Raw genomic sequence first — 138,803 nt, 5'->3', positions numbered from 1 at the left:
TTTGTCATTAAACGTAACCTTTGTGCTCGACTGTGACATCGCGGAGGTTACGTTCACAGTTGAAGGGAAGCTACTCTTCGTTGACACAGCCTGCTTGCTTTCTCGGCGCTCGACACTGCCACTAAGGATGTGACTGATGTTTCGGTGTTGCGAGGATGAAATTTGACTGTAGTGAGTTGGAGGAATATTTTCATCAGACAATTTTTGGACAAGGAATTTTTTTGCTGAATGGTTCGTGAAGTTCCTGTTTTCAAAGCCAGCATTTTTTTACATTCGTCTCATAATAGAACTCAGTTTGAACCAGGGGAATTTGCTAAATGGTTCCTTGGTACTAGGCTCCTTTTAGTGTTTACAAGCATGGCCTCGCCCTTGTCAACTGGCGATCGAGTCAGTATTAGCCTTATCACGTGGGGAACCAACAGGGATAATTAGCATTATCAAAACAATAGTTTAATACTTACATTTGATATCCAGCTGGGTCGTAGTTTACACATTTTTCGTGTTTGGGCAACAGTGGAAATAAATGCATATGCCATTTGGCAAATGGCATCGGTTTCCACATCGGTACTTGTAGACCTGAGCGTCTTGTAACCTTTTTTCCGTATTCCACCCAACGTTGGAAGACTACAAAATGGTTTGGACAGAAATATGTCCGATATATATACCTCATTTCTTTGTGCCGCTCCGTGTATATCTGAGTTTGCACTTCGTTAGGATTTAAAAGGACACGCACACTTGACTAGGGTGAGAGTAGCTTCCCTTTCATAAAGGGCACTTACTCAAGCAGGCGGATCGACGGATTGCAACGAAAGGCGATATTTGTTATCAATCGATTATTTGCCTACATGTAGTAACGTAAGCCTATGTCTCAGAAAAATGTTTAAGTTGGAACTATATTGGAACTATACTGTTGTCACTGCCCGAGTGACAAATCACCGATATTCTGACGTAATATGGATCAATGCGCACATTCTAGAAAATATACACACGTGACTTAGCATACTGCCGCGGGCCGCTTTTGGTCTTGTAACATGGTTATTTGTTTTGGTTTGAGGTCGTTGTTTTTATCCCCAAATCACATCTTGTTCACCCCAAAAGAAATAAACACGTGATTCTGGAGACTGTTGATTCACTGTGACTTTTAGAAATAAACAATTGAGAGTCAATGTATACACCTGGAACTTAATTAAGCACCCCCCCTATTTTCTGGATGATGAGAAACAAAACTTGCTGTAACTCTCTCACTATTCCAAAGATAGTGGAACCGTAGCTATTGTGAAACATACGATATATTGGCAAATGAAAAACAAGACAATGATTCCAATACGTGTTGTTTTAATAGCGTAACCAATGTGATTTGGTCACTATTGATTCTTGATGAAAATAGTCACTGAACAAGTATGGTCGTAGCATTGTCAATGGCTGACTATTACAAGAAATGATGCACAAGGAATGTCACATGTTAACATCTGACGGGTCTGGCATCAGTATCGGGTGTATCCCCCACGTGCTTGGATGACAGCTTGAATCCTCCTCATCATGCTACTGGTAAACCTTCTGATACAATCAAGAGGCAATTGCCGCCATTCTTCATGCAAAGCAGCTTCCAGCTGTGCAAGATGCTGGAGAGGGGGTTCTCTCAACCTCACACGGCATCCAAGAAAGTCCCAGATGTGCTCCAAAGGATTCAAATCGGGGCTCATTGCTGGCCAAGGTAATGTCATGATAGCCTCATTCTGGAGATGTGCGGTCACAGCACGTGAACGATGCGGCCTGGCGTTGTCGTCAATGAATATCGGGTGAGTAGCCAACGGGTGGTTGTCAAAGTGAGGCACGACAACTGGATGGAGAATATCCCGGATGTACTGCTGACTATCAAGATTTCCGCGGACAGTCACCATTTGAAGTTTACAGTCGTGTGAAAGACAACCCAAGATCATAACCGATCCTCCACCATCAGGAACAGTAGGGTGGATATTCCTGGGCACGTAAGCAGTGTTTTTATGCCTCCACACTCTCATTCGACCATCTGTAACGTGGAGGAGGAACCTGCTCTCATCTGACCAGTGGACCCTCCTCCATGTCCTCAGGTTCCACTGGCGACGGGCCATACACCACTCCAGACGTCGTCTCTAATGGAGATCAGACAGAGCAGGACGTTTGATGACTCTTCTGGACCTCATACCAAGTGCCCTAAGGCGATTTCTGACGGTTCTGGTGGATAATTGTCTGTAGGGTAACCACAGGCGCTTCAAAACCGCAGTTGTGGCAAAGGGTTCTCGCCTTACCAGACGTGCCAGGCTGCGATCATCACGGGCCGTTGTCTTCCTGTGTTGTCCAGGCCTTGGACGATCTCTCACATCTGTCATCTGATGTTTTCGGACAAGTCGGCTGATGACCGAGTGACTGTAGCCCAGTTGTCGTCCAATAGCTTTGAAGGACATGCCTGTTGCATGCATGCCGACAGTTTGCCACCTTAGTGCTTCAGAAAGTCTTCTCCTCGCCATTTCAGTATTCATTAATGGAGACAGTTACAAATTTGTCTGCTTTTATACCCATAAATTGCATGTCAGAGAAACTGAATTTTGGGAAAAGTGTGGGTTGTATGCTTCACGTGCACAAGGGATGCATTGTGACGAGTGCACAGGAACTGAAACACCTTTTTAGACTACTATAGATGTGTTGTAATACAGAGATATCATTCAGTTTAACGATGGTTATCAGTTGCTCTACTATCATGAAATATATCAGGGGGTGCTTAATTAAGTTCCAGGTGTATATTTTATTTATGATAACTGTTTAATATTTTAGCTTTCAATTTATTATCCAAATATTATGTCGAGCTCGTATGTTTACACTTTACTTTTTAGCCAAGAATTAAAACAAGTTTGGAAGAAACCAATTTCATATAGAACGTAAGGAATGTTCTTCTTCAACTCTGATGTGGAACTGAAGAAACACACCTAAAACATTTCCTGAATACTCAACCATGACACTGATTATTTTTGTCATCTCTAAATGATATTTAATCAAAACAACTGAGCTGAACGATATTTACCCTAAGTTACCTAGCTATTAGAGCTACATTTAAAAAAACTGCTCGTATGAAAATATTTGTTAATAAATACATATTAGTCTCATAAACATTGCCAACTTTCAAGGATATTTTATTAGATAACAAAAAAGTAAATGTCCCGAAAATGCTTCAAGAAGCTTTAAGAACATTGTATTTAGGCTCGGAAAGATCAATAAAAATATGCGGACTTGTACGGATGGAACGACTCGTGCATACTAACTATACTGCACACGGTGATAACTATTGGTACATATCCAGAGTATAAGAACGATATTACACCAGTTTAATATCAGATGTAACATACACAGAGTATACATGAAAACATTACACAATATTAAAAACAAATGGAGCATACTGTGAATATACGAACAATATCATACAAGATAATTACCATGTGAAATTGGGCGGTGGGGTAGCCTAGTGGTTAAGGCGTTCCAACGTCACGCCAAAGACCCCGGGTTCGATTCCCCACATGGGCACAATGTGTGAAGCCCATTTCTGGTGTCCTCCGCCGCGATATTGCTGGAATATTGCTAAAAGTGGCGTAAAACTAAACTCACTCATTCACTCACCATGTGAAATATAACATACCCGGAGTCTAAAAAGCAAATGGAACATACCTTAAGTATATGAACTATACTCAACACGCAAATAACATTTTGAATTTACCTCGTGTTTCTGAACTAAACTCAGCATGATAAATTACAAATTGTGACACACACACACACACACACACACACGTGCATGCACGTCACTGTTGATCCTCTTTTTGCCTCACTTCTCCTTTAACCTATAACCATGTTTCCTACAATGGTGGAAGTGAGTCACTCAGTGTTCGTTGTTTGATTTTCTAGTGTTATAATGGCGGTATGTGCATATTCGTGTCTGGTTTAGCCTATTCAATGATCGATATTATAAGCTTTGATCCATACAATTAGTATTTGCTGACATACCATCAACAAAGTTACCGAGCCTGAACATCCGACACACTGAGTGACCTCTTACGAAACAATGTTGTAATTATTGCTCCACGACTGACACAATGAAGGCAAGTATACAACGAACAGCTATCGTGGAAATGACGTAAGGAATTATACTCTGATAATACAAAACATCAAAGCACAAGATCGTCTTCCACATACCAATACACATTAGACAGCCCCATAGCAACCAAATCCATCAAATCCATGCCAACTGCCCCACTTCGGTTAGTTGGCCAAAATATCCCCTTCGACTCAAAGCCCAATCGTGAACATCCAGCTGGATTGAACCACCACGACGCGTTCATGGCACTTGCACAACCGTTAATGTCATTGTCAAAAGTACCAAAACTGGCTCCATTGAGATTCTTGGTGGCATCGCCTGCGCCGGCCAAACCATCCAGATATTCTCTGTTCCTGGTATTCACAGAGTAGTCCCAGTGTAATGCATAGCCTTCCTCTTCGGAGACCACCCGAACGTTTTTATACCAGACTGTACCATAATCTACAGAACGATCCCACAAAACAACATACATATCATACATGCCCTGCTTAGTTAACTGATGAAGGTTTTCAAGGCCGATAAAGTAAAAATCCGGGACAAATGTTGGCGTGCCCCTTTGCATTTGATTCCACGTCACGTTAAAATTAGAAGGATTGGTGAAACCAACTTCAACCACGTGCATATACCTTGAACCCTCGGCATAACATGTCCAATTAAACACATAGTCCGATCCTAAAGGCTGCATCAAGTAGTCAACATGTCCACCCGGTGTTTCTTTGCAATCTGCATTGTAAAAGAGAAATATGTAACAATGTGGCAACAAAAGCCATAATGTGTAAATAAGTAAATAAGGGATCCATGGGCTAGAAAGATCCTCAATAAGTAGGGATGAAACGGTACTCTCTTACTAGAAAGATCCTCAATAAGTAGGGATGAAACGGTACTCTCTTACTCTCTTACAATAAGTAGGATGAAACGGTACTCTCTTACTAGAAAGATCCTCAATAAGTGGGTACACTCTTATGAAAGACGGATGAAACAGTACTCTTACTAGAAAGATCCTACTAGAAAGATCCTCAATAAGTAGGATGAAACGGTACACTCTTACTACTAGAAAGATCCTCAATAAAAGATACGCTCCTAGAAAGATCCTCAATAAGTAGGGATGAAACGGTACACTCTTACTAGAAAGATCCTCAATAAGTAGGGATGAAACGGTACGCTCTTACTAGAAAGATCCTCAATAAGTAGGGATGAAACGGTACACTCTTACTAGAAAGATCCTCAATAAGTGGGATGAAACGGTACACTCTTCCTAGAAAGATCCTCAATAAGTAGGGATGAAACGGTACACTCTTACTAGAAAGATCCTCAATAAGTAGGGATGAAACGGTACACTCTTACTACGGCTTGGTACGTATTGCGCCACAAGGCCTTCGGTTCGGTCCGGTTCTGTTCTGTATATGACATATCATCATAATGCAGAAACTTGACCAGAGCCAAACCTAACATTATTTAATAAAGGGAAAGGTTAACCATAATTTTAGTTATTTTGAATGAACGAAAGTGTAATTTTATTGTTAGATAGAAGTGACGCTACAAAAACCGAAAATACCGAATTTTTGGATTACATTACGGTTTGCCGAACCGAAGGCACAATACCACGGTTCTACTAATACCGTGGTAGACCTCTTCACCCTATTAATAACCTATACTTGTCTTACCTGGTGACACAGCGGCTACATGGACTTGGATGATTATGTTTTATCATGATACGCTGGTCAGCACCCGTTAAGAATTGATTTTCTGACGACCCGTAAAGATCTGAGTTAGAAATGGTCTTCATCAACTCATGCTTGTCGTATTACAAGAGGCAACTAACGGGATCGGGTGGTCAGGCCCGCTAACTTGGTTGACACATGTCATCGTATCCCGATTGCTCATGTTATTGATCACTGGATTGCCCGGTCCAGACTCGATTATTTACAGACCGCCGCCATATAGCTGGAGTGAGTGAGTTAAGATTTAGAGTCACATCGGCAGTATTGCAGCCATATCGTGAATATAACAATATATATACTGTAATAATATAGAAAAATTATTTTGCAAAAATCTGTCAACAAAGGACAGTAAAACAACTAGACTATCACAGATAGAAAGGTATAACTAGCAGGACAAAAAACAATATAAAAACCGGGCTATAGATCACTAACAACTGAAGGTAGATCACCATACTAGGGACGCCATATAGGTGGAATATTGCTGAGTGCGGCGTTAAACAACAACCAACCAACCAACCCGATCCACAAGGCGATTGTAGCGTTACATGTGGCTCTATACTTCACCATAGCATTACAAATGGCATAGTATACTCAGGACGTTTTGTGGATATATAGGGTCTCTTGATATTGCTCAAACTATGCATCCTCACTGGGCGAGACACTGGCAATACTTCGTTGGCACTGATTCCACGTGCAACTGGTCATCGTTAACAAAATACTGAAGCATTCATGGAAGGATCGATTGTACCTCAAATGTTGTGAAATGTGGACACCCAAGGCTGGACAATTAAACCATTACTTCGGTCAAATGTCAGAGTTTAGACTTGACAAATACTTTGTCCTTAACCACCTCAGCATATATACTATACTTCACGGCAATGACGATTCATCTCCCCCCTTTAGACAATGAAAACCTTATAAAATCGGTTCAGAATTACATAACTGAAACTAACCGCTTTACAGAATTCAAGTAACAACCTATAAACATAAAATGCACTTGGTATCTTGTTCTTTATTTTATTTTCTTTATTTTTATTTTGTTTTGATTCATTCATTAATCAAAAAGTATTTGGGAAACTCAACGTGATTATACCTGTATATGACAGTATATGTGTACTACCAACCTCGGTAACGTCCTTGACAATAGGCTCCTACAAATCCCTCGGCGCAGTGACAAGTCCTGTTCTGCGGATGGAAGACAGCCCCATTTTCGCATGGATTGATCTGTGGAGATCAAAGGTGTACAGACCCCTGAATGTGTGCATAGGGTGAGGAGTGAGGGAGGGAGGACATATAAGTACCGCAGTCACTGTTATGAATACATTACACGTTTTATGGATAAAAACTTATGTTTTTAATTCTTTACACGACGTTTGAAAATGAACTTGTCATAAAACGTGTCATGTAAGTGATATGACAAGTGGAAACTGATTGGCCAATAGGAGCGACAATGAAGAGACACAACTCGTAAAAGAAGCCGATCACTTACAACTTGAAGCTTCCCGAATCAATGTGGAATCAAACTTTCGAAACTAATACTGCTGGAACCATATCATTGATCACATAAATCCCATCAAGCTAAGTGTTTTAATAGGTTCAATATATACTGGACAAAACAAGTTAGGGATGTTGCTATTTTTATGATTGATATTTTATCAGTGTGTCAATGAATAAATAGATCATTATTCATAATTTTCAAAATTTACATATATCCCTAACCATTTTTGTGCAGTATACATCACTCTCTATGTCTAAACGTGATGTTGTTATGTATGTCTGTAAGTGATAATGATACGCAAAATGATAAGGCAAACGCTAAATACTGTAGGCGGCTTTGTCATATATAACGGCAGCGTAAAGGAATACCCAGTCTAGACTATCCTCGAGAGCAAATTCAATTTTAAGTAATAAAAAAATAGCTGGGTAAATTACGTAATTGGATCACTGAAAATCAGTGATGGCACCAGGTGTTCGGGACTACACTTATAAGATAAATCAACCAGACTTACTATTGCCGTAAGGATACAGCCTACACTGGTGTCAAGCCCAGCACAGCCTCCCTGTGTGTAGAACCGACTCAGTTGACACGTATAACCACCTGTAACCTTGCAGTAGGAGGCTGCCAAACAGTCCGGATCATTCAGGCAGATCACTGAACACTCTATCCTGCTTCGCTTGCTTGTTTGTCGCAATGTCACTGTTTGTTTTTTGACAACGGACAATTCACGAACGAAAGACGTCTTCTTTCAGCAAGGATGCTTCCAGAGTACATAAGTATCAGCAGGTAGACCAGGAATTGCTTCATCGTTCCAATTGCCAATCTTTGCCTGATTGCTATTTGACGTAACAAGTTCTTAAAAGAAAATAAAGAAAATTCTTTTGATGCACATAGAAGTGGCGAAACCCTTTCCACTATAAGAAATATCTGCTAAAATCAGTGTGGATTGGACATTCCGACAATATCAAGAGCAGGTGATTATAAAACACTCTCAAATAATGATAAGATCACCAGGTGTTCCTGAAAATGTATCCTGCCCCATCTGTGGCACCTGTGATAAACACATACAAAGGCTAGTCAATTATTCATGTGAAAAACATCAGATTTGTCACCGATGCGCCAAATCTTGGAAATAACGTGACTTTTTTCACTTAAAAGATTATGGAATGATATGAGCAAATTATTAATGAAGATACACATTGTTTGAAATGTCTGGGATATTCTTGCTGAAAACATCATACATCAACGGAACTGTTTAAGCCATGCTATTACTAACCCTATTAGAGTTTTGGAAGTCGAGCATATTATGACAAAGAAACTTTGCAGAATTAATACTTATATGATAAACATTGTGATAGCGTGCCAAAGGTGACTGAAAATTGTTCTAAACAATTGGACAGTTTGTTTTTTCTAACCCCTTAAATTTAGACTTACGGTTTTGCAGTTGAGTTGTCCTGAGCTGTAACACTACCGTTTCATATTAAAGTTTACATCAACGTTTCTTGTAGACGTACTCCCCGCTTGCCGCTAGGCATCCTGCTCAAGAATACCCGTTTATCTAGCAGAGCTCAGATATGACAGCCAGCTTACCCACTACGTTTACACAGTACAGCCTGGATGTTGCCATGGTAAACCCACTTGTTTACTTCACGCACTACTCAGGTTTCCCCTTCTGTACTTAGACTTAATTCAAGGAGAAGTATTCAAGATTTTGATCAGTCGATTCCCATAGAAGTAAGTTTCACGAAGTAAACGTAACAGTGCGAGGGTCGGACTGTATGAACGTCAGTACTGGCGATGTTTATTATCATAGTAAAATTAATTATTATTATTAAAATTGAAAACATTCCGTATGATGTTGTGGTAATTTCGAAGGGGCTACGTACGTTCCTTCCGTAGAGTGATTTAATGTGTCTGCATGTCTACCATATTGTCCTTTAGTCGTACAGTAAAGGAACATGTGTATCTTCAAAAAGTCTCTCGGCGTGGTACAACGACAAGATTAAGTACTAACATCGTTAGATTAACAACTGCGCTACGAGATTCAGTACAACAGCAGAAGAGTCCATTGTCCGCGGGTATGAGGTCTTGCAGACCTTGCGAGTCTTTAAATCTAGCTTGAGGCTCACCCTCTTCCCCCCAAGGCAGACCTACACCTTCAGTTGCACCCACCCTTCTCCCCCAATTTCCCCCCCCTGAGGAGCATTTTTCCCTAACTTTGGACTTAGTGATTCGTGTGCACCCCTTCTTCACAAAAATCTATTTGGCTCTACAAATCGTCAGGAAATGTCGTACAACAAGCGGCACTGACGAGAACCAGGACGTGTGGAGAATTGTCCAGTGACTACTCACAATGATTGCAAGTCACTATCAAATACTTTTTTTAAGATATTTACGTCACTTATTAAAAGCATAATCCTTATACACTTTCTTTGGTAAGTCAATTGTTGAAGAACGTTATCTTTTGGCGTCCAATTAACGTAGTGCTACGAATGCTTTGTGCATATGGTCACTGATATTGAATAAGACATCCTGAAAGGATAATAAGAGTATCAAAATTCAACCCACAGTTTAACAAATGCCCTGTCGCCGACACGCTTCCGATAGTGGTGTACGGAACATTGCCCATCACAATTTTTACAGGGGAGGAAATTTGCCCACAATGATAATGCAACATTAAAATACTGATTGACTGAGTTTGGTTTTACGCCGCTTTTAGCAATATTCCAGCAATATCACGGCGGGGGGACACCAGAAATGGGCTTCACTCATTGTACCCATGTGGGGATTAGAACCCGGGTCTTCGGCGTGACGAGCCAACGCTTTAACCACTAGACTACCCCACCGCCCCGCCAACATTAAAATAAGTATGCATTATTTTATTGAACTACTGAGAAACAGCATACATGTATAATATCAGGGTTCGCACATTTTTGTCAAAAAAGCCATGATTTCAAGACAAATATTGCTTTTTTCAGACACAACAATATATGTCCGAGGTATTTTGATACCCTTAAACATATATTACTGTGTCTGAAATGAAACAATATCTTAAATACGGCCTCCCATCTCACCTTACGACAAAACCCTTTTGAATAACCATCAAACATTGAATACATGTTGTTGTCCCACATGTATTTCATCAAATATTCACATATACGCAAACTAATCCAGATACACGTGTTGATGGCTGCCATAGCCCTTGTAGTACTGTTAAGATATACAGTTTTGTTACATAAAAATACCCAAGATTATTCCATGATTTCATACATATTTGTTCAAATTCCATGATTTTCCAAGACGACATAGCTATCATGAGCCCGGTCTCAACGTGTGTGCAGGATCTGCTATCAATATGTGAAACTTATAGTGCGAGTTGGCGATTTACATTCTCGCCCTCTAAAAGCAAACTGATGAGGTTCTCAAAAAAGAACATGGACTCAAAAGAATTTCGCCTTTATGGTAAAGTAATCCCGACCACGTTAGAAATCAAACATACAGACAGACAGACAGGTTTATTCGGTAATTTAGGCCCAAGGCCCATAATACATACATTTGGCAAAAGTAAATACATACTGAGTAAAGCTAAGTAAAGTTTAGTATTGATTTGTTTTACAGATAATCATTCCTTCTGCGGCGAACTTGTGAAAGATATTTATTCAATGATTTTAAAATATGTATATTGTCTGATGACAACAATCGGATGAAGGTTTCAATTGTCGGTGGTTGAGTCAGATGTATTGAAAAACAATCAGATCTTTGTTGGGAATATTTTGGACATATTGATAAAATATGGAGTTCATCTTTGATGTAATCAAGGCCAGCAGCATGACAAAAGAGGCAGAGACGTTCATTATACGGGGTGTTTGTATGACGGCCACATTCCACTGCGAGTCTGAAGTTACAGCACCGAAACTGAGTTATGATTTTACGTTGATTTGGTAGCAATTCACTGGTTAAATATGGTTCGACGCTTAGAGAAGATTTAAATTGTGAATAGTATTTACATTTGGGTGACGAAAATAGTGATGCATGCCAGTTTTGAGTGAAGCAGTCATAGAATCTCCGTTTAAAAATTACCATAGAATGTGGATATACAGCCTATGTCTTGAGATATCTCAAACATACATTGTATAGGGATCATCCTGGAATCCTCTACCAAAACATGGGAGAGAACTAAGGATGCAGTCTCCAAACTGAGGTCCTCTTCTAGTGGCGGGGGGTAGCCTAGTGGTTAAGAAAGGAAGGAAAGAAGACAAGCATTTATTTTTTGAACTTGAACAAATGTGTTCCTCGTCCCCCAAAACACATGGTTTACAGGCCTGTAAAGGACATATGATATATTTACAGTTTATGGAGGCTGGACGTTGTGTTGTGTTTGAGTTCTTAAAATAATCATTAGAGAGTTTAATGTATTTACCTAAGTTTCGAAAGGCAGATTTATTGGAATATCTAAACAGTAACATACACTTATAAACACTTGGTCTAACCCGATAGAAGCTTTTAATATATAACTTTCTAAACTGAAAATATTTAGGATAAATCAGAATAAAATGATACTCATCTTCAACAAAGATTTTACCCTGGCTATTGCAATAATCACAAATACAGTCTCCCCTTGGAATATTACTGTATCTACCAATTTCTATCATAAGGCGATGAGTAGATGTTCGCATTTGCGTGATTAATTTCCTATCACTAGGATTTCTAACTAGATCCAAATACAATTCAAAAACAAATTTGTCTTTTAAATATTTGTGAAAAAATGATTTACCATTTTACTCTAAGTCAGATCTAAGAGGAACGATAAAGCGTTCGCTCGTAACGCAGAAGACCTGGGTTCGATTCCCCACATGAGTACAATGCGTGAAGCCTATTTCTGGTGTCCCCCGCCGTGATGTTGCTGGAATATTGTTAAAAGCTGCGTAAAAACATACTCACTCACTCACCTCTTCTACAGACCTTATAAGTTCAGGTCTCCTGCTAAAGCACTCAACCCCCTAACTAGCTCTAAGCTGATTCAGTCTGTTTGCACCGCAAAAGCCCTCTTTGGATGTGAACTCTGGTCGAAACTGTCCTCACAAGAACTTATTGCTCTTGAAAGAGCTCAACGTTTTGCTCTGCAACTAGCACAAGGTCTTCCTCGATGCACCTGAACGGAGATAGTTAATTCCAACGTGGGTTGGCTCCCAATAGAAGCAAGCATAAATACACGGAAATTGTTCTTCCTGGGACATCTTTGTCACTGTTCAAACCACCTCCTTCCAAAGAAGCTGTTTTTGACAAGACTCTCTCTTCACCGATACAACTGTGCTGTATCTAGTTTAGGTTTTGTCCAGGAAATATACAGGGTACTTTCAAAAACAGCTTGTATGGACTTGTAGATCATCTTGAAAAATTGTTATATCCGGTTCGTTTATGGCTCAAAAGTTATGGAAAAGTAAAAGTAAAGGAGACAGTTAGGCTATATGAACTAGAAGCGTGGAAGCAGAAGCAAAGGTTACATGTGGACCTAGACCCACACTTCCTGGACATTCACTCAGACATCACCCCTCACATGCCCTGGAAGCTTGGAAAGGTGTGTCGTTTCCTCATTACAATAATCTTTTCAGTTCATGTGTAAACAGTACCTATAAACAGTATGGAATATTTCGCAAAATCTAGTTTAGAACAGTTGACTGAAGTAAGTGGCTAAATTTACACTAGTGAGTCTAAACGGTTGATGGGTAGTACAGATAGATTGGAACTCTATCCGCAAATAGAAATATTTAGATGAAGTATTCTTACCGACGATTCTTAAAAACATTTATAATAACATTACAGAATAAAGAGAGTTTTCTAAGATTACCTTTCCTATTGTTATTGAATAATGTATACATTTTATGAAAATTTGGTTTGGAATAAAAATATGGCTTTAAATATTTAACTCTTGCATTTATAAAGTGAGAACAAATAAATATATAATGAAATTCATCGCCAATGTCGTTACCATTACAAAGTTTACATATTCTGTCAAGTTTTTGAATATTGCTCCAGCGGCCTGTTTCAATGGGTAAGTTATGTTCAAATTTCCAAATTTTGGGAATTCCAGACATAACCAAGTCAAAGTTCGTCAAAAATATGTTTAATGTTCATTATCCATTTATGTTTACTTTTTCCAAAATGTGTGTCGTTAAAAAGTAATTTAAAGATGAGTAAGGATAATTTGGAAGATTTACCTGATTAGTATGGCACTGATCAGTGAGTCAGGTTCATTTTAAGAGTAGGGTGCATTTTCTAATCCCAATGAGCCTACATTGTGATGTAGGCGAAATGAGATGTAGGCGAATTGAGATGTAGGCGAATAGACACTAAACCGTCCTACTCTGAAGACTGCTGCCGCTCGTAGTGAACCTTTGTGCTGCATGGTGACCAGGAGCTGCTTGTGGACGATGTGAGTCGTGCGGACAAATGTATGGTGACCTCGTTATCCACCAGATATGACACTGTACCAGTTTAGAGGACTCCCGAGAGGACTTATAGTGCAAATCCATGTGTGTCTCACCAGTAGAGTGTAGTGCTAACCTACACGCCGAAGCAGACTATGACCTGACCCCCAGTCTGCTGTCATGTAGGCCTCGGACTCGGACACAATCATGGACAACTCCAAAGTGATCGGCAGAGTACTGTATGCCCGAACATTTACCTACAGAGACATGCATCTAATATCGCGGTTGTCGCAGTATCGCTTTTGACACATTGTCGCATTTGTCACATTTCAATGATCATAGTAATCATCAATAAATGCAACATGTGCCCAGCAATATCACTGTACTTTTTCAAGAGGAATAAAAGTATATATATATATATATGTATATATAGATATAAATATTAATGCAATAAATATTGCACACAGATAGTGAAGAACTATAGAACTAATAATGTAATAAATATTGAACACAGCTGTACTTCCTCAAAGCCAACTTAGTTTATCAATACCAAGTTGTTATACTAAATATCTGTTCTATTCAATTCCCAACAGGGTGGTATTTCAAGGGGCGGTGGGGTAGCCTAGTGGTTAAAGCATTGGCTCGTCACGCCGAAGGCCCGGGTTCGATTCCCCACATGGGCACAATGTGTTAAGCCCATTTCTGGTGTCCCCCGCCGTGATATTGCTGGAATATTGCTAAAAGCGGCGTAAAACTAAACTCAGTCAGTCAGTGGTATTTCAAGAAATCGTTAGTGCACAGCAGAGGCGCTTCATGTTTACTAGTCTAGGTCAACAGCCTCCCGGGAGAAAGCCCCTGAGTGTTCAAAAGCCCCCCACTTTAGGTGTTAATGGGAAAATAAGACTGAAGATAAGAAATAATTAATGACATGAAACATTTTATTGCTTCAGAATATAATGACCCTAAGTAATATATGAATTAATATGTAATTAGCAAATAATTTTAGTAAGTCAGAAATAAATACCATCAAAATAAATGAAAGCAAATCAACAAGAAATGATTAATGACATGGAAAATTGTGTTGCATCATAATTAATAATTGTGATTGAGTGAGTGAGTGAGTTTAGTTTTACACCTCACTCAGCAAAATTCCAGCTATATGGCGGCGGTCTGAATTAATAATTAACCAAATCAGATTCAGGAGGGAAGAATCCTTCTCATTGTCCCCGGCGGTTATACAGGACCACGTGGATGCTGGATGCGACGGTAGTGGCCGCTAACATATGTCATATCAATATAGGACCCTATAGTCCGACACCATAGCCCTTGAGGCTGTTCCTACAACAGTACTACTGCTACTTTACCCTAGTAAAACATCCCACGGAAAATCAAAAAAAATTTATGATAGTTTGTTAAGTAACTTTTTTTATTTTGGAGACAAACGTTATGAAACTTTTTTCCAGAGTTGGTCTGATGTTTTCATTACATTGCGCATTGAAATGAATGCTTGGTCATGAACCGACTTGGAGTTAGATTGTGATTCATCGGTATCATTTTGACCCAAACATACACTAGTTCATGAATCCAGGGGCTTTTGACAGGGGTGCTCAGATTAGCGACGGGCTTTTGTCTAGAGGGGCTTATGGTCTAGGGGCTTTTGTACCAAGGGGCTTTTGTCCCGAGGGACTACCCAAGGTTTTCTACGTGTAGCTTTATCTAACCAGAGACTTGAGGGGCTGGAAGGTGATTTCAAAAAGCGCTTTTCAAAACTTCCGTGTTTGATGTCAATCTTGTCAAATAAATAACTAAATCAGTTTTACTTCAAAAGGACTTTTTTACCGAGGACTTTTTCTCTTATACTCATCCAGCTCTTGTAGTAGGCGTTGACTATCGCTGGTGGCAAAGCAGAGGATTTTGTCGTCCTGGCCGCCATCAACACAGAGGAAGGGCTGCCCGTCCGTCGTCTCCTTGTAGCAGTCTGGAAGATCAACCTCGCTCAGCGACTGGAGACTGGAAACGTCTTCCTCCTCTGCTTGTACAGGTCGCTCTTCATGGAGTGAAACGACTTCATCGTGGCTGCCTCGTCTCGTGGGGACTGGTTGATTTCCTCGTCGTAGATTACCTTCACTGGTGTCGTCTCAGCTTGCACTCTCTGACGGGGGATGCTGACAGTCTTCAGGCTGCTTAGTCTTCTGATGGATGGTTGTGGAGACTGGCTTCTGGTGAACTGGCCAACAGTAGTACACTTGCCCAGACATCCCTTAATTGTACACACTTCCGATATACACAAGTCGGTCGCCGGTTGTTGCGTGTATATCTAAATCCTTCCAAGACTGACTGACTGACTGAGTTTGGTTTTACACCGCTTTTAGCGATATTCCAGCAACATCACGGCGGGGGACACCAGAAATGGGCTTCTACACTGTATCCATGTGGGGATTCGAACCCGGGTCTGCCACTAGGCTACCCCACCGCCCCTCCTTCCAAGAGGATCTGCTGTCCTCCTTTCTGGGACGTGAAGTTCGCGACTTTCTTTGGATTCACCATAATTTGTACCACATAACTTCATAGCAATTATTTTCTCGTAATCCATTTCCTTGCCATTAATACAATTTTCCTTCTCACTATTCACTATTGCCAACACACTTGAGTACTGATAATAAGACGTCCTGCGTGTTGATAGACTCAGTTAATGATAACAAATTAATTAAATTTAAGATACATTTCACCACTGGCCTTTACTCTTCTCAGATTCCTTCTGAATTGATTATCTGATGCCACTGTAGGCGATGGTGTACAGTGAGCGGACCAGCCTACTAATGTGCAGGTAAGCGTGACTGAGCCCCCTTCTTACGACTCAGTGTAGGCGTAAGTCCACTATGAACACTGTAGGCAATAGTTGCTTGTTGCAGATTGCTTTGCTGAAACTGTCTCTCAACTTTCTCTTTGGACGCTAGTTTACACTCACGAGCTTGATGACTGATGTCCTTCTGTATGCATTTGAGTTTTATTCTATTTTTTTTCATGTATGCTCGTTTCTTTTCGTTTAATAAAGATTTCATTTCTTTTGTGATCCAGGGCTTGTTGTTTGGGAAAATTCTGATTTAAAAAAATATAAATCTCATACCACATTGATCCGACTGTGTTTTACACCATAGGCTGTACTGCCCACCATTGTAAACACGTGTTACCACTGTCAGAGGCTACATTGATTTGTGAAGTCGGACTTGTGTAGTCGATATGACCCACATGTTACCACAACGACGTGTTTGACAATGTTTGGGTACAGCGACTCAACACTGACTGTATGTCCTGTAGTTTAACCTTCCAGGAAGACACTCTACACCTCTGTATGTCCTGTATGTCAAGGTTCCTGCAGTTACATTAACGGCTCCCGCAAGAATCCCCAAGCACGGACTAGTCAGTAAGTGAACTATACACAAACATGTATGGAACATCATGACCACGTGTCTGCTTCCATTTCACGGAGTATTAAGTGTTAGTGGATTATTTTGCTCCCTCGCTCCCTACCTACCAACCACTGGCCCACCCAAACACCCATGTCTCCGATCCACCCACCCACACAAATGTGGGGGTATTTTGTCCGGTTACTGTTTGTCTGGGGGCGTTATGCCCTTGTGGGCGTATTGTCCTACCACCTATGAAACAACGCTATCTTCTACTAGTATTACACTCAAACTCTTATCCACAGGCCACAGGCCATGACAGTGAGGGCTGCGATGACAAACTCAAGATCCCCCCAAATCAGTAGCCATTTAAGCAGCAGCCAGGAGTCAGAGTGGGATGACGTGCTCCCAGTACCCAAACTCAGATTTTCTGTGGCATCTGTCCTCGTCTTCTGTTTAGCAGTGTTGTGTTTTGCGAACAGTTATGACGGAGACTTTGTCCTTGATGATTATGTTGCCGTCCTGTACAACAAAGACCTGCTTCCCGAGACCCCGCTTTCCGCCATTTTCGCTCATGACTTTTGGGGGAACAAGTTGGACTATAGAAGCCACAAATCCTACAGACCTCTCACCACCATGACTTACAGGTAAGGACATGCATCATTATTAACAACTGGGGTTTATAACTGAAGTTTAAGCGAAATACCCTTTCTATAATAATAATTCAAATCATGCTCTAAAACAGTCCCTTGGATATCGTACAAAGGACATATCGCCAGTCCCAGCAAGGGATAATGTCCTTAACCAATAACTGAGCTATTATGTTTTCTTGATGTAATACTGGTTTCATATTGGTTTCACAATGTGATATTGATAAAACTGATTTGGTGAAACCCGGATTGTTCGTAACAGCTACAAAAGACACGTGTTTCTTTCAATTGGAAGTACCGAAAATGATATTGTTTTCACATCCTGGAGGTCTATTGATATTTAGGAATGATGGTTTGTTTTGACAAAAAATTCCCAGCGAAAGGATACTGTTCTTGTTTGTACACGTTATTAAAAGTAATGTTCTAGCCATGTGATATTTGCCTGAATAGAATTATGTCTCCTCAATTGCAGGTGGAACTACGCATGGGCAGGATCTATGCAGCCTGAAGGATTCCACGTAGTCAACATCGTCCTGCACGGCTTGGTGTCGGTCATCTTCCTGGCAGTATTCTCTGTCCTCATGTCTGGTTACCAGGTTGACCAGGAATCTGCCAGGCCGGTGTTTGCCTCACCCCGAGCTGCCCTCCTGTGTGCTGTGTTGTTTGCTGTGCATCCTATCCATACTGAAAGTGTGAGTAACAACTGTAGGTCCATTGTCCTAATGCATATTTGTCCATCACAAGAATGGACATAAGTTCAGTAAATTTACTGAAAAGACTTTAACGTCTATATGCGGAATTGCGTTGATAACGTCTGAATTTTGTCAAAGTGATTTCACTCAATTTAAACGTTTACAGTACATGCCTTAGATTAACGTTTAGTCTCTTATATTTGGATACAAATAAAAAAAACCATTCAAAAAAGGAGACCCAGTGAGAAAAGAGACTCATTCACTCACTCACTCACTCACTCACTCAATCACTCACTCACTCACTCACTCACTCAGGACATCATGTAGCCCATTTATTGCATTTCATGTAATTCATTTTTTCAGGTAGCAGGGATCGTGGGTCGGGCCGACCTGCTGTGTGCCTTGACTTTCCTTCTATCGTTCCTGTTGTACGCCAGGGCCTGTCTCCCAAGTAAGTCTTCATAGCTATCATATCATGACTATAACATACACGCTGTCAGGGAGTGCCTTTCACGTAAGTCTTCATAGCGATCATATCCTGACTGTAACATACAAGCTGTCAGGGGTGCCTCTCACGTAAGTCTTCATAGTGATCATATCCTGACTGTAACATACAAGCTGTTAGGGAGTGCCTTTCACGTAAGTCTTCATAGCTATCATATCCTGACTGTAACATACAAGCTGTTAGGGAGTGCCTTTCACGTAAGCCTTCATAGCTATCATATCCTGACTGTAACATACAGGCTGTTAGGGAGTGCCTTTCACGTAAGTCTTCATAGCTATCATATCCTGACTGTAACATACAAGCTGTCAGGGAGTGCCTTTCACGTAAGTCTTCATAGCTATCATATCCTGACTGTAACATACAAGCTGTCAGGGAGTGCCTTTCACGTAAGTCTTCATAGCTATCATATCCTGACTGTAACATACAAGCTGTCAGTTGCCTTTCACGTAAGTCTTCATAGTTATCATATCCTGACTGTAACATACAAGCTGTCAGGGAGTGCCTTTCACGTAGGTCTTCATAGCTATCATATCCTGACTGTAACATACAAGCTGTCAGGGAGTGCCTTTCACGTAAGTCTTCATAGCTATCATATCCTGACTGTAACATATAGGCTGTCAGGGAGTGCCTTTCACGTAAGTCTTCATAGCTATCATATCCTGACTGTAACATACAAGCTGTCAGGGAGTGCCTCTCACGTAAGTCTTCATAGCTATCATATCCTGACAGTAACATACAAGCTAGCAGGGCCTATCTCTCACGTAAGTCTTCATAGCTATCATATCCTGACTGTAACATACAAGCTAGCAGGGCCTGTCTCTCACGTAAGTCTTCATAGCTATCATATCTTGACCGTAACATATACGCTGTCAGGGAGTGCCTTTCACGTAAGTCTTCATAGCTATCATATCCTGACTGTAACATACAAGCTGTCAGGGAGTGCCTTTCACGTAAGTCTTCATAGTTATCATATCCTGACCGTAACATATAGGCTGTCAGGGAGTGCCTTTCACGTAAGTCTTCATAGCTATCATATCCTGACTGTAACATATAGGCTGTTGGTTGGTTGGTTTGTTGTTTAACGCAGTACTCAGCAATATTCCACTATTTGGCATCGGTCTGTAAATGATCCAGTCTGGACCAGGTGATTAACAGAGGTGCTGCGGTAACCTTGTGTGTAATGGGCAGACACGTTATGTTGAAGTCCATGGTTCGACTCTCGACACATCTAAATATGATGAGGACAGTTACGGGTGTTCACTCACTCACTCAGCGACCTACCCAATCACCTACCAGGCGGCTTGTAAATAATACTGTAATGCTAAATATGTATTACAAATTGCTTTGAATGACATTTGAATTTATTCAACCACCTGTCTGCCCACTAACTCACTCACACACTCGCTCACCCACCGACTAAAACATTCACCCACTCACTCACCCATCCGGTTAATCAACCACTGACCGACTCACCTGTTATGTCACCTGTTATGATTTCAGCTTCATGCCTGGTCAGCTATCGTCCCAAGTCCTTCTCCCTGGTGTCTATACTGGCCAGTATGTGTCTGTGTCTCGTGTCTTGGATCTTTTCTGATTTCAGCTTCATGCTTGGTCAGCTACCGTCCCAAATCCTTCTCCCTGGTGTCTATACTGGCCAGTATGTGTCTGTGTGTCATGTCATGGATCCTTCTGATTTCAGCTTCATGCCTGGTCACTTACCGTACAAAGTCCTTCTCCCTGGTGCCTATACTGGCCAGTATGTGTCTGTGTGTCATGTCATGGATCTTTCTGATTTCAGCTTCATGCTTGGTCAGCTACCGTCCCGAGTTCTTCTCCCTGGTGTCTATACTGGCCAGTATGTGTCTGTGTGTCATGTCATGGATCTTTCTGATTTCAGCTTCATGCTTGGTCAACTACAGTCCCAAGTCCTTCTCCCTGGTGTCTGTACTGGCCAGTATGTGTCTGTGTGTCATGTCATGGATCTTTCTGATTTCAGCTTCATGCTTGGTCAGCTACCGTCCCGAGTCCTTCTCCCTGGTGTCTATACTGGCCAGTATGTGTCTGTGTGTCATGTCATGGATCTTTCTGATTTCAGCTTCATTCTTAGTCAGCTACCGCCAGAGTCCTTCTCCCTGGTGTCTATACTGGCCAGTATGTGTCTGTGTGTCATGTCATGGATCTTTCCGATTTCAGCTTCATTCTTAGTTAGCTATCGTCCCGTGTCCTTCTCCCTGGTGTCTATACTGGCCAGTATGTGTCTGTGTGTCATGTCATGGATCTTTCTGATTTAAGCTTAATTCTTAGTCAGCTACCGCCAGAGTCCTTCTCCCTGGTGTCTATACTGACCAGTATGTGTCTGTGTGTCATGTCATTAATCTTTCTGATTTCAGCTTCATTCTTAGTTAGCTATTGTCCCGTGTCCTTCTCCCTGGTGTCTATACTGGCCAGTATGTGTCTGTGTGTCATGTCATGGATCTTTCTGATTTCAGCTTCATGCCTGGTCAGCTACCGTCCCGAGTCCTTCTCCCTGGTGTCTTTACTGGCCAGTATGTGTCTGTGTGTCGTGTCATGGATCTTTCTGATTTCAGCTTCATGCTTGGTCAGCTACCGCCCCGATTCCTTCTCCCTGGTGTCTATACTGGCCAGTATGTGTCTGTGTGTCGTGTCCACCTTCTGCAAGGAGCAGGGCATCACTGTCATAGTAAGTCACTGTCAGAGCGCTTTCATGAAACTGATCATAACACACTTCTTTTACCCAGCACCGACCGTTGTACCAGAATCCATCTCAAAGCTTTTCTCATGAATGAAAAGTAGCAACACTGTAATGCTATTGTATCTACGCGCTCACTTAGTCATATATCATAAAGTTACTGTAGCATAATATCTTGACATAAATGTGTTAAAAAGATACTGTAAAACCTTTCCAGTGGCAACGACTGATAAGCTAGTCTGTAAATGAAACTGCTCAATCTCTATAGGTTGTACCTGTTTCAGCTTGACAAAATGTCTGGCCAATAGTGATTCACAGTATAATGGTTGTAGATGTTTTGCATTTGCAGGGTATTTGTAGCGCGTTTGACATAATCGTTGTATGTGAAGTCGATCCTTTCCATTGGTTGGGACTCAACAAGGCAAGCAGGTCCAAGGAAGATAAATTAAAGAAGGTAAGCAGTCAAATCGAAATTGATTGATTGATTGATTGGTTGGTCGGTTGGTTGGTTGGATGGTTGGTTGGTTGATTGGTTGATGGTTGGATGGTTGGTTGGTTGTTGATGGTTGATTGGTTGGTTGATGGTTGATTGGTTGATTGGTTGATGGATTGATTGAAGTTAGCAACGCATTGAGAAATAATAATACCTATGTTCGTTTCCATTGTCTTGCCTATTATGTGTATCGCGACGCGACCCTGCGCACACACCTGCACACTCCAACAAACCAAAGTTTCGGCTGTATTAAAAGGCATGAGAATAAGGGGGTTCAGACATTTCTATGATATTATGTTCTGTAATATCCATTCTCACTGACATGATGAGTCCCATCCGGGATTCGAACTCACACTTTCAGTCAGACACCTAAACGCCAGTACACAAAGTCAGCGATCTAACCCCCGCGGTTTCCACAACAATGAGGGGTTCGAGTCATGGATGGAGCTGAACCCCAACAAGTTTAGGGGTTGTACTTTACTGAGAAAATGTTATCCCAACTCGGGCATATGTTACATTTGGCCACTTTTCCACATGACATTGTGTATTCAAACACAGAGTACGTGATCTAGACTACCAGTTGCCAGACTTCCATTCTTGTGGAGGCTTCGGTGGCTGGGTGGGTTAGATGGCTGACTGTGTGTGTTGGCGATCATGTGCCTAACTCTGAAACTGTGGATGTTCTTTAATGAGAACGTGTAATCCCAAATATGACACATGTTATGTTGCCACTAGTTATGTTGTATGGCACCTTTGAACTGTATGCCTTTACATATCTTCCAGTTTAACCGACCGCGATGGGTCAATGGTCTCATCCAGCGTCACCTCATCTTGTTTATAACCGGCGTGTTGGTCCTGAACATTCGACTGCGGGTCATGGGATCAATGCCTATATTCGATGTCAACTTCATCCCGCATGCCTATGTCAATGGCACAATATACAGAGTAAGTAGAGTCTGCTGAAAAACGATGTAACAGGGGTGAGTGAGTGAGTGGGGGCGGGCTTCACGCTTTGAACCAATATGGGGAATCGAACCCGGGTTTTCAGCGTGGCGAGCGGGCGCTTAAATCACTAGGCTACCCCACCGCCCCGTTGTACCAGGAAATAGTCCTACATGACCATGTGTGACCCTTCTCTTCCAAATACATTCGTGACCAACTCGTGTTATTCCGGGACAAGCCGCTTCTTGGAGGTTACGGAAAGAGGCGAGTGGTGACGAATGCTTCTTGGAGGTTACGGAAAGAGGCGAGTGGTGACGAATGTGCCAAATACAGTCAGTTGTCTGTTGGTGTCTGTTTGATGTTTAACGCCACACTCAGCACTGTTCCAGCTATATGGCGGCGGTCTGTAAATAATCGAGTCTGGACAATGCAGTCCAGTGATCAACACCATGAGCATCTATCTACGCAAATGGGATACGATGACATGTATCAACCAAGTTAGCAAGCCTGACCACCCGATCCCGTTAGTCGCCTCTTACGACAATGGCAGCGACAAAACCCTGTTTCCACATTCATAAGAAATCTCTGCCAAAAGCAGAGTCGACTGTACAATTCTAACCCGGATGTTCACAGGTAATTGTTTGTTGGAAGAGAGTGATGTCACACAATTATCTTCAAGGGTTCGTCTGTCAGTGATTGGGATTAGTCCCGTATATAGATACAAATAAACTCTACCTAGAAAACTGGAAATCTCATTTTGTTACCTATGAAAATATATTATCTAACGGCATTTTGGAAATTGTGCGTATTACGGAAGCGTCCTAGTGCCACAGTCAGAATTTTTTTTATCTCCTAATTAGGACTTAGCTATGTCCTAATTAGGTGATACTATCTCCTAATTAGGACTTAATATCTCCTAATTAGGACATAGCTATCTCCTAATTAGGACTTAGCTATCTCCTAATTAGGACTTAGTATCTCCTAATTAGGACTTAAGGATCTTATAAATATGTATGAAAAAGTCAACCAGTAGTCATTCACTTCTTCTGTTTGGGTTTAGCATCTTGGATGAAGTCATGGATGAAAGCATATGCATTTGTTTCATGTTGGACATGCAGTATTCAGAAATTGTGTCTTGTTTGGTCCATGTAAATGGCATCATTATCAGCATGAAGACTTTGAAAAGGAAATCAAAACGACTGAATCTGTTTAGGCGAAGACATAATAGTGATATGGCAGAAGTTGCTATGTTCGTAGTGAAAGTGAGTAAGTGAGTATGGTTTTACGCCGCTTTTAGCAATATTCCAGCAATATCACGGCGAGGGACCGTAGTGAAAGAGGTAGAAGAATCAGGACAAATGTGTGCTTACAAGCTTATGCATCTGAAATGCATACAAGAGGGATTCATTATCAGTCAAGACATGGTGCTTCATTTGCTGCATTTAGTAGTGGCAGAAATGAGAGTACAAGAACACCCAACTGCATGTACTTCCATAGAGATCGGGTAGCCTCCCTGAATGTGAGAGGGTACCACACAAATGACGTCACTAGGGGGAATCCCCCTTGTTTCTTCTATAGCATGGCCGACGCCATGTTGAAATAAACAATGATAACATACAACTTCTATACACAATATTTAATATCCCCGTGCATGCAGAATGGACATGGGTAGGAGATCCTCCCCAAGCCACCCTTACAATCTATATACAGATGTCTCTTGAAATATACAAATACACTTTACACATCTCTCTACCATGTGGTGGTGTCTGGTGGTATGTGGTGGTGATGGTGGTGTGTTTTGGTATGTGGTGGTGGGTGGTGGTGGGTGATGGTGATGTTGGTGATGGTGGTGTGTGGTGGTGTGGTGGTGTGGTGGTGTGTGGTGGTGTGTGGTGGTATGTATTTGTGTGTCTGGTGGTAGTGGTGGTGGTGCTGTGTCTGCTGCTGCTGCGGCTGCGTCTGCGTCGTCGTCAGCGTCAGTGGAACCACATTTTGGCATTCATCAGAATGTTTGACTCTCATGTGTCTCTTCAAATCATAGGGGCGGTGGGGTAGCCTAGTGGTTAAAGCGTTGGCTCGTCACTCCAAAGACCCGGGTTCGAATCCCCACATGGGTACAATGTGTGAAGCCCATTTCTGGTGTCCCCCGCCATGATGTTGCTGGAATATTGCTAAAAGCGGCGTAAAACCAAACTCAGTCAGTCAGTCAGTCTTCAAATCATAAGACCATGTATAAGTATTTCCACACAAAGAACAGATATCCATCTTGATGTTTCTCCTCAAAAGGTCAGTGACAGAACAACAAGGTTCTGGGCTATTCATACTTCCATTCATTGGCTCTTCTCTGATTCTCCAATGACCATAGGCCAGACTGGTTACAACATCTTCGGGTAGATATTGCTTGTCATTGAAGGGAGACGACCAAATATCAGTGCATAAAATGGGGTAATATCGGAAATGCTAATGGAACTACTATTAAATTAATTGTTGTGATTGCACGTGTAAAAATGACTGTAAAACTTAGTGATAACGTTTTGTTTGTTTTTATAAACATGGTTTACAATATAGTTGTGCAAGATGATTTGAAAGGTAGGCCTACTAACCCACTGACCTAGTTATACAGGTCACGTCGGTTGTACATAGCCAGGCGTGTATGCACAGGCTAAGACTCGAAATATATTATTGGACACAAGTGGACAGACATTACACTATATATAAAACTATGTATGAACCTGGGACAGCCTTCTGTTCAGTTGGGAAGACGTATGTATGTAGCCTGTTACAGATTCGTAGGACAGTAAGGACTGTGCTTATATGACAAGGCATGCTTACATGACGATCTGAAAAAATGTGACTGTTGATCTCATAGATTATATGGATTATGCGATACAGTGGATAAATAATAATGAACAGGTGACGTCATTGGCGTTGGGTGTTCTGGTACTCTTATTTCTACCACTACTAAATACAGCAAAGGCGCACCGTGTCTTGACTGACAGCGAATCCCTCTTGTATGCGTTTCAGATGCATAAGCTTGTAACCACATATTTGTCCTGATTCTTCTATAACATATGTTATATTTGGGATAACACTTTCTTAGTAAAGTACCATTCTAGTACTTTTGTTGGGTTGAGTCCCATCAGGGATGGCATCCAATCGCCAGCCATCCGATCGCCAGCACACAAAGTCAGCCGGCTCACCCACCGCGACTTCCAGCCACCGCTGGCGATTAGGTGCCTGACTCTGAGGGTGTGGGTTCGAAACCCGGATGGGACTCAACCCGACAAAAGAACTAGAATTTGTACTTTTCTAAGAAAGTGTAATCCCATATATAACATAGGTTACATCTGACCACTTTCTAAATGGCACTGTGTAATCACTGGTTCTTCTACCTCTTCTACCTCTTTCACTATAGTATGTCTTCGCCTACATAGTTTCAGTCGTTTTGATTTCCTTTTCAAAGTCTTCATGCTGATAATGATGCCATTTACATGGGCCAAACAAGACACAATTTCTGAATACTGCATGTCCAACATGAAACAAATGCATATGCTTTCATCCATGACTTCATCCAAGATGCTAAACCCAAACAGAAGAAGTGAATGACTACTGGTTGACTTTTTCAAACATATTTATTAGATCCTTAAGTCCTAATTAGGAGATAGCTAAGTCCTAATTAGGAGATAGTATCTCCTAATTAGGAGATAGCTATGTCCTAATTAGGAGATAGTATCACCTAATTAGGAGATAGCTATGTCCTAATTAGGATATAGTATCACCTAATTAGGAGATAGCTAAGTCCTAATTAGGAGATATTAAGTCCTAATTAGGAGATAGTATCACCTAATTAGGAGATAGTATCACCTAATTAGGAGATAGCTATGTCCTAATTAGGAGATATTAAGTCCTAATTAGGAGATAGTATTACCTAATTAGGAGATAGCTAAGTCCTAATTAGGAGACATTAAGTCCTAATTAGGAGAAAGCTAAGTCATAATTAGGAGACATTAAGTCCTAATTAGGAGATAGTATCACCTAATTAGGAGATAAACAAAATTCTGTTTGTGGCACTAGGACGCTTCCGTATGTTATCAATTATTTCTAGGTTTTAAACTACAACTACCTCTATGCCATCAATATCTGGTTGCTGTTGAATCCATGGTGGCTGTGCTGTGAATGGTCAATGGGTTGTATACCTGTCATCACCTCATTGGCTGATCCTAGAATCTTGGCAGTCATAGCTCTCTGGACTGGGTTTGGTGCTATCGTGTTCCATTGCTGTAACGGGAAGGTCACACATGATCGCCGGTGAGCAGTACTAATATCCTCAGAGGTTATCGTATTTAAAGTGTATTCGGCTAGTTGTTGGTAGTTTAAATGTCAACCACCGTGGCTAAACAGCGTAGTTGCGCTTCTGCGTACAGATCACATGTGAAAAAAATTGGTAAAGTTAAGAAGGGGCTAGGAGAGTATGTAGAAGAATAATGGTGTTCGCCCATTTTACGACATTCTCGGGATTCTAGTTCATCAGGGGCTTGGAGAGTATGTTGCAGAATATGATTGGAATATGGCCCAGTATGATTAGTTTTCTGTTTTTCTTTTATTACTTCTTTGCTACACCATTATCCCCAATAACTCACTGACTCACTCACCCAACCGTTTCTAGAGTAGATCTTTCTACGCCTGATTTATCTTGTCTGACGATTCCATGTTGTTAATGTTTCTATCTACAGCATCCTGATAACGTCCCTGGCAGTATTAGGGGTTCCCTTCCTGCCAGCCAGCAACCTGTTATTCCGTGTGGGCTTCGTGATCGCAGAGAGGATTCTGTACCTGTCCTGTGCTGGCTTCTGTATGTTGGTGGTGCTCGGGGCCAGACACATCTGTTATAAATTTCACTCTACTGCCAGACAGGTAATTTTATATACAGGCTTATGGTGTTGATTTCATGCGAAAGTCCTGAGATGTTAGTGCATCTTGGTTGATCGTATGAACTTTAGTTTCGTGAATATTTCCATTAGTAGTCCAAAGGATAGTCGTAATACCAAGAGTGTGGTCAATTACAGTGAATGTCATTTTCATTGAAGTTTACCGTGCACATCAGTGTACAGTATAAATGTTTTTGCTTTCAATATGTCCATGTTTAATTTGACCATGTTTGTTTTGCAGATGGTTACGGCGGGATTCGCATGCCTCATAGCTGTATTTGTTCTTAGGTCAATTCAGGTAGGTGCCTGAAGTTGAAACTAATTCATCATAGAATCTGTAAATAATCGGTATCAAAACATTTAACAACAACATCGACGATGCGTACCCACCTACTATTGTCCATTCAAGTTCCTATCAGTACATTCATTCCCACCTTCTTCCACAACACTATATCCTTCACCGAGCAAGTTCCCGACACTGTTTTCCTCTGCCCCTTATGCATTAACCCTATTTCGTAATAAAAGCGTCCTTCTCAAAACGGCTATCCTTTCATGTCCCCCTTATGCATTAACCCTACCTCGTTATCCACCCGTCCTTCTCAACACAGCTATCCTTTCATGTCCTCTTTATGCATTAACCCAACCTCGTTTTCCACCCGTCCTTCTCAACACAGCTATCCTCCCGTGCCCCTTATGCAAAACCCCCCACCTCGTTATCCACCCGTCCTTCTCAACACAACTATCCTTTCCTGTGCCCCTTATGCACAAATCCCCACCTCGTTATCCACCCGTGCTTCTCAACACAGCTAATATCCTTTCATGTCCCCCTTATGCATTAACCCTACCTCGTTATCCACCCGTCCTTCTCAACACAGCTATCCTTTTATGTCCTCCTTATGCATTAACCCCGCCTCGTTATCCACCCGTCATTTTCAACACATGTATCCTTTCATGTCCTCCTTATGCATTAACCCCACCTCGTTATCCGCCCGTCCTTCTCAACACAGCTATCCTTTTATGTCCTCCTTATGCATTAACCCTACCTCGTTATCAACCCGTCCTTCTCAACACAGCTATCCTTTCCTGTCCCCTTATGCATTAACCCTACCTCGTTATCCACCTGTCCTTCTCAACACATCTATCCTGTCCTGTCCCCCTTATGCATTAACCCCACCTCGTTATCCAACACAGCTATCAATTTATGTCCTCCTTATGCATTAACCCTACCTCGTTATCCACCCGTCCTTCTCAACACAGCTATCCTTTCCTGTGCCCCTTATGCATTTACCCCACCTCGTTATCCGCCCGTCCTTCTCAACACAGCTATCCTTTTATGTCCTCCTTATGCATTAACCCTACCTCGTTATCAACCCGTCCTTCTCAACACAGCTATCCTTTCCTGTCCCCCTTATGCATTAACCCTACCTCGTTATCCACCTGTCCTTCTCAACACATCTATCCTGTCCTGTCCCCCTTATGCATTAACCCCACCTCGTTATCCAACACAGCTATCAATTTATGTCCTCCTTATGCATTAACCCTACCTCGTTATCCACCCGTCCTTCTCAACACAGCTATCCTTTCATGTCCCCCTTATGCATTAACCCCACCTCGTTATCAACCCGTCCTTCTCAACACAGCTATCCTTTCCTGTGCCCTTATGCATTAACCTTCCTCCTCGTTATCAACACAGCTATCAATTTATGTCCTTATGCATTAACCCCACCTCGTTATCCACCGTCCTTCTCAACACAGCTATCCTTTATGTCCACTCCTTATGCCATTAACCCTACCTCGTTATCCAGCCTGTCCTTCCTTTATCCTTTCCTGTGCCCTTGCGCATTAACCCTACCTCGTTATCCACCCGTCCTTCTCAACACAGCTATCCTTTTATGTCCTCTATGCATTAACCCTACCTCATTTATGTCCCGTCCTTCTCAGCACGCTATCTTTTATGTCCTTATCCATTAACCTACCTCCTATCAAACCCGTCCTTTATGCTATCCACTTATGACGCTTATGCATTAACCCCACCTCGTTATCCGCCCGTCCTTCTCCAGCTTATCCTTATGTCCTCCTTATCCACCCGGGTCTTCTTTACTATCGCCTACCTCGTTATCCACCTGTCCTTCTCCCAGGTCACTTTAGCTATCCTTTTTATCCTCCTTCATGCCATTCCTACCTCGTTATCAACCCTGTCCTTCCTCAACACGGCTATCCTTTTCATGTCCCCTTGTGCATTACCGTCCTTCCTCCTTATCCTTTCCTGTCCTTCCTATCCCACCTCATCCACTTATCCTTATCCACCATCCTCCTTGACCATTCCATACCTCCTGTTCTACAATGCTTCCTCAGCCCTTTCATCCACCGTCATTATCCACCGTCCTCAGCACGGCTTATCCTTGTCCATTATCCACCCATTCCTCACACTTCCTTCCTTATCCTTCCATTATCATATCATTTCGTACCTCGTGTCCTTTCCATTATCCATTTCTTCCTTCCTGTCCACCTCGTTGCGCTTCGTTTCCCTTATCCGATGACCCTCCGTTATCCTATCCTGTCTCATGTGCCCTTGTATTGTCCACTCGTTTCATTTCCACTTCGTTTCCTGGTCCATATCGTTGTCCTTCCGTCCTTTCCTGTCCCAGCACATCCTTTCGTAAATTGTCCACCTCCGTTATCCACTTCATTTCTTTCCCTTCAGCTATCCTTCTCAGCTTCCTGCTTCCTTATAATCCCACCTCATTATACACGTTCGGCTGCACGTCCTTCTCCATGTTTATCCTTTCATGTATCATTCCACGTGTACCTCGTTATCCTTCCGTCATTACTCAGCACTGTCCTCCTTGTCCATTCTTTCCTTCGTTAGCCCTGCCTCGTTGTCCATGTCCTTCCAGCTATCCTTTCCTGTCCTCCTTATGCGTGCCGTTCTCCCTGTCACGGCAATAGGTAACCCTGCCTCGTTATCCATGTATCCTTTTCAGCACGTCCTTCCTCCACTGTCGTTATCCTTCCGTCCGTTCGTGTCCACCTTCGTTGTCCAGTCCTGTCCTCATTTCCACCATCCGTTATCTGTGCATTTCCTGTGTGTTTGACTGTATCTCATGTCCTTGGCCCTCGTTGTCCGTCTGTATCGCTGTGACGCGCTTGAACCGACAGTCCTTGTCCATATTGTCATTCGTTGTCCGTTATTACTTGGGTGTCCTATCCTTTATGTCCTTTCGTTGTCCATGGCCCTCGTTATCCTTCAGCACCGTCGTGTTGTCATGCTCCCGCATCGTTATCCGCTTCATTTTCCTGTGTCCCGTTATGCCGTTAACCCTACCTCGTTATCCACCCGTCCTTCTCACATTCCTTATGTCCTGTCCCCTTATGCATTTAACCCTCCGTTCATACACCCGTCCTTTCAACACAGTATCCTTTCCTGTGCCCTTATGCTGTAACCCCACCTCGTTATCCACCGTCCTTTCTCCAGCTATCGGCTTTATGTCCTCCTTATCCATTAACCCACCTCGTTCGTTCACCCGTCCTTGTCCACTTCGTTTCCTTTCCTGTCGTCCTCCAGCTTCGTCCTACCTCGTTGTCTCACTGTCCTCGTACAGCTATCATTTCATGTCTCTTTACGTTATCCACCTGTTGTCTTTTCTCAGCACAGCTATCGTTTTCCTGTCCTCTCATTTACATTAACCCTACCTCGTTGTCCATCCACCTGTCCTTCGTATCCTGTGTCCGTTATCCATTGTCCCACGCATCGTCATCCACACCTCATTTCGTGCACAGCTATCCTTTTCCTGTCCTCCTTATACATTAACCTACCTCGTTATCCTTTCCTTTGTGTCCTTCTCAACACGGCTCGTCCTTTCATGTACCCCTTGTGCATTAATCGTTACCTCGTTATCCACTATCCATTTTCAGCACAGCTATCCTGTTCCTGTCCTCGTTATGCATTCTGTGTCCTCGTATACACCCGTCCTTCTCAACACGGCTATCCTTTCATCCACCCGTACCCCTTATGCATTGTCCTACCTCGTTATCCAACACAGCTATCCTTTCCTGTCCTCCTTATGCATTAACCCTACCTCGTTATACACCCGTCCTTCTCAACACGGCTATCCTTTCGTACCCCTTATGCATTAATCCCACCTCGTTATCCAACACAGCTATCCTTTCCTGTCCTCCTTATGCATTAACCCTACCTTGTTATCCACCCGTCCTTCTCAACACGGCTATCCTTTCATGTACCCCTTATGCATTAATCCCACCTCGTTATCCACACTTCATTTTCAGCACAGCTATCCTTTCCTGTCCTCCTTATGCATTAACCCTACCTCGTTATACACCCGTCCTTCTCAACACGGCTATCCTTTCATGTACCCCTTATGCATTAATCCCACCTCGTTATCCACCCGTCCTTCTCAACACAGCTATCCTTTCATGTCCTCCTTATGCATTAACCCTACCTCGTTATCCACCCGTCCTTCTCAACACGGCTATCCTTTCATGTCCTCTATCCATTACCTCTACCTCATTAAGAAGTGCTAGAATCTGCACTGATTCATTGAGAAAATGTAATCCCAAATATAACATGATGCATCTACTTTCCCATCCAGAGAAGTAACGAATGGAGAGTACCTCTGGCTTTGTACACGTCAGGAGATAAGGTCTGCCCAAACAATGCAAAGGTAAGCGTGGTAGCAATACCTCCCTTGAGTGCGAGTGAGTGAGTGAGTGAGTGAGTTTAGTTTTGTTGCGCTTTTCTCAAACTTCCAGCAATATGATGGCGTGAGACGCCAATGGGCTTCACACAGTGTACTCATGCGGGGAAAATGATCCACGGTCTTCAGCGTGACGAATGATTGCATTAACTCTAAGGCTGTCCCGCCGCTCCTCTTTTGAGTCTGTCAGAGTAAATCACTACATTAGAATAGAATGAACTCCACTGCATAACACATTAACATATTACTGAAAGAAATTGGTTTAACGTATTTTATATCACGTATTAATCCAACATGGCAAGTAAATATCGTACCTTCTGTGTTGTGTTATGTCTGATGTGTATTTAACATTGATATCTTTTAAAGGAATTATAATACTATACAAGTGCATACAATTCGGTTCTAGTTTTTGAGAGATCTCTTCTGGGCGCTGAATGTGACGTTAGGCAGATGAAAACCATTTCACCCATGCACAAGCCCGTTAGTTCTTGCAATCAGACTTTAGCCACTGACCCTATCAGGTGTAAGCATATACTATGGGATTTCCTGATTCTATTGCTCTTTGGCAGCCTATGCCAGAGTGGTTTTGTTCGGTGACCTCTTGATGGCACGCGACTTGTTGAAAACACCATCTACAAATGGAGAATCTTGTCAAAGCTCTACTATTTACAGACAGCATGGTGCAGCGTTTTGAACTGTTTGTAATTCTAGATTCAGATGGGACAAGCCATGTATTATGATGCCATCAACAAAACAGACGCTGCCATCATAAAATACAGACGAGCGATTGAGTAAGATCTTTTCTGTGTTAGTGGGCAGTGTTTTAAGAGCATTCTAAACAGTTGGTTTTCCAAAACAAAAATTCTTCAGTCGGCGGCCAAAAACTATACATTAAATTCCTAATGATTTAAGATATAATGTCGCCATAGAAGGAAACGGTAATATCCATGCTACATTTCCTTAGCTTGGCAATTTCAGAGAATGCATTTAACCAAATACGCATTGTTGTGTAAATATGATTACATTGTCTCATAACGCCTAGGTTCAATAACTAATGCACATGCATAACATTTTATGTAATATTTGATTAAAACCTAATTACTGGTTACACATATATTCTTCATCATCGCTGCTTGTATTAACAGCAACACAGTTATATTTTCATTTAAGGATCGTTTTCCCATTAGGTTGAATTCTCAGGACTACGCATCAATGCTTTACTTGGCCGTCATCTTCAGACGTGAAGGCGAGATGTTGGAGGCTGAACAGCTGCTTGAGAGATCTGTCGCTATCAGGTACAGCAGCGTCCATCTACATGCATCTTGGTGGTGGTGTGTGGCCTTGTGAGTCCAGGTCACAAATACGTTGAAGTTAAGCAACGATGGTCACAGAGAGTCTTTGGATGGGAGACCGGGTTTCGCAGCCTGACTCCTGAGAGTTTCTATGACATCAGTCCTGCCCCACAAATGATGCATACCTCGCACTTGCGGTCTAACACTACAAATGCCTCCACAACCAAGCCCCATCCTATCTCACTGACTTGATCGCTGTATACACACCAGCCAGAACTCTTCGATCTCAGAACCAGCTCCTACTTACTGTACCAACGTTTCGACTTTCCTCATTTGGTAAACGATCATTCTTTCATGCAGCCCCAAGACTATGGAATTCATTGCCAGTCCACATCAAAGACTCTGATTCCCTGACAGCTTTCAAATCACGACTTAAGACTTACCTTTTCTCCTCTGTATATAACTGACTCTCTCCCTCTTCCCCCTGCATGCACTAGTGTGTGGATTATAGCGCATAACAAATGTCCATAAGAAATTACCTTTACTTAAGTGAGTTTGTTCAATTGCCTCTGTTCACCCAGCAGTGAACCCAGTGCGATAATTTGTATGACTGTTAACCTTCTGCCTCCTCAAAGGCAGCTTGGATTATCCGGGGTAATAATGTGATGGCGGCTAGAGCATGCACACGTGCGTGGAAACAGGCGCTTGATAAATAGCCATTTTAATAGACGTTTAGAAAGGGCATATTCCACTCCCTACTGAAAGATAAGAGAAACAGCCAAAGTATTGGGAAGTATCGGCTCCGGAGAGTCAATGAAGACTCTATTTTACCCAAACAAAAGTACTTTAAAGTAATAACTTCATTAAAAAGGTGTTTGCAAGTTTATTGTTTTCATGTCACTTGATTATGTGGTCCATCATTTAATTGTCTTATGTATTTAGAGTGAGTGAGTGAGTATGGTTTTACGCCGCTTTCAGCAATGTTCCAGCAATATCACCAAAAATGGGCTTTACACATTGTACCCATGTGGGGAATCGTACCCGGGTCTTCAGCATGATGTGTGAGCGCTTTAACACTAGTACGGTTCCTCACAGCCCTTTTTTAATATACCTGGAGGCCTTATGGCAGGTATCCTGCTGTGCGGTGTCTGGTATCAATTAACACTTTACACAATAAAGATGACTTTGTAATAAAAAGCAATTAAATGACACCCCAACCCGAAAACAATAATTAAAGACTTTATATTTCGCAGAGTGTTAGTGGTAGGTGTCACCGGTAGGGCTGAACATTCTAACCCTTTTCGTAAACACCCGGTGTCATGACTGATCTTATTATTATATTATTTGCACAACTCTTGTACCTTTTATGGAATCTGTTTCGGCACAAAATAGAGACTGGCTAATATTTTTATATAATAAGTATGCATATTTTGCTATGCCACTCAAAATATTACTTGAGTCAAGCATTATGAAATGAAAACTTTGCATAATGTTTTCCTTACATTGACAGATCAGACAACGTAGAGGCGTTGATGGACCTAGGCGTAGTTCGAGCAGAACTGAAGAGGAATGAATTGGCAGAGACAAGCTTCCTTGAAGCTATTCGAGAAGACAACAAATGCGTTAAATGCTATTTTAACCTTGGGAATTTTGTATGTTTTCCACGTCAGAAAGAGTTGTTATGTGAATCATTAAATCTGTATCTCCTGGGATATTGTGGAAATCAATAATTTAATACAGGAACTACAAGATTCAAAGGGTTTCCTGCATTCCCCCGAAACAAAACGTCATATATTTGTGACAGGTTTATAGTCAGATTCAAGCCGATTCATGATAAATTGATGGTAATGCCTTCTGAATTGACATCTGTCCATGTAAGGGGATATTTAAATCTTTTTTGTACATCTGTGTATATTTCCAGTAGCCTTTGGACTGCCACAGAACAAATAATTTCTCTCGTAATTTTCAATTATTTTATGTGACGCATGTAGCTCCGTGTTAGAGTTGGTCATCAGCAACCCATGCTTGTCAAAACAGGCGACTAACGGGATCGGGTGATCAGAACTGGTTGACACATGTCATTGTATCCTGGTGATGCTCATCGATGCTCATGATATGTATCACTGGATTATCTGGTCCAGACTCGAGTATTTACAGACCGACGCCATATAGCTGGAATATTGCTGAGTGCAGCGTTAAAAAACAAACAATAATTAGATTGTAATATAATCTGTGTTATGTTATAAAAGAAAAAGAAACATCCCCCGGAAAATTGTTTGCCTTGTAATGACGGCTGTTTATTTAATGTTTCATTAGTATCGAGGCACGGGACGATCTACCGAAGCGATCAGTGCATGGCGAAATGCAACCGATTTATACCCCCGTTACACGCCAGCATGGAAAAACGCCATCCTGCTTCTGATTGACTTGAGTAAGTTGATTGTCGTTGCTGTAGTTGTTGGAATCCACAATCACCAACATTCCAGCTATATGACGCTGACATGTAAATACTCGTATCGAGATTAGTTAATTCTGTGACTGATAGAATGAGCAAAGATACACAACCCTGAGTTCGAATTTGCTGGGGATCTAGTCTTAACCTCATTGCGAGCTAACTCGAGTTACCTGTCTGAGGTACGTATAACATAAATAATTAACTTCAAAAACCTATTTTATTCATCGTTTCAAAAAATTAAGTTATTGATAGAATGAGCAAAGAACCATAACCCTGGCTTCGAATTTGCTGGGGATCTAATCTTAGCCTCATTGCGAGCTAACACGAGTTACCTATGTATTATATACTCTCTTCAACTGTATTTTTATGTTTATTTTGAAACATCTTGTAGGCTTTATGAGTCAATGAAATATAGCGAAATTGCAAACTGGGAATGCAGACTTATCCGTCTTTGGCACCAACTCGAGGAAAGTCAGTTTGAGTGTCACATGGAGACGTGTGTTGGCGCTGAAGTCAATACCTCGTGTGACCACCGTGGGCATCCAGAACTGCACGGCATCGCCTCGGCATCGAACGAATAAGTCTCAGAATCTCGTGTTGCCCAATTGCAGCCCAATCTGCCTGTAGTGCCTGTGCGAGTTGCTGAAGTGTCTGGGGCTGAGGGTTACGGCGTTGCACCCGTCTGTCCAGGGCATCCCACAGATGTTCGATCGGGTTTAAGTCCGGTGATCTTGAGGGCAAGGGGAGCACATTTATGTTGTGGTTCTGGAGGAAGTCTCTAGTGTGACGTGCTGTGTGGGGCCTAAAATTGTCCTGTTGAAACAACTCCCTCTGGCGATCAATGCTTGGAAGGATGTGTGGGCGTAGGATGTCGTTACAGTATCGTTGAGCTGTCAGGTTACCCTGGATCATCACCAAATCACTTCTCCTACGGCGGGTGATCGCCTCCCACATCATAACACTTTCCCGGCCGAAACTGTCCACCTGGGGAACGCAAGCGTCGGCGAAACGTTCACGTCGACGTCTGTACACCCGCATTCTTACATCGCGTCATTCCAATAGAAATCGTGATTCATCACTGAACCAGATTCTACGCCAATTCGGTAGGTTCCAGGCCTGAACGTTGGTGCACCATTGAACTCGATGTCGACGATGTTGTTGTCGAAGCACAGGGCCAAAATAAGGTCTTCTGGCACGTAAACCAGTCTCTCTCAACCTGTTCCTGACGGTTTGTGCAGAAAGCCTCCTCAATCCGGGTATTTGTCGAGCGGTACTGGTCGCCGTAGCTGTTCGATGACGCAGGTGATGTACCCGGATGTAGCGATCCTGCGCCGCAGTGGTCGCTCGAGGTCGCCCACTACGAGGGACACCTGCTACCGCATTCTGCCGGCGATATCTCTCCCAGAGCCGTGAAATGGTGCTTTGGTGAACATTCATGCGTCGGGCAACTGCACGTTGAGACTGGCCAGCTTCAAGCAAACCAATGGCGATATGACGGTTGGCTTCACTTAGACGTGGCATTTTGCGTTCGTCAACAATATTCCAAATACAGTGAATAATCGATAGACAGCGATCAACCTTTTATACCCATCATTGAGACTATCTGATCCCCAACTTTCACGAGCATTGCATGTGAATTGTGTATTCTGTGACACTACACGCCGAAATTGAAAATCATGCTGTGAAATACGGGTATTTTACGGATGGTGCGTTTTGTTGTGATGTTTCAAAACATAAACACCATAGGATTCATAAACAGAACAAAACCTTTGTAAAATATGAATCACGTTTTAATTCATTGCTACATGAAATTGCTATTTTCATGATGCGTTTCTTTTTTGGAGAGTATATAATAATAAAATTCAAAAACATATTTTATTCATCGTTTCATGTGAATAAAATATATTTCGTTTTGTTTTTGTAACTCGTACAGAATAATAATACAAGTTTCAAACATATCTGGAAAATGTATGTCTTGTCTTAAATGCTTCTTTTTAATTCATAGCACCTTAAACATCAATAGAATTGTCAGTGAAAGGGTTAATCTCAAGTCCTCATGTATCTGTAGGCAAGACTGAGTCATGGGTCAAAAGTAGATGTTTTTGGAATAACCTTCTTTTCCAGCGATATGATATTTTCGGTGTGATAACAGATATTTATGATTTAGATATACTTCTACCTTTCATTCAGAGAAGTACGACAAAGCTATTGAGGTTGGTATAGAAGCACTGAAGGCACTGCCAAAGGAAACAAACCTGATGTTCCATCTGGCCAATACTTACATCATGGTGGATAAGTTCCAGGAAAGTGAGGACCTGTTCCTGGCTGGACTACAGATAGACCCACACAGCGCCAAGTTCCATCACAACCTAGGTAATATTGCCCACAGCTATTTTCCCCCTTTTACCAAAAGGACGGTCAACAATGGGTATCATGTTCTATATTCATGAGAAAATAATGGTCCAAATATTTTGTCATGTTCCAGAATTTTGACAGACATCTTAGTTAAGTTTCAAATGCATCTAGCCGCAGGCTCACAACATGCACTTTGAATGCACCATTCTGCACCCACGTATAGGTGTTGCAAATCCCCTTGTCTGTTTCAGAGTTCATAATTTGTATAGTTGGATGAGTTATAGTATTCTCCTAAATTCGTTTTTTAAAATTAAGACCTTTACTTTATTGCGTCACTTGATCTAGCGTCCGTAAGCGGAATATACCATCATTGTGTTTGTCCGTCCCCTTTGTTTGTGTGTCCTCCAGCTTAACGGTTTGCTATTGCCAGGTGTGCTGTACCATCGGTGGGGAAACACTGACCAGGCCGAGGTATCTTTCACACGGGCAGTGGAACTGGAACCAACTGATGCAACGTACCTTCAAAACTTACATCTGATTCAAGCCAAAATAAGGAACAACGCGTAGGCCATATATGACGTTTTGATAAGCATATTCATAGAACGTATGTAAAACAAAACCCGAAAAGATAAACCACCAGCCAAAGAAAACAAATACGACAGTGACTGTTATTGGCCAAGAAGGAAAACTCAGGATGATGTAATTCCGTGTCTGCACATACCAGAAGACAGGTCCACTCCGTCACTATGGCATTGTTTCCTTTGTGTAACTTCCAGTGAGACCTTTTAGAAGTACTTACAATGGGCGCTGGGTGCTTGCCTCTACCTGTGTTGCAAATTGGTATCAAGGGTGTCCATCTGTCTAAGGCCTCATCAGATATGTGAAAATAAGATATGTGAGAATATAATTACACAATCATTCCACCACCCTAAAACACCCATATGGGCTGATAGTGATTTTGGATAGGAAGTTTATAACAAATTATACAAATGTGGCAAATGGGTATGAAACACATATACTGTAAATGTAAGGAAGGATAACAATATATGGATGACCAGAATAAGGAGATGTATATATACAAGTGTGAGAGAGTACAAGTATGCCCACCATCCTTTTTCTGCTCATCACTTGCTTGAGGGGTGAGGTAGCCTAGTGGTTAAAGCGTTCGTTCGTCACTCTGAAGACGCGGGTTCCATTCCCATATGGGTACAATGTGTGAAGCCCATTTCTGTTGTCCTCGCCGTGATATTGCTGGAATATTGCTAAAAGCGGCGTAAAACCTACTCACCCACTCATCTTGCTTCATAACGGTGTTTGAACCAACACATATACGTCGCTCTCGCTGTAATAAAGAAGTTGTTCATCCATATATTATTATCCTTCCTGACAGCTCGGTGCCCTAAATGCCTCTCATGTCATATTTGTTCTACTTTATCTTAAGATATATAGATTACAGAGATCAAACTAAATGCTTCCAAACAGCGACGGCGCTCCTACGAGCACAAGTATGAGTGTGACATCACTCTCTTCTAACAAGTATTATGTTTGCTATGTGGGAAATATACTTTTGCTTATTACGCTTTTGAAAACTATAATTTCATTTTACTGTTATTGACTTCTATTTTATAAAGTTGAATGCAGTTAATAACACTTTTGTGAAGAATCATGACACATTCACAGTTCATGTGACCTGTGAAGATACGGGTTAGACTTGATTACACAATGCTATTTAGAAATGTAACATATGTTATATTTGGGATTACACTTTCTTAGTAAAGTACAGGTTCTAGTACTTTCGTTGGGTTGAGTCCCATCCGGGATTCGAACCCACACCCTCAGAGTCAGGCACTTTATCGCCAGCACACAAAGTCAGCCGCCTAACCCGCTCAGCCACCGCGACTTCCACAAAAATGAAAGTCGGACAACTGGTAGTCTAGACTGCGGACTTTGTGTACCCCTCTGATATGTGTAAATTGGCACGGCTCCCACGGCCGAAAGTTATGATTACACAATGCCATTCAGAAAGTGATCAAATGTAACATATGTTATATTTGGGATTACACTTTCTTAGTAAAGTACAGAATTGGTCTTCAGCAACCCATAATTGTAAGAGGCGACTAACGGGATCGGGTGGTCAGGCTCGTTGACTTAGTTGACATGGACCGATGCACATTCACTTGATGGTCTGGTCCAGACTCGATTAATTACAGACCTCCGCCATATAGCTGGAATATTGCAGAGTGCGGCGTTAAACAACAAAACAACCAGCCAAACCATGCCGTGACGAAGGGACCAAGCCCGGAAAACCGAGTGTTACTTTATCTAACCTAGTTATGAAACTTAAGGATCACGCGTTCTGTAGAGCAACGGGCTGTCTGGATATTGACATTCGTTTATCGAGCTCCCATTATGTCCTTTCAAGCATTCCAGCTGCTACATACGCCGCCAACGACACCACAACAGATACACAATGACAGTGCAGGTTCGCTTCAACGGTTCAATAACCGAGTTTCAAGCCATGATAGCAAGCAGGTCATTTGGATATTTTGAATACATACAGACGAACACCTTAAGTTCCTTTAGTAGGTTGCCCGTGTGACGTACTCCTTGTGTGTGTGTGTGAGAGAGAGAGAGAGAGAGAGAGAGAGAGAGAGAGAGAGAGAGAGAGAGAGAGAGAGAGAGAGAGAGAGAGAGAGAGAGAGAGAGAGAGAGAGAGAGAGAGAGAGAGAGAGAGAGAGAGAGAGAGAGGGAGACTAGTATTTTAACACACAGACGTACATCTTTGTGTAGCCTTTCCCTGAGTAGCAAGGTGTGTAGATGTATGTTCGAATGCCCCGGTATTATCTAGCGTGCATTACCTATTCTAGTAAACAACTAATATGTGGAGGCCATTTTAAGTCAGAATATGCCGTCATATATTTGGTCTGTGTCTTAGGTAAGGCGTCAGCCAACAAGAACAGTCAGCTTAATAAACAATAACAGATTGAAAAATTATGTTCATTTCAGCAAGTGGGTAATATATATTCAGATATTTCATCGGTACATGTATGGTGAACATACGGGTGGTGTTCATATAGGGCCTAAATCAACGTTTTCCAAATCCAATGGGCTCGTGAATAGCATCCAACCACGATGGGATCATGAACTATATGTCACGTGTTGTTTCGTTCTGGATACGTCTGCTTCGGCATCCAGACACACGTTACTCACGTCGCTCGTATGATATGTTGAAGCGTCTAGACGACAATGGAGATGTTAACTGGGCTTCGGCAACCAGACACACGTTACTCACGTCGCTCGTATGATATGTTGAAGCGTCTAGACGACAATGAAGATGTTAACTGGGCTTCGGCAACCAGACACACGTTACTCACGTCGCTCGTATGATATGTTGAAGCGTCTAGACGACAATGAAGATGTTAACTGGGCTTCGGCAACCAGACACACGTTACTCACGTCGCTCGTATGATATGTTGAAACGTTTAGACGATAATGGAGATGTTAACTGGGCTTCGGCAACCAGACACATGTTACTCACGTCGCTCGTATGATATGTTGAAACGTTTAGACGATAATGGAGATGTTAACTGGGCTTCGGCAACCAGACACACGTTACTCACGTCGCTCGTATGATATGTTGAAACGTCTAGACGACAATGGAGATGTTAACTGGGCTTCGGCAACCAGACACACGTTACTCACGTCGCTCGTATGATATGTTGAAACGTTTAGACGATAATGGAGATGTTAACTGGGCTTCGACAACCAGACACACGTTACTCACGTCGCTCGTATGATATGTTGAAACGTTTAGACGATAATGGAGATGTTAACTGGGCTTCGGCAGTACGATCAAAGTTATTTCAACATGGCTTTGCTTATGTATGGATGTATCAAAATGTTGGAAACCGTGAACTGTTTTTATATCTTTAAAACAACGTTGTAAAGACATGTACTACCAACAATGGACGCAAGATATGAGAAACTCAAGATCATTGTACATGTATTTTGCTATTAAATCTGATATTGTTCGAGAATTGTATTTGATTGCACTCTCTTCGTTACATCTGCGCATAGTTTTAATAGAAAATTAGATGCGGCTCCACCAATCTGAAAATAGTTTCATATAGAAGATCTAAAGACAATGACATTAGTGTAGCTTTGTGTGATAATTGTAAGTGTACCAGAGGATGAGTACCATGTATTAATCAAATGTCCTCTATATGCAGCGGAAAGAACTCACTACATACCATGAACACAAATAAACAAAGAAATCGTACATCTTCTAAATACTAAGAACCACAATGTCACACTCCGTGTAGTAATTTTTGTAAACAAAATCATGTCCATGCGCTCTGTAAACAATTCATCCAAATTGTGATTTTGTATATTAGCCTCATGGCCACATTTATGAAATAAACCTGTCTGTCTGTCTGTCTGGTTCTTCAATATGCCAGTGACATCAAAAACTTACGGTTTAGTTGCTTTTGTATGTTGCCTGTTATTATATGGCTCTGTGGTGCTTTGTTGTGATTTCATGACTAAATACCATCAATGAAAGGTTAACAAATATATTAATAAATAATCACGATGAGATATGCGTAAATTTTATTTACATTTTGTCCACAACATAATATGCCGCCATAGTATCACCAATCAAAACCACAACATTTCAGTCATGCTGTGCAACCAGTCTTTATAATAAATATTTAAACATCCTTTTCATAGGAAAATAATCAATAGTGTTACACATTCACACTTTTATTTCAACAGCAACGATTGGAAATGAAAGTAAGATTGTATGTAATATATTTAGCACAAATCTGTGTATGTAACTGAAAATGCATCACTGAAAGACATCACTGAACCGTTGGAATGAAGAGAAGCACACTGTCTGATAATTCTACCAATGTGTTCATGTTATTGGCTGTACTCTATGCCGGGTATCCGGTTAGGTTCTAATTATTATATATATGAATATATACAGACGTTTTTCATATTTTCTCGGCAAAAATAATATAATATATCAATAGTACTTTCAGTGCTATAAGCTTGTTATTCGTTGTATGGTATGCTTGGTAATTGATTATGTTCTAATTATTATATATATAAACATATACAGACGTTTCTCATATTTTCTCGGCAAAAATAATATAATATATCAATAGTACTTTCAGTGCTATAAGCTTGTTATTAGTTGTAGTGTATGCTTGGTAATTGGTTTTGTTCTAATTATTATATATATGGATATATACATACGTTTCTCATATTTCTCGGCAAAAATAATATAATATACTGTAAGCCATTAAAAACGCAATTTAACATTCATACTTTCTGTACCTACACTAATTTCAGCATATATAAACCTAACTGGCAGATATGTTTTAAGTGAAAATCTGTGAATAATTTCATCTGAAAATGTCCAGTCAACAAAAACATCAGTGACGCAACAACATCAAACAAAGGAGGGGTCACTTGCAGTCAATATCGTGTGTGTCCACCGTGCGCTGCAAGACATGCTCGCAGTCTTTGGGGCATTGAAAGACACACATTTCTCAGGAACAGCTGTTGGATGGTCTGCAGCCTCTGGTGGTCTGAGGTCTGATCATGACACCACCCCCTTCAAAACGATCATGTTCAAGGACACAGTTTGGCGCAAGTCTTTCTCCTTTACGTCGATAAATCTGTTGACGTCCATCTGCAAAGGATAAGTTAAACCTGGATTCATCTGAAAAAATGACATCTGGCCATGTCCTGTTGCCAAGATTGGCCCCATTTGCATTGAAATGACGTTGACTTGTCCCAATTGTCCTCCTTGCCTAATCATCAGCTGTTTGGAACCGATTTCGCAGGTGTGAAACTCGGATATTGCGGTTTTGTCGAGCTGTTATCACAGGTAGTGCACCAGGTCGCGGACGATCAGCAACACTTCCGGTAGCCCGAAAACTTTGTCTGAGTCGACTTACAGTGGATGGATGCACATTAAAGTGCCTGGCTATCATCACATCTGAAGCACCTTGGCTGACCATACCGATAACCTGATTCCTTTCGTCTTGTGTCAAGTGTGGCATTTTCTCAAAGTGATTGAGTTCCACAATTCCTTGTGCTTTTACAGGGCCTGGGTGCAGGTAATGCGTGTGCACAACGTGTTTCATGAATGTGGTTGTGTTTACGAGAAATGTCAAAGGTTCAGTTTTAAGTATCAAAGTTCATGTGAGAGGAATGCTCCGGGACTCCAACTCGAAATGGTCCAGAATAACAGCCTTTTATCCCTACATCATCTGTATTGCAGGAAAAAATCTTCAATAGAACTTTTGTAAGTTTCAGGACAACAAATACCAATTGCGTTTTTAATGGTTTACAGTATATATCAATAGTAGTTCTATAAACATGTTACGAGTTGTATTCTAAATATTTTATTCAAGTGTCACGCGGTGTTATGAGTGATGTATCTTACGAGCCCCATATACTGGCTATGTGACATTAGCCAATAGTATTCAGGAACATGTACTGTAGTAGAACATGTGATTACTAGCGCAACTCTGGCTACATCTTTTTATTTTGACAAAATCTGCAATATACATTGACCATCCTCGATATCTCCAGGGTATACGTTCCGATAAATCTCCACTAGTACCTTGGATGCATCTACGGCTCGGAGCTAAAATGTTATTACCTCCTTTTACTGGCTTTTTATCCAATCAGGTGTCTACGTGAAGTTGAGCGTACCAATCACAAGGCTTCTATCATATGCGGACTACATATGTCAACATTACCATTCATACAATGTTCTTTGAATCTGCACAGTTGTCAGATACTGAAATAAAGGTACAGTCCTACAGTTATTCAGAGTTTACGTGTTCATCCCCATTTTTCTGTGGAGTGTTTGCAGGCTTTTCAGGATAAGAGGATCATTTGGGTTGAGCTTCTGTGCCGTCAAGAGGGCTGCCTCAGCTTTGTCATGCTGCCCCCACTCAGTGTATAACACACCTGAAAAAGACAACCACATTAGCACTATGAATATGTGTAAGAGGGAGTGAGTGAGTTTTGTTTACACCTATTTGGAAGCATAGCTGTTGGGATTCGAACCCAACAGCTATGAGGGACCTTAGACCATTGAGCTACGGGTGACCATAAACACTTAAAGTTTCTCGAGGAAGCATCAAATGCTATGACACGTAATCTCTCTGACTGACTGGTTGGTTGGTTGATTGGTAAGTATTTTTACCTTACATTGGGGTTGGGGGAAAATTTCCTAATATGATTTTGGACGAAGTACACACCTAAATTATGATGTATGTAATACTTGGAATTGTCTCTTTGGAGGGCTTTCAGAAAGAGTTGTTCCCCTTCCTGGTACCTCTTCACCTTGACGTAAACACCGGCAACACGAGCCAAAAGGTCCGTCTCCTTGGGAAGCTGATAGATAGCTTTCCTACCCGCCTCAATAGCTTGGTCGTAATTGCCTGTGTGAGACAAAATCAGTTGTCAGCCGGATAATAGCTGTGTGTGGAATACAGTGACACTGATGAAATGTTTAAATGTATAGACTGCACATGTAATATGATTAAACTAGACACTGGATACATACAGTTTGTGCTATTTGTGGATAGCAGATTTTGACTGGATTTATTGCTAACCAAGTTCGAATTCTCACATCTTACCTATCTGATTCAGGATGAGGAAGGAGCTTTTCCCGGATCCTGCGTGGTTGACTTGGATAACACATGTCATTGCATCATCGTATTTATGTCAGTTGTGTAATGGATGTTCATGATGTTGTTCACTGGGTTGTCTGGTCTAATCTTGATTATTTACATACGGCCGCCATATAGCTGGAATATTGCTGAGTGCGGCGTTAAACAACAGTCAACCAACCAACCTTACCCAGATGATCCAGGATGAGGAAGGAGTTTTTCCAGGCTCCTGCATGGCTCGGACTGATCTGTGTGGCATTCTGCCATGCCGCGATAGCCTCTTCATGACGACCGAGTAACTTGTACTGCAGGGATATATAATGTAACATATTTCTAAACTGTATGAAAGACCAGACATAGCTTGTAAAATTCAAGCTCTCATATTAAACATTTAATTTTTCTCCTTCTTTAGTAAAATTGCCCAGTTCCTTGGAATTGTCAGCTCTCAACATCCCGATTAAGAAAATAAACTCACAGGTGTTGTGTTACTCACCAGGTTGCCAAGGTTGTAATGACAGTCTGTGTACCTGCTGTCTAGTTGAAGGGCCCGGAGAAAGCTGGCTTCTGAAGACCCTGTGTTATTCAGCTGGACCTGCACAATGCCCAGGTTCATCCACGCCTCTGCAGACTCTGGACTTGGAATTAAAATGTAGACAGTAGTTGAGTGATCCTCTAGTTTGAATGTTCAAACATTTATCTAACGGTTGATTTTACGTTGAAAGAGTTGTTCACAAACCATGTGTTTTGAAAGCGACGGAATTGTACATAATGTGGTGGAATCCCGGAGCACGTAAATGGTATTGACACACCAAGGATCAGAATCTAAAGGTTCAAGATTTCAAACCCAGGTTTCTCTGTCACTTCTTCGCAGATTGAACCCCATCCCTCTGCCCCGCTTACACCGCATTGTCAGTAATCAGTCGACTCTAACACTGACACATATCAGCGGATCCGGAATCAGATTAAGGAAACAATTTTGCACAGCTCAAACAGTCGTCTTCGAATCAGATGTCCGTCGATAATGTAGAACCATCAACTCATGCAGAACTTTTTTATGGTAATGAAAATAGTTTTGTTGATTTTATTGTTGTATATCAGTAGATGCTGGCTTTACTTAGTACGGACGACTAAAGCTTCTATTGGTGTAAGGAAAGTCCACCAAGGATGGTACCTGTATCCGATGGCTTTGTCCAGAAGCCCCTTCGCCTCCAGAGCACTGCCTTTCTTCCTCAGGAGGACTGCCAAGTTGATCAATGCAGCCATGTAGCGCTTATTCGACCTGGGGAAACATGGAGCTTTAATCATTTAGCAATTACTAAACTCAGCACATCAAGCAAATGGAACGTGAGTGTTGAAGCTAGTGTATCAAGGATCATCTACCTGGGTTGATGTTCTGGCTTAACCTAGTGAGGCCAGTGCACGTGTAATAATCCAATGAATAATCCAATCGCTCGGGTGGATTTCCCTGTAGACACATATATATTCGGTCGACTCTACTACTCAACCATATCAATGGATCCTGAATCGGATTAAGGATGTAATAGTCGTCTTGCAAGGAGGGGTTCTTGGAGACGTGCAGAAATGTTTTATGGTAATGAAGTGAAGTTGTACATCAAAGATGGTTGTTTTAGATGTTGGCTTTACTCAGTACATATTATAACATAATGCTTCTATGTGATTAAAGAAAGTCCAGCAGGGACGGTACCCGTGACCAATGGCTCTGTCCAGAAGTTCCTTGGCTTCCACTGCATTGCCTTTGTCCGTCAGGATGATCGCCAGGTTGATCAATGCAGCGTTGTAATGCGGATGCAATCTGAGGAAACATGATGCTGTCATATGTTCAAAAGAACACCCTCAACACATCAAGCGAATGACGGGGCTGTGGGGTAGCCTAATGGTTACAGCTTCCACTCGTCATGCGGAAGGCCCTGGTACAATGTGTCCCCTGCTGTGATGCTATTGGAATATTGCTAAAAGCGGCGTAAGACTCACTCAAGCGAATAACACAGGTGTAAAATGGTGAACTGGGGCCAATGTACTTGGGTAAACCTAGTGAGGCTAGTACACTTGTAAAATGGTGCCTGAATGTCGCCGCACTTTGTAATATTCCAACAATATTCCGGCGTCACCAATCAAATCACCTTGTGAAGATTACACATACTCCCCCAACTATGGGTTGTCGTAAGAGACGACCTACTGGATAGGGTGGTCTGTGGATTGCATGTCATCGTACCCCGACGACGTGGGTTTGTGTTCACAATATCAATCACTGGATTGTCTGCCGACTCGGGCATTTACAGGCCGTTGTTAAATGAGTGGAATATTTCTGAGTGTTGCTTTAAACAGCAAACAAAGACCAAATAATCCAGTCATTATAAAGCAAACTGTGGCTGTTAGCGCAAGCAAAGAGTTAGCATCATATACGATGACATACCAGCCAATTAAACACATCATTGTTCTGAAATATAATTTAAAACGACACTTGTGTAAATTAGGATAGTATATACATTTATGTCGTTATGAAGGCATTATATTCCTCTCAATACTTACTTCAAAGTTAGTCTGAATTCATCAATACCAATGTCAGTATTTTCGTACTTTATCACGTTTCCAATGTTGAAGTGAATCTGTAAATACATTAACACAATGTTAGGGGCTAGACGGGTCGAAGGCGCCGACGTTGGCTGTACAGAGTTGCGTCCCTTGGACACCCCAGAAACCTATGATGGTCTTATCGAATCCATTTTGTCATAATTGTGTTTCTTGATTTGTCAGCATAATAGTTGTGCCCCGGCCGCCACTAAATGTCTGAGATGTGGACAAGTTCAAGACTTGACATCCACATTAAGCTGACAGGCTGCAATATTATTGTGAACCACCTTCACTTACAAACTCACTCAACTATTAGTGACGAGACATATAAAATGTCGTTACAATCAGGAGATAATGATATCGTAACTCTTAGTTTGCCACCTGTTTGGAAAAGCGTATTACCTTACGTACAAACGTGGCCATGGTATAGTAATATTATATTATATATACACAAAGAACTAATTAAGCACCCATTGAAATAAAACAAGATTGGATGAGCTCCGATCTTAACCCTTTGAAGCATATCTGGGACATGATCGTCGTGTGCAACAAAGGGAACCTCTTGTGCAGAACCTGTCCCAATTGGAAGCTGCTTTACACGAGGGATGGCGCAGACTGTCCCTTCAGATGATAAGGAGGCTGACAGGGGGTATAAGGAAGAGAGTGCTGGCTGTCATACACATGGAGGTTACAGTCGGTTTTGACCTTGAATCGTGTAAGACACGGAAATGACATTTTGAAGGTTCACATTCACCAAAAAAATTAACATCAAACCTACCCTAGCATTCAGGGGACAGACTTTGGCTCCTGATGTGTAAATTGACATTTTCGTTTTGAAGTCCTGGCTCCTCTGAAATGATATGTTCATATATCAGCTTTGACTTCCATCTTCCAACCATTTGTCCATCAAGATGGTTTCTACATAAGGAGCTGTTGACGCGTCAGTGTTTGATTTGTTACTGATGTTTATAGGACGAGAGCGCACATAATCATCTATCATCTATTACTGAAAAGAAAGACTCACCTCGATCGATCGAAGAACAAATAGCAGTATGAGGACAATAAACCCGGCCGACAGCCCCTATAGAACAGAAATACTTTTATTAAAACTTGTAAAAATTAAAATTGATTCCAAACTATTTTGTTTCAAATCGATAGATTCTTCGAGGAATTTAAAACTACTGCAAAAACCAAAACTACTGAAATGTGCTTGCCATTACTGATAAAATTTGGTGAAGATAGCATTTGATACTATTAAACGATGTTGATAATAGATTTTTAATATTTAGTGAAAATACAGGCAAAATAAAAGCATGCCTATTTTGACACAGGGCACAAAGACATTCAGGTCTACTTGACCAATCCAATACCACGTCATACAACGGACTGTGATACTGCATGGATTAACTGTTGTAAGAAAGCCTAAAGCTGCTGCATACAATGTATTTTTTCAGACTTTCTCGTTGCTCGGTGCTTGGGAGTATTTTCTTGTTATTTCAATAGTTTTCTCGTTAATTCAATTATGTTATCGTTTTTAGAGAAACTTGAAGTGACTTAAAAATACTGAAGCAGAGAGGAATTAATCGAAGCAACGAGAAAATTAGCTGTAAAACGCAGCAAAAATGCATTCGTTTGTTTACAAACAACATCGTACAGCTGTAATACTGCTGAATCAAATATATTCTCATGATATAAACACAACTGTACAATCGATTCTGCATTTAGCAGAAATTTCAAATGGATGTGGAAATGGTTTTGTCGCTGCGATTTACTGTTACCCGAGTAGCGTTATGTATCTAGTATATGTATAACACATATCACGCATTTATGAAGACATGTCTTGCAGGGGACGCAGTTTCCTTTGGCTCTGACCTTATATGATCACCATGATAACTGGTACCGAGAAACACACATTTCTACGTAATATTAATTGACTAAAAGTAACAACATTTAGTCTACAGTGTCATTTGAAACAGACAATTATCCTGTGAAACGAATCTTCATGCAAGAGAAAAATTAAAACTGATTGAATATCGACCCCACAAGTGCGACACAACATGCACCAAACATAAATGAAAGGAACCAGAGTGTACATAACACCTAATCTGAACTATCAGCTGTTGTCGTAACACCACCCCCTTAAACAATTGTACGAACGTAACCATTTGTCATTTTATGCAGTGCCTTTGGTAGACTTTCACTTCACAGGTGTAAATTGACCCGTGAAGAACTTGTCTTCAGCAACCAGTGTTGGTCGCAAGAGACAAATGTCGGGCATGCTGACTTTGTTGACACTTGTCAGTGCATCCAAATTGCGTAGATCGATGCTCCTGCTGTTGATCACTGGATTGTCTGGTTGTGCGGCGTTGAATAAACAAACAACACATGTAAATTTGAAAACATACACCAGTTCGGACGAAGGTTCCCTTTTGCCCATGTCTCGATTTGAATGTATGTAACGACTCATTCAGCCTCACAATGGCTGTCTGTAGGTATTCCAGACAAGGCCAGACAAAGCAAGGAATGGCATCCTGAGTATCCATCTAAACAAATGATGACGTACATCAAACCAAATCAACAAGCCAGACACCACGACCCCATTTGACGTCTCTTACGACGGCACTGGTTATTGAAAATAAATTCTTATCCGAATCTTACCGGACGTTTTCAGAAATAAAATGATTAACAGTCGAATTCCCCGTGATCAGTGGATTTCACATCTTCAAAGGTCCACGGGGCACTTTGGTAGCTTACCTTCTTGGTTGTGGAATGAGCATGAAGACAGATCTGTCTGGCCCCGAGCACCACCAACATACCGAAGCCAGCACAGGACAGGTACAGAATCCTCTCTGCGATGACGAAACCCACACGGAAAAACAGGTTGCTGGCTGGCAGGAAGGGAATACCTAATACTGCCAGCGACGTGATCAGGATCCTGAATATAGAAGTCTAAATATTAGTGCATTCTTATGTTAAACGTCTGAAGTTAACGTGGGTCTCTCCCTACAAACCAATCTCAGCTGGAACTCCCATATATTAACATAGGCTTACTTTGTAACGCTTTGAGTGTTCGGTATCTCCAAACTAAACCATAAAAATACTGCAAGGCTACTAAGAATGAAATAGTTTCAATCAGTTCCTGACACTGAACAGGTCCCTTTAAATGCTTGACAAACACACTTCAAAAACATTTTCCAAACGTTTTAATCGGATTAGAAATATCTTAATGCCCTTAAAACGTCTTCGTAATGCATTGCAATTTGAAACCGATCTGTAAGAAGTTCAAACAATTAGTTTACCATCTTACGCAGGAAAAATGCGGGCTCTATCTGGATCATATGAACTACGTATGTATATACTTTAAAAAACATTTTTTCAAAATCTGAAATGTGGAAATTCGTGAAATTCGTGGAAATTCGTCTAAATAGGTTCTGTCAGCTCCCCCAATTTTGCACAGAGTTATGTAGAACGATTTTCTATGCCTAAGTCATCTATATCAAATCATGTATCCACCTTTGATCTCTGTTCATTTCACCATGGCAACAACGATGAAACAAAAACCCAAACCCGGTCCAGAGAGCTATGACCACTAGGGTTCTTGGATCAGCCAATGAGGTGATGACAGGTATACAACCCATCGCCCAATCACAACACAGCCACCATGGATTCAACAGCAGCCAGGTGTTGATGGCATAAAGGTAGTTGTAGTTTAAAACCTGAAAAAGTACGTATTACATATACATTAATAAATACTCATTACATATAAGGCAGGCAAAGAAATAACAAAGTATTCAACTTGGAATTTTTCTTTGCACAAGCGGTAACTTCCAGGTGATTGCCTAGGATGAGGAGTTCGTTCATGTATCATATTATTTCCAAAATTGTGTACCGTTTGTAGTGATCCGTTTGTAACATACTCGGTCGTCTGTTATTGTCGGATCTTGATCTTGGCACAGGATAGTGATTGTGAAGAAAAGGGCAACTACATCGAGATTACCTTGATTTGATAAAGACCAGCAGTGTTGTCTAGATCCTTCTTAGGGGAAATATTTCTCTCAATTTGAACTTCCTCACGAATGCCTCTCTATAAGCAAGACCTATTGTTGAATGCCTCTCTATTAGCGAGACCTATTGTTGAATGCCTCTCAATTAGCGAGACCTATTGATGAATGTCTATCTATTAGCGAGACCTATTGATGAATGCCTCTCTATTAGCGAGACCTATTGATGAATGCCTCTCTATTAGCGAGACCTATTGATGAATGCCTCTCTATTAGCGAGACCTATTGATGAATGCCTCTCTATTAGCGAGACCTATTGATGAATGTCTATCTATTAGCGAGACCTATTGATGAATGCCTCTCTATTAGCGATACCTATTGATGAATGCCTCTCTATTAGCGAGACCTATTGATGAATGTCTCTCTATTTACGAGACCTATTGATGAATGTCTCTCTATTAGCGAGACCTATTGATGAATGCCTCTCTATTAACGAGACCTATTGATGAATTTCTCTCTATTAGCGAGACCTATTGATGAATGCCTCTCTATTAACGAGACCTATTGATGAATGTCTATCTATTAGCGAGACCTATTGATGAATGCCTCTCTATTAGCGAGACATATTGATCAATGTCTCTCTATTAACGAAACCTATTGATCAATGTCTATCTATTAGCGAGACCTATTGATGAATGCCTCTATTAACGAGACCTATTGATGAATGTCTCTCTATTTAGCGAGAATGCCTCCTAGCGAGACCTATTGATGAATGCCTCTCTATATGATGAAATTAGCGAGACCTATTAGCGAGACCTATTGATGAATGATTGATGATGAATGTCTATCTATTAGCGAGACCTATTGATGAATGCCTCTCTATTAGCGAGACCTATTGATGAAATGACCCTATCTATTAGCGAGACCTACCTTGATGAATGCCTCCTATTCTATTAGCGAGACCTATTGATGAATCTCTCTATTAGACCTATTGATGAGACCTATTGAGACCTATTGATGAATGTCTCTCTATTAGCGAGACCTATTGATGAATGCCTCTCTATTAGCGAGACCTATTGATGAATGCCTCTCTATTAGCGAGACCTATTGATGAATGCCTATCTATTAGACCTATTGATGAATGAGACCTATTGATGAATGCCTCTTTATTAGCGAGACCTATTGATGAATGTCTCTCTATTAGCGAGACCTATTGATGAATGTCTATCTATTAGCGAGACCTATTGATGAATGCCTCTCTATTAGCGAGACCTATTGATGAATGCCTCTCTATTAGCGAGACCTATTGATGAATGTCTCTCTATAAGCGAGACCTATTGATGAATGCCTCTCTATTAGCGAGACCTATTGATGAATGTCTATCTATTAGCGAGACCTATTGATGAATGCCTCTCTACTAGCGAGACCTATTGATGAATGCCTCTCTATAAGCGAGACCTATTGATGAATGCCTCTCTATTAGCGAGACCTATTGATGAATGTCTATCTATTAGCGAGACCTATTGATGAATGTTTATCTATTAGCGAGACCTATTGATGAATGTCTATCTATTAGCGAGACCTATTGATGAATGTTGATGAAGAGACCTATTGATGAATCTCTCTATTAGCGAGACCTATTGATGAATGTCTCTCTATTAGCGAGACCTATTGATGAATGCCTCTCTATTAACGAGACCTATTGATGAATGTCTATCTCTTAGCGAGACCTATTGATGAATGCCTCTTTATTAACGAGACCTATTGGTGAATGTCTATCTATTAGCGAGACCTATTGATGAATGCCTCTTTATTAACGAGACCTATTGATGAATGTCTCTCTGAATCTATCTATTAGAGACCTATTGATGAATGCCTCTCTATTAGCGAGACCTATTGATGAATGACCTATTCTGAATCTATTAGCGAGACCTATTGATGAATGCCTCTCTATTAGCGAGACCTATTGATGAATGCCTCTCTATTAGCGAGACCTATTGATGAATGCCTCTCTATTAGCGAGACCTATTGATGAATGCCTATCTATTAGCGAGACCTATTGATGAATGTCTATCTATTAGCGAGACCTATTGATGAATGTCTATCTATTAGCGAGACCTATTGATGAATGCCTCTTTATTAGCGAGATCTATTGATGAATGTCTATCTATTAGCGAGACCTATTGATGAATGCCTCTTTATTAGCGAGACCTATTGATGAATGCCTCTCTATTAGCAAGACCTATTGATGAAAGCCTCTCTATTAGCGAAACCTATTGATGAATGCCTCTCTATTAGCGAGACCTATTGATGAATGTCTATCTATTAGCGAGACCTATTGGTGAATGTCTATCTATTAGCGAGACCTATTGATGAATGCCTCTCTATTAGCGAGACCTATTGATAAAGGCCTCTCTATTAGCGAGACCTATTGATGAATGCCTCTCTATTAGCGAGACCTATTGATGAATGTCTATCTATTAGCGAGACCTATTGATGAATGTCTATCTATTAGCGAGACATATTGATGAATGCCTCTCTATTAGCGAGACCTATTGATGAATGCCTCTCTATTAGCGAGACCTATTGATGAATGCCTCTCTATTAACGAGACCTATTGATGAATGTCTCTCTATTAGCGAGACCTATTGATGAATGCCTCTCTATTAACGAAACCTATTGATGAATGTCTATCTATTAGCGAGACCTATTGATGAATGCCTCTCTACTAGCGAGACCTATTGATGAATGCCTCTCTATAAGCGAGACCTATTGATGAATGCCTCTCTATTAGCGAGACCTATTGATGAATGTCTCTCTATTAGCGAGACCTATTGATGAATGTCTATCTATTAGCGAGACCTATTGATGAATGTCTATCTATTAGCGAGACCTATTGGTGAATGTCTATCTTTTAGCGAGACCTATTGATGAATGCCTCTCTATTAGCGAGACCTATTGATGAATGTCTCTCTATTAGCGAGACCTATTGAATGAATGCCTCTCTATTAACGAGACCTATTGAAGAATGTCTCTCTATTAACAATACCTATTGATGAATGCCTCTCTATTAGTGAGACCTATTGATGAATGCCTCTCTATTAGCGAGACCTATTGATGAATGCGTCTCTATTAGCGAGACCTATTGATGAATGCCTCTCTATCAGCGAGACCTATTGATGAATGTCTCTCTATTAGCGAGACCTATTGATGAATGCCTCTCTATTAGCGAGACCTATTGATGAATGTCTCTCTATTAGCGAGACCTATTGATGAATGCCTCTCTATTAACGAGACCTATTGAAGAATGTCTATCTATTAGCGAGACCTATTGATGAATGCCTCTTTATTAACTAGACCTATTGATGAATGTCTATCTATTAGCGAGACCTATTGATGAATGCCTCTCTATTAGCGAGATCTATTGATGAATGGCTCTCTATTAGCGAGACCTATTGATGAATGCCTCTCTATAAGCGAGACCTATTGATGAATGTCTATCTATTAGCGAGACCTATTGATGAATGTCTATCTATTAGCGAGACCTATTGATGAATGTCTATCTATTAGCGAGATCTCTTGATGAATGTCTATCTATTGGCGAGACCTATTGATGAATGCCTCTCTATTAGCGAGACCTATTGATGAATGCCTCTCTATTAGCAAGACCTATTGATGAATGCCTCTCTATTAGCGAGACCTATTGATGAATGCCTCTCTATAAGCGAGACCTATTGATGAATGCCTCTCTATTAGCGAGACCTATTGATGAATGTCTATCTATTAGCGAGACCTTATGATGAATGTCTATCTATTAGCGAGACCTATTGATGAATGCCTCTCTATTAGCGAGACCCATTGATGAATGCCTCTCTATTAGCGAGACGTATTGATGAATGCCTCTCTATTAGCGAGACCTATTGATAAAGGCCTCTCTATTAGCGAGACCTATTGATGAATGCCTCTCTATTAGCGAGACCTATTGATGAATGTCTATCTATTAGCGAGACCTATTGATGAATGTCTATCTATTAGCGAGACATATTGATGAATGCCTCTCTATTAGCGAGACCTATTGATGAATGCCTCTCTATTAGCGAGACCTATTGATGAATGTCTATCTATTAACGAGACCTATTGATGAATGTCTCTCTATTAGCGAGACCTATTGATGAATGCCTCTCTATTAGCGAGACCTATTGATGAATGTCTATCTATTAGCGAGACCTATTGATGAATGCCTCTCTACTAGCTAGACCTATTGATGAATGCCTCTCTATAAGCGAGACCTATTGATGAATGCCTCTCTATTAGCGAGACCTATTGATGAATGTCTCTCTATTAGCGAGACCTATTGATGAATGTCTATCTATTAGCGAGACCTATTGATGAATGTCTATCTATTAGCGAGACCTATTGGTGAATGTCTATCTATTAGCGAGACCTATTGATGAATGCCTCTCTATTAGCGAGACCTATTGATGAATGTCTCTCTATTAGCGAGACCTATTGATGAATGCCTCTCTATTAACGAGACCTATTGAAGAATGTCTCTCTATTAGCAATACGTATTGATGAATGCCTCTCTATTAGTGAGACCTATTGATGAATGCCTCTCTATTAGCGAGACCTATTGATGAATGCGTCTCTATTAGCGAGACCTATTGATGAATGCCTCTCTGAAAGCGAGACCTATTGATGAATGTCTATCTATTAGCGAGACCTATTGATGAATGTCTCTCTATTAGCGAGACCTATTGATGAATGCCTCTCTATCAGCGAGACCTATTGATGAATGTCTGTCTATTAGCGAGACCTATTGATGAATGTCTATCTGTTAGCGAGACCTATTGACTTCCTGACTGATGCGTTCTGATGACATGGGGGTTCATTTACCCTCAAATTCGTTATCGATACGCTGGACAGTACTCACTTTCGATATAGTGCCATTGACCAAGGAATGTGGATTGTCTTCAGAAGCGAATGTCGGTGTTGAAAATCCCATGATACCTATTCGAGTAGCCAGGAGTAACACGCCGGTCAGGAAGAGGATGAGGTGACGTTTGAGGAGGCCCTTGACCCACAGAACCATTTTCTGTAGTAGTAAGTGAGTGAGTGAGTTTAGTTTTACGCCGCTTTTAGCCAGTAATATCACGGCGGGGGAGACCAGAAAGGGGATTCACACATTGTACACATGCCCTTGACCCACAGAACCATTCTCTGTAGTAGTAAGCGGAACATGTAACAACCGTATTCTAAGCAGATTGTATGATATATCAAGTGTCATTGTAAGTGAGTGAATTGGTTGGGACTACCATTGTTCAGAACAGCACATATGTTGTGAAATACCAAATCAAATTAACGAGCTTAATAATTTCATTCACAACTTTACTAAGTGCAAATTCTGTTTCAAGTGAATAATGGACGATTTGAAAAACACCCAATGGATCTTTTGGGGATGAATGTTAAAACCCACGTGTTAAAATTGTTTGGTTTATTTGATTTTTTTAATATATGCATCTGTTAACATAACAACTGAAATATTATCCTGAAATAAATAACACTATTTCTCTGCACGCAGTTATAAGGTGGCACTTGTATCTTACTTGTATATAATCCTTTATCTCATTCCTTCTGTCCTCACCTTATCTCTGACACGAACTTTCTTATACGTCAGCAACTGCATGGGATGGACCCTGCAGACCACGACGATGTCATACACACTACATATGCCCTGTTAACACGAGGCGAAGTTATGGGTAATACATGTTACTCATCTAAACGTTGATGCATCTTCACACTAGCATACTAAAAGTTCTTACTAACATTGGGTAAAGAATTCAGAGGTTCAGCTGGCCCATATTTCATTATTGTATTTTCAATTATGTGTCAATCAAAACATATTTTTTAAAACAAATGGCATAAGAATAAAAAGTGTTTGAATTGTGAAATTCATCACATGGTTAATTGGAAATTTTCAACGTTGTTTTCTCGTTACTTTGTTGAACAGCCCATTGGCTTGCAAGGTGACGACTATAAGACTGAGTGCATACTTACTATGACAGTGATGCCCTGCTCCTTGCAGAAGGTGGACATGACACATAGACACATACTGGCCAGTATAGACACCATGGAGAAGGACTCGGGGCGGTAAGTAACCAGACATGAAGCTGAAATCAGAAAGATCCATGACATGACACACAGACACATACTGGCCAGTATAGACACCAGGGAGATGGACTCGGGACGGTAGCTGACCAAGCATGAAGCTGAAATCAGAAAGATCCATGACATGACACACAGACACATACTGGCCAGTATAGACACCAGGGAGAAGGACTCGGGACGGTAAGTGACCAGGCATGAAGCTGAAATCAGAAAGATCCATGACAGAAAGATCCATGACACCAGGAGAAGGACACACAGACACATACTGGCATGACAGTACAGAGACACTGGCCAGTATAGACACTAGGGAGAAGGACTCGGGACGGTAGCTGACCAAGCATGAAGCTGAAATGAGAAAGATCCATGACATGACACATAGACACATACTGGCCAGTATAGACACCAGGGAGAAGGACTCGGGACGGTAGCTGACCTGTGATGAAGCGGAAATCAGAAAGATCCATGACACGACACACAGACACATACTGGCTAGTACAGACACCATGGAGATGGACTCAGGGCGGTAGCCTGTTATCATTGATGTTGTCCAAGCATATGCCACAACAATGGACCAAAGGAAAACATGAAGCTGTTGAATGTCTTTTAGTAAGTGCTCGTTGTTGTCATTGGTGGAAAGGACACACTGAAAATGAGGACACAGAATAGGAAGACACCCATTCGTTACGACAAACTGTCCTCCAACATGACTCGAGAGACAGTTGCAAATATCGTACCACCACATTCATTGTGCTTTTATATAGCGGACAGCGGAGGAACTCTCATGAAACGTGTCAGTGTTTTAAAAAAACAGTTCATACAAATTCCTGTCTCGGTGATAACCCATGTTCCTCAATACAACCAAGGAAGCAGTTTATGTTCGGGGAAAGCTAGAATACTGATTATTAAAAACTAGAAGTATTTGGTTAAAGATATGTAATAATTATCACAAAAGGAATCCAGCTCAATGTTTCCACAAAACGTGTTTTTCTCTAAATGTATTCACCACAATCCCACATCTCGATTCCCTGATCCATGGAACATTCGGACTAAGCGTGGTGAGCACTGACAGAGCACGTCCAGCTTCAAAGTCTCAAGTCTTCTATTATAAAAAATAATGATGAAGGTTTCCTGAATGGATATTAACATATATTATCAGTATTGTAGCTAAAGTGAATATCAATTTGGCGAATAAAAACTAAGTGAAATTCTTTCTCTTACTGTTAACCGTAAACAGATAAAAAAAAATCCTTAATAACGTCGGTTCCAGACTTGTCCTCAAAGGCGTTTGCCGGAGTGTTCAGCTGTGATCTTTGGCTCTTCATGATCATTCCATAGAACAGTTCCTACACTCAGGGAATACTTAATGCGTCATGAAAGAATGCAATCAAATATATGTCGATTGTAAGTTACCGGGAGAGCGAGTTTAGGTTTCCAGCAATATCACTGCGGGGGGACACCAGAGATGGGCTTCACGCATTGTACCCATGTGGGGAATCGAACCCGGGTCTTTAGCGTGACGAGCACTAGGCTGCCCCACCGCCCCCTATTGGAAGTAACAAATACACTTATAATTCTGTGCTTCACGTTTTGGTCAATATCTTTGGTTTATTAATGTTTCAAATTCCTGTTATGGGATATTCGACGGTAAAGTAAAACTTGTATTACAACACATCAGACTTACGTGAGATACAGGCCCTGGCGTACAGCAGGAACGACAGAAGGAAGGTTAAGGCACACAGCAGGTCAGCCCGACCCACGATCCCTGCTACCTGGAACAGGTGGATATGAAGAGATTAAAAAATAGGATATGTCTATGATTACAACTGTACAATTGCCACTTGTAACCAATTGGTATTAAGGGATTAAATAGTATAGCGACACCATCCATTATTAAAAATATCCGAATGACTTGCAATTTTAGTTTGTCATCCACGTCCCAAGCTATTGTACCACAATAATTAATTGGAGTACAAGTAGCAGTGTCTACTCACGCTTTCAGTGTGAATGGGATGCACAGCAAACAACACAGCACACAGGAGAGCAGCTCGGGGCGAGGCAAACACCGGCCTGGCAGATTCCTGGTCCACCTGGTAACCAGACATGAGGACAGAGAATACTGCCAGAAAGATGACCGACACCAAGCCGTGCAGGACGATGTTGACAACGTGGAAGCCCCGAGGATGTAGTCCACCTGCCAGTGCGTAGTTCCACCTTGAATGAAGAATATCTGATGAAAGTTTGAATGTTCTTTTGTATAAGTGTGATTCATGCATTCTGTATTACTGAAAATCACGGGAGAACCTTGTATTATCTTCGCTGCTACTGTGGTATTGCTTCAGTCTGGTAACGGCGAAGGGCGCCAAGGATGGGCTCCACATAATTTAGGGGAATTGAACAATGTCTTAGGCATGAACAACAAACAGTATAACTATTGCGCTAATATGTTACAAGCTGGTCGCTTTCATAGTGCAAGTACGCCGTAGCTAAACATGAATTTCCCATCCAGACACATCTGTTTCCGATCAATCCTTGCTACCCCCAATGCACAGCGCCAGGCCACACGTGCCATTAACGCCTTGTTTCAATCTTCGACCAGGACTCTACCAACGAGGCTTGTGTGTCCAGATACAGGGACCAATGAACAGTTCACTCTAGCCCAGGTATATTATTTGAAGATTACGTCAGAACTATCTCACCCTTGGCTCACCTGAAGGTCATCACTGTGATAGGTCTGTAAGATTTGTGGCTTCTTTTGTCCAGGTCTTTCCCCCAAAAGTCATGAGCAAAAATATCGGCGAATGGGGTCGTAGGAAGTACGTCTTTGTTTTCGGTAATGGCTGGCCCGTCATCATACACAAACTCTCCATCGTGGCTGTTCGCGAAGCACAGCACCGCCAGACAGAAGACGAGGACAGATGCCACAGAGAATCTGAGTTTGGGTACAGGCAGCACATCGTCCCAGTCTGTCTCCTGGCTGCTGCATACATGGCCGTTGGTCTTAGAGGATCGAGGCATCAAACTGCTTATGACATCCATAACCAGTGTTTTGTGCTGCAGATAAAATGAAAAGTGTGTTTTGTGAATATTCCATACAATCATCATACGATGTTGAGCATTCTAAACTGCAAGTACAGTGTGTGTATCTATTGACTAATATAGCATGTATTTGCGGAATGAGATGGCTAAAACATTGGAGGAAAGATTTACCGAATATATAATAAAAAAGCCCGAAATTATGCAGGTCTCAAATGTTTTACTTTGGTGAAACCCACGAGCGGTGAAACCAATAAACACAAATGTGTGATGAAGGACGAGATATCACGTCTGTGGGGTCACAACCCTTCAATACGAGACTATTTTTAGAAACATGACACTTACATACGAGGGACGTGATATCACGTCTCCATGGTTGCAAGGTTGACATGGACCATTCAAGGGGAACATAACATATAACTCCATGTGAACCGATTTTTGTCAATACATCTTTATTCACTTTTATTAAAATACTCCAGACTGAAAGAGAAAATATTAAGTCGTCTTTAGCCCAGAAACATTTGAAATGCAGTTTTTTTTCTAAAAGGAGAAACGTAATTGAACTTACACAGCAGTGTGATAATTATGAAAATTTGTGACTACACTACGGTGGAAGAACAACCACAAGTTAGTAGATTTATGTCAGCACTTAGGATAATAGGGTCATGACATCCAAAGAACAATGAAACGAGTGTTACCTGTGGTAACAGTTATAAGATCAGTCAACAGTCAAAGAACATTGCTAACAATCAAACGTCAAACGTCGTAACAGTTACTCGCATCATCACGAATGGCAGATAGAACCTGGCTTGCAGTCCTATACGATTTTCCACGACCAGCCATTTAACGCTGCGTGGTCACCGAATGTCAAGGTCATATAGCACGTGGTTTTGACCAGGGGAGATAATCAAGTAAATCCTAAATAATGCACTGTTACAATGTACACGAACTGCATTCGAATTACGAGGATACACGGCTAGAAAACTGTGAAATATGTTTAGTATAAGTAGACGGGTTATCACGTCCATCGTATTGAAACATTGTAAAAGATCGGACGTAATATCTCGTCCATCGAATTCAGAGGCCACGGATGGAAAAATCTGGTCGTATGCAAGGGTTGTAGATGCCTGGACGTCATATCACGTCCTTAGGATATATGTGCATCTGTGAAAACTTTACGTCGTATGGAAAGAGTTAAAACAGAACCTGGGCCCTGTTCCTCAAAGCGATCGTAGCGCTACGACTGTCGTAAGTCTATTTTAAAGTATGGGAGTTACGATCATTTTAGGGTTACGATCGCTTTGAGGAACGGGGCCCAGGTGGGCATGATAATCGAACCCACGACTCGGCGTCGGGCATGAACCATTTCGTGAAGCAGAGGTTACACATATTTCTTTTTATTTTCTCTCCTTAATTTCCATGTTCAATGCATACACGTTTCCAGATCAATAGTTCTTACGCCTCAAACGCCTCCTTTTTTATCCAAAAGATTTCGTGTCATTTTGTCGTATAAAGCCAGGACAATCGTTTTGGCTTTCTGCATTGCCACGTTGTCCTAAACGATATATACACCACTAAAGCCACCAGAATATCAAACAGCCAGTTGTTACGAATATAGGATGCGGTCTTTTACCATTGCCGACATTTACTCACCTTGTCACGTGACGTGTCCCTGTTATAGCGCATCAGACATGGGAATCTAATTATTAATTGACAATCATGTGAATGATATTTATACCGCATGCTGTATCTGTATCACGTACGTGTAACTTGTGTTTGGAAATGTTGGCTGTCCCCAAAGAGTACAAACCCATTAACACAGAACATGAGCAAACAGCTGCCCTCCCCGATAACGTTGGTACTTACATGATATCTTCTTCACATAAAACAGGTCAAAGGGATACTGTAGATGTAAATTCAAGTCCATTCGTGCTAGTCCATTCAGTAGAGCACTTTCTTCCCAGTTCGTAGAGTGAAATATAGATTGTCGGCAACATGTGTGTCGTATCGACCGCACAGCTCGCCTCGCCTCATGTAATGCTGATGTCTGAGCAATACACTGTATTAGAGAGGTGCGTAGCCCTCCAAACACGTCGTTTTTTCACTGTATGTTAAATTTTAACTCACTCACTTTATGGGCATTGGACATTTTCTTGCCATATCGTTGTCATAACTGCCAGAAAACGTCGTTATCACGCCGCTTCCACATTGTCAATAAAACAACATCGCCTACCGGTATTATATTTCTCAGTTTCCATTGATCACATCTCACCGGAGTTAGACGCGGTGACTTCTGCCTTTCGGCGTACGTGTGTACAGTTTATACGAAAATTTGCATTTTTGTGTTGCACTTATTCAGCATCAAACGTGTTTGTTAGGTAATTTCGTAGCCAAAGCAGTACACATATCACAAATAACTAATATATTTGTTACCTCGATTCATATTTGCACATTCACCGAGAGTTCTATCTCCACAATAAACAACTATGATTTATGTCCCTTGAAATATGACGTCATTGGTGCCAAACTGAAAAACGGAATGTACTCATTCATTTCACGTTGTGCAGGTTATAGATGTGTGATTTGAAAAAACGTGTACATTGTACAAAATGTGTAACTACGTATACAAATTTTATAACATTCAACCTGTGTCTGTCGCCTTACCAACAGTATCTTCTTTTACCCAAACTAATACATACATGCATGTGGTCGATTGCAACGAAAAGTGTACACAGCTGGGTACAAGGTGTTCAAAATAGAATTGCTTGCACCTTGTAATTCTTTTTACCAATGTAAAGTCAACATATTTGCCTCTTATGAAAATCAGTTACCATCAATAATCTCTAAAAGTGACAATTTGGTGGATCAGTGAAACTGAAGGCTCATTTTCTAAATTACCTACAAATACCAACATCATACCTGGTATATCCTGTGATTAGATGGGTTATATGTTGCCTGACATCCAAATTCACTGTTGTTCTGCGTGCACAATATGTTAATGACTATAGAAACCATATCATGGTTTCTTTCATATTTTATAACCTCAAGCTTTACGAAAATAGAACCATTTTGGTACCTTTGTTTGATGTAAGTGAGATAGCACCACTTAGTGTTCTTTTCACAAACAAATCATTATTACATATCTATCTCATTCATCTGAGAGACAACGGGTGGAACTTTCGGTAAATATAACAAATTTGAAAATGCATCAATAATTAAATTTTGGGAGGAAGATAAAAGAAAATGTACTTGTAGGTAACAAATATCACGTAATTCCTTGTATTTCATAATGTTTATATATGACAAACTAAATCGTAGATGGTTTATTAACATATCGAACAGTTTGGAAATTGTTTTCTAACTGCATAGTACATGTAAATGAAGAAGGCTTTCTCTTTGTTTTGTCTCGTGTATGTCGGAAAGTAGCAATGTCATTTTAACTGATGGAAATATACTTCTCATCAAAAGTTTAGACTCACTAGAAACACTCACTATATGTTATGTGTGTGTGTGTGTGTGTGTGTGTGTGTGTGTGTGTGTGTGTGTGTGTGTGTGTGTTTTTATCATTTATTGAACTTATCACATTTAATAATCTTTTCAACATTACGAATTTGTTTTACCATACACCAGTTCATGTGTAAACAGTACCTTTAAACAGTATGGAATATTTTGCAAAATTTGGTTTAAAACAGTCGACTGTAGTAAGTGGCTATATTTACACTAGTGTGTCTAAACTGTTGATGAAAAGTATAGAAATTGAACTAAAATCATTACATCTGACATTTTATTTACCAAATGTTTCAACTGACATTTGTATTCAAAGAAAGCATATCACAAATGCTCAAAACGCTTGAACTATTACCATATACCATATACAATTATGTACAGATAAACATGTCACTAAAACAATACATTATACGTCTTACTGCGTATTATAATTACTGAACTATAACTTTAGCTTTAATTACCCATATTTTGCAATGACAATTGTTATTAGATAGACATTTACAGAAAGTTTTAACTACAAAAACGAGTTACCTACGAATAAGACAAACCTTTGACAAATCTAATTACTAAACCCATGCAACTTACTTCTACTACAGTCTCAATTCTCCCATGTTCGCAAGTGCATCGGTGACAGCCCTGAACAAGACATACAACTTCAAACACACTGACTGATGTTACCTACAAATTCGGAATGTTACCAACGAATCCATATATTACCTACGAATCTACCGTTTAGCCCGTGATATCATGCAAACTTTAATTTTTATCACCAAGAGCAACTTGTTTTCTGACATTTCAATCAAAAAGAATTCATTATATATCACTATAATAAAGTCTTAACCACGAACTGCAGTGCATCCCTGAATAGAACATTTTTATTGAACGTTCAGTTATGTAGCCATTTGGAATCCCAAGGAACCATTTTAATCTATTAATAGGCAGTACTGCGTACCTAATCAGTTTTATAATTTGCAATAATTGTCTTCAGTATAAATTATGTTATAGCAGCGTATTGTGTTCTCTATTTCATTTTGTTAACAACGAATACATGTGACCTACAAATGCCATGATCCACAACCGGGGAAATGCCAGCGGGACATCATGTCTTACCAATTTGAGCCCCCATGTCAATTCCACTTGCAGCCTGAGGCCTTTTTTACAATAATAAGACTTAAAACCTCACTAAAATTAAAGTTGGTTAGTTGTAACAGGTGTCATATGCATCCTATGTTATTATGACATGGGTTTATTTATATAATATTCTTGCAGACAATGTAAAATTCACCTAATCACCAATATGTTGTCTGGTCTCATCTATGATGACTTCCAAATGGAACACATGTCACGTGTTGTCATTCCACCAATCTATTTGAATGTGATCAGTTGTTGGTACTTGTAGGTAACATTGGGAGTTAAAATTTACTTACGAATACAGGTTATTTTGTGTGATATATTCGTAAAAACAGCACAGAAAATGTTCAGATGTAGCACACGTATATATTGTGGCCCTTTGCACTTGAACTTAGGATATCATTCATTATTGTGTTCATTTGTGGAAACAGTAACATATTTAATGGTATTTGTAGGCAACGTGATTTTTTTTTTTACTAGATCAGACTTTGATTTTCTAACATTTTTTTCAGATTATTACCTGTAAGAAATATTATGTAACGCCATTGCATTTGAGTACTTTACATATTCACACAGACGAGGTGTGGAAGATGCAAAATTGTCTTTGTTAAATACTGTATATAAACATTTGGATGTTGCTAAATCATTCCTATTTGTAGATTTCTCTTCAGCATTCAATATTTTTCAACCACATATTTCATTGCGGAAGCTCATGTCCATGAATGTCAACAGTAACATATTGCTGTGGGTTGAACAGTTTCTTACTGACAGGATGCAGTTTGTCAGGGTGAATTCATCTACATCATCTACTATAAAGACAAATACCGGTGCGCCACAGGGCTGTGTTCTATCACCTGTATTATTTATCTTGTACACCAATGACTGCATCAGCCGCTAATCTAATTGTCTAACGGTCAAGTATGCGGATGATGCAGCCCTGGTAGGGCTCATCGTGAATGAAGATGAACAGCATTATAGAGATGACAAAAGTGACTTTGTATCATGGTGTGAACATAATTATCTTCAAGTGAATGTGAAGAAAACTAAGGAACATATTAATGACTTCAGAACTAAGAAGAACACCAAGTTGCCAGTTATAATTAACAATGAACCTGTTGAAACCGTAAATGAATACAAGTAACTTGGTACATATATTGATAACAAACTGAATTTTAATGTAAACACAGATGCTATATTCAATAAGTGTCAACAAAGGTTACACTTCTTGCGCAAATTGACATCTTTCAATGTTAATCAATCAATTATGTGTCTTTTCTATCAGTGCTTTATACAGAGCGTTCTGGCTTTTTCTGTACAATGCTGGTATGGAACCTCGTCCCTTAAAAAGAGAAACCGTCTCACCAGAATAGTTTTATTAGCCAGTTCCTGTCAGTATTAATCTTTTAAATGATTCCTAGTGTTTGTCTTACCTTGTTAGCGTGTTACAGTACAACCAGAAATTATAAAAAAAATTAAAGATTGTAATTTTTTATATTTTTTTCACTCATTACTCACGTACTAAATGTGAATATTAGCAGAACATAACTCCAGATTCAAAGACAGGTGAACAGTTAATAGTTTGTCAAGTCACCATGGGCAGCAATGCAGGCTTCAATGCGGCGGGGCATACTACTGATCAAAGGAACTAGAAAGTCGTGGTCCATGCTCTCCCAATATCGGACCACCTCTTCTTTCATTTCAGCAACATTTGTCAGATTTTTCTTGTTGACACTTTCCTTCATAAGTCCCCAAACATTTTCTATTGGATTTAGGTCAGGGCTATAGCTTGGCCAATCTAATAATGTCACATTTAAGGTCCGAAACGAGGGCTGTGAATGCTTTGAACGATGTTTTGGGTCGTTGGCCTGCTGGAAAATCCAAACATTTCCATAGAACACATGAGCAGATGGATGTAAATGTCCCTCGGGAATATCTGTGTACCGCTCACTGTTCATATTCCCTTCAAATACACACAGGGGTGTGTGCCACCCCACACGTTACATTTCGGACTGTACTTTGGGCGCTGATACAACGGTTTTTCACTTTGTTTGGTCCAGAATTTCAGTGTATTAGGAAACAGCCACACAGAACTTTCATCTGAGAAAATCACATTGTCCCAGTTAAAATTTTAGCTGTAAGCACCAGTTCAACCTTCGCTCCTTTTGTTCAGGTTTCATGATCGGTGATGGAATTCCTTGACTTTTCTGCCAACCCATTGCATGCAGCTCAATTCTAATTGTCTTCTTACAGACAGCCACAGTTCCTCTATCAATCATATCCAGCCTTCAGTTTTCTAAACTCCTTCGTTTGTTTTTTAGAAACAAGAATACCAAGTCGCCTCCTGTCACGGACAGTCAATTTTCTGGGCCTACCTGCGCCTGCCTGGTGCTCAATGCCATATCCATTTGCAATATTTTTCAAAACACGATAAACAGTGGACAAAGGGATGCCTGTTCTACTTCAAATCAATGTTATAATACTCTAAAATCAACTTCCTCTTCTCTAAATCATCCATACTGAGGATCACTGAAAATGTCATCTGCTAGCAAGTAAACAAAGGGGGATAACTCTTCACAAACTAATGAAAAAGGATTAACGGAGTTGTCTCTCTTGAATGAAACCAAGCACTTGATAGCTGGTCAAGGTTGTTTATAGTAGAAATCCAATTAAACATATTCCTAAAATTCTCAATAATTTCTGGTCATACTATATATGTGTGTCATTTATTGTATGAAAATAATTTATTCATTTTATCAATGTTTGAGCTCTGTACTTTACACAAGAATTCCCTCATGGGTAATAAAGTATTGCCATTGTCATTGTCCTCATTTGCATTGTCATATTAATGCTGTAAAAAGTAATACAAAACAAAACCTTGTGTTGCATTTACATAAATTGACACTGTATTCGTAGGTAACGCCAAAAAAATACCACTTGAAAACAAATGACTAAAATTACGAATTAAGCCCTGGACAATATCATTTCAGGGGATTTATTGTGATGTCAAACGTTATGATTCTTTGGGGCAATTTGTTTGTATTTTGATAGCATAATAATTATCTTATAACTTGATAAAAAATTCGGACCAAATTTTTGTGTACAAATTCGATGCTGTTTGGTATATGTTGGCATCAAATGGAAATAATGTCTGGTTTTAATTGTCAAAACAACACACATTTCACAAACCAATGTGATACCAGGTGGCAAGTATCACGATATATATGTGTAACTGGGTGTGGATAGTTTCAATTAAATAGTGAAGTTACAGACGAATTTCCAATTTGAGAGGCTACGGCTTGCTACACGTGGAGACACACGTTTGCTAGTTTCAAATTGTTTTCATTGATACGGTTTGCTAACATTGATCTTGTTGATACGGTTTTCTTTTTTGGTCTGCCAGGTGTCACAACTCCGATGTAAAATGTACCCTAACTGACGAAATTATCCAACATTTTGTAACACCCATCCAGAAAATTTACTGAAAATTAGAGCAGAACTGTTCACATTGAGACGTCATGACGTTATAGGGCTGTTCAAAATGAGAGGGTCATGACGTTATTGAACTGTTCACAATGAGAGGTCATGACGTTATAGGACTGGTCACCTTGAGAGGGCCGTGACACTATAGAACTGTTCACCTTGAGAGGGCCATGACGTTATAGGGCTCATCACATTGGGAGGACCATGACGCCATATGGCTGATCAGCTTTAGAGGGCTATGACGTTGTTGGACTGTTCACAATGAGAGGGTCATGACGTTATAGGACTGGTCACCCTGAGAGGGTCATGACGTTATAGGACTGGTCACCTCGAGAGGGCCGTGACAGTATAGCACTGTTCACCTTGAGGGTCATAACGTTATAGAGCTGTTTACCTTGAGAGGGTCAAAACGTTATAGACGCACTCTTAGCTGTTGGCTTGTGAACGTTTGCTGTGTTTCCTCAATGGAATTCATTAATGAATGCCGTTGATACATAACAAATAAACATATATATAAACGATGAATCACAAACTAAGTTATATATGTATGAATTATAATTTTTTAATCCACAATAGATTATGACATGACGCCGCTATGGCACGTGAATATCACCAACCAAAACCTCACTTTGTGAAGGTATTTGAGTCTTACTTTGCAAACGGTTAATATCATTAATGCAGAAATACCTTTTGTTAGCCAAAATAATAAAACATATTAAAAGTGCATAAACTGTATGTCGGATAACCTGTTAAGTTGTAACTATTTAATGTTTTAACTATTTTAAGTGTCACGCACGTTTATACTGGCTGTGTGACATTAGCCAAATAGTATTCATGAAATATTGCTCTAAAAGTTAAGATTACTAAGATTAGTCTGTGTCTTTTTCGTATACGTGCAATCTGCAATACACGTTGACAAACGGACTGCATATGTCAACATTCACTTCTTACAATGTTCCTTTAAATCTGCACAGATATTGAAATACAGTCCTACAGTTACAGAGTTTACGTGATCTTCCCCATTTCTCTGTGGAGTGTTTGCAGGCTGTTAAGGATAAGAGGATCATTTGGGTTGAGCTTCTGTGCCGTCAAGAGGGCTGCCTCAGCTTTGTCATGCTGCCCCCACTCAGTGTATAACACACCTGAAAAAGACAACCACATTAGCACTATGAATATGTGTAAGAGGGAGTGAGTGAGTTTTGTTTACACCTATTTGGAAACATAGCTATTGGGATTCGAACCCAGGAAGGGGAAGCATCAAATACGATGACACGCCATCTCTCTGACTGACTGACTGGTTGGTTGGTTGATTGGTAAGTTGTTTTACCTTACTTTGGGGTTTGGGGAAAATTTCCTAATATGATTTTTGGACGAAATACACACCTAAATTACGATGTATGTAATACTTGGAATTGTCTCTTTGGAGGGCTTTCAGAAAGAGTTGTTCCCCTTCCTGGTACCTCTTCATCTTGACGTAAACACCGGCAACACGAACCATCAGGTTCGTCTCCTTGGGAAGAAGATAGACAGCTTTCCTACCCGCCTCAATAGCTTGGTCGTACTTGCCTGTGTGAGACAAAACCAGTTGTCAGCCGGATAATAGTTGTGCGTGGAATACAATGGAATTGATGAAGTATTTCAATGTATAGACTGCACATGTTATATAATCAATTTGTACATATATGCATATGCAGATATTTCTGGATAACGGATCGTGAGTGGATTTTGGGCTAGCCTAGTGGTCATTCGGAGACTTGGCAACAACGTGTGAAGCTCTTCAGCGTAAAACTATACTCACTCACTCACTCATTCACTCGCTGAGTATGGCATTGCACATATTCTGAGTTAGAAGCCTGATACCTGGGCTTGTTGGTTTCACCACAATGGTACATATCTAAGATCTGCACCGCTGACCTCCCACATCAGCCGGCCATTTATATTGGTATGTATTTCAAAGTAACGTAGAACTCCCCATTTACTTAACAGAAACTGATTTGGCATGCGGGCGACACACTGGATCTCACAGACAGACAGACAGACAGTATATTTCGGTCTCACCTCGTACAATACAACTTAAAAATACAATAATACAACTAACTTAATAATACATAAATACATTGCCAAGCCACCCATTTAGTTACGAGAGACACAAAGAATTTAAGAACATTATATACAATAGAATATATAACATGATTTACATATCGTTGTATAAAATACCCCTTCTTCTATCTAAAATAAATTTGCAGGTTTTGGCCGATAAAAATACAATATTTTGGTTAGACAATATATAAAAGACTTTATCACAGGCGCTCCAGTCATTAAAACTATCACATGTACTGCTACATTTAGCTAAAAAGAACTTCTCTAAGATCAATGTACACAGCACAATGCAATAATACGTGACATTCGTCTTCCACACAATTCTCAGAGGTAAAACACACTCTCAAAGCTAGAGGTAAATAACTACACCGCCCAGTCTCACATTTTACCCAACTAATCCAGGATGGAGTTTTTCCAGGCTCCTGCGTAGCTGACTTCATTGACACATGTCATTGTATCCCATTTGTGTAATCTATGCTCATGATGTTGTTCACTGGATTGTCTGGTCTAGACGTGATTATGTACAGCCGGCCGCCATATAGCTGGAATATTGCTGAGTGCGGCGTTAAACAGCAGTCAACCAACCAACCTTACCCAGCTGATCCAGGATGAGGAAGGAGTTTTTCCAGGCTCCTGCATGGCTCGGACTGATCTGTGTGGCATTCTGCGATGCAGCGAGAGCCTCTTCATGACGACCTAGTAACTTGTACTGCAGATATATACATATATAATGTAAGATACTTCTAAGCGACATGACAGACCCGACAAAGATTGTAAAATTCAAACCTTCACATTCTATATTGATTTTGGCTTCAGTAAGCAAATATTCTTCTTTAGCTGAAAATGTTGGACATGGAAAATTCCCATTGGTAGTCAATAGTTATATGCCCTGTATACTACTGCGCAGCAGTAACTTTGCATCTGAGCAACATGCGTCCATTGTATAGGTGTGGATCAGCTGGCGACAGGTAAAGTTTTCACCTGGAGGAAATGTGTTAAACTAGATGGAACATTTGATTTAAAAAGGTGAACGAGACATAAACCAATAATTCATTCTAAAATAGTTTCTCGAAATAAAAATAAATATATATGGTTTAATTAAACCTTTGGAATCGTTATTTGTAATTCCCCAGTTTCCTAATTTGGGTGTTGCTTGGAATTGTCAGCTCTCAACATCCTGATTAAGAAAATAAACTCACGGGTGTTGTGTTACTCACCAGGTTGCCCAGGTTGTAATGACAGTCTGTGTACCTGCTGTCTAGTTGAAGGGCCCGGAGAAAGCTGGCCTCTGAAGACCCTGTGTTATTCAGCTGGACCTGCACAATGCCCAGGTTCATCCATGCCTCTGCAGACTCTGGACTTGGAATTAAAATGTAGACAGTAGTTGAGTGATCCTCTAGTTTGAATGTTACCTTAATACGAGCAATTATGCACACCTTAAACATTCCTCTCACAAACGTGGGACCAGGGAGACTATGTTGTAGAGTATCCCTGGTCGGACTCATCGATAACCCCGATAACCCCGAATTTGTATATGATAATGAAAATATACTATCCCCAAAAGAAACGTATAGGCCTGAAGTCTGTTGCGAAAATTTGTATTTTCAAACATGTATAACTCGTCCACAAATAGGCTTTAGTGCATGATTTTGTACACCAGTTTAGAAGAAGGTACTGTCTATACAACCAAGTGGACACTTGTAGATAACGGAGACGCTGAGCGCGATGGTGAAGACGTCGCACGGTCCTGACGTCGGATCTCCTGGGTTACCGACTAATCTCTGTTAACCTGTTTCGTACAGTTTGACCGGATATCTTCCGAAGTCCAGGCACCCTGGCTGCTGTGCTCTCACCTGTGGCAGTGCGATCACGCAAATGTAGTACCCGGATGTACCGATCTTGGGCTGCAGTGGTGACTCGAGGTCTGCCTGCACGCGGGGTCATTTGTTATACCTGTTTGGTTGTAACGAGCTGCAAGCCGTGATATCGTGTTCAGACTAACATTCAGACGCCTGGCAACAGAAGATTGGTAATCTCCAGCTTGCATTCTTCAATTGCGATGTTCCGTGTCGCAGAGTCCAGACGTGGCGTTGTGATTTGACCTTGAAACTCCTTCAGAACGAATGCCGATTTCCGAAAGTAATCTGGATTTTTATTGCCAGACAGTGCATGCTCTTTGCTGCCCAATTTCAACTCGAAGGTTATCTCTGTTGCGTTGTGGCGATGCCTTTTTAATCATTGTAAGAAGTCTCATCAAAATCAACATTTTAAGGTAAAATCGATTTTGTACTTGTGCAAGTGTGTAAAATCATGTCATCAACACTTTTGTTACATATTTTGACGATTGTTTGAACTCAATAGGTAATTATTAGATTTTTAAAATCGCCTATGCGTTTCTTTTTGGGGATAGTATAGTTTTGATTACACAATGACATATAGAAAGTGGTCAAGTGTAACATATGTTATATTTGGGATTGCACTTACTTAGTAAAGTACAGCCCATTTCTGGTGTGCCCCGCCGTGATGTTGCTGGAATATTGCTAAAAACGGCGTAAAACCAAACTCAGTCAGTCAGTCTTCAAGGCTGTTGTATCAGTAGATGTTGGCTTACTCTGTACAGATGGCAACATAAAGCGTCTATTTGATTAAAGAAAGTCCACCAAGGATGGTACCTGTAACCAATGGCTCTGTCCAGAAGCTCCTTCGCCTCCAGAGCACTGCCTCTCTTCCGCAGGATAACTGCCAGGTTGATCAATGCCGCGTTGTACTGCGGATGCAGTCTGAAGAAACATGACGTAATAAAACCTTTCAAAGGAGTTCCCCAACACACCAAGCAAATATTAATGGTGTCTTAGTCGAACTTTGGAATATTCCCTAGATATTCCGGCGTAAATAAATCGTATCACCCTGTCGGGTTTCGCTGTAGTAAAGTGTCCACGTAAGACACGACCAAATAGCTCGGCTGGTCCGGGTCTGTAGATTGATTGTCATTGCACCCGACGAGTTGAGCGTTCACAATATCGACCACTGGATTGTCTGGTGACACGAGTATTTTCGAGCTGCTGTCATATGCGTGAACTATTGTATAGTATGGCGATAAACAACTGACGAACAAACAGTAATCCAGTCAGAATTAGGTAAACTAACACAAGCAACGATTCAGTACCATATAGATGACGTACAGTCATCAGGTTCGCACACTGTAACCACCAATTCTGGTGTCCCCGGGAAGGGATATTACTAAAAGCGGCGTACAACCCAACTCACCCCAACTGACTCTTTATTAATGATAACGATCAGTGAAAACTGGCGAATTATTAACAAAACTTTAAACCAAATTGCAGCTGTTAACATATTTGCACATGCTTTTCAGTAATTTGGATGCATGATCCTTGTGCAATTCACAAGTGCATCCCCCAAGTTAGTGGAGAAATCAATCTTCGTTGTAACCACATATATATCCATAACATATAGTGAGTGTTTTAAGTGAGTAGAAAGGATATCGTTGTTAAAACAAACATACACGGTTCCATATACCTACTTCTTCGTTGTAACCACATATATATCCATAACATATAGTGAGTGTTTTAAGTGAGTAGAAAGGATATCGTTGTTAAAACAAACACACACAGTTCCATATACCTACTTCTTCGTTGTAACCACATATATATCCATAACATATAGTGAGTGTTTTAAGTGAGTAGAAAGGATATCGTTGTTACAACAAATACACACAGTTCCATATACCTACTTCTTCGTTGTAACCACATATATATCCATAACATATAGTGCGTGTTTTAAGTGAGTAGAAAGGATATCGTTGTGAAAAGAAACACACGCAGTTCCATATACCTACTTCTTCGTTGTAACCACATATATATCCACAACATATAGTGCGTGTTTTAAGGGAGTAGAAAGGATATCGTTGTTAAAACAAACACACACAGTTCCATATACCTACTTCTTCGTTGTAACCACATATATATCCACAACATATAGTGAGTGTTTTAAGTGAGTAGAAAGGATATCGTTGTTAAAACAAACACACACAGTTCCATATACCTACTTCTTCGTTGTAACCACATATATATCCACAACATATAGTGAGTGTTTTAAGTGAGTAGAAAGGATATCGTTGTTACAAACAAATACACACAGTTCCATATACCTACTTCAACGTAAGTCTGTATTCATCAACAGCAATGTCAGTGTTGTTGTTCTTGGCTTGCACGTTCCCAATGTTGTAGTGTATCTGTAAATACTAAATAGGTTAGGTGGAAGGTACAGTTGCGTCGCTTTCGAATCCCCCGTTGCCCCGATTAGGAGTCATCAGGGGACCACTCACTCACTCATTCGTTAGGAACTTGACATCTCTTTCAGCTGAAGACATGAGATTTTAAGTCATGACTTTTTTTAAAATTTATTATTATAGGATCTTTATATAGCGCACATATGCAGGCAACTAGTACATGCTCAAGGATCTGAGCATTTTGTCACAACGTTGCAACAATGAAATCTGAAATGCTAAATTTCACAGATTTTATAGAATACTATTATTTTATCCATGAACAGGCACACTTGCTGCTGCTTCACACAACCAAAATGGCGTGACCGAATTAGAAGAAAATGGTGAATGAAGTCAGTTTGGAAGAATCTGTTCTCTTCCTGACGTTTGAATACATTCCACATTTTATTGACAACGTCTTATAATTTTTTATATGACGTTTCAGAGGTAATTCTTGCTCCTTCAGGATAAATTATTTCTGAAACGTATAAAGAATGAAAAGAAGTTGTTCTCCATAAAACATGTAACGTATTCATGTCCGTCCAACTTGTAAATGCCTTTCAAGAACTTCCCGGAGTTTGTTGTAATGTCATGAAATATCATCTCGCAGTTGGTATAACACCTACCTTAGCATTCAGGGGACAGACTTTGGCCCCAGGTGTGTATAAAGCGACTTCGTCTTTGAAGTCCATGCTCCTCTGAAAGGATAATATTCAATCAACATGCTTTCACTTCACTCTAAACAAGAACTTAACAATCGTTCATTCATTTGTAACTGATATTTAGAGAACGAAAGTGTGTCTCATTATTTACCAACTATATGCTTAAAACCTCACCTCCATTGATCGTAGAACAAATATCAGTACGAGGACTAGGAATCCAGCTGATACGTGCTGTAACAAAAGGTATATTTACATCTAGTTATAATCTAATTGAATAAGATTATTTGAAAACGACAGTAGAAATGTAAACCCACTTCAATGAAAAACAGCAAAACTGCAGAATTATTATTTATTACTATTCATATTTATTAGCATTTGTTGAAAAAAAATTATTATTTATTATTATTCATATTTATTACCATTTGTTGAAAAAGAACTATTATTTATTACTTTTCATATTTATTACCATTTGTTGAAAAAGAACTATTATTTATTACTATTCATATTTATTACCATTTGTTGAAAAAAGAAATTCATTTTTAACAGTACGGTATCTAGTGACCAAATCCCAGCCCAAAGTGAAAGTAGTAAGAATCAAAAGATTATTTGTATACATTTATTTGTGTAACAATTACACGTCAACAAAACTGATGAGATCTTTCCACAAGACATTTAGTAGGGTGATAATCATACGTATGAGAACCTAAAGCTTTGAGAAATGACTTTGGTTTCGTTTTTACCACATTCCAGCCTTTTATTTGGGACACAGAGATAGTGATAGCGCCTGTATTCGCTGTTATCCATGTAACGTCAGATACATGTGATTCATATCACACACTGTTGTAAACATACATATAATACGAAGGAAACGAAAATAATGTATTGCTTAACAACTGCCTAGAGTCTGTATTGTATCATATGGTAGTCAAGAACAAAGTTCTCAGCTGGATTTCTGGATTTGTGAGCGTAACAAGGATGGTTTTTAATGCTGACAGAACATGACAAGCGGAACGTTTCAAGGACGCCCAGGTTCCAGTTCCCGGATACATGTAAAATGTCTTGGCTTGTACCGTGTAATTTACATTCCTAAGCCATACTGATCAAGTAATGGCAACAGCATTCCCGACAATGCGATTTGAAACTGTTATCATAAAAACTTTATCTTCATAAAGAGGAAAGTTTAAATGACATGACATGCATCAAAGACAAATGAAAGTGAGTGAGTATGGTTTTACGCCTCTTTTAGCAATATTCCAGCAATGTCACGGCGGGGGACACAATGTACCCACGTAGGGAATCAAACCCGGGTCTTCAGCATGACGAGCGAACGCTTTAACCACTAGGCTACACCACCGCGGAAACAGATGGTATATAAAAGCTAATAGTTAGACGAAGCTTCCTCTTTCGGTTAAGTCAAATAGAAGCGACAAAACTCTTTCCACATCCATATGAAATCTCTGCCAAAAGCAGAGTCGATTGTACAATTGTGACTATATCATGAGCATATTGTTTCAGCAGTATTACAGCTGTATGATGTTGTTTGTAAACAAATCGGATCTGAACCAGACAATCCAGTGATTGTCGCCATGCGATAGGATGACAGAGCATGTGTTTATCAATCGCTATGAAATAGTGATGATACCAGGTGTCCGCGAAAAGGTGAGCATATCCTGCCCCACCTTCTCGATCTGTTGATATTACTGATCATATACTTACTCGATTATAATTTTTGTTTGTTTGTTGCCTAACGCCATACTAATCACTTCAGTTCCGGATAGTCACTGGACGCTTCCAGAGTAACAGTAGAATGATTCGTGATCAGTGGATGGCCAATGTACGTGACGCTACCCGCTTTACAGAAGAACGTAGAAATTCAAAGGTCTAGTTTTAGGAGAACTTTGGTAGCTTACCTTCTTGGTTGTGGAATGGGCATGAAGACAGATCTGTCTGGCCCCGAGCACCACCAACATACAGAAGCCAGCACAGGACAGGTACAGAATCCTCTCTGCGATCACGAAGCCCACACGGAAAAACAGGTTGCTGGCTGGCAGGAAGGGAACTCCCAACACTCCCAGGGACATTATCAGGATCCTTTAGATAGAAATCCTATGTTAATTTAGATCATTCCTGAGTTAAATGGATGGGTGCGTGATTGAGTTTGGTTTTACGCCGCTTTTAGCAATATTCCAGCAATATTAAGGAGGGGGGACACCAGAAATGGGCTTCACACATTGTACCCGTGTAGGGAATCGAACCCGGGTCTTCAGCTTGACGTGGGTTATATGGGACAGTACACGTATGTAACTTGGGTTTCTTCACACAAAACATCTTCACTGACTCCCATATATTAAAATAAACGTACGCTGAAATGTTTTGACTATTGTAACCCCAACACGTTTTAGCACGGAGATCATTTTGTGGAACAAGATCCAGGACAAAAATACTGTTACGGTTGTTTGGGATTTCTAAACCAAACGAAATATTTTTAGTTTGTTTTGCTGTGCATACTGATGATGCATTACTTTGTTATTCGGAATTAGTGAGTGAGTGAGTGCATATGGTATTATATCTATATTCCAGCGGGGGACACCAGAAATGAACTACACACACTGTATCCACGTGGAGAATCGAACCTGTGTATTTGGCGTGACGAGCAAACGTTTAACTACTAGGCTGCCCCACCGCCCCTTATTTGGAATTACACACACTGCAAGGGTACGGAGTATGACAATTGTTGCAAGCTAGTCCTTGACACAGAACAGGTAAGTCATAATGTGTGCTTCTGACAACACTTTAAACATTTGGCAAATGTCCTACACGTGTTAGAAATATGTATATATCCCTGTAACGTTTATACATGCATTTTGATTATACCGCTGTTCAGAGTTCGCTGTGATTACCGGCAATATTGCGTCGTTAAGCAGTATTTACTCACTCTCTCAGAGTATTTGCTAACGTAATTAAAATGCATGATCTCAGTTGTATGGACTACGTGAACTCCTAACTCATTTTCTCCAAATTTGAAATTTAGCAATTCGTGTCATCCGAAGACGTGCTATTAACTTCCTCACACAGTTTCTAGGAAGTTTTACATGTTACAGTCACCAATATCAAACCATGTATTTACCGTTGATCTTTGTTCATTTCACCATGGCAACAATGATAGAACAAAACCCCAAACCCGGTCCAGAGAGCTATGACTGCCAGGATTCTTGGATCAGCCAATGAGGTGATGACAGGTATACAGCCCATTGACCAATCACAGCACAGCCACCATGGATTCAACAGCAGCCAGGTGTTGATGGCATAGAGGTAGTTGTAGTTCAAAATCTGTAAGAGAAAATCCACAACAGATTAGGAGACAAATGGAAACAAATAACACATGCTATCCAACGTGGAATTGTTCTTTGTTCAAAGATCGGGCTTTCGTTCCGGTGATCTGCAAATATCGTAAATCAACGAACTAGTTGATAAACATCATATGTTGATAATAAAGTAATAAATATAACAGACACGTTATCCAGACCGTTTTTATTTGAAAATGTTACTCTCAATCTGAATATCTCCAGCAATGTCCGAATCAGCGAGACTTACAACTGTTGGTCTGTGTCGGGGACATTGTTTGTCCCGAGCCAATGTCCTTGAATTTATGTTTTTGATGCTTTATGTATTTAAAAAGATTATATGTGTGCACTTCTCCTCTCAAAATCGAAATTATATTATCAATCTGCTGGTCTTTAGGACAGTACTCACTTTCGATATAGTGCCATTTACAAAGGAATGTGGATTATCTTCAGAAACGAATGTCGGTGTTGCAAATCCCATGATTCCTAGTCGAGTAGCCAGGAGTAACACGCCGGTCAGGAAGAGGATGAGGTGACGTTTGAGGAGGCCCTTGACCCACAGAACCATTTTCTGTATTAGTAAGTGAGTGAGTGAGTTTAGTTTTACGCCGCTTTTAGCCAGTAATATCACGGCGGGGGAGACCAGAAAGGGGATTCACACATTGTACACATGCCCTTGACCCACAGAACCATTCTCTGTAGTAGTAAGCGGAACATGTAACAACCGTATTCTAAGCAGATTGTATGATATATCAAGTGTCATTGTAGGTGAGAGATTGTGAGCGACGTTACTATATATATGAGACAAGCAGTTCGGCCTTGTTGATGTCCCTTGTTTCAGCCATCCTGTACTGCACCAAGTGAGCCAAAACAATAATATATTTTAAACACATTAGTATTTTTCCGTTCAATTTCTTTTTCAAGTGAATGGACTCAACAAATCCTGAAATATATAACACCATTCGTCGGCATGCAGCTATAACATGGGACAGTTATTTTACATGTTATATTGAACTTGGATGGTAACATTTCTCTCGAAACAAATGGTTAAATTACCATGGGCAGTACGTCCTAAAATTAGGAAATGATTTCAACATTCAAATACAAAATAATCCTGTATTAGCCTTTATCTCATTCCTTCTGTCCTCACCTTATCTGTGACACGATCTTTCCTATACGTCAGCAACTGCATGGGGTGGACCCTGCAGACCACGATGATGTCATACACACTACATATACCCTGTCAACACGAGGCAAAGTTATTGGTAATACGTGTGACTGATTTACACGTTAACGAATCTTATTTATCTTGCCTCACACATAAATGTCGTTTTCTGGTTGGCTGAGTGCTCTTCTATTATTTTTATGTACCCCGCTGGGAATGCCGAACTCATTTGGTACTTCGTTGTAGTAATTCTGTATCTCGAATAACATTGAATCACGTATGATATACGGAAATTACCGATGTTTTGCGAATGCAAATCGATGGAAGGGAGATAACTCTAAATTTGTTTTTCTTGTCTTGTACTCCACACTGTGATCTGATACCCGTGCTTCAAACAGTTCAGAATTACCATTGAGGTGTTCGGTAAAATAAATACGTTGTTTACTGGTCCCTCGGGGACCATGGGTTGATGTACCCTCTATGTTTCTTTATGTTCCCCTCCCTTCGGGCTCAGTGAACAACTTATAACAAACGTTCCGATTTGAGGAGGAATGAATTCACCTTGGCGGATTGTGTCCTTGTATATTCATTTTATGTTCATATTTTGATATACCATGCATATATCATCCAAATTACAGAAACGTCTGAAATATGAAATGGTTCGCTGAAAATGGTCAGCGCTGTTGTACCCCTAAATACACAACTGGTCCGCTTGTTAAATACGAAAAGGTAAAACTGCGCCTGTACTCACAATGACAGTGATGCCCTGCTCTTTACAGAAGGTGGACACGACACACAGACACATACTGGCCAGGATAGACACCAGGGAGAAGGACTCGGGACGGAAACTGACAAGGCATGAATCTGAAATCAGATAATGATCATAACTTCAATATTATTACTTTTTGGTCATCAACATATGCCAGAACATTGGACCAAGCAAGAAGATAATCCTATGACATCATATGAGCTAAGGAAGAGAGTTGTATGGATGTCAGCTATTTTTATTATGATGAACAAAACGTTTCGGAGTATATACTTACTCATTCATAAGATGAACTATGTGATATCATAGTTCATACATCAGATAAATGATGAAGGAGTAAGTATATACTTCGCAACGTTGTGTTTCTAATAACAAAGATGTTGACTTCCATAAAACTCTCTTCCTCATGTGTATCACTACAACATGCCATTCACAGACCTGATCACATGGGCTACACATTGTCAAGACTTACGTGGAAGGCAACTCCTGGCATAGAGCAGGAATGACAGGAGAAAGGTCAAGGCACACAACAGATCCGCTCGGCCCACGACTCCTGCTACCTGTAACCAATGAATATCAAGGACCGTATGATAAGGTGTTACTATATATTGATGCATGTAACCAATGCATGTCAAGGACCGTATGATAAGGTGTTACTATTAATGCATGTAACCAATGAATATCAAGGACCGTATGATAAGGTGTTACTATTAATGCATGTAACCAATGAATATCAAGGACCGTATGATAAGGTGTTACTATTGATGCATGTAACCAATGAATGTCAAGGACCGTATGATAAGGTGTTACTATTAATGCATGTAACCAATGAATGTCAAGGACCGTATGATAAGGTGTTACTATTGATGCATGTAACCAATGAATGTCAAGGACCGTATGATAAGGTGTTACTATTGATGCATGTAACCAATGAATGTCAAGGACCGTATGATAAGGTGTTACTATTAATGCATGTAACCAATGAATGTCAAGGACCGTATGATAAGGTGTTACTATTGATGCATGTAACCAATGCATGTCAAGGACCGTATGATACAGTTTTATTAATGTCACATGTAACCAATGGAGTGAGTGAGTGAGTGAGTGAATATAGTTTAACGCCGCTTTTATCAATATTCCATAACCAATGTGACTGCAGGTCCATAATTGATATATGTAGCCAAGGCACATAAAGAGAGAAAAAGACGAATGACACTGATATTACAGCAATCTGTAACCATATAACATGAGGAATTACATATTAGAAAAAAACATGGTAACAGCTTCATTACAGATACGTGTATGATTTAGACTGTTACACCACTTTTCATCGCGACAAACTGTTGTCATCAAAAGCCTTCTTCCTTTTTCTGGTAATAAAATAGCAAAACGTCAAAAATTGTATTATAAAGAATGCATTATCTTTTTCGACGTTCATTCAGCTATTGCAATAATGTATTAACTTTTCAAAGTGATTGATGTATATATACAAATTAATTTAAACTTTTTCAGTGTTGATATTTAAAATAATATAACGTAAATGAGTGAGTGAGTGAGTTTAGTTTTACGCCGCACTCAGCAATATTCCAGCTACAGTCAGCTCTCATTAATCCGACACTCATTAATCCGACAATCACGTTAATCCGACATAAAATTAGGGAACCATTTAAAACAGTGATAATTACTCTCGTTAATCCGACATTCTCGCATTCCGACTCCGACACACAAATCTAGCAACCGATCATTGTAAATACATTGTAAAAACATTCGTTAATCCGACAATCAACACAGCCGGTCGGATGATCCGACCGTATACAAACATCACACATGAAAGGTGATTAGCGCGTGCCTTACTGGCTGCTTAACACCCACGTCGGTGAACATCACACTTGTTAATTAGAAACACAAGATAATTAATTGAGGCGATTTAATCAAGAAATAACAATAGAGCGAGCTGTATAAAATGTTTACAACCGACCTGAGCATTCATCACGACAAGATGTCTGTCACGAGTACACCTCTGCCTTTTGTATATGGCAGTGGTGTGTAAACAATCGAGTCTAGACCAGGCAAGCCAGTGGCCAACAGCATGAGCACCGATCTACGCAATTGGGAACACTTGACATGTGTCAACCTAGTGAGCCTGACCACCCGATCCCGTTAGTCGCCTCTTACGACCAGCATGGGTTACCACACTTTATGCAAGTGGGTAAGTGTATGTGACTGAACTATGACCAATCCAGTGTTCTAGCTCTAGAATGACATGCAACATAACAGGAGAAAATCTCAACGTGGCGTGACTATGTGTATGAACTATCCATGATCCGCCTTGGAACTACATCTATCTTGAGCATTAGGAGCAGTGTGTACTCACGCTTTCAGTGTGAATGGGATGCACAGCAAACAACACAGCACACAGGAGAGCAGCTCGGGGCGAGGCAAACACCGGCCTGGCAGATTCCTGGTCCACCTGGTAACCAGACATGAGGACAGAGAATACTGCCAGGAATATGACCGACACCAAGCCGTGCAGGACGATGTTGACAACGTGGAAGCCCCGAGGATGAAGTCCTCCTGCCCATGCGTAGTTCCACCTTGAATGAAGAATATCTGATGAACGTTTGAATGTTCTCTTGTATATGTGGGTTTGATGTATTCTGTTTAACTGATAACAATGGGTACACTTCTAACATTAACATTATCTTGGCTGCCGCGTGTAGTATTGCTTCAGCCATGGAGGATGGGCTCCACATATTTTAGGGGAAGTGAACACTATAACCAGGGCAACATATTGCCTGTCAGCAACTACAAGCAAATCAGAAGAATGTGTGGGTATACTAGTCCGGTCGGTTTGATTCTGAAACCATGCCGCACTTTAACTGACTCCTACTTCCCTTCAATGTCAAGCGTCTGGCAACACGTGCCATTGTTTACCACCTGTTTCATGGGGCTGGCAGGGGGTACAGCTACCTCTCCGACCAAAGCTCCACCAACGAGGCTTGTGCATGCAGATACAAGGTGTGATGAACAGTTTCACTTCAGATACTGTACTCCCACTCCATATGAAGCTACCTGAGGCCATGTTATTATACGCCTAAATATCCATCGCCCTAGACTCACCTGAAAGTCATCACTGTGACGGGTCTGTAGGATTTGTGACTTGTGTTGTCCAACTTATTTCCCCAAAAGTCATGAGCGAAAAGATGAGAGAGTGGGGTCTCGGGAAGAAGGTCTTTGTTTCTGGTTACAGCCGACAAATCATCAAACAAAAACTCTCCGTCGTGGCTGTTCGCGAAACACAGCACCGCCAGACAGAAGACGAGGACAGATGCCACAGAGAAGCTGAGTTTGGGAACAGGCAGGACATCGTCCCAGTCTGTCTCCTGGTAGTTGGTCTTGGAGGATCGAGGCGTCAATCTGCTTATCCCAATCATCTCAGGCGTGTTGTGCTACGGATCAAATTAGATAGTTTGTAAGTACATGTATGTGTATTTACTCATCAAACAACACATATATCATAAGTTTGTTTGTGTATGTATAGCCAAACAGACATGGGGAATAGAATACCTCTTCCACAATAAAAGTCTGATAGTATACATGTATTCTGTATATTTTCTAACCCGTGAAGATCCGAGTTAGAATTGGTGTTCAGCTAACAATGCTTGTCGTGAAATGTGGTCAGGCTCGCTAACTAATGTCGTCGTATCCTGAATGCGAAGATCGATGCTCATGATGTTGATCACTGGATTGTCTGGTCCAGACTGGATTAAATTCTTCAAGAGATTTAGAAGTTGGTGTAGTAATGCACGACAAATCTTATGGATAACAACTTCTTGATTTATTTTTCACAACGTTTCTGGGCTAGTTCTTGCCCTTTCTTCAGGTATGAATAATCCACCTGAAGAAGGGGCAAGAACTAGCCCAGAAACGTTGTGAAAAATAAATCAAGAAGTTGTTATCCATAAGATTTGTCCTGCAGACTGGATTATTTACCGCCGCTATATAGCTGGAATATTGCTGAGTGTCGCGTTAAACAACAAACAAACAAACAAATCTTGTAAAATACTTCGTTATTTAAAGAAAACAATATTTACGCGTATGTTGTTTTTATATCCGCCCAAAACAATCCATTGCTTTTTCAAATGACGGCTTCTGCTCCTACTGTTAATCACTAGATTTCAAGGAAAAACTTGAAATTATTAGAATTGCTAAAGTAAAAGGAATCATATTTCGGAATAAGGCTAAATGGTACGAAGAGGGAGAAAAAAATACGGAATATTTTATGAATTTAGAAAAAAGAAACTATGTCAATAAAAATATGGGTGAACTAATAACACCCACCGCAGTTTTGACAAAAAAGGAAGACATATTAAAAGAATCATCACCCAGTGGCCCCATACCTTTTTGTTGTTTGTGTCGAATTATTAGCTATAGCAATTAGATCAAACAAGAATATTAAGGGAATTAAAATAAAGGGTATGGAATATCTCATTTTTCAGTACGCAGACGATACAAACTTTACACTTGATGGATCCGAAAAGGGATTATTGGATCTAATCTATGTTATTAAAAAAATTGCTGCTGTATCTGGGTTAAATCTTAACTGTGATAAAACCATAGCAGTATTGTATGGTTCCAAGCGTGATTCTAATGAACAACTTTGTCCTCATATAGCTCTCCGCTGGTCGAAAGAACCATTTAAAATTCTGGGTATACTTTTTTCAACTAAGTTAGATGAAATGATTCGACTAAACTTTGAAGAGCAATTTTCTAAAATTAGAAAAATACTATTTTCATGGTCGAACAGATCTCTCACTTTGAGAGGCAGGATTATGATTATCAAATCACAGATTATCTCCCTTTTTACACACCTTTTTATGGCGCTTCCCAACCCATCTAAACATTTCTTTACACGTTTGAACTCTATCCTTTTAAAGTTTATTTGGGGTGGTAAACGCGATAAGATCAAAAGGAATATGTTAATAAACGACTAAGCAAAGGGGAGCTCTGAAAATGATAGATATCATATCTTTCTGCAACTATCTGAAGATCAAATAGATCAAAAGACTATTCACAGCAAAAAGATTATAGCAGCACATAGCATTTGAATCATTATCGCCTTTTGGGGACATTGATCTATTTAACTTTCAAGGAGAAAAACTACTATTATACTCCAAAATGATTTAAAATTACTTTTGGAAAGATGTCTTAGTATGTTACTCTTGTATTAATAGAAACCATATTGAAAACATCGGAGACTTTATTTCTCTACATGTTTTGAACTTTGTACCATTTTCTGACATAGGCTTGTTTGTCTCGTGGTATAGAAAAGGAATGAAAAATATGAGGGACATCATATCAATTACAGGTGATTTTAAACCTTTTGAAATACTAAAAGAAGATTTTAATCTCCATGAAACATACCTTCTCTACTTTAGATTTTTGAAATACGTACCTAAACGATGCCTTAATCTTCTTAAGGCTACACCTATTGTTGATGAATTAGTTACAAGAAACTGTACCATTATTAAACAAATATGTAACTCGGCTGATTGTAAATATGTTTACTCACAGCTGTGTGACAATCATGGAATATCATTAAATAATCTTCAACATAAATGGGAATCCAAGCTTAATACTACTCTATCAGAGAATTATCTCACTGACTGTTTTGCAATGATAAATACTACTACTATGGAAAATAAGGCTAGGAACTTCCAGTTTAAATTGATGCACAGAATAGTTTCAACAAAGTCATTTCTATGTAAAATAGGTATTACTCACGATAATCTTTGTACTTTGTGTGGCCGTGAAATAGAAACTCTTGAGCACTTATTCTTTTTATGTGAGAAAACTAAACATCTAATCTCTCAGTTTACAAGCTGGTACAATTCCAAGACCGGCGCTTGCCTCAATATCGATATAACTAAGTTTCTATTGGGGGACCCTGAAGCAGGTGTATTAGTTAATCATATTTTCATAATCACCAAGGAATATATTAATAAAGTAAGATATACCTCCGCAGATTTAGATTTTAATCAACTCTTCTACCTCATAAAAAAACACTACCATTTCGAAAAATATATTTTCAGGGAACACCACTCTGTCTTCAAAACAATGGTTATGTCTCTTTCAAAACGACTACATTTTAGATTAGCATAGTGAGTTTCTCTTTTCTGCACCCTTTCCTCTCACTCACCCTTTGTGCTATCTACACGAATTCGTGTATTTTGCAATTTGATACCTTGCGGATATTTTCACGTTAGTGCTTCTGTTTGGCCATGACCTTCGTTATATTATCAGCACCACAACCGCCAGAGCATCACAATGCTCGTAAAAGAACAATAGATTTATTATAAAATGTGAGCTAGAAACAGCATGCATTATCCTACGTTTCTAGTTACTGTGAGATACTTACCTGGTCATGGGATACTCCGATAGCTCAGCACATTACACATGGGGAATTAATTATCATTTGACAACCGCGGCCATGGGGTACTCCGATAGCTCAGCACATTACACATGGGGAATTAATTATCATTTGACAACCGCGACCATGGGGTACTCCGATAGCTCAGCACATTACACATGGGGAATTAATTATCATTTGACAACTGCGGCCATGGGGGCACTCCAATAGCTCAGCACATTAGACATGGGGAATAAATTATCATTTGACAACCGCGGCCATGGGGTACTGCGATAGCTCAGCACATTACACATGGGGAATTAGTTATCATTTGACAACCGCGGTCATGGGTTACTCCGATAGCTCAGCACATTACACATGGGGAATTAATTATCATTTGACAACCGCGGCCATGGGGTACTCCGATAGCTCAGCACATTACACATGGGGAATTAATTATCATTTGACAACAGCGGCCATGGGGTACTCCAATAGCTCAGCACATTACACATGGGGAATTAATTATCATTTGACAACCGCGGCCATGGTGTACTCCAAAAGCTCAGCACATTACACATGGGGAATTAATTATCATTTGACAACCGCGGCCATGGGGGTACCGATAGCTCAGCACATTACATGGGGAATTAATTATCATTTGACAACAGCGGCCATGGGGGGTACATTCCATGGGGAATTAATTATAGACAACAGCGGCCAGCACATAGCTCAGCACATTACACATGGGGAATTAATTATCATTTTTGACAACTCCGATAGGCCATGGGGAATTAATTATCATTTGACAACCGCGGCCATGGGGTACTCCGATAGCTAGCTCATTTATTATCATTTGACAACCGCGGCCACATGGGGAATTAATTATCATTTGACAACCGCGGCCATGGGGTACTCCGATAGCTCAGCACATTACACATGGGGAATTAATTATCATTTGACAACCGCGGCCATGGGGTACTCCGATAGCTCAGCACATTACACATGGGGAATTAATTATCATTTGACAACCGCGGCCATGGGATACTCCGATAGCTCAGCACATTACACATGGGGAATTAATTATCATTTGACAACCGCGGCCATGGGGTACTCCGATAGCTCAGCACATTACACATGGGGAATTAATTATCATTTGACAACCGCGGCCATGGGGTACTCCGATAGCTCAGCACATTACAACATGATAGGGAATTGGGGAATTATCATTTGACAACCGCGGCCATGGGGTACTCCGATAGCTCAGCACATTACACATGGGGAATTAATTATCATTTGACAACCGCGGCCATGGGGTACTCCGATAGCTCAGCACATTACACATGGGGAATTAATTATCATTTGACAACCGCGGTCATGGGGTACTCCGATAGCTCAGCACATTAGACATGGGGAATTAATTATCATTTGACAACCGCGGCACTGATCTTTGTACCACATTCTGTATGGGTGTCACGTACGTGTATCCTTGTATCTGGAAATGTTAGCTGACCCAATACAGAACAAAACCAGAACATGTTGTTGTATGAGTCAGCACATTAGACATGGGGAATTATGCCATTACCGCGGATAACATTACTATTCTGTATGGGTGTACACGTGTGATATGTTAGCTGACCCGTTAAACCATAAACAAATGCCATTAGGATAACATTACTACTTGCATGATACGTTAAACCATAAACGGGGCATGCGTGTGTTCACGGCTGTAGGTGGAAATCCACGTCCAAACACGAATCCTTGTAACAGGAAGTATCTACTGAATGAAATATAGATTGTGTGAACATGTGTGCCGTATCGACTGCTGTAGTGCTATAAGGCTGAACCGTAGACTCCTCAATACACGTACACCTTATTTTATTAACAATTGTGTGTAAATGCAACACAATATTATGTAACATGGTAGAGTTTTAACTGACAACAACATCCAGTCAACTAATTGGGCGGTATGCGCAGTAAATATTTCACGAATGAAGAGAATGGGAGGAGCCTGCTATTTATAGAAATCCACGTGTCGGAATCTAAAATCATGTGGTGATCGGCAATGCGTGTATATTATTATACATATAAATACAATACAAATTCAAAATGTTAAACCTTGTAATATGATGATAAAGAGTACCTACGTTTACTCGTTTACAGAGTGCTTCCAAATCTGATCCGCAGTGTGTTGTATGTTTTCTGTAACCTTAGTCTCGGTATGGGTTTCTGACATTCATGCCATATTTGGACGATGTTGCTAGTCCATTAATTAATATTGATATTAATAATTAAAATGATTTACATGTTAATTCCTGTTTAATACTGCCATGCTGATCCCCAAACGGTACATCATGTCAAATGCTAATTCTTTGGTTATCATATTGCAGCAGTTAATTGTTTAAACTTTCATACGCTTCCTCTCAATGAGAACGCGACCTGTCAAACACACAGTTCTCGGCAACATACCGCACTATTTATAGTCCGGTTGGGACTTGAAGTGAAAATCAATACAAATATCGGTATGTGAGTAGCCTGATGTTGTGCTGTCAGACAGTGTAGCTCGTAGTATATCCTGATCGAAAAATTGGACTGAAAGCATGTGTACATCCTGTCACGTCATGGGGCGTAATTTTGCATGTTGTATTACAATGACCTTGACACCTTGGTCGCTCTTGCCTCAAGGTAAGGGTGGCGATCAAGATCATGTAAATGCAAATTTTATCACCAAAATAAAACAGCTAATTTGTTTTTTACATATTGTGGCATACATCTTAATAGAAGTATGTTTTACAAAGACAACAATAACGACCATCGTATACTTTTATATTCCTAACGATTTTAAATTTTAGTGTGGGCAAGAGAATTGGAGTCAGTACCGAATTAATCAGCCCTCATGTGTTAGATTATTAGGAATTTGTATTTAGTCAGTTTCTAATTTAAATTAAACCCGTCAAACCTTTATTTCATTTTGGTTTCACATACATATAACTAAATATAGACATCTTAACCTTGCAGCGGACACATCACAGAACAGGTACAGATAGCGCAAGGAAACAGGCGTTATGCCAAAAACATTCTGACTCAATCATAACTTATGTCCCTCCTGTTAAACTCTCATCTTGTTGACGTCAGTATATAGCCAAATACGTCGCCAACATAAATACACTTGGCAATGTTTTAATTCTTTTGGGAACTGACCCCTGTGATAAAATCCTCCCATTGTGGGAGTGCAAAATTACTAAAACAGTTACAGGTAGTACAAACTGTACCTTGTTGTATAAACTGTACTCTCTGTTCTATAGATTGTACTCTCTATTGTATACACTGTACCATTTGTGTTAGTGGAAACAGTACCATCTGTGTTAGTACACACTGTACTCTCTGTATTAGAATAGACTGTACTCTCTGTGTTAGTATAAACTGTATCATGTGTGTTAGTAAATACTGTACTCTCTGTTCTATAGATTGTACTCTCTATTGTATACACTGTACTGTCTGTGTTGCTATAAGCTGTAGCCTCTGTGTTAGTACAAACTGTACTCTCTGTATTAGAACATACTGTACTCTCTGTGCTAGTATATACCGTACCCTCTGTGTAAGTATCAGCTGTAATCTCTGTGTTAGTATATACTGTACTCTCTGTGTTAGTATAAACTGTACTCTGTGTTAGTATATACTGTACCCTCTGTGTTAGTATCAGCTGTAATCTCTGTGTTTAGTATACCACTGTATAAGCTGTACTCTCTGTGTTAGTATAAACTGTACTCTGTACTCTGTGTTAGCATATACTGTAATTCTGTGTTAGTATAATTGTACTAGCATCTACTGCAACTCTGTGTTAGTATAAGCTGTACTCTCTGTGTTAGTATATACTGTACTCTCTGTGTTAGTATATACTGTACTCTCTGTGTTAGTATATACTGTACCTCTCTGTGTTAGTATAAGCTGTAATCTCTGTGTTAGTATATACTGTACTCTCTGTGTTAGTATATACTGTACTCTCTGTGTTAGTATATACAGTACTCTCTGTGTTAGTATATACTGTACCCTCTGTGTTAGTATATACATACTGTGTTAGTACACTGTACTCTCTGTGTTAGTATATACCGTACTCTCTGTTGTTATATATGTACCTCTGTCTGTGTTAGTATATACTGTACCCTCTGTGTTAGTATATACTGTACATATACTGTACACTCTGTGTTATATATACTCTCTGTGTTAGTATATACTGTACTGCACTCTGTGTTAGTATATACTATGTCTCTGTGTTAGTATATACTGTACTCTGTGTTAGTATATACTGTACTCTCTCTGTTAGCACATACTGTTGTTAGCACTGTGCCTCTCTGTGTTAGTATATTACTATAATCTCTGTGTTAGTATATACTGTACCCTCTGTGTTAGTATATACTGTACCCTCTGTGTTAGTATATACTGTATTCTCTGTGTTAGTATATAACTGTACTCTGTGTTAGTATATACTGTACTCTGTGTTAGTATATATACTATACCCTCTGTGTTAGTATATACTGTAGTCCTCTGTGTTAGTATATACTGTACTCTCTGTGTTAGTATATACTGTACACTCTGTGTTAGTATATACTGTACTCTCTGTGTTAGTATATACTGTACATCCTCTGTGTTAGTATATACTGTACTCTGTGTTAGTATATACTGTGCTGCTCTCTGTGTTAGTATACTGTATTCTCTGTGTTAGTATATACTGCACTCTGTGTTAGTATATACTGTACCCTCTGTGTTAGTATATACTGTACTCTCTGTGTTAGTATATACTGTACTCTGTGTTACCCTCTGTATATACTGTACTCTCTGTGTTAGTATATACTGTGTTGTACCCTCTGTGTTAGTATATACTGTACCCTCTGTGTTAGTATATACTGTACTCTCTGTGTTAGTACACACTGTACTCTCTGTGTTAGTATATATTTCTCTCTGTGTTAGTATATACTGTATCTCTGTGTTAGTATAATACCGTACTCTGTGTTATGATACTCTGTGTTAGTATATACTGCACCCTCTGTGTTAGTATATATGTACTCTGTCTGTGTTAGTATATACTGTATCCTCTGTGTTAGTATATACTGTACTCTCTGTGTTAGTATATACTGTACCCCTCTGTGTTAGTATATACTGTAGTCTCTGTGTTAGTACACACTCTATTCACTGTATCCTCTTGTGTTAGTATATACTGTACTCTGTGTTAGTATATACTGTACACTCTGATGTTAGTATATACCTGTACCTCTGTGTTAGTATATGTATACTGTACTCTCTATGTTAGTATATACTGTGCTCTCTGTGTTAGTATATACTGTACCTCTGTGTTAGTATATACTATTCTCTGTGTTAGTTATACTGTACTCTCTGTTAGTACATACTGTACTCTGTGTTAGTACACACTGTACTCTGTGTTAGTATATACTGTAATCTCTGTGTTAGTATATACTGTACTCTCTGTGTTAGTATAAACTGTACCATCTGTGTTAGTATATACTGTACCCTCTGTGTTAGTATATACTGTACTCTCTGTGCTGGTATATACTGTACTCTCTGTGTTAGTATAAACTGTACCCTCTGTGTTAGTATATACTGTACCCTCTGTGTTAGTATAGCTGTACCCTCTGTGTTAGTATACTGTACCCTCTGTGTAAGTATATACTGTACCCTCTGTGTTAGTATATACTGTACTCTCTGTGTTAGTATATACAGTACTCTCTGTGTTAGTATATACTGTACCCTCTGTGTTAGTATATGCAGTACCTCTCTGTGTTAGTACACACTGTCCCTCTGTGTTAGCACATACTGTATTCTCTGTGTTAGTATACATACAGTACCCTCTGTGTTAGTATATACTGTACCCCTCTGTGTTAGTATATACAGTACTCTCTGTGTTAGTGTAACTCACACACCACTGTGTTACTTTTATACTGTACTGTCCGTGTTAGTATATACTGTACTCTCTGTGTTAGTATATACTGTACTCTCTGTGTTAGTACACACTGTACTCTCTGTGTTAGTATATATTGTACTCTCTGTGTTAGTATATACTGTACTCTCTGTGTTAGTATATACTATACTTTCTCTGTTAGTATATACAGTACTCTGTGTTAGTATATACTGTACCCTCTGTGTTGTGTATATACAGTACCTCTGTGTTAGTATATACTGCACTCTCTGTGTTAGTACACACTGTACTCTATGTGTTAGTATATACTGTACCCTCTGTGTTAGTATATACTGTACCTCTGTGTTAGTATAAACTGTACCATCTGTGTTAGTATATACTGTACCCTCTGTGTTAGTATAGCTGTACCCTCTGTGTTAGTATACTGTACCCTCTGTGTAAGTATATACTGTACGCTCTGTGTTAGTATATACTGTACTCTCTGTGTTAGTATATACAGTACTCTCTGTGTTAGTACACACTGTACTCTCTGTGTTAGTATATATTGTACTCTCTGTGTTAGTATATACTGTACTTTCTGTGTTAGTATATACAGTACTCTCTGTGTTAGTATATACTGTACCCTCTGTGTTAGTATATACAGTAATCTCTGTGTTAGTATATACTGTACTCTGTGTTAGTACACACTGTACTCTATGTGTTAGTATATACTGTAATCTCTGTGTTAGTATACTGTAGCCTCTGTGTAAGTATATACTGTACGCTCTGTGTTAGTATATACTGTACTCTCTGTGTTAGTATATACAGTACTCTCTGTGTTAGTATATACTGTACCCTCTGTGTTAGTATATGCAGTACTCTCTGTGTTAGTACACACTGTACTCTCTGTGTTAGTACATACTGTATTCTCTGTGTTAGTATATACAGTACCCTCTGTGTTAGTATATACTGTACCCTCTGTGTTAGTATATACAGTACTCTCTGTGTTAGTACACACTGTACTCACTGTGTTACTTTATACTGTACTCTCCGTGTTAGTATATACTGTACTCTCTGTGTTAGTATATACTGTACTCTCTGTGTTAGTACACACTGTACTCTCTGTGTTAGTATATATTGTACTCTCTGTGTTAGTATATACTGTACTCCCTGTGTTAGTATATACTGTACCCTCTGTGTTAGTATATACAGTACTCTCTGTGTTAGTATATACTGTACTCTGTGTTAGTACACACTGTACTCTATGTGTTAGTATATACTGTAATCTCTGTGTTAGTATATACTGTACTCTCTGTGTTAGTATAAACTGTACCATCTGTGTTAGTATATACTGTACCCTCTGTGTTAGTATAGCTGTACCCTCTGTGTTAGTATACTGTACCCTCTGTGTTAGTATATACTGTACTCTCTGTGTTTGTATATACAGTACTCTCTGTGTTAGTATATACTGTACCCTCTGTGTTTGTATATGCAGTACTCTCTGTGTTAGTACACACTGTACTCTCTGTGTTAGTACATACTGTACTCTCTGTGTTAGTATATACAGTACCCTCTGTGTTAGTATATACTGTACCCTCTGTGTTAGTATATACAGTACTCTCTGTGTTAGTACACACTGTACTCACTGTGTTACTTTATACTGTACTCTCCGTGTTAGTATATACTGTACTCTCTGTGTTAGTACACACTGTACTCTCTGTGTTAGTATATACTGTACTCTCTGTGTTAGTATATACTGTACTCTCTGTGCTAGTATATACTGTACTCTCTGTGTTAGTATATACTCTACTCTCTGTGTTAGTATATACTGTACTCTCTGTGTTAGTATAAACTGTACCCTGTTGTATAAATTGTACCAAGTGTGTTAGTATACTGTACCCTCTGTGTTATTATAAACTGTACTCTCTGTGTTAGTATATACTGTACCCTCTCTGTTAGTATAAGCTGTACCCTCTGTGTTAGTATAAGCTGTACCCTCTGTGTTAGTATAAACTGTACCCACTGTGTTAGTATAAGCTATACCCTGTTGTATAAATTGTACCAAGTGTGTTAGTAGAAACTGTAGCATCTGTGTTAGTATAAGCTTTACCCTCTGTGTTAGTATAAGCTGTACCCTCTGTGTTGGTATAAGCTGTACTCTCTGTGTTAGTATAAACTGTACCCTCTGTGTTAGTATAAGCTGTACCCTCTGTGTTAGTATAAACTGTACCCTCTGTGTTAGTATAAGCCCTCTCTGTGTTAGTATAAACTGTACCCTCTGTGTTAGTATAAGCTGTAGCCTGTTGTATAAATTGTACCAAGTGTGTTAGTTGAATCTGTACACTCCGTGTTAGTATAAACTGTACCCTGTTGTATAAATTGTACCAAGTGTGTTACTTGAAACTGTACCATCTGTGTTAGTATAAGCTGTACCCTGTTGTATGAATTGTACTAAGGTGTGTTAGTAGAAACTGTACCCTCTGTGTTAGTATAAGCTGTTCCCTGTTGTATAAATTGTACCAAGTGTGTTAGTAGAAACTGTACCCTCTGTGTTAGTATAAGCTGAACCTTCTGTGTGAGTATAAACTGTACCCTGTTGTATAAATTCTACCAAGTGTGTTAGTAGAAACTGTACCCTCTGTGTAAGTATAAGCTGTACCCTGTTGTATAAATTGTACCAAGTGTGTTAGTAGAAACTGTACCCTCTGTGTTAGTATATGCTGTACCCTGTTGTATAAATTGTACCAAGTGTGTTAGTAGAAACTGTACACTCTGTGTTAGTATAAGCTGTACCCTCTGTGTTAGTATAAGCTGTACCCTGTTGTATAAATTGTACCAAGTGTGTTAGTAAAACTGCACCTTGTGTGTTAGTATACACGTAACTCTGTAAGTATAAACTCTGCTCTCTCCTAGTTTAAGCTATATCCTCTTTGTTACTATATACCAGGGTATGAAACTCCCAAAAAATTCAGCCAGACCACAGGGCTGGTTAAATGTAAAACCTGCCAGCCCTGACCAAAGCTTGCCTGCCCACAAAATATCTTCATACTACATGTCTAAATTTTAACCCGACCGTCGGGCAGGTGAATTTGAGAATCTGCCACTCCGTGTTGAAAATAACCAATTCAATAATTGATTGAATAATAAATACCTGTCGGGCAGGCAGGTATTTCGAACGCTGCTATAAGCTGAACTCTATGTGTTAGTATAAACTGTACCCTGTGTGTTAGCATAAACTGTACCCTCTGTTAGTATAAACTCTGCCCTCTGTTCGTTTAAACAGTACAGCTAGTATAAATCATCTCTTGATCAGTGGATAGGCTTTATTATGTTGCCTTTAAGGAACATTTTGATTTTAGGCTCCGTATAAATTGGAGGTATACTGTTGTTGTCACATTGACTTCAAGGCACTGTGTATTGCTATATATACTCTCCCAAAGAAGAAACGCATATAGGAATTTCAACTGTATTTTTATGTTTAGTTTGAAACATCTTGTAGGCTTTATGAGTCAATGAAATATAGCGAAATTGCACACTGGGAATGCAGACTTATCCGTCTTTGGCACCAACTTGAGGAACGTCAGTGTGAGTGTCACATGGAGACGTGTGGTGGCGCTGAAGTCAAAACCTCGTGTGACCACCTTGGGCATCCAGAACTGCACGGCATCGCCTCGGCATCGAACGAATAAGTCTCAGAATCTCGTGTTTCCCAATCGCAGCCCACTCTGCCTGTAGTGCCTGTGCGAGTTGCTGAAGTGTCTGGGGCTGAGGGTTACGGCGTCGCACTCGTCTGTCCAGGGCATCCCACAGATGTTCGATCGGGTTTAAGTCCGGTGATCTTGAGGGCCAGGGAGCACAGTGATGTTGTGGTTCTGGAGGAAGTCTCTAGTGTGACGTGCTGTGTGGGGCCTGGCATTGTCCTGTTGAAACAACTCCCTCTGGCGATCAATGATTGGAAGGAGGTGTGGGCGTAGGATTTCGTCACAGTACTGTTGAGCTGTCAGGTTGCCCTGGATCATCACCAAATCACTTCTCCTACGGCAGGTGATCGCTCCCCACATCATAACACTTCCCCGTCCGAATCTGTCCACCTGGGGAACGCAAGCGTCGGCGAAACGTTCACGTCGACGTCTGTACACCCGCATTCTCCCATCGCGTCGTTCCAATAGAAATCGTGATTCATCACTGAACCAATTCGGTAGGTTCCAGGGTTGAACGTTGGTGCACCATTGAACTCGATGTCGACGATGTTGTTGTTGTCGAAGCACAGGGCCAAAATAAGGTCTTCTGGCACTTAAACCAGCCTCTCTCAACCTGTTCCTGACGGCCTGTGCAGAAAGCCTCCTCAATCCGGGTATTTGTTGAGCGGTACTGGTCGCCGTAGCTGTTCGATGACGCAGGTGATGTACCCGGATGTAGCGATCCTGCGCCGCAGTGGTCGGTCGAAGTCGCCCACTACGAGGGGCATCTGCTACCGCATTCTGCCGGCGATATATCTCTCCCAAAGCCGTGAAATGGTGCTTTGGTGAACATTAATGCGTCGGGCAACTGCACGTTGAGACTGGCCAGCTTCAAGCAAACCAATGGCGATATGACGGTTGGCTTCACTTAGACGTGGCATTTTGCGTTCGTCAACAATATTCCAAATACAGTGAATAATCGACAGACAACGATCAATCATTTATACCCATCATTGAGACTATCTGATCCCCAACTTTCACGTGCATTGCATGTGAATTGTGTATTCTGTGACACTACACGCCGAAATTGAAAATCATGCTGTTAAATACGGGTATTTTACGGATGTTGCGTTTTGTCGTACTGTTTTAAAACATAAACACCATAGGACTCATAAACAGAGCCAGACCTTTTTTTAAAATGAATCACGTTTTAATTCATTGCTACATGACATTGCTATTTTCATGATGCGTTTCTTTTTTGGGAGAGTATATTTGTTCACATGTATACTGTCAGGCAAAACATCGCCAAAAACATAATAGTAGTTTATATAGATGAACACTGGCCAAATTGGCACCAAAAATTTCCACAGACGGATCGTTTGACCCGTGTACAAAACTCCTTGGTTTCGTCACCCACACATCGCAACCTTCCAGGCAAACAGACTCCCAGACAGGCAATCAGTCCACAGCAGAGATAATGGACATAATAACAGTACACCATCACCCGCTCGTCAAACAACACAATAAAATTTTACTGCTAACACTCAGTCTGCTCCAAGCAATGAAAAACCCCAACAAAACAAACAAAACACAAAACAAAGCCAAAGCGGCATATAAACTCCCAAAAAGTTAAGTTAAACTAACCATTATCTAAAATCGAAATCAAAAACATATCAAAACCATAAAATCTTCCAAACGTGGCAAAGTAAATGCCAAAATTAAAAATCTAAACTAAAAATTCCACTCTAGAAACCACTAAGAAACATACAAACCCATAAATCTAGAAATATTGACAGGGCAATATCCCAACAGGTCACACAACATCAAATTCCAATCTACATTAAATAACAGAACGCCAAACAGAGAAATGCACACACTGCAATGAAACAGAACGCCCGAACACGTCCTACTACACTGCAAGCACACGCACACGCACGCGCGCACACACACACACACACACACACACACACATACATACATACATACATACATACATACATTGACCAGCTATCAATTGCTTGGTTTCATTCAAGAGAGACAACTCCGTTAACATTTTTCATTAGGTTGTGAAGAGTTATCACCCTTGTTTACTTGCTAGCAGACGACGTTTTCAGTGATCCTCAGTATGGATGATTTAGAGTAGAGGAAGTTGATTTTAGAGTATTATTTTGAAAAATATTGTAAATGGATATGGCATTGAGCGCCAGGGAGGCGCAGGTAGGCCCAGAAAATTGACTGTCGGTGACAGGAGGCGGCTTGGTATTCTTGTTTCTAAAACCAAACGAAGGAGTTTAGAAGACTTAAGGCTGGATATGATTGATGGAGGAACTGTGGCTGTCTGTAAGGAGACAATTAGAACTGAGCTGCATGCAATGGGTCGGCAGAAAAGTCGAGGAATTCCATCACCGACCATGAAACCTGAACAAAAGGAGCGAAGGTTGAACTGGTGCTTACAGCATAGAAATTTTAACTGGGACAATGTGATTTTCTCAGATGAAAGTTCTGTGTGTCTGTTTCCTAATACACTGAAATGCTGGACCAAACAAACTGAAAAGCCTTTGTATCAGCGCCCAAAGTACAGTCCGAAATTTAACGTGTGGGGTGGCATATCTGTGTTAGTGGCAACGCCCCTCTGTGTATTTGAAGGGAATATGAACAGTGAGCGGTACACAGCTATTCTCGAGGGACATTTACTTCCATCTGCTCACGTGTTCTATGGAAATGTTTTGATTTTCCAGCAGGACAACGACCCAAAACATCGTTCAAAACATTCACAGGCCTGGTTCCGGACCCAAAATATGACATTATTAGATTGGCCAAGCTATAGCCCTGACCTAAATCCAATAGAAAATGTTTGGGGACTTATAAAGGAAAGTGTCAATAAGAAAAATCTGACAAATATTGCTGAAATGAAAGAAGAGGTGGTCCGATATTGGGACAGCTTGGACCACGACTTTCTAACTTCTTTGATCAGTAGTATGCCCCCACCGCATTGAAGCCTGCATTGCTGCCATGGTGACTTGACAAAATACTAACTGTTCACCTGTCTTTGAATCTGGAGTTATGTTCTGCTAATATTCACATTTAATACGTGAGTAATGAGTGAAAAAAATATAAAAATTACAATCTTTAAATTCTCAATAATTTCTTGTTGTACTGTACATACATACACTACAAACACTCCTGAACCCACCTTCAAAGCCTCAGGTATATGTCTAATCAAAACTGGCCTTCAACGTTGGATATAACCAACTAGTACCAATATTCAAAAAACAAATCAAAGAATATATCAACCATCTTTCGATCGAACACTAAATGGCCTGGCAAGCCCGTGTGCGAAATTCACATTATGTCGGAAAGAGCCAGATCATCCTGACTATCGGGCATTCTGATATTCCAACTGTACCTGTATGTACCGACGTGAGTAGGATAACTGTCCTTGCTAGACCTCCTTGCCCATTATGGTAAAGTTACAGTCACTGCTCGACTATTTGTTAAGGTAATCTGTTTGTTGTTATTCGATACCTGCCTTGTATGCAAACACATTGATCCTCGCTTGCATCATAATATGTTCAACATATTTGAAAGGGCAAATCACATGCAGTGAATATTACCGGAACACTTGAAGCTTAGAGTCTAATCAATACAACACGTGACAGACTACCTCGCTAAATAAATCGAACATTCGAAATAACGCGGTAAATCATGTTCCAATGATGTAAAATTCAATAATACAAGACACCGTGTGTTCCAATCCAATGTCGGGGCGGTGGGGTAGCCTAGTGATTAAAGCGTTGGCTCGTCACGCCGAAGACCCGGGTTCGAATCCCCACATGGACACAATGTGTGAAGCCCATTTCTGGTGTCCCCCGCCGTGATGTTGCTGGAATATTGCTGAAAGCGGCGTAAAACCAAACTCAGTCAGTCAATCAGTCCAATCCAATGTCATTCAGTATTCGTTATGTTCCTTGTGGCTTTTGTTTAAGTGTTCGATAAACTCATTGATGGTAGTATGTATACACATCTTTATGCTTATTATACTGATACTCATCGATTTAAATGTTCAACATGAGGTTAAGTATTAGCAATAACAACCAGTCAGTACATGGTCGAAACTCATGACTACCTGTCTGGTTTATTTCAGTCGCACAACGTTGAAAACCTGGCTGGTATATCCTAGACACCCAAACAATAAACACTTTGACAACCTGGCTGGGATATCCTCGACATCCAAACAATGGACACTTTGACAACCTGGCTGGTATATCCTAGACACCCAAACAATGGACACTTTGACAACATGGCTGGTATATCCTAGACACCCAAACAATGGACACTGTGACAACCTGGCTGGTATATCCTAGACACCCAAACAATGGACACTTTGACAACCTGGCTGGTATATCCTAGACACCCAAACAATGGACACTTTGACAACCTGGCTGGTATATCCCAGACACCCAAACAATGGACAAATTGACAACCTGGCTGGTATACCCTAGACACCCAAACAATGGACACTTTGACAACCTGGCTGGTATATCCTAGACACCCAAACAATGGACACTGTGACAACCTGGCTGGTATATCCTAGACACCCACACAATGGACACTTTGACAACCTGGCTGGTATATCCTAGACACCCAAACAATGGACACTTTGACAACCTGGCTGGTATATCCTAGACACCCAAACAATGGACACTTTGACAACCTGGCTGGTATATCCTAGACACCCAAACAATGGACACTTTGACAACCTGGCTGGTATATCCTAGACACCCAAACAATGGACACTTTGACAACCTGGCTGGTATATCCTAGACACCCAAACAATGGACACTTTGACAACCTGGCTGGTATATCCTAGACACCCAAACAATGGACACTTTGACAACCTGGCTGGTATATCCTAGACACCCAAACAATGGACACTTTAATAATCTGGCTGGTATGTCCTAGACACCCAAACAATGGACGCTTTAACAACCTGGCTGGTATGTCCTAGACACCCAAACAATGGACACTTTGACAACCTGGCTGGTATATCCTAGACACCCAAACAATGGACACTGTGACAACCTGGCTGGTATATCCTAGACACCCACACAATGGACACTTTGACAACCTGGCTGGTATATCCTAGACAACCAAACAATGGACACTTTAACAACCTGGCTGGTATATCCTAGACACCCAAACAATGGACACTTTGACAACCTGGCTGGTATATCCTAGACACCCACACAATGGACACTTTGACAACCTGGCTGGTATATCCTAGACACCCAAACAATGGACACTTTGACAACCTGGCTGGTATACCCTAGACACCCAAACAATGGACAAATTGACAACCTGGCTGGTATATCCTAGACACCCAAACAATGGACACTTTGACAACCTGGCTGGTATATCCTAGACACCCAAACAATGGACACTTTAACAACCTGGCTGGTATCTCCTAGACACCCAAACAATGGACACTTTGACAACCTGGCTGGTATCTCCTAGACACCCAAACAATGGACACTTTGACAACCTGGCTGGTATATCCTAGACACCCAAACAATATACACTTTAACTACCTAGCTGCTATATTGTGAACACCCAAACAATGGACACTTTGACAACCTGGCTGGTATATCCTAGACACCCAAACAATATACACTGTAACTACCTAGCTGCTATATTGTGGACACCCAAACAATGGACACTTTGACAACCTGGCTGGTATATCCTAGACACCCAAACAATGGACACTTTGACAACCTGGCTGGTATATCCTAGACAACCAAACAATGGGCACTTTGACAGGTTTAGTATATCGTGGGGAATATTGACATGATTATATCAGCATTTTCTGTCCATGTTTATTTCTTTTCGAATGTCTGTTATCATATATAAAATTATCTTCGTCTACTGCTAAGTGAGTGAGTGAGTTCAGATTGCCACATCGTGACTTCTACTGCTGAAAAGGGCTAAACAGCTGTGCGACTGATATGAACGGATCAATTGATATCAGCGCTAACACATTCCTCGTATGTACTATATGTATTGATATATTATTGCATTGAACTATGTCACATATGGTTGGTACAATTCCTGATCAATCCTTTCTGGTTGGTGCTGGCGGGCGTTTAACAGGACCGCAGAAAGCTTACAATTTGCCAGAGAACTTTGTTAATTTCTTTACTTGGTATTTTGATTTTGATTTTGTGGAATCGTCACATCATGATTACTGTTACATATGCAATCTGATTTACAGAAACTATCCTCGTGGTCATGACGACAAGCAGTAGATGTCCAGTTAGATCTTTCAAAACCAACGGCCACGTAAACACCCATCACCAGTCAGACTGGGACGATGTGCTGCCTGTACCCAAACTCAGCTTCTCTGTGGCATCTGTCCTCGTCTTCTGTCTGGCGGTGCTGTGCTTCGTGAACAGCCACGATGCTGGTTGTGTATGACGACACATGGGCGATCACCAACAACAGAGATGTGTTGCCGGAAACTCCACTCATCGCCATATTTGCTCATGACTTCTGGGGGAACCTGTTGGATGGAAATAGCCATATGTCCTACAGGCCACTTACTGTGCTGACCTTCAGGTGAGAAAATAGCATAGCATTATGAGTCTCCAAAGAGTCATATAGCAGAACCCTGTGTCACTACCATGGGGGGAACTTTCCACTGCAGGTGGAACTACGCATGGGCAGGATCTATGCAGCCTGAAGGATTTCACGTTGTCAACATCGTCCTGCACGGCTTGGTGTCGGGCATCTTCCTGGCAGTATTCTCTGTCCTCGTGTCTGGTTACCAGGTGGACCAGGAATCTGCCAGGCCGGTGTTTGCCTCGCCCCAAGCTGCTCTCATGTGTGCTGTGCTGTTTGCTGTACATCCCATCCACACTGAAAGTGTCAGTACAAACTGTTCTAAACTTGCAAGATATTTATGTAAATAATTTAACTCATGTTTAGAATTCACGTCCTTAACACTTTCCAAGAAATTTTAACACACATTATAAGTAAAATTGTCTGCTTCAATATGTTTGGAAACCTCCAAACACTGTTTACACAGAACACAAAATATCGTATCCTGACAGGAATAGCATGTAATCATTTCTGTATTCATCACTAACAAATAATGATGTTCAATTAATGCTCTATACTGGTATTTTATGCAATACCCCAGTATTCTCGCTGTTTTGATACCCACACACCTGTTCTGTTTCTAGACCTGGATACTCGAATCTCCATGAACATTTATAACTCAAACATTAAACTACACAAGATATCCTTGATATTGTGTTCCAGGTTGCTGGGCTTGTAGGTAGGGCTGACCTGCTGTGTGCCTTGACCTTTCTTCTATCGTTCCTTCTATATGCGAGGGCCTGCCTCGACTGTAAGTTGTTTTGCTAACATTGTTGATGTTTATTGTGTGTATGAAGTAATTGAAACAACCGTTGAAATAGAAACGCCCAAGTCCTTTCCATATCCAAATATCTGCTAACACCAGAGTCGATTTATCAATTCTGACTATATCGTGAGTATGCGTTTGTTTGACGCCGCACTCAGCAGTGCTACAGCTGTGCGACGTGGTCTGTAGACAATCGACTCCAGCGACTGACAACATCAGGTACGATTACACAACACGTGTTTATGAAACACTATCAAAAAGTGTTGACACCAGGTGTTCGCAAACACGTGAGCGTAATCTTCATCATTAGTGTCACCCGTCAGAAATGTATGTGAAAAAGATGTGTAGTACAAGTCAAAATAGGGAATTGTAACGGACATCATATTTGTTACTAATGCATCAAATTGTTAAATGAACTCTACATGTCCACCCTAAGACTTTACCGAGGCCTTGTTACCTTCATTGAATAACTTCTTTTATTATTATTATGTTTTACAGATTAAAGATGAAAATGCAGCAGGGAGGGTTCGGGTGATCCTGGCACAGTCAGGCTGGTAAGGCTCATAATCAGCTCAGGGCCCTCGCCCCCTCTACACGCAGCCCAGACAGCGAATGGGACTTCTCCCAGGAATCACTGTCTAGTCGAACCCACCAAGAACTTTCCGGAGAATATGAAGGCTCCCCAACACTGCAGCCTTCTGCACCACCTAGAGTGTCAGAAGGGCTGTGCTCCCAGTGGAGAACCCGGGCACTCTCCTGATCTGCGCTAAGAGATCAGGAGGTACCAAACCTAGGGCACCAAGAACAATGGGGAGCCTGACGACAGTGTACTTGGGATGAAAGCGAGACAATTCAAAGGCGAGGTCCGCATACTTATCATGCTTTTCCTGAATCTTGCCAATCACGTTGCTGTCAAAAGGGACAGAACATTCAATGATATAAAAAAATTCATTGGTTTATCAAAAAGAAAAGATCAGGTTTGTTAGCTGGAATTCTTCTGAGGCTGTATATGGGCCTGTTCCAGAGAAGTTTGAAAGCATCATTTTCCATGACGCCCTGTACATGTTCAGGGTCGTACCATGGATGGACCTCGGAGTCAAAGCCACAGGCATGGCGGAGACTGTAGCTACCGTCCCGAGTCCTTCTCCCTGGTGTCTATACTGGCCAGTATGTGCCTGTGTTTCGTGTCATGGATCTTTCTGATTTCAGCTCCATGCTTGGTCAGCTACCGTCCCGAGTCCTTCTCCCTGGTGTCTATACTGGCCAGTATGTGTATGTGTGTCGTGTCGTGGATCTTTCTGATTTCAGCTTCATGCTTGGTCAGCTACCGTCCCGAGTCCTTCTCCCTGGTGTCTATACTGGCCAGTATGTGTCGGTGTGTCATGTCATGGATCTTTCTGATTTCAGCTTCATGCTCGGTCAGCTACCGTCCCGAGTCCTTTCCCTGGTGTCTGTACTGTCCAGTATGTGGCTGTGTGTCATGTCTTGGATTTTTCTGATTTCAGCTTCATGCTCGGTCAGCTACCGTCCCAAGTCCTTCTCCCTGGTGTCTGTACTGGCCAGTATGTGGCTGTGTGTCATGTCTTGGATCTTTCTGATTTCAGCTTCATGCTTGTTCAGCTACCGTCCCGAGTCCTTCTCCCTGGTGTCTATACTGGCCAGTATGTGTCTGTGTGTCATGTCATTGATCTATCTGATTTCAGCTTCATGCTCCGTCAGCTACCGTTCCAAGTCCTTCTCCCTGGTGTCTCTACTGGTCAGTATGTGTATGTGTGTCGTGTCATGGATCTTTCTGATTTCAGCTTCATGCTCGGTGAGCTACGGTCCCGAGTCCTTCTCCCTGGTGTCTATACTGGCCCGTACGTGTCTATGTGTCATGTCATGGATCTTTCTGATTTCAGCTTCATGCTCGGTCAGCTACCGTCCCGAGTCTTTCTCCCTGGTGTCTATACTGGCCAGTATGTGTCGGTGTGTCATGTCATTGATCTTTCTGATTTCAGCTTCATGCTCGGTCAGCTACCGTCCCAAGTCCTTCTCCCTGGTGTCTCTACTGGCCAGTATGTGTCTGTGTGTCGTGTAATGGATCTTTCTGATTTCAGCTTCATGCTTGTTCAGCTACCGTCCCGAGTCCTTCTCCCTGGTGTCTATACTGGCCAGTATGTGTCTGTGTGTCATGTCATTGATCTATCTGATTTCAGCTTCATGCTCCGTCAGCTACCGTTCCAAGTCCTTCTCCCTGGTGTCTCTACTGGTCAGTATGTGTCTGTGTGTCGTGTCATGGATCTTTCTGATTTCAGCTTCATGCTCGGTGAGCTACGGTCCCGAGTCCTTCTCCCTGGTGTCTATACTGGCCCGTATGTGTCTATGTGTCATGTCATGGATCTTTCTGATTTCAGCTTCATGCTCGGTCAGCTACCGTCCCGAGTCTTTCTCCCTGGTGTCTATACTGGCCAGTATGTGTCGGTGTGTCATGTCATTGATCTTTCTGATTTCAGCTTCATGCTCGGTCAGCTACCGTCCCAAGTCCTTCTCCCTGGTGTCTCTATTGGCCAGTATGTGTCTGTGTGTCGTGTCCACCTTCTGTAAGGAGCAGGGCATCACTGCCATAGTAAGTAGTCACTCAACTTAATTACTAGTCTGTATAAGTGTAACTGACTGGTAAGAGTATCTGACTGGTAATAGAGTATCTGCCGAATGAAGGTGGCGAACACCCGGCAACTGTAGACATATTTGGCTTGGAACCTTTGTTTCGGCTAACACTGTTGTAATTGTCTCATGGAGAAGAGATGCGCATTTGAGCATCAAGATAACCATGCAGACATTCATCAGACATAGGAACCTGTTACATAATAGGTTGTAGCAACTAACCTGTGACTCCAAATTTAGACTTATTCTTGAAATAATACAATTGCTTCATCCGGGTCAAGATAACCTACACACATATATCAAATATATAAGAAACGTCAACTCCAATGAATGATCAGTCTCGATTATTCAAAATATTCCACTGATCGAAAAAACATACTTGCAGTCAATATCATATGCATGGAAGGGCGCGGATAACAATTGGTGTTAGCGAACACTTCCATGTGTGTAACGTGGAAATGGACGATACTGACAAAAGCATTTGTTGTCACAGCTGCACCCATTAACCAGTCCCTGTTTTCGATGTTGACATTTTAGCAAAGAACATTTTTAAATATTCACCAACAAATATTGTTTCTGAAGATTACATTGTATATAAAGCAATGCAAACACCTTATTTCCCCATGGCAATTCAATACGAAATAATGGAAATATTTCTTAATTCATACTTTGGGGAAAATATCTATTTCAGTAGTAATAGATTCAATGTGCCGGTGGATTATCACGGATTACAGAGGACAGTCATGTGAACTGCTTCTTCAACTGGACAGGAGAGAACTGTGTGACAAAACGCAGCAAAGAACACAGTGCGCCAAAACGCACCCGAACACATATAGCTAGGGACTTGAAAACTTTGATTTTCACGTGCACAATGGACGGCACATTTGATTTCGTGTCTGTTTTAAAGTTTAGTTGTGTGTTGTACCTCAATGTAGCAACATGTAACAAGTGTTTGCCACTGATATGGCAATGTCCCCCGCCGCTAAAGAATGGAATATCTATATTTACTGCTTTTTATTTTTTGGTCACATACAAGATGCCTGAAATGATGGGTGTCTGCATAATCACCAAATGCAGGCTGTCAACATAATTGAAATCATTGGGTGGAATGTTCTATGAGATATCGCGCTTAAAAAAGTTGAAAAGCGGTCAAAGTGTCGTGGTGACCTTGAAGATAAGGTCAAGGTCACCCAAATAACCTGGTGTCTGCGTAATCCCCAAATGTAGTCTGTCACCAAATTTGAAGACATTGGGTACAACACTCCATGAGATATCACTTTAACAAGAATTTGAAAAGTGTTCAAAGTGTCATGGTGACCTTAACAATAAGGTCAAGGTCACCCAAATAAACTGGTATCTGTGTAATCCCCCAATGTAGGCTGTCAGAAAATTTGAAGACACTGGGTACAACAGTTCATGAGATATCGCGTTAACAAGAATCGGGCGGACGTACGGACGGACAGACAATAATGTTTCATTTCCAATATTGGAATTTAGAATAGAAACGTTGCATAACAGCAACTTAGTTGTTCACTTATAAAAGTGGACTTAAAACACAAAGGTGTGTAAAAGCATTAAGATAGAACATTGTGTAGTTTAATAGCCTTAATAAAGTTGAATTTGTTTCAGTTAGAATTATGTTTTTGATATTTGGAGTATCTTCACTCCATCAACAATTGCCTGGACTTCATGTGCACACGAGTAAGGTGGACTGTTTAAGCCAAAGTCAGCGTGAGTACTGGAAAGTTTGGCGAATAAAAGTAGATGAATAACAATTTTTTAGACTGTCATATGTTCAATCTACAAGTCAATACTACCTTCGGGTTATTGATTGACATGTGTGTTGCATTTCCAGGGCATATGTAGCGTGTTCGACATTGTCGTAGTGTGTAGAGTCGACCCTTTCCAGCTGCTGTCTTCGAAAAACCGGAGTGAGGTGAATGTAAACGAACTAACGAATTATTAACCTCCTACTTCCTTATGAAGAATAACGTAAAGTGATAGTCCCAATAATATAACTTTAACACAGATGCCATTCCTTAGCAATATTCTCATGTTTGAACACTGCAAAATGCCTATAGACATATAAACCTTCAGCACGGAGTTTAACACCCTTAAGGAGTAAAAAGTCTTTCAGGTTTCGGTTCCACGAAAGCATAATGCGTCTGATTATAACAGAGGCTGAGTGACTATGGTAGATCTGACATAGCAGCCCTGAGATGTGCTATCCGGAGTGTAAATAGTAAAAGTCTTGTGTTTAGGAGCTTGAATTCTTTGGAAATGTTCTCTCCGCGTTAATCACTAATTGTCATTGACAAACACTGGTGTACTTTTCTGTAATTGATCCGTATAACAAAATATCCCCTATACATTTTGCATAATCTATCGTTTTTGGTGGGCCAGTTGTCGCCCTTGGACGATCAGATCAACGTCTGTCATCAACGTTATTTGTCTGTTGATATCGTGATTATAATCTGCTGATGTAGTTTTTTGTATTCATTTCTCCCTTTTCCGACAATAAGGTGAAACATAGTAACATGTCTTAAATTATGTCCTCGTCAAATTACAATGCACAAATGAGATCTAAACATGCAAAGTATCGAAAACTGAATTTGATTTACGCTGCTGGATGAATATCTGCTGGTTTGGTTGTAGCAGAAATGGGTGACGGGACTCATCAAACGTCATCTCATCCTGTTACTGACTGGCGTTTTGCTCCTCCTCGTCAGACTATGGATAATGAGATCATCAACTCCTAACTTCTCAGTGGATAACAATCCACATACCATGGTCCACGGCACAATATTGAAGGTAAGATGCTGAATAGGATTTCTGTTGCCATACAGTAGGATACAGTATGAAAATTTCAACTACGTGTATTATCTTACCATGTGTGTGTGGCTCAATATTGACAGTAAGGTGCTGAATAGGTTTATTGTTGCCATACATTAGGGTAACAGTATGAAACCTTCCACTAACATCTTAGCATGTGTGGTGGCTGGTTAGCGTGTCATACTTTCCCTTTGAAATTGCGTGACATCCTATTTCGTCTTCCTTTGTAACGCACAATAGCAATATCGTATAGCACTATAGCTACACGGCGTGGACATGTCACTCCGATATGGTCCTACTAAGATGTTTTAATCGTGTATTATTATTATTATTATGTTTTGCAGATTAATGATAATATGCAGCAGAGAGGGTTCGGGTGATCCTGGCACAGTCAGGCTGGTAAGGCCTATCATCAGCTCAGGGCCCTTTCCCCCTCTACACGCAGCCCAGACAGCGAATGGGACTTCTCCCAGGAAACGCTGCCTAGTCGAACCCACCAAGAACTTTCCGGAGAATATGAAGGCTCCCCAACAGTGCAGCCTTCTGCATTACCCAGAGTGTCAGAAGGGCTGTGCTCCCGGTGGAGAACCCGGGCACTCTCCTGATCTGCGCCAAGAGATCAGGAGGTACCAAACCAAGGGCACCAAGAACAATGGGGAGCCTGACGACAGTGTACTTGGGATGCAAGCGAGACATTTCAAAGGCGAGGTCCGCACATTTATCATGCTTTTCCTGAATCTTGTTAATCACATTGGTGTCAAAAGGGACAGAAAATTCAATGACATAAATAAATTCATTGGCTTTATCAAAAAGGACAAAATCAGGTTTGTTGGCAGGAATTCTTCTGAGGCTGTATATGGGCCTATTCCAGAGAAGTTTGAAAGCATCATTTTCCATGACCCCCTGGACATGTTCAGGGTCGTACCATGGATGGACTTCGGAGTCAAAGCCACAGGCATGGCGGAGACGGTAGTAAAAGCAACGAGCCATGCCATCATGTCGTTTAAGATATGCTGTTTGTGCCAAGGAAGGGCATCCACTGACAAGGTGTTGGACAGTCTCTCCAAATTCATTACACAGTTGACATTTCATATTGATATTTTCTTTAAGAATCACATTTTGGCGATTACGAGTGGGAAGTGACTGGTCCTGAACAGCAAAAAGGGCGCCCTCAGTTTCACATTTGAGACCAGCTGACTTCATCCAGGCGAAGGAGTCGGTGGGATTGCTTTTCTGTTCCACACACTGCATGTACATACGATGCAATGGCTTCTCAGAAAGCTTCTCCACAAAAGACCGACTCTGGGCAGACTTGGTGAAGAACTTCACCTGGTTTACGCCCATCGCTGTACCGTACAGCAGTACATCGCCATCAGCAAAATCAACCTCAAATTTCAGATTCTGTCCAACTACCTTGGCACGCTTAAAATAGCTGTGGAATTCCTTGCTTTCATCATGAGTCTTCACGGGATCATCCGATAAATAAATATGTGCAAAAGTACACACAAGAATTCTATCATGAAGAGCCTCCACATTAATCAAACCCCGACCTCCAGAATTGATTGGCATATATAAACGGTTGTGAGAGGAACGAGGGTGGTGGGCTCTGTTATCAGACATGATCCTTCTGGTCAGGCGGTCAAGACTCTGAATGTCTTGTTTTGTCCAATCAACTACTCCAAAGGAATAGGAGAGGACTGGCACAGCAAAAGTATTGGTGGCTTTGACCTTGTTTCGAGCATTTAGCTCTGAGCTCCAGATTTTCTTTAAGCGAGATTTGTACTCGGCCCGAAGTTTATCTTGAATCTTGGCATTCTGGAGCTTGTCTCGAACTTGCATTCCAAGATAGGTGTAGGCCTGATCTTCCACAAGATGCTCAATAACTCCTCCCCCTTGTAACTTGACCGATCCACCAGTAACTACCTTGCCACGTTTCAAATGAAGACTATTACATTTGTCAAGTCCAAACGTCATGCCAATATCATTAGAAAAGGACTCGACAAGGAGAACCTGTTCTTTCAAATTGGTATCTCCTTTGGCAAGGAGCTCGATGTCATCCATGTAAAGGTGATGAGTAAGTGGTGTTGGAGATCTGTGCTGAGGAGGTCCGGGATGGTAACCCTCCTCTCTGTTGAGCAGAAAGCTCAAAGGATTTAGAGACAAACAAGAAAGCAAAGGACTGAAGGAGTCCCCCTGGAAAATTCCCCTTCTGATTGGAATATATAGATTCCGAATTCTGCACCTGCCCTTGCGAGTACATCTCAAGTTGAGTCGACCAGCAGCTCATTAAAGACTTGAGTAAATCAAGTAGTCGCTCCGAGAGGTCAATACAATGAAGAGACTTCAGAATCCATTCGTGAGGGACAGAGTCGTATGCTTTTTTGTAGTCAATCCAGCACATGGAGAGGTTGCGGTGATATGTTTTAGCCTCTTCCAAAATCAATTTTTGTACAAGAAGTTGATCCTTGCACCCCCAACATCCGTTTCTTGCTCCCTTCTGCTCTCTGTAAATCATATCATTGGAAGAGCAGTAACATGACACGAGGTTTGTCAGACACCCTGTGAAGATTTTATACTGAGTATTCAAACATGTGATAGGGCGGAAGTTTCCTTTCTTGGGGAGAAGTATTGTGCGACCTTTGCAGAACCATGGAGGAACATCACCTGTGTCCACAAGAGAATGGAAACAGTGAAGTAATGGTGTTTGGACACAGGGGAACAGTTTCCAATACCGGTTCGAACACCATCAGGCCCTGGAGCTGTATTAGATTTGGAATTTTTGATGACACTTTTCAGGCAACCTGGTGAGATGTAACAGACAAACGACCTAGTTACTTTCTCATGCATTGCATGGTCATAATCACTGACCCATGGTGCCTCCAGGTTACAGTCGCCGGGTACAGACCACAACTGTTTCCAGAACCTTTCATTGGCATCCATGGGAGGCCGATTATCATGCTCACCATCACCGTTTGTTTTCAGTTGCCTGTAGAAGTGTTTTTTCATTATTTCTAAAAAGTTTATTCTGTTTGATAAATTTTATTTTATTTTCCCATTGTTTCTTTCTTTCAGTCCAAACCTATATTTTTGCCTTAAGGGAATCGACAATTTGAGAAGTATCTTTTCTTTCGTTGTTTTGTATTTCAGTTTTAATTTTCCCCAAATTGCCTTTTGTCGTTTAGACATGGGATTCCCTGATGATCTTAACTTCAGGCAAAGCTCTATCCAGGAAATGTATTTTCTAGTTTCTGTTAGTTTTACTTGAAACCGGTTTTTCTTTGGTGTATTGTTCTTAGTACTGGATGTGTTTTCTTTGGAAACTGTGTGAAGTTCCTCCAAGGTTCGAGCGGCAGCATAGACACAACAATTAACTTCATGTAACGAACAGTCCGCAGAAACTTTCATAGAAATAATGTCATTTAATAAATTGATTTCATTTTTGGGAAAAGATTCATTTGTTTGTTTAATTGGCCTCCGTTTTTCTAAAGGTATATCAGATACTTCATCATAAATAGAAAAAAACAAAATATACACAGGATTTTCGGAAAGATCTGCAACTGAGGAAGAGGGGAGAGAAAGAGTGAGGTTCCGAAATTTCGGGGCCAATTGGTTCTGCACCGGAAGAGTTTCCATCAGGAAGAGGAGAGAGGTTAACGCGGACGTCCATAAGAAATTTTGGGTCTGCTGCCGCTCTCAAGAGCATTCTGCTCATGCAAAGGTTCCTGACGGGCACCAGTTGTAGGTTGAACTGGCTCACGCGGCATGAGATTTTTAGGCCGCCGGAATTGTTCTCGGAGATTTTGCTCCGTCAGGAAAGCATACATGGACATGGCATTGTCCCAATGAAGCTTAAGCGACTTGACGTTTATTCGCGGATTTGCAGGCCATCCTGTCGCTCTTGCACACTCTAGTAGTGTGGTTTTCAGATGGTTTGACCAAGATATTCTTGATCGGGTGCTGTGCCTTCCCCTGGGGCAAGTCCCATCTCCAGTAAGGTTGGTTTGACTACCGGAGGAAGGCTGACTGGGCTGCGGAGTTGAAAGATGATATTCTCCTTGGCTTTCGGTAACCCAGTGTAAAACCAGCTTCGGGGGGTCAGCTTATTATTATTATTATTATTATAGGATATTTATATAGCGCACATATCCAGACAATTAGTGCATGCTCAAGGCGCTGGTATTTTTCCCTCTATCATTGGATGTCAATCTCAACGGCACATCAACGGCACATCGTATTATCAATCTCAACTCCCTGGGGAGTATACATTCAAATGCAAATGATTTGGTGTTCTATATATATATCATCTACGCTTGAGGATAACCTTGACATCTTGATTATCTGACGTAAGAGATTCCATTGGGCGTACGAAGAAAACATAATGGTGAAAATATGAGAATGGATCTTGATATTGAGCTTGAATTTCTTGGGCTGATGCTTACAATTTTTTTTATTTTAATACGGCTTTGGACGAAATCAGGACTTTTGTTTCAGATTTTGAATTACAACTACATTTATGCCATCAACACCTGGCTGCTGTTGAATCCATGGTGGCTGTGCTGTGATTGGTCAATGGGCTGTATACCTGTCATCACCTCATTGGCAGATCCAAGAATCCTGGCAGTCATTGTGCTCTGGGTTGGGTGTAGTGCCTTGCTCTATTGCTGCTATCAAGGGGATTTCACAAGAAGGCGCCGGTATACTGCTTAATAGTTTTGTATACATTCTTGCATTTGAAATTTTAGAAGGTTGTTGCTGTTCTACTTGTGAAATATACTGCTCTTTTAAATTTTCTAGCAAGTATGTTTTAATCCGATTTGCTATCAATCTACGTGCGGCGGTGGGGTAGCGTAGTGGTTAAGGCGTTCGCTCGTCACGCTGAAGACCCAGGTTCCATTCCCCACATGGGTACCCCGTGTGAAGCCCATTTCTGGAGTCCCCCGCCATGATATTGCTGGAATATTGCTAACAGCGGCGTCAAAACCCAACTCCCTCACTCACTCAATCTACGTTTCCTGTGTGGCTGGATGATGAGAAAATACATGCTTGTGGTAAGAGGCGACTAACGGGATCGGGTGGTCAGACTCGCTGATTTGGTTGACACATGTCATCGGTTCCAAATTGCGCAGATCGATGCTCATGCTGTTAATCACTTGATTGTCTGGTCCAGAGTCGATTATTTACATATTCCGCCATATAGCTGGAATATTGCTGAGTGCGGCGTAAAACTGAACTCAAACACAAACAATAACATAGCACTGTTAATATATCCCTATATTTTACAATGTGCTTAGACTACAGAATCGTGTTGTTTGCAAGATTTCCTACAGTGTTCTTTTTTTTGGTTGATATTCCCTATGTATATTTATATTTACCTTGCAGTCTTCTGATAACGTCCCTGGCAGTGATGGGTATTCCCTTCCTGCCAGCCAGCAACCTGTTTTTCCGTGTGGGCTTCGTGATCGCAGAGAGGATTCTGTACCTGTCCTGCGCTGGCTTCTGTATGTTGGTGGTGCTCGGGGCCAGAGAAATCTGCCATCATTTTCACCCAACAGCTAAAAAGGTAGCTATACATATACGAAACAACCCCCAAACAATTTCGTGATACTCGTTTACGTGTTCTTAGGCATAGAATACCAGTCGAAGAAAACAACAATATCCAAGGACAGAATCAATGTTTCGCATGTTGAGACAGTCAAGCAGAAACTGTTGAGACAGTGGGGAATGATCAGCCATGAGAGAGGATAGGTCATCTGTCAGGAAACATGAATCTTATATATCAAGCGAGGAAACAATATTTCAATGAAAATATCTAACAAATCGACGTTTATAACGTATGTCTGTAAATAGTTTATGATGTTTCAGTGTAACTCACAACTATGAAGCTCTTCACCGGGAAGCGTTCGCTCGTCACTCCGAAGACCCGGGTTCGATTCCCCACATGGGTTCGATGTGTGAAATCCATTTCCGGTGTCCCCCACCGTGATATTGCTGGAATATTGCTAAAAGTGGTGTAAAACCAAACTTACTCACTTACTCTTCCCAGGATCACACTTTTAGTTCTCAAGAAAGTAGAGTTGATTCCCCTTATCCTCTAAGATTCCTTTAGAAGTCTATGATGATGAAATAGTTTGGACATTTTAGTTTGTTGTCTTTTTTAGCAATATTAAAGCAAAATAGTGTCAGACAACCTAGGGACCGTTCTTAATTTATGTCCGGGGGTGGTGATGATGATTTTAAAGATATTAAAAACTTATGCTGAAAAATTATGGGGGGGGGGGGGGTGCGGGGGAGTAATTGATTTTATACATGACATTACGGGGTGAAGGGATCATCATCCCCCTAGCCATAAATTATGAACGGTCCCTTAGAAGGTTTCACAGGCTGTTCCCTTGTCGGAAATCGGTGCTACGGCTTGACGAGCGAATGATTTTAATACTTTTCAACCCCAACGCCCCAGAAATCGGTGTAAGAATTCAGGAGGAATCAGTCTTTGATTTCTGTTGTACTATCGACATTGTCAACATTGTGTGCTGTACCACAGATTGTGTCCGCTGTGTTCCTGTTCCTTGTTGTGCTGTGTGTCGCACGATCGGCTGAGGTAAGTTGCACCATCTCATCAAATATAAATATGTCAGGGTAGAGATTGCGATCTACCAGTAGAGACTCGCCGTATCTACTGGTAGAATCTTTGATCTTACTAGCAGAGACTGCAATCAGAGTCTTTGCTGGTAGAGACTCTGATTATATAGAATATCCTATACTATCGCAATCTCTACTGTTAGAAACTCCAAACTGATCCTACTAGTAGAGATTGCAATTCTACACTTATGTAAGGAAGTGAATATCGTTTGAGACATCATTCAAGCAGTCCCACTAGAACCGGACACACCACACAGCAAAGTACGGAAAGTGACAACTGTTAGATTGATGATGGAGTCAGGGTTGGCGGTTGATAGTTGTTTTTATATGACCTTGAATGTACAGGCAGCGGCCATGTTCTTCAAATAGTGTCTTTGTAGTTTGCCCACAGATCAATGAGAGTTTATACCAGTTGAATCGGGAATTGTCAACCAGTAGAGACTCCGATTTCATTCTTTACTGGTGGGTACTGATAGAGATTGAGATCGGCGGAGTATCCACTAGTAGAATCTCTCACACGGAATCTCTCATACACACATGGGAGCGTGTGTGCGTGCGTGCGTGCGTGCGTGTGTGTGTGTTACTAACTATTGTGTTGTTTGAGTCGCCTCCGTGGTCTACTGGAAAGAGGGTCTGCCGGGGAGAGTCAACAGACTGTTGCTTAAGGGCATATATAGTGGGACTCTCTATTATCGCGGGCTCTCTTTTATCGCGGCACGCGAAAACATCGGGAAAGCAGAAACACCACGCCCCGCATCGGCTGTTTACATATGCAAATTACGTAAATATATTCATCGCTCTTGAAAAAGTCATTTATTTCATTGGAATGTCATGTCTAATCGTAAAAAATATTTAAGCATTCATCTTTTCAGTAAGTTCTAGAACATTTTGAAACTAGAATGACCCCTACTGCCATTACATCTAGCATGAATCAAAAATTACTTCGTCAAGAGTAATCCTGCGACAACTATAAGGTCATTTGGATATTTTCCGTGCTAAAAATATAACAGGAAGTGACGTATTATGCAAATTCACTCTACACACGGCAGCAACTCGTATGGTACGTTTTAAGGCGAAAAAACAATATTTTGCAACGTTATTGTTACCTTGTATCCAAATGAACAGAAGTTTCAGATGTTTGGGTTAAAAACATGATGTTATTACTAATGTGAATGAAATTCCTAAATATTTTTTAGTGATCAAACTGTTTAGATTCATTTCTTGTCTTAGTAAACGTTTCAAAGTGTCACTGCTTGTACAGCGTGCCATAGTAAGAAAATAGCAATACCGCGATAATAGAGAGTTGCTTCAATTTCCGGGTCAAACGAGAAAATCGGAATTGCCGCAATGGTATTAAACGAGTTGCGACCATGTGTCACATTATTTGTGACAGAAATGAAGATTAAACATCAGTCAACTGAATATATATATAAATTACTAAATGTCAGTAGCCGTATATAATCCCGATGGCGACAACATTAACTACCGCGATAATAGAGGGTCCCATGACAACAAGGACTAGTAGGTTCGGAGTCATTCCTATAAGTCGAGGAAGGGTGTTGAGCTGCGACATGGTATCTCATTTGGGTAGCACTATTAAAAGGACGGCATTGTTGGAGTAGTACAATTATCCGCCCAGACATAAGTACATGCATTGTACGCGTAAACGCACGTAAGGACGCAGAACGAACATTGTATGGGCTTCTACGACTGAGGTTATGATACTCCCTTGTAATCATGCAAACACTGAATACTTGGAAAATATCAGTCATGCCGAAAATAATTGCCTACAGTCTATTCAGGGTACAACTGCACTGTGTTTAACGAATTGGGGACGTATACCCGTGGTTATATAGACGCAAATTTAGTTATATCGGCGACGCGTAAGCGTCTATATATATAACCACCGGTATACGTCCCCAATTCGTCAAACACAGTACAGTTATCCCCATTCTAATTCAACTCTTTTTACGCTGTTTTTTCGTGAAAGAAATTCATTAGTTAAACCAGGTCAAAGTTCCTCTTTGTTTGACCAAAACCGGACACTGGCAACTGACGTTGTGTCTGACATAGTTTGACATATAGCAGGCCATGGTCTTGTCAAAGGCCAAGGTCGAATATCGCCACGTTCTGTTGTGACGTCACTTGAATTGTTCGATGACGTAATTGCATTCAACCCCGTCAGAAGTTGGTTTTGAGTAAACCAACAAATTCCTTCATTGATTCCTTTTTCTTTTCAACACAAATTCCATGTACTTTAGCAATAATAACGGTAATGCTATTTTTCCTTCGTCGGGCAGTTAATGGAAGACCTCGGGCTTCTGCAAATGATAATGCCCTCAAAAATAGTATTACCCTTGTGTGAGCGGGCCACTGCAAATGACGTCAAAAATATTGTTACATGATCTAACAGTGTTGGGTCAACAGCCCGTTGCGAGTTGTTTGAAGTAAACTTACAATTAAATTTATGGTACTGTTTTGTCTTTTTCCAAAAAAATTCCATCCATTTTAGCGGAATAGGGGAGTTAACATACCTAGGGCTTCTGCAAATGATAATGCCCTGAAAACAGCGTTACCCAAATAGTGTAGGGATATAGTATGACCAGAAATTATTGAGAATTTTAGGAATATGTTTAATTGGATTTCTAGTATAAACAACCTTGACCAGCTATCAAGTGCTTGGTTTCATTCAAGAGAGACAACTCCGTTAATCCTTTTTCATTAGTTTGTGAAGAGTTATCCCCCTTTGTTTACTTGCCAGCAGGCGACATTTTCAGTGATCCTCAGTATGGATGATTTAGAGAAGACGAAGCTGATTTTAGAGTATTATAACAAGGACATCAGATCAGCTCAAGTTATTTCAAGTAGAACAGGCATCCCTTTGTCCACTGTTTATCGTGTTTTGAAAAATATTTCAAATGGATATGGCATTGAGCGCCAGGGAGGCGCAGGTAGGCCCAGAAAATTGACTGTCGGTGACAGGAGGCGGCTTGGAATTCTTGTTTCTAAAAACAAACGGAGTTTAGAAAACTTAAGGCGGGATATGATTGATAGAGGAACTGTGGCTGTCTGTAAGGAGACAATAAGAACTGAGCTGCATGCAATAGGTTGGCAGAAAAGTCGAGGAATTCCATCACCGACCATGAAACCTGAACAAAAGGAGCGAAGGTTGAACTGGTGCTTACAGCATAGAAACTTTAACTAGGACAATGTGATTTTCTCGGATGAAAGTTCTGCGTGGCTGTTTCCTAATACACTGAAATTCTGGACCAACCAAACTAAAAAAACCTTTGTATCAGCGACCAAAGTACAGTCCGAAATTTAACGTGTTGGGTGGCATATCTGTGTTAGTGGCAACGCCCCTCTATGTATTTGAAGGGATTATGAACAGTGAGCGGTACACATATATTCTCGAGGGACATTTACTTCCATGTGCTCACGTGTTCTATGGACATTTTTGGATTTTCCAGCAGGACAACGATCCAAAACATCGTCCAAAGCATTCACAGGCCTGGTTTCGGACCCAAAATATGACATTATTAGATTGGCCAAGCTATAGCCCTGACCTAAATCCAATAGAAAATGTTTGGGGACTTATGAAGGAAAGTGTCACTAAGAAAAATCTGACAAATATTGCTGAAATGAAAGAAGAGGTGATCCGATATCGGGACATCATGGACCACGACTTTCTAACCTTTTTAATCAGTAGTATGCCCCGCCGCATTAAAGCCTGCATTGCTGCCCATGGTGACTTGACAAAATACTAACTGTTCACCTGTCTTTGAATCTGGAGTTATGTTCTGCTAATATTCACATTTAATAAAAAAAATTACAATCATTAAATTCTCAATTTCTGGTTGAACTGTAAATTCAAAGGTTTTGGTGAATCGATATTCAACTTGCGACCGTATATGCTGATTATACGGTCGGAAATTTATAGCATTGACCAATCAGAACTCGTGTTTCATACTAAGTTGAATTAGAATTTAGCCTATTTCTTATGCTTGCTGTTATACATATCGTCTTGTCATCTGTGGTAAAGTTGCGTTTCTTTTTTTCAGAGGAGCAAAGAATTTCGAGATGACCTGACCCTATTCACATCTGGACTCAAAGTTTGTCCACTGAATGCTAAGGTATGTATTCGTGGTCAAGGTCAACGTGCAGTAACCCATGTCTTTGTTACCCTCTTGCGTTGATACAGTCTATATATTATTCAACCTAATGAAGAAAATAAGAATGACCTGATTCTGAGTTGCCCCAATCTGGTTATAAAACCGTTATTTTCAGATTAGTGAGTGAGTGAGTTTAGTTTTACGCCGCACTCAGCAATATTCCAGCTATATGGCGGCGGTCTGTAAATAACGAGTCTGGACCAGACAATCCAGTGATGAACAGCAATATGAGCATCGATCTGCGCAATCGGGAACCGATGACATGTGTCAACCAAGCCATCGAGCCTGACCACCCGATCCTGTTAGTCGCCTCTTACAAGCATAGTCGCCTTTTGTGGCAAGCATGGGTTGCTGAAGACCTATTCTACCTTGGATCTTCACGGGTCTTTATTTTCAGATTAAAACATGAGACGTGCAATGGAACGGGAAGTGCAATAGAATACCCCAGCTAAGCCTATCCCACCTAAGCTTTGGGGCGGTGGGGTAGCCCATGGTTAAAGCGTTCGCTCGTCACGCCGAAATCCCGGTTCGATTCCCCACATGGGTACAATGTGTGAAGCCCATTTCTGGTGTCCCGCGCCGTGATATTGCTGGAATATTGCTAAAAGCAACGTAAAGCTAAACTCACTCACTTGAAACACCTGGTATGTGTTAATGCCATCCTTTCGCGAACACCTGGTATCAATATTGTTTGACAGTGTTTCATAAATACATGTTATTTAAGTGAACACCTGGTATCAGTACGGTTTGATAGTGTTTCAAAAACACATGTCGCCTCTTACATGGTTTGATAGTGTTTAATAAACACAAGTCGTCAGTTACATGTACGACAAGCATGGGTTACTGAAGATAAATTCTAACTCGGATCCTCCAAGTAGATACTTGTACTACTACATGTGTAACTTATTCTCAGATCCACGTCAATGTTGCCAGACTACAGAAGGAAAACAACAATACTGACATCGCTGTTGAGCATTTCAGGGTGGCTTTGAAGTACGTATGCAAATTAGCGTCATACATAGCATCATATTTCCGATATGGATCCAGAATAGATAACCTAGCTATGTTCATGTTTCCAAGTGTACCATCGTAGTAATAATAATAATCTTATAGCGCCTGATCCACATCTCTCAGGGACATGCTCTAAACGCATAATAATACATATGTTTCCGATATGGATCCAGAATAGAGAACATCCCTATGTCCATGTTCCTGAGTGCACCATGTTTCCGTTATGGATCCAGAACAGAGAACGTCCCTATGTCCATGTTTCCGAGTGCTACATGTTTCCGATATGGATCCAGAACAGAGAACGTCCCTATGTCCATGTTTCCGAGTGTACCATGTTTCCGAGTGCACCATGTTTCCGATATAGAATAAAGAACGTCCCTATGTCCATGTTTCCGAGTGCTACATGTTTCCGATATGGATCCAGAACAGAGAACGTCCCTATGTTCATGTTTCCGAGTGTACCATATTTCCGATATGGATCCAGAACAGAGAACGTCCCTATGTCCATGTTTCCTTGTGTACCATGTTTCCGATATGGATTCAGAATAGAGAACGTCCTTATGTCCATGTTTCCTTGTGTACCATGTTCCGATATGGATCCAGAATAGAGAACGTCCTTATGTCCATGTTTTCTTGTGTACCATGTTTCGATATGGATCCAGAACAGAGAACGTCCCTATGTCCATGTTTCCATGTGTACCATGTTTCCGATATGGGTCCAGAATAGAGAGCGTCCCTATGTTCATGTTTCCTTGTGTACCATGTTCCGATATGGATCCAGAACAGAGAACGTCCCTCTGTCCATGTTTCCGAGTGTACCATATTGCCGATATGGATCCAGAATAGAGAACGTCCCTATGTCCATGTTTCCGAGTGCACCATGTTTCCGATATGGGTCCAGAATAGAAAACGTCCCTATGTTCATGTTTCCGAGTGTACCATGTTTCCGATATGGATCCAGAATAGAGAACGTCCCTATGTCCGTGTTTCCGAGTGCACCATGTTTCCGATATGGATCTAGAATAGAGAACATCCCTATGTTCATGGTCCTGAGTGCACCATGTTTCCGATATGGGTCCAGAATAGAGAACGTCCCTATGTCCATGTTTCCGAGTGCACGGTGTTTCCGAGTGCACCATGTTTCCGATATGGGTCCAGAATAGAAAACGTCCCTCTGTTCATGTTTCCGAGTGCACCATGTTTCCGATATGGATCCAGAATAGAAAACGTCCCTATGTTCATGTTTCCGAGTGTACCATGTTTCCGATATGGGTCCAGAATAGAGAACATCCCTATGTTCATGTTTCCAAGTGTACCATGTTTCCGATATGGATCCAGAATAGAAAACGTCCCTATGTTCATGTTTCCGAGTGCACCATGTTTCCGATATGGATCCAGAATAGAAAACGTCCCTCTGTTCATGTTTCAGAGTGCACGGTGTTTCCGAGTGCACCAGTGTTTCCGATATGGGTCCAGAATAGAGAGCGTCCCTATGTCCATGTTTCCGAGTGTACCATATTGCCGATATGGATCCAGAATAGAGAACGTCCCTATGTTCATGTTTCCGAGTGTACCATATTGCCGATATGGATCCAGAATAGAGAACATCCCAATGTCCATGTTTCCGAGTGTACCATGTTTCCGAGTACGATCACTATTTGATGATGAGTTATAGGCGCAGGCTATATCTGGATGGGATCGTAAAATTGATTTCGCCTTCAGCATATGTTTCCTATGAACACTGAAACGTTTGTTTGGTTTATTAAATTGTAAATAACTGAATTTTTATTAATTATGCTTTTGATCAATTAGTAAGCAAATTGTTCTGTCTGGCAGTGTAACTTGATGCTTTACATTCGTGTTTTTTCATTTCTTGATCTATTTGGATTTTTCCTCAGACTCAACGCCCAATATGTCTGTGCACAGGTCTCCAACTTGGCGTCGGTCCTGAAAGAGAAAACCATCTTGACTGAAACTGAGGAATTGCTGCAGAAGGCTGTGAGTGCAAGGTACTGTACGGTCTTACCATATGACAGTAGTTCAGCCTACTGTGCCATACCCTAATGACTGACTGAGTGGTTTAGGTTTACGCCGCTTTTAGCAATATTCCAGCAATATCACGGCGAGGACACCAGAATGGGCTTTACACATTGTACCCATGTGAGTACGTGTCGAGCTGCCCCACCGCCCCATATATACCTTAATGAACTACACTGTGACTGTGTAGGATGAGATGTTCATGTGACCATTAACCTTTTAATCCTCTAGGCATCTTGGGATGATACTCCCCATGGGAACATTTAGTGAAAATCGAGGGAACTCTGACCCACCAATCGGATTTGCAATGTGGCGCCTTGAGCAGGCTTGATCCTGTTGGCGGGACGGTAGGGTAGCCTAGTGGTTAAAGCGTCCGCCCGTCACACCGAAGACCCGGGTTCGATTAACCGCCTGGGTACGTTGTGTTAAGTCCTATTCTTGTGTCCCCCGCCGTGATATTGCTGAAAGTGGCGTAAAACCAAAATCACTCACTCACTCGTCCTGTTGGCTCATAACAATATGCACTTTCTTGTTATCATTCATTTTGAGTTATTGTTTAATTGTTTTAACACGTTACTGAAGGATGCATAAATATACTGTTCAAATTAAAATGTATTATAGCAATGTAACTTATACAACTCATGGTGTCCAAGAAAAGATTTGTTTGATGCCGCACGTGCGTTTCCTGTCCATATTTGAACTGGTCTTTTGTGAAGAACTTGATAGGGCGAAGCTTGGTGTGATAAAGAACCACAGTGGATATGAACAGTTTCCTCATACGATCCTATGATCAAAAGCCTCCTTTTGAATATGAGACTTCCCATGAACTTATGTCGTGGTCTCTCAACATCTTACCCTTCTTTGCTGGTTTCACAAAAGCCCTTTTGGCTTCCCACCAGTCGAACTTACACGAAATAATCGTTTAACAATGTAAAGGACACCATGAGTGTCCCGATTACCTGATTACCTTTCCCCACAGGTAGATCCATAAGTAGATTGTGTGACATAACTACAGGTGAGTGGAACAAAGACCATGGATGACTGTGACGTCCGCCTGATTTACTTCGCCATTGTTAGGTTTTCCTCCACACGCACACACACACACGCACACAGACAAACACACACACAAACACCAGTTCCTCCAGCTTATTGTTCATGCCGTATATTCCCAGTCCAGACCATTCCGCGACGTGGCTGAATCTGGGGGTCATACAAGCAGAGTTGAACAAGACCCAGTCGGCAAACAACAGCTTCCGCAACGGTCTCCTCCACTGCAAGGTGCACACAGACTGCATGTATAATTTAGCCAATCTGGTGAGTCTGCTTGTTCATCTGACGTCCTCAATGCTCTTTCACTCTTCTACGGTACATTCTGGATGTTCGTTTGATGCTAACGTCCTCAATGCACTTTCACTCTGGCCTAGTTGTTAAAGTCTTCGCTCGTTACGCCAAAAGCCCGGGTGCAATTCCCCAAGTGGGTACAATATGTGAAGCCGATTGCTTGTGTTCCCCGCCGTCATATTGCTGGAATATTGCTAAAAGCAGCGTTAAACTAACCTCATTTATTCATTCTCTCACACATGTATAACATGGGTTCTCTCCCCTAGCAGCATAAGTCAAATCCACTTGCTAACAGAGGAGGGCTATACAATCAGCATGTATGAAATAGCACTGTGCCTGATGATGACCGTCCTGTCAGTTGTATTGCCTGTTCAGAACCGCTGTAAAGATTAAATTATAGACATTTTAGATATTCTGTTTATATAAAAATGTACCATATTGTACGTTTTCCAGGTAAGCTTATCAACAATGAGGCACAAGGTGAATAGTTTTCTATAATACGTTCCACACGCTTAAAATGTGATCTAAAGGACAGGAAGGGAACGGTTCATGGACATTTAAAGAGTCAGTGCCATATGACATTTAACGTTTTCTATGAAACGATGGGTTTTGCTTTTACTTCTGTTTCAATAAGTAATGACTGGGAATGCATTGCTTACATTATAGGTACTGATGATCAAAATGAAAATGGATAACGAAATTAATTACAGGAGCCAAATGTAACTTTCAGACTTATCAGAATAAAATAGAAAAGGAAGTAAACGTGTTTGATTAGAGAAATGTTAGTGAAGCTTATTGAGTCCAATCGGCGCGTGTCGATGTAAAGTTTATTGATCGTTACATTTAGCGCATCACATAAGTTACATGTCTATCTGTGAAGCCCATTTCTGGAGTCCCCCCACTTTGATATTGCTGGAATATTGCTAAAACAGCATATAAAATATGCCAAAAACCCAGCCAGACATCAGTGATGGTAACTTCCAATTTTTACCCACCCAAAATGGATTTAACCAGATCAGACACCAATTTCAAGATATGGTGAAGTTACTTAGATTTTACCAGACCATCGGGTTGGCTTGCTATAAATTTACACCGTCCGTCAGAAATCTAGCCCGTCTCGGTCGGTTTGACGGGCCGTATTTCATACACTGGCTAAAAGCGGCGTAAAACCCAACTCCCTCCCTCACTCACTCACTACATGTCTATCATTTCTTCTGTATTATGGAAGTGCTTGAAATGTTATTAATGCAGAACTAAATATATTGAGTTGAACAATGAGCGAATTGTAGACCCCTGACACAGATCAGGGTATGAGCTTCCAAAACTCGATATTGAGAAACACATGTCAAATGTCAATGTAGCAATCCAAGTGTATGTGTTACCTCTCTCTGCGTATCAGTAAAGTTACTTTGTCATCCATAGTAATTAGGTTTCTATGGAAATGAAGTGTTTTCGTGTAATTTGTGCGTTGCGCTGGCTCAAAAGCCATAATGGATTATCATTAATAGATAGTTTGAAGTCATAATGTTTAAAATTGTATTTAATCTTTTGTTCCGATGTATCCGTCTGTAATGGAAAACTGACTGTAACTGAGGGTCATCATGGGTGGCATGTACAATCGGATGTGTTCTCAGGACACTGCTGGTCTTCCCTATAGTGTGAACACCGGGACGTGGTGGGTTAGCCTTGTGGATAAAGCGTTAGCTCGTCGCGTCGAAGAGCCGGGTTCGACTCCCCACATGGGTACAAAGTGCTGTCAAGTGAAGCATTGGAATATTGCAATGCTCACTTGAATCCTATCAGCAACTTTTGTAGAAACGCTGATATTTGCCTCGGAACCAAGACTTATGAAAGTAAATCATTTGTCTTTCAGCTGTACCTGCATCCCGAATACATTATACAGTTACATTGCATTACTGGAATGAAAAATTGAATTAATGAGAACAGGGAGAGAAGATGTAGATGGAACATGTTGTTGTTGAAACTGGCACTTCCTACCCCGATGTCATCACCTGTGAAGATCCGGGTTAGAATTGGTTTTCAGTATGCTTGTCGCAACAGGCGACTAACGGGATCGGGTGGTCAGGCTCAATGACTGGGTTGACGCATGTCATCATATCCCGATTGCATAGATCGATGCTCATGCTATTGATCACTGGATTGTCTGGCTCAGACTTGATTATTTACACACCACCGCCATATAGCAGGAATGTTACTGAACGGTAAACAACAAACGAAACAAACAAAATATAATCCCGATATAAATAAATCATGAGTCAAACCCTTGTTCCATAATAGGAACATATCTGTACATCAAGTAAACGTAAGCGGACATTCAATCCACACACAACGTGTCCATAGCATGCTGATCTCTTTTCGCTTGTGTGTGTAAATCACAAGGTTGATGCAGTTTGAGAGGCATTGTTGTGTGAAGTCTACTCATTAGAATTTAATTGACCCAACTGACCCACTGACCAATACTTATAATGGCCCCAACACCAAGTGTGTATTCCTTGGCCTCCATTTGATAACCATGACGATCACTGTGATGTTTTTACCACCAGTACTGGCACCTAGGACGCCACACAGACGCCATCGACGCCTTCCACAATGTAACACAGGATGCACCAACACACACTGCAGCCTGGATACAGTTCCTCCAGCTTCTTGATGTTCTAAGTAAGATGCCTAAAGGGTTCTGTAATCAGATGCTTTGTACAAGCTGATCTTCCCATTTCGAGTTTCTACATATACTATATTTCTGCTTATAAAGTGAAAACAGTTACAGTTAATCGTTTCATGAAGGTTTTCCTTGAAGACAAATGTATAACGTATGTGACCAGCTGTTCTTGCATCCAGAGCTATACAACCGTGCCATTGAGGTTGGAGAGAAGGCTCTGGAGGTGTTGACATATGAACCAGAGTTGACGTTTCGCCTCGCTACTATTTACCTAAAGACAAAGAAATACAAGGAAAGTGAAAAACACCTACAGGCTGCCATCAAGCGAGACACCCGGAATCCGTATCTACTTCTGAATCTAGGTATGTCAGCTACACCCGTGAGTCAACAAGCCTTATACGTTTGCTGTATAGTGTGTAAACCTGTTATTTCTGAACCTTAATTCAAGGGAAACAGCTCTGAAGCTCCACCAAACGAGACAACCAGTATCTAACCAGTGTACGACAGCCATACACACGAACCAATGAGCCAAATTGAAACCCTGTTACCTTTCACTCTATCGACATCATGGTTAAGGTATTTTCCCGATCTAGTAGCTACCACAACGCAAAGTATTGCAAACAGTTAACAGCTATGGTATTCCCATAACTCTTACAGGAGAATGGGGTTGGTGGGGTAACCTAGTGGATAAAGCGTTCGCTCGTCACGCCGAAAGCCTGGGGTCGATTCCCCACATGGGCACAATGTGTGAAACCCATTTCGGGTGTCTTCTGCAGGAATATTGCTAAAAGCGGCGTACAAACAAACTCACTCACTCACTCATTAGAGGAGAAAATCTTATCCCCGTGGGAATTACAGTTACCTCCTAAATAAACAGGGCTACGACATTTCTACGTGTATCATGTTCAACTTTTCACGTTTGTGTTCTACTCTCTCTTTAGGTGTTCTGTATCGTCAGTCTGGGAACAAAGAGAAAGCGGAGGCAGCCTTCAAGAAGGCACTGAAGTTGGCGCCAAATGACCCGCTCATCCTTCAAAATCTCCAGGCGCTTCATACAAAGAAGTTATATACATAAGAAATTAAACTTTGATTCAGCGTGTTGTGTAGCCTTTGCTCTTTTATAATAAAGTCATGTGTATTTGTGTGGTGATTTGCTGTATTATTTATCCAGTAAATATATTGAGAATTCCTTCGTTCTCTTTGGATATACAATAATACCAAAGCTCGTTGTACAGGACTCAGTGGAACAAAATTATCAGTGATGAAACAGTGGACTTGGTTTATATGATCTTTTGTAGAACGTCCGAAATCGAATGGAAAAACATTGTTGCATCAGTGTCTTAATGACGTCCCAGACACTAACTTTGTGAAACATGGGTGCAGTTGCAGCACACCATCACGAAGTAACGACCCCGATATTTATGAGTGAGTGGGTTTAGTTTTACGTCGCACTCAGCAATATTACAGCTACATAGCGGCGGTCTGTAAATAATTGAGTTTGGACCAGACCATCCAGTGATCAACAGCATGAGCATCGATCTGCGCAACTGGGATATGATGACATGTGTCAACCAAGTCAGTGAACCTGACCACCCGATCCCGTTAGTCGCCTCTTACGACAAGCATAGGTTACTGAAGACCAATTCTAACCCGGATCTTCACGGGTATGTGTCAACTAAGTCAGCGAGCCTGACCACCCGATCCCGTTAGTCGCCTCTTACGGCAAGCATTGGTTACTGAAGACCAATTCTAACCCGGATTTTCACGGGGGGGTGTCAACCAAGTCAGCGAGCCTGACCACCCGATCCCGTTAGTCGCCTGTTACGACAAGCATAGGTTACTGAAGACCAATTCTTACCCGGATCTTCGAGGGTCTCTGTATCCAAGAAGCAACGACTGAGTGTTGACGGAACCTATGATAACAAGATATTTGCCTTGCATATTCTAAAAAGGACATTTGCCTTTTGGAGGTTTGTCCATTCCCCGGTATTACCTGACCTTAAGTATTTATGCGCGAAGGGAGAGTAAGTGAGTGAGTTGAAATTATACGTCGCATCGGCATTTTTTCAGTTACAACACATGCCATTGAAAAGAGGAACATAGACGGAAGGAGACCTATTTCAGTTTGGCTTTCTGGAGACACACGTCTTACTCTATTATGTAGCTTTTAGTGTGTTGAAACCAATGTGACGTGTCGGAAACAGTTCCCTAAGTGTAATCTTGGTCATAACTCTAGGATGTTACAAGAAATCGATAGGCTACACATTTTGATTTCCACAACACTGTGCTTCATTCTTATCAGAGCACCGGTTTCTTCTAAATATCCTGCCCACGCACATCGCCGACCACGCTATTTTGTGAAAGTCGCTTCCCGATGGTGATGTCATACGTACGTCAACATTGTTATACATACTAGTATTTGGTATTTTCATTGAGGCGAGGTTTATGAATGAAAATACACACGATCAATCTATCCTGCTGCTTACATTTTCAGATCGGATGCTTCTTTCGTAGGCCTACCTTTAGAATACAGCACCACAAACTTTATGAATACGTCACAATATCCTTTTACGTAATTTTATGTGATTTTGTTCTGGAAACAATGCCCTATGACGCCTTCATAGCAACACGGTTGTCTAAGCTGGTTCCCGGCTCCCTTTGCCGCGCGTAACCTTGCGACAAAGTATAGTGAAATATGCGAGACGGGGTCCAGCTTACACGGTTGTCTTGCTCAGCGAGTGCGTTTAAGCTCCACTCACTGATGTTTCATCTCTACTAGATACGTCATTGCATAAGCCCAACGATGTCGAGAGTTTCCAGTAGTTGTTCATCGGCGGATGCGCAATGTTTCGCAAGGACCAGTTTAAAATATTTTTCCTTTGTTCACTAATACGCTCATATTTATTTGTACTGAGAGGTGCTGAGGTGTTATGTTTTGTGTACCGGTCACATTCTGACACATTCTATTATTCACAGTTTTGGTCAATTTAATTATTCAGATATATTTTATATTCCGGTTTCAACGTAACTATTAGGACTAAATGAATTATAAATGAGAACAATTTAAATATACATATGCTCATGCCAATAATGGTTGTCACCCCCTTCAATTTTTTTTTAATTGGAGAGGGAGTGTGGGGTGGGGGTGTGAGGTGTGTGTGGGGAGGGGGGTGACAACCATTATTGGCATGAGTATATATTTTTTTCATTCAGTAATTTGTATCATTACACAGAAATGGAGTTTATTAGTATTTTATTTTTCGAAGCGGTAAGAATGCTTTACACTGGACTCATCAGCCATTTTCGTGTCGGTTCGGTCAATGTATTCTATTTATTAGGACTATTTCAAAGGTTTAGGGTTAGTTCTAGGGTTAGGGTTTAGGGATCGGGTTAGGGTAAGGGACCCAATATAGTAGGTAGATGTCCGGTGTAATGCATGAGGGCCATTTGTTGTTTTTCCTTTTGCATTTTTCATACCTTTTTTCAACAGTGTCTTCAGTTCGAGCGATATCGGCTCTTTCCATACCACACGGTATCTTGTAGGTTACGGAATGGGACGATTGTGCCAATTAGCATCGGGCGGGGCCATTCGGCAATTGTCCGAAGGTTAAAATCACGAGGCACCAAGTTTAATACCCGTAACCTTCGTAATTGTCCGTGACCTATTCGACTCTTTCCGTTCATTTCCGTGACGTCACAGGTATGACTGGATAAATGTACACATTCTAGCACGACATTGTGTGATACTCGATTCTGATTGGCTTAGAGCTCATAAAAAACCGTGCTTAAATGGCAGTTTAAGACCGCTTATTCAAGTGACCGATTCACCGCGTATGAATACAATGAACTCCTTGACCCCTTTGGTTGTAAACAAACATGTCGGACATCGGCGATTTCTTCCTCGGCTTCATCTTTGACGTTTTTGAAGTACAAAGCGACTGGTTTGAAGAAGTATTTCTTGAACCTGATCCAAGTGAAGAAACTACGAAGCTGGAAAATTCGTCAGCAGCGCAAAAGCGGCAGTATTCAAACCGGGTCTAGATCTAGCGGGCATGACGTCGACAAACACACGTCGGCCCACACGTCCTAACCTGACCGCTTCCGTCACGACCGTAATGCCCAGTCCTTCCACTTCCACTGTCCATGTATCCCACATAAAACGTGGCATGTCATGTCTTTTCCAAATTGGGAATAGTAGGGTGGTTATCAACAATTATTTCCGTGAATAAAGTTAGCGGCGATTAAACTTAGCGAGTTCACGGCTTGAATTGGGGCGAGTCGATTGTTATACAGTAGGGGAGATAATAATTCGCTTGAGAAAAACCAAATAATTGAACTGGCTCACAGTATAAACTATAATTTTTTTTTCTTTTTGTATGCTACTTGTTACAAATACAAGCATACTGCTTCCTGAAATATAGCATTTATGTTGTTGAAAATGTCTTATTTTGTTCATTACACAACCTGTCCCTCAACGGGTCGATTCAAAGCCATTTCAAGGAAAAAGGCCCCTTCACGCCCAGTGTTCTTGTGCGCCAAACAGTTCGGTTTTAAAACGCTTAGAAGTCGTGCTAGAATGAAGATAAAGCTACTCTGTTTCAATTTTGCGGACCATCATCGTTGATTTCAACCGCTAAATGTTTAATATAAAACCTCACGCTAACGCGTTCGGTTTTAAATTACATTTAGTGGTCTTACATCAACGATAAACGCCCACAATACTGAAAACAGAGTAGCTTTATCTTCTGATTTTGCAACAGTGTGGACGTAGCACAGTCGGTTAGCTGTCGGGCTAACAATCCGAAAGTCGCGGGTTCGCGTTCGACGGATTCTCACAAACTGGTTGCTTGTCTTAGTGACCTACGTCAGAGAGGTTGTGGTGCTGTATTTTAAAGGTGCTCCCTTTCGTACTTTTACATAATGTTTTCACATGATTAATTTCAGTATTAATTTGTTTTGCACTGGGACCAGACAGGAGGCCAGTCTAAATCATTTGGCAAATAAATATTATTATGTGTGTATTTATATAGCGCTGTAGTCCATCCCACATGCATGCTCAAAGCGCTTCTTTGTTTGTCCCTCGATCATTGAATGTCAATCTCAGCGGCACATCATATTATCAATCTCAACTCACTGGGGAGCATACACCTCTTGCAGCCACTAGGCGCACTGAGTTAATGTGACTTTCCCATCCTTTCGATGTACCCATTCACCGCTGGGTGGACTGGGACACATTGTCACAGTACTTTGTCCAAGTTTACTGCACGTTGCTGTACCTGCAACTTGGTGTTTGCGCGTATTCATGTGGCCACCATCTGGTCATTTACCAACGGAGTCGTGGGTTCTTTTAAGTGCACAGAGTTGTTTACTGTATACTAGGGGTTGTGACAACACTGAAAGAGTCTGCACACAAAGTTGACTTCAAGGTTTTTACACCCGGTCACAGGTGAGCTCGATCCCAACACTTTCAAGCTCGCTAGATCAATAGCCTGGCGCCTTAGATAGGTTCCACTACACTAAATCAGAATCACATGCTCCCTGAGCGAGAACCGTATGTAAAACAACTGAAGAGACAGAGATATGTGACAGCTGTGATTGGATGAAATAGTGTGAGATGTTTATGCTTTTTAAAAGCACATCCATCCAGTAATTAAAACTGACCACAATTTTAAGTATTTAGTGCTGTCATTTTTATCACCATCACTTATACTTATTGTGTGTACAGATATTTTCCAGTAGGTGACATTTGGGGTTGATGTGTTCCGCTTATCCTGTGCTGGGAAAATGAGCCGGACAATTTAGCCAGAAATTGTATTTTATTGTAGTTTAAAGGCCTGACTGTACCCATGTGTACATTGAATGGCTGTTGATAGCCTGGATAATTTAAAAATAAATAAAAGGTTACTATAGAAGTCTATGGGGAAACATTTGGTGTTGTGTAACCTTAGACAGATCGCCCACCACGTCCCCCGGTTATAATCAAAGGGTGGTAACTCTGTCCTGGTTAGTCCGACAAACAAAGGTCTCGTAATAGAATAACATTTCAGCACATTGTAAGAAAAATGAGTGCATATTTTCAGGCATTGATATTAACTGATTCACAAAATCCGTTTAAGTTTTGTTTCACATAAGAAAATACATGATTTTTACGTGTACACTTCCAAACCAACGTAACGTGTACGAAATACGCCCCTGTCACCTGGGGCATAACTCCAGTATGTTACAAGAAATCGATGGGCTACACATTCTCCACGACAATGTGCTTCATTGTTACAGGAATCAATAATCGTTTTGCTCATTCAACAGCAAGTAACGATCTTTGGATAACTCATGCCTGAAGACCGTCACCTGGCTGAATGTTCCGCTCTCGGACGAAGTTGCGGTTTCAACCACGTACACATTGTTACAACGTTTTCATTTCTGCATACAGTGTAACCATATTGTATCACATTCAATTTGAGTCGGTCCTCTGTCCAACAGTATCTTTTATTTAACCAAATCCAAAACGTCTGTGCACTATATCTAGCTAGCTATCGGTGAATGTGCCTGCATTCTACTAGGTTTGTTATAGTAAAATACATGTCCCTCCTCTACAACCCTCGCTTTAATGGCGAAACAATATCCAAATACATCACAAAGATAAATGCACTTCGTAGTGTTAATTTCAGAGGAAACTGATCTTTAGCATGGTATTATCCATTTCTTGCTGAGAGGGCACAAATTATTGAAATCTATATTCATCGTATATATCGCCATTTTTGACACATTACTTAATCACCATTCAAGGAATTTTGAGTACTTTAGTTTATGTTTGAATCTAAATCTTATATTTTTACTGGGAGAATTGAATTATACAAACCAACATATTACTGTGCGAGATCCGTTCGCACTCTCATTGCATACATTTGCTCATACGTGTTAGAACATGCATGAGCAGAGTATCGTAGCAAGAATTAGGGAAATATAAATAGAGGTATTCAATTATGCTACATTTTATAGTTTCCGTAAGCGTGATGCAATGACTGACGTCAACGGTGCTTCTCATTTTTTGACTATTTCCCACGGTTACAATGAAAATCACGACAGGCAGGTTGTCATAATGTTTCTACGTCTACCGGTTTGGTGAAACCCACATAGGTTTCATGCTGCCAAACCTAGAATAACCAGGACAAACCGGGATTCGACCCAAAGGTTATGGGCGTGTCCAAGGGTCTCAACTGTAAGTTGTGGCGGCCGAGATGACACGCTGCTGCTGAGGATTCACTGTGTAATAAGCCATTCTTTACTTCTTCTTTTTCATAAGACGAATTATTAACTAGTAAATCTGATATTGCAAATAAACTTGGAGAAACTTTGGCCAAAACACTCTTCCTCATCGAATTATTTACCTCAATTCAAAAATTATAAAAAACAACAGGAAAAGAAAACTATTAATTTCATTTCAGATAATGGGGGAAGATTACAATGAACTATTTTCTATTCATGATCTTCATACTGCTCTTGATCAGGCTCACGATACTGCTACAGGGGTTGATAACATACATTATCAGCTTCTGAAGCACTTACCGGAATCATGTTTAGAAACCCTCTTACACCTTTTTGATGATATTTGGACATCAGGTAACTTTCCTTCCTCATGGCGTGACGCTATAGTAGTACCGATACCTAAACATGGACGTGATCATACGGATCCGTCCAATTATCGACCGATTTCACTAACTAGCTGTGTTTGCAAAACCATGGAACGAATGATAAATAATCGACTTGTTTGTTACTTGGAAACAAATAACCTTATAACAGATATACAATGTGGTTTCCGTAAAAACAGAAGTAATGTCGATCACCTAGTGCGTTTGGAATCATTTGTTTAAAACGCTCTAATTAATAAACAACACGCCGTGTCTATCTTTTTTGATCTTGAAAAAGCATATGACACTACGTGGAAATATGGCATTTTAAAAGATTTACATGGTTTCGGATTGCGAGACCGTTTGCCTCAATTTATAACTAACTTTTTAAGTAACAGACAATTTCAAGTCCGCGTGGGTTCTACCCTGTCTGATCATTACAATCAGGATCAGGGTGTCCCACAAGGCAGTATTTTGTCTGTGACTTTATTTAGTATCAAGATTAACAGTTTATCACAGGTTTTAAATGATTCAATTGATGGATCACTTTTTTCTGGATGATTTTAATATTTCTTGTCGCGGTAAGAATATGCATACTATTGAACGGCAAATGCAGCTGTGTTTAAATAAAATAAATAAATGGTGTCTTGATAACGGCTTTAAATTTTCTAAATCCAAAACTAATTGTATACATTTTTGTAGAAACTATAAACCGCATAAAGACCCGGAACTGTTTCTCAATGGCACTCCCATCAAAGTGTCTTCGGTTTAATGTTTGATTCTCATTTAACGTTTCTGCCGCATATTATATCCCTTAAAACTAAATGCATGAAAGCACTTGACTTGTTGAAAGTTGTTTCAAATTCTAAGTGGGGAGGGGATCAAGCCACTCCCCAACATCTATATCGATCATTGGTCCGCTCGAAACTTGATTATGGCTCCATCGTATATGGTGGAGCCTGCAAAAGCAACTTAAAACTATTAGATTCTGTCCATCACTAAGGTCTAAGACTTTGTCTTGGATCCTTTAGAACGTCTCCTGTTGACAGTCTCTACGTCGAGGCAGATGAACCATCTCTTAAAATTATCCTTGCAGTATATAACAAAACTTTATTCTAACAAGGCTAACCCTGCATTCAACTGTGTCTTTAATCCTCTTTATGAGGATTTGTATAACAAAAAGCCTTCTCTTGTTCCACCTCTTGGCTTAAGATTTAAACCATTCTTTTCTGCTGCTGGCATTGAGCTGGAAAATATAGCTCCTTCCCGTCTTCTTTCTTCTCCTCCTTGGCAGTTGGTTAGGCCACAAGTTGACCTAACATTAACAGCATTTAAAAAAGCAGAAACTAATGAATTACAATATAAACAAGAATATAATCAATCAAAAAGTAAATATAATACATATAAATCCTTATTTACAGATGGGTCCAAGGATGGTGGCGCGGTGGCTTGTGCCACTGTCATTGGATCCAGAACAATCTCCTCTCGTTTACCAGATAACAGCTCTGTTTTTACAGCGGAAGCAAACGCCATATTGACAGCCTTAAGGTATATTGGG

General features: G+C 40.8%; 4 protein-coding genes across 4 annotated transcripts; 3 read left to right on the top strand and 1 right to left on the bottom strand.

Annotated features, from left to right (window-relative positions):
• Positions 1-17,497: 17,497 nt before the first annotated feature.
• On the top strand, positions 17,498-39,669 carry LOC124277915 (protein O-mannosyl-transferase TMTC4-like). Its single transcript, XM_046713644.1, has 18 exons — positions 17,498-17,821; positions 18,297-18,516; positions 18,880-18,967; positions 20,820-20,842; positions 20,941-20,965; positions 21,610-21,722; positions 22,081-22,185; positions 23,008-23,169; positions 27,272-27,474; positions 27,900-28,080; positions 28,336-28,392; positions 32,705-32,776; positions 33,521-33,600; positions 33,997-34,104; positions 35,612-35,753; positions 36,418-36,532; positions 38,747-38,929; positions 39,342-39,669. The coding sequence occupies exons 1-18, from the start codon at positions 17,508-17,510 to the stop codon at positions 39,476-39,478; spliced, it is 2,328 nt and encodes a 775-aa protein (XP_046569600.1). The 5' UTR covers positions 17,498-17,507; the 3' UTR covers positions 39,479-39,669.
• Positions 39,670-45,454: 5,785 nt separating this feature from the next.
• LOC124277904 (protein O-mannosyl-transferase TMTC4-like) lies at positions 45,455-91,016 on the bottom strand. Its single transcript, XM_046713633.1, has 18 exons — positions 90,934-91,016; positions 85,963-86,291; positions 85,217-85,436; positions 83,315-83,402; positions 82,828-82,940; positions 82,062-82,151; positions 81,321-81,482; positions 80,695-80,897; positions 79,478-79,658; positions 50,225-50,281; positions 49,979-50,050; positions 49,159-49,235; positions 48,314-48,421; positions 47,780-47,887; positions 47,102-47,243; positions 46,799-46,913; positions 46,195-46,377; positions 45,455-45,901 (listed from the first exon to the last, which is right to left on the bottom strand). The coding sequence occupies exons 2-18, from the start codon at positions 86,274-86,276 to the stop codon at positions 45,765-45,767; spliced, it is 2,370 nt and encodes a 789-aa protein (XP_046569589.1). The 5' UTR covers positions 86,277-86,291; positions 90,934-91,016; the 3' UTR covers positions 45,455-45,764.
• Positions 91,017-104,971: 13,955 nt separating this feature from the next.
• On the top strand, positions 104,972-108,571 carry LOC124277894 (protein O-mannosyl-transferase TMTC4-like). The gene is given in 7 exon segments (XM_046713623.1): positions 104,972-105,297; positions 105,299-105,451; positions 105,540-105,759; positions 106,157-106,244; positions 108,260-108,331; positions 108,458-108,510; positions 108,557-108,571. Coding segments are annotated over 7 exon segments (774 nt in total). The 5' UTR covers positions 104,972-105,124.
• Positions 108,572-108,746: 175 nt separating this feature from the next.
• LOC124277627 (protein O-mannosyl-transferase TMTC4-like) lies at positions 108,747-130,693 on the top strand. The gene is made up of 13 exons (XM_046713353.1): positions 108,747-108,867; positions 110,761-110,841; positions 111,561-111,716; positions 116,229-116,431; positions 117,117-117,297; positions 118,279-118,335; positions 122,438-122,509; positions 123,462-123,541; positions 125,458-125,568; positions 126,769-126,910; positions 129,502-129,616; positions 129,797-129,979; positions 130,559-130,693. Exons 1-13 carry the CDS (start codon positions 108,814-108,816, stop codon positions 130,690-130,692), a joined length of 1,569 nt encoding a protein of 522 aa, XP_046569309.1. The 5' UTR covers positions 108,747-108,813; the 3' UTR covers position 130,693.
• Positions 130,694-138,803: the final 8,110 nt, after the last annotated feature.

This window comes from Haliotis rubra, unplaced genomic scaffold (genome assembly GCF_003918875.1).
Source record: "Haliotis rubra isolate DU_JTF1 unplaced genomic scaffold, ASM391887v1 Scf106, whole genome shotgun sequence".
Lineage (NCBI taxonomy): Eukaryota > Metazoa > Mollusca > Gastropoda > Lepetellida > Haliotidae > Haliotis > Haliotis rubra.
Note: the sequence above shows the minus strand (reverse complement) of the source record. Positions and strands in the feature narration are given on the sequence as shown.

What these genes read in the sequence shown, in the direction of transcription:
- LOC124277627 (XM_046713353.1), top strand. Translation starts at nt 108,814, where the DNA reads ATGTGTCTGTGTGTCGTGTCCACCTTCTGTAAGGAGCAGGGCATCACT. An exon ending in TTTGTCCACTGAATGCTAAG is followed by an intron (nt 122,510 to 123,461) that starts GTATGTATTCGT and finishes ACTTATTCTCAG; the next exon opens with ATCCACGTCAATGTTGCCAG. An exon ending in CCAGCTTCTTGATGTTCTAA is followed by an intron (nt 129,617 to 129,796) that starts GTAAGATGCCTA and finishes TCTTGCATCCAG; the next exon opens with AGCTATACAACCGTGCCATT.
- LOC124277915 (XM_046713644.1), top strand. Translation starts at nt 17,508, where the DNA reads ATGACAAACTCAAGATCCCCCCAAATCAGTAGCCATTTAAGCAGCAGC. An exon ending in CGCCAGGGCCTGTCTCCCAA is followed by an intron (nt 18,968 to 20,819) that starts GTAAGTCTTCAT and finishes TTCTGATTTCAG; the next exon opens with CTTCATGCTTGGTCAGCTAC. An exon ending in AGCAGGGCATCACTGTCATA is followed by an intron (nt 21,723 to 22,080) that starts GTAAGTCACTGT and finishes TTGCATTTGCAG; the next exon opens with GGTATTTGTAGCGCGTTTGA.
- LOC124277904 (XM_046713633.1), bottom strand. Translation starts at nt 86,276, where the DNA reads ATGATTGGGATAAGCAGATTGACGCCTCGATCCTCCAAGACCAACTAC. An exon ending in GACAGAGCCATTGGTCACGG is followed by an intron (nt 47,888 to 48,313) that starts GTACCGTCCCTG and finishes ATGTTTCCCCAG; the next exon opens with GTCGAATAAGCGCTACATGG. An exon ending in CCTCATCCTGGATCATCTGG is followed by an intron (nt 46,378 to 46,798) that starts GTAAGGTTGGTT and finishes TGTCTCACACAG; the next exon opens with GCAATTACGACCAAGCTATT.